Source organism: Pelodiscus sinensis, chromosome 30 (genome assembly GCF_049634645.1).
Source record: "Pelodiscus sinensis isolate JC-2024 chromosome 30, ASM4963464v1, whole genome shotgun sequence".
Classification (NCBI taxonomy): domain Eukaryota; kingdom Metazoa; phylum Chordata; order Testudines; family Trionychidae; genus Pelodiscus; species Pelodiscus sinensis.
Genome location: NC_134740.1, coordinates 3,278,980 through 3,383,484, shown reverse-complemented (window position 1 = coordinate 3,383,484; position 104,505 = coordinate 3,278,980). Strand labels below are relative to the sequence as shown.

General features: G+C 57.8%; 1 protein-coding gene across 2 annotated transcripts; it reads left to right on the top strand.

Annotated features, from left to right (window-relative positions):
• The first annotated feature begins 32,294 nt into the window (after positions 1-32,294).
• LOC102454458 (olfactory receptor 6C74-like) lies at positions 32,295-103,537 on the top strand. Of its 2 annotated transcripts, none has more exons than XM_075912061.1 (3): positions 32,295-32,476; positions 99,945-100,088; positions 102,487-103,537. In XM_075912061.1, the coding sequence occupies exons 2-3, from the start codon at positions 100,083-100,085 to the stop codon at positions 103,456-103,458; spliced, it is 978 nt and encodes a 325-aa protein (XP_075768176.1). In that variant the 5' UTR covers positions 32,295-32,476; positions 99,945-100,082; the 3' UTR covers positions 103,459-103,537. The 2 variants fall into 2 exon arrangements, with proteins under 2 accessions (XP_075768176.1, XP_075768177.1); XM_075912062.1 differs by lacking the exon at positions 32,295-32,476 and adding an exon at positions 95,858-96,624.
• Positions 103,538-104,505: the final 968 nt, after the last annotated feature.

Here is a 104,505-nt window from a genome sequence, read left to right as displayed (position 1 = left end):
AATCAGATCCCGGATTCATTAGACTGCATTTTAATGGGGAACTGATGGCTGGAAAGTTTACGTGTGACATGGGGGTACCAGTGCATCCGCAGATGGGGATGGATGGCTAAATCTATGGAGAAGGTTAGAGGAGTTCCTGTTTTGAAGGATGAAAGAATGAATGTGTGGGTGGCGATAGATGGAGAGAGATGGGCATCAACACGGACGGGAATGAATGGTGACAGAGAAATGAGAATGGATGGATGCATGTGCAGGGTGATGGATGGACGGATGGATAGTTGATGGGTAGAGCAATGGCTGGATGAGTAGGTACAGATGAGAATGAATACATGGGTGAAGAAAGCAATGGACAGACAGACGGACGGACGGACGGACAGACAGATGGATGGACGGACGGACGGACGGACAGATGGATGGTTGATGGGTAGGGCAATGGCTGGATGAGCAGATACAGATGAGGATGAATACATGGGTGAACAAAGCAATGGACGGATGGATGGATGGATGGATGGATGGATGGATGGATGGATGGTTGGATGGATGGATGGATGGATGGTTGGATGGATGGTTGGTTGGGTGGGAGAATGGATGCTGAGGTGGGAATGTGGTTTTCATAGGTCTACATGGATGCATGGTAGTTATGGTGGGTGGAGGTTCCAGATAAGGATGTCTGAAGCATAGGCTGCCTGGGTTGGTAGCTGGATTACTAGATGGTCCAGCCATTCCTGGCATCCCATTCAGCTGAGATCCTCTGTATCGGGATCAACATACACCCCACCCACCCTACCACCCCAGACAGGAACAGATACCACACAGGGATGTTCTAGATGGAGTCAGTGGCAGGGAGCTGATTGAAATACCCTGGCTCCTGTATACAACCCGCCTGCTGGCTAGGACGCTAAAGGCTCTCCCTCCACCCCCACCCCGCATCCTCAGTGGCAGCTGAGAAGAGGGATCTAGGACAATATACAGGAGAGATCTAGCTCCAGGGACTCTGTCCCCACAAAGTCACAGCACTCGTAGAGCTGTTAGCTGGAGCAGATACTAAGCAAGCTAAAATTTCACTAGCTCTGCTGACGCAGAGGGCCCAAGTCATGGGGCGGCATAAACGATGCAGATTGCCCTTCTGTCCCCATATGAGCCCCACCTCCTCCATGGCTCCTCACTCAGATTTGCACCCCTTAAGTGCAAATCAGCCCCAGCCATGGATGGCTGAGTGCAGACCTCAAATCAATCAGTGCCCAGCACAGAGGTCACGCCTGGTGTTAAGGCTGTTACCCTGGGGTGCAACACAAGGTCTAAATGTGGAGGTGCACACAGAGGAGGAGAGTGGGGGGTTGTCTGACAGAGAGATAGAGAGAGAGAGAGAGAGAGAGAGAGAGCTCAGTCCAGTGCACATGGACCTACATATAACATTCCATGGCACAGGGAACCTCTCACCTGAGCTGTTGTGCTTGTACACACAGAGAGACACCCAACACAGGGACGGTACCGTATTTTTGTGAATACAGGCAGTCCCCGGGTTACGTACAAGATAGGGACTGTAGGTTTGTTCTTAAGTTGAATTTGTATGCAAGTCGAAACTGGTACATATTGTAGGGGAAACTCTAGCCAAACATTTCTCCAGAGCTCAGTTTTATTCTCCCACACCTCATTTCCCTCAGTCCTTTATTCTCAAGCTGAGGTGTCTGCTGAGAAAAGCCGCTCCACGTCTCCCTGGTCTGCTGGGGGGAGCGCTAGCTTCGCGTCTCCCTAGTCTGCTGGGGGGAGCGCTAGCTTCGCGTCTCCCTGGTCTGCTGGGGGGGGTGCTAGCTTCGCGTCTCCCTGGTCTGCTGGGGGGGGTGCTAGCTTCGCGTCTCCCTGGTCTGCTGGGGGGGGTGCTAGCTTCGCGTCTCCCTGGTCTGCTGGGGGGGGTGCTAGCTTCGCGTCTCCCTGGTCTGCTGGGGGGGGTGCTAGCTTCGCGTCTCCCTAGTCTGCTGGGGGGAGCGCTAGCTTCGCGTCTCCCTAGTCTGCTGGGGGGAGCGCTAGCTTCGCGTCTCCCTGGTCTGCTGGGGGGGGTGCTAGCTTCGCGTCTCCCTGGTCTGCTGGGGGGGGTGCTAGCTTCGCGTCTCCCTGGTCTGCTGGGGGGGGGGGCACTAGCTTCGTGTCTCCCTGGTCTGCTGGGGGGAAACAGCTAGTGCGGGGTTGCCTCACCCCGTTTGTAAGTAGGGATCTGATGTAAGTCGGATCCATGTAACCCGGGGACTGCCCGTATACCCTGCACCCAAATATAACCCGCACCTGAATATAACCCGCGTTTTTTGCTATTTCAGTAAAAAAAAATTTGTATACCCTACGCACGAGTATAACCCGCGTGGTATATAAGACTGTGCTGAGGGTATATTTAGGGTGCGGGGGGTTAGGCTCCCAATCCAGGACTGAACAACATGGGGAAACTTACAAGGGGTTCCGCAGCTGGGAACCCTCTGGAGCCAGGGCAAAGGCATCCCCAGCAGAGGCGCAAGGTGGGAGACTCCCAGCCCGGGCTGACAAAGGGAAGGAAGTTGCGGGACATGGTTCGGGACAACAAGTCAGGCACCGGCCCGGGAGCAACAAGCGAGTGCACAGCGGGTCCGGCGTGCGGCAGTGGCTGCAGGCAGGGAAGGGCGCCCGGCTGGATCACGCAGGAGCAACGAGCAACAAGCACCATGCCCCGGCTTTGCTCCTGTAAGCCGTGGCCACTTGCAGACTCCTGCCACTGCTGCTGGCCACCGAGCAACTTGCTCCGGGCTCCTTCCCTTTGTCAGCCCGGTCTGGGAGCCTCCCGCCAGCCCAGCAAAAGTAGTGAAAGGGTGGAGGCAGGGGAGGGGAATAAGGGATCTTGCGGAAAAGGGTTTATTTTCCGCAAGATGCCTGTCTAGACTGGCGCTTTTTTCCGGCAAAGCTCGGAGCCGGAAAAAAGCGGCAGCCATGTTCATGCAAATGCCGCGGGGAAAATTTAAATCCCCGGGGCATTTGCAATTCCGACTGGTCTCATTAGCATCCCTTTTCCGGAAAAGGGTGCCAGTGTAGACACAGTCGGAGTGGTGTGGGGTGAAACAGCCCAGCTCTCTCTGTGACATTAGCTGACTCAGAAGTGACATCTCTTTCTCTCCCCCCCAAGAGATGATCATGTCTGGCGAGTTTTACACTGAGGACGATGAGGAGGAGTTCGACAGCCTTTGGAGCACCATCACGGTCTTCTTCACCCTCTTCCTCGTGAGCGTGTGCTACAGCGCCACGGTGACTCTGTTCAAGGTGAGAGAGGGCGAATGTGGGAGAAGCTAGGTTAGAATAATAGGACAGTAGAACTGGAAAGGACCTTGAGAGAGTCATTAAGTCCAGTCCCCTGCCTTCCCGGCAGACCAAGCACCATCTAGACCAGGGGTGGACAATAATTTTGGAACTTCACAACTTTCAGGGTACATCTAGACCAGTGGTCCACCATTTGGGGTTGCCGGGCGCCAGGGGGCATGGCCGTTCGCCCACCGGGCGCCCAGGGGAGGCAGGGCCCCCCCATAGCCGCATTCCGGGGGCCGGCGCTCTTCCCTCAAGCGCCGCGCACCCGGGGCCGGCGCTCTCTCCCCCCCTCCCCCAAGCACCGCGTGCCTGGGGCCGGCACAGCGCTTCCTCCCCCCGCACCCAAGCGCCGTGCACCCGGGGCCGGCGCTGGCGCTCTTCCCCCCCCCATGCGCTGCGGGGGGTGAATCAGCAGCGCCCCCGGGGCCGGCGCTCACCGTGCACCACGCCCCCGGGGCCGGCTCCGGCACCACACATGCGCCACGTGCCCGGGGCCAGGCCAGCCCTGAGCACTTGGCGGGCAGTAGTGTAGACACAGGTAGGCTACGTCTAGACTGGCATGATTTTCTGTTAAAAGCATTTTCGGAAAAGAGCGTCTACATTGACACGGACACTTTTCCGCAAAAGTACTTTTTGCGGAAAAGAGTCTTTGCCAATCTAGACGCGCTTTTCCACAAAAAAGCCCCGATCGCCATTTTCGCGATCGGGGCTTTTTGCGGAAAACAAATCTGAGCTGTCTACACTGGCCCTTTTGCCCGAACGGGAGCAGCATCGTATTTCTGCAAGAACACTGACAATCTTACATGAGATCGTCAGTGCTTTTGCGGAAATTCAAGCGGCCAGTGTAGACAGCTGGCAAGTTTTTCCGGAAAAGCGGCTGATTTTCCAGAAAAACTGGCTAGTCTAGACACAGCCGTATAGTTTTGTTGACAAAAGGCCACTTTTGTTGACAATACCCTGTAGTCTAGACACACCCTCAGAAGTGGATGCAGGCTGACCTGGAAGGGGAGGGGCCACAGGCAGAAGGGGTGCGGCCTTGTACAGAAGGAGCGGGGTTGAGAGCTACCCTACCAGGAACTTTGCCTGGCTTGAGGTCCCTGCCCCTGACTTGTGGCCAATGGCAGGGACCTGGAGCAGAGGGGAGGGTGCTGGGGCTAGCCTCCTCCCAGAGTTGTCTGCGGTGAGAGCTTAGATTTCATATCACAGGGCTTGCAGGTCCTGGCCCCGCTGCTAACCTGTTGCTGCAGGTAAAAACCCTTTGGATAGAAGTCGTTGAAAGGGCTCACGCCTCCGGGCAGTTCCCAGGCAACGGGCCAGTGGGGGCAGAGCAGTGAGCTCTTTTCAATTGCTTCTCTTTAAAGTAGGGATGTGAAGGATGAGTTGACTTAGTTGCTTCTTCCCTCCTTGCTGCCTCTATCAGGAGGAGGCAGCAAGTGGGGGAGGGGAGAGGAGGGGGTACTTCAAAACAGCAGCACCACATGGAGCTTGGGGCCAGCTGTTCCCCATGACTGCTAGGCAATGCTGCCTGACAAGCATAGGGAAGGCAGAAGCCTGTCTTACTTCAGAGACTGGGCCAGCCAGACTCTGCTCTCAGGTTCAGAGGGTAACCAGGAAGACACAAATCACTTAATGCGAAGACATGCAAGGTTTATTAGGTATTACAGGTGATATAAGAAGCAAAGGCAAGAGAAGGCTCATAACATCCCTTTGGCTTGCTGGGGACTCTGACTCAGCAAAGGATGGTTTCCTAGGCCAGGTCTGAAAGGCACCTCTGTACAGTTCCAGGTCCTTCGGGAAGTCCAACGAGCATTGGCAACATTAAACAATATACAGTAAAACCTGTGTTATCCGGCATGCTTGGGGATTAGGGCATTCTGGTTATCCAAACATTCTGGTTATCTGAGAGTCCCATCAACCTAGGACAAACCAATGGACACTCAGGGTACGTCTACACTACATGGCTCCGTCGACGGAGCCATGTAGATTTGTTTATTGGGCAAAGGGAAATGAAGCGGCGATTTAAATAATCGCAGCTTCATTTCAATTTACATGGCTGACGCGCTGAGCCGACAAACAGCTGATCAGCTGTTTGTCGGCTCAGCGTGGCAGCCATGTAAATTTAAATCGCCGCTTCATTTTCCTTTGCCTATAACCCTCATCTACATGGCTCCATCGATGGAGCCCTGGGCTACGTCTAGACTGGCCCCTTCTCCGGAAGAGGCATGCTAATTTCTAACTTTGGAATAGGGAAATCCGCGGGGGATTTAAATATCCCCCGCAGGATTTCAATAAACATGGCCGCCGCTTTTTTTCCTACTTTCAGGTAGGAATAAGAGATCCTCCGGAATAGGGCTTTATTCCGGAGGTTCGCGCCAGTCTGGACGCTCTTTTCCGGCTTTTCCCCAAGCCGGATAAAAAGCGCGGCCATGTTTATTTAAATCCCGCCGGAGAAGGGGCCAGTCTAGACGTAGCCCTGTAGTCTAGACACAGCCTCATAGTGAAACTCAGGTTTTTAATATCAGTAGTTTTGTAGTGTGAGAGGCAGTTGGTGTCACATTTCTATTTTAAGTGAAAGATAATTAGTACTTCTTCAATCAAAAATGGTTAAGCCAATCGTGGCAAATGTGTGTGCCCGAAGAGGTGACCGTATTGTGGCTGGGGTCAATGCCGGTTCACAACGCTTTCTGGTTAACAGAGTGCCGGATAGCAAAGCTTTCACGGTATAGCCCGTACACAAAATTCGAGAAGCAGCAACGAACTACGTGCAGAGGAACTCCCCCCCAAAAAACCAAACATCTGCCTGTGTGAGATGACTCCCACGGGCCAGCTCGTGTACCCCGAAGTTCATCTATACGATGTGGTGAGCTCACCCACACTGGGCCACGGCCTGTCTCTCTAACGAGCGAGCGAGCAGGGAATTTTCCGTGCTAACAGCAGGCCAAAGCCTGGTTTCTAGTTGGCAGAGGTGCGAACTGGGAAGAGACACTAACTCCTCAAAATACAGTGGTCTTCTGGTTTTCCCACCACAACAGAGCCCTTTAAAGGGAAGCACTGGAAAGGGCTTGCAGCTCCCGGTGCCCCTAGCATGTTGCTAGGGAGCCAAAGATGAGGAGCCATTTCAGATGTTTCTATTTATAGTTCTGGAGCCTTCCGGAAGACACGAGCCCTAAAGGGAGCGGGGTCTGGGACTACCTCAGGGGCCAGATCGAAGCCCTTGGAGGGCCGGATTTGGCTGGCTGAGAAGCTTTTCCCCACCCCAATTTAGGCCCTCCCTGACAGGTGTCTGTCTAACCTGCTCTTACCTATCTCCACTGATGGAGATTCCACAACCCAGTAGCACAGTAGCATGCAACACGGGAGGGGAAGAATGAATGGAGGAGGGAAAGAGGAAGACAGAGGCTGGATGCAGTGAGATGCAGACATAAAAGCCGGACGGCATGACACAGACGGACAGCCAGAGCTGCTCCCCCATGCTCTGACCCCCTCTCATGCCTGCCCTCTCTCTTGTCCCTCTTTGCAGGTGAGGTGGCTGCTTGCCATAGTGCTGCAGCTGAAGCGGGCGAGCGACCCCGAGTACAATAACGTGAAGCAGCGCGTGGTGTAGGGGGGCGGCCCCCTTTCTCTGGCATCGCCGTCCTGCCTCCCACAGAGCCCCCCTGCAGCTTGGTGCCCTGGTAGAACCCTGGTGGGGGGCAGAGGGGACTCACAGCCAAGAGCTGGGCTGTGACCGGACACATCGTGTCATGCAGGGAGCCAGTGCCCCAAGCAAGGAGACAACCCGCATCCCTCATCCCTCCTGTGCCCAGCCATTCCTTGCTGTGGCACTGGCTCCGCACCAGTGCGACCGGATCCAGTGAGGAAAAGCCCCAAGTTCCATTCACTGCCCCACTGAACCAGGCAGTCCCCCATCCTGGGCCTGTATAGGATCTGGCGCCTCCTAGTGGGTAAAGGCCCTTTGTCCTTTTCCCTGCCTCGGCCAACCCTCAAACTGGGGTGTCATCACAAATGGCTTTGCTGCTATTGCTGTGAATGTTACATATTTAGCTACTGGCTGTTGTGGTTTAAAAAAAAAAGTTTGTAGTTTGCACTGAGTAACCATAAACAAATAAATAAATGTTCCACATGGGTTCCTTGTCATTCACAACTTCCACCCCTGACTTTCAGGGACCTCTGAGTCCCTCCTCTGTGTCGATAGTGAACAGCACCTCCCATGAAATATAGACTGAGGGGTGAACTAACCCCAGTGGGAGAGGAGGGTCCTAGCTAGAAATCCACAGGGTTGTCCTTCAAGGTTTTCAGGCCAGGACAGAATCAGTGAGAAACAGCAAAGAGATCTTTGGTAAGAAAGAAAGAAAGAAAGAAAGAAAGAAAGAAAGAAAGAAAGAAAGAAAGAAAAGAGAAAATAAAAGGTGAAAGAAAGAAAGAAAGAAAGAAAGAAAGAAAGAAAGAAAGAAAGAAAGAAAGAAAAGAGAAAATAAAAGGTGAAAGAAAGAAAGAAAGAAAGAAAGAAAGAAAGAAAGAAAGAAAGAAAGAAAGAAAAGAGAAAACAAAAGGTGAAAGAAAGAAAGAAAGAAAGAAAGAAAGAAAGAAAGAAAGAAAGAAAGAAAAGAGAAAATAAAAGGTGAAAGAAAGAAAGAAAGAAAGAAAGAAAGAAAGAAAAGAGAAAACAAAAGGTGAAAGAAAGAAAGAAAGAAAGAAAGAAAGAAAGAAAGAAAGAAAGAAAAGAGAAAATAAAAGGTGAAAGAAAGAAAGAAAGAAAGAAAGAAAGAAAGAAAGAAAGAAAAGAGAAAATAAAAGGTGAAAGAAAGAAAGAAAGAAAGAAAGAAAGAAAGAAAAGAGAAAATAAAAGGTGAAAGAAAGAAAGAAAGAAAGAAAGAAAGAAAGAAAGAAAGAAAGAAAAGAGAAAACAAAAGGAGAAAGAAAGAAAGAAAGAAAAGAGAAAATAAAAGGAGAAAGAAAGAAAGAAAGAAAGAAAGAAAGAAAGAAAGAAAGAAAGAAAGAAAGAAAAGAGAAAACAAAAGGAGAAAGAAAGAAAGAAAGAAAGAAAGAAAGAAAGAAAGAAAGAAAGAAAGAAAGAAAAGAGAAAATAAAAGGTGAAAGAAAGAAAGAAAGAAAGAAAGAAAGAAAGAAAGAAAGAAAGAGAAAGAAAAGCGAAAATAAAAGGTGAAAGAAAGAAAGAAAGAAAGAAAGAAAGAAAGAAAGAAAGAAAGAAAGAAAGAAAAGGTATAAAGGTATGGAGGAAGAGAAATTGATTGCTCAATTACTAAATTACTCGAACAAATTATTAAATAATCCGCTTGTGAACACCTACAGGATAATAGGGTAATAAGGTATAGCCTGCAGGAATCTGTCAAAAATAAACCATGCCAAACTAACCTAATTTCCTTCACTGATCCGGGTCAGTGACCTAGTGGATGGGGGGAAGCAGTAGAGGTGATACAGCTGAATGTTCATGGTCCCACACGACACTGTCAGAGGCAAACTAGGGCAATGAAATTTAGATGAAATTACTATAACATGGGTGCATAACTGGTTAAAAGATCATTCTCAAAGAGTAGCTATCAACAGTTTGCTGTTAAGCTGTGAGTACATATTTAGTGTGTGGGAGGGGGCGGGTATCCCACAGGGGTCTGTTCTGGGTTAGATCATATTTTCTTTAGTTATTTGGACAACAGAGCAGAAAGCTTGCTCATAAATATTTGTAGACGATACCTAGCTAGCAAGGGTGGCAAGCATTTTGGAGAAAAGGCTATGAATTCAAAACAACTGCGCTTAGGAAGGAAAAAGTGAAATGTATAACTACGACATGGGGACAGAACAGCTTGATCAGAGGTGGGGAAGCTTTTTTGAGGTCGGGGGCTGATGACCCATGGAAAAATCAATTGGGGGCTGTGAGGAGGCAGAAGGGGCTGGAGGAGGGGGTCAGTATGGGCTCCCCATTGCTGGAGGAGGGGGTCAGTATGGGCTCCCCATTGCTGGAGGAGGGGGTCAGTATGGGCTCCCCATTGCTGGGGGAGGGGGTCAGTATGGGCTCCCCATTGCTGGGGGAGGTCCTCCCTCTCAGGAGCTAGATCCAGTCTAATATCATCGCAGGAGTGTTAATAAGAGGATTATATTCAAGATATGGGTGCATCTGCTGTCCTGTATCCAGGTCTGGGCATCAAATCTTAGGAAGATATGAACAGACCAGAGAGAGTCCAGAGGAAAGCAATGAAAATGATCAAAGGGAAGTTTAATAAGGAAGCGTGTTTGGTCTTGAGAAAAGAAGACAGAATCACAAAAGGAACCTCAGGGGGTCATCAAGTCTAGTTCTCTGCCCTCACGGCAGCACCAAGCACCCTCCAGATCACCTCTGGTAGATGTCTATCCAACCTGCTCTTACATATCTCCAGGGATGGAGATTCCACACACCCCCTAGGCAATTTATTCCAGTGTTTCACCACTCTGATGGGCAGGAAGTTTTTCCTAACATCCAACCTGAATCTCCCTTGCGGAGGGGGAGTTGCTAACACTCTTCAGATCAGTGAAGGGCAGTTTGAAAGGGGTCAGGGATCTGTTGTTCTCCCACGGCCACTGACGGACAAGAAGCAATGGGTTTTATCTGCCGCAAGGCACAGTTAGGTGGGTGATTTGGAAAATGTTTTGCAACTCTCACACTAGTTAAGAGTTTAAGTAATAGAGTCCACGTCCCAGAGGTTTTAAAGACTCACTAGGAGAAACCCTTGTCTAGGTGCACTTGGTCCTACCTCAGTGCATGGGGCTGAACACGGTGACCTGTTGAAGTCCCTCCAACCTGACCTTTCTGTAATTCTTTGATTGATTAGTTTAGCTTTAGCTAGCATCTCTAGCCATGCTTTTCTCTTTGGGGGAGGGACACAGGCAACCCAGCCAGCCGAAACTCACCAGAGCAGGTGTTTCCTGTTTTTCTCACACCCTGCTCTGCCTGGCGTCCCCTGAGGCTGAGATGCAAAGTTAGCCCTCTCTCTGATGAATTAGTGTGAAGAGCTGGAAAGTCCCGGAGGAAGAAGGGGGCGGGGAGGGGGAGGGGGAGGGAAAGGGGGGGCTTTGTATACCAGCACCCCAAATTCTTACTCTCCCTGTTAGAAACGTGCCCCAAATTTCTACTCTGAATTTTTGGCTTCCTCTGCTGGATGGAAGAGCTCTCAGAAATCTCCTCACTCACAATCTTCAAAGAACCTTTCAACTTGCCCTTGGATTCATAGACTAGATTTGATACAAATGCACCAGCCCAGTGCGCGACCTGGGGTGACTGCGGCTGGAATACTGGAGAAGCTCTGGGCCAGAAAAGAGGAGATGAAGGGGCGTCCATTGGCCGATACCTACATGGGGGGGACAGAAATTTGACAACAGTGGGCTCTATACAACCAAGGTCTAGCTGGGATCAGTGGCTGGGAGATGAAGCAAGGCAGAAATGTTGGGGTCGTGAGTTGGGTAGCTGAATTTCTGGTCCACCAATAGGGCTCCTCACTTCCGCCACATACATTCCCAGTAGGTCATCTTCCCAGTTGCCTCTTTCTCAGGGACTCCCCAGTCTGCCCCACATGCCAGCAATCATGTTCCCCTCCTTCCCGGTTCCCCCAGAGAAGGGAGGTCCATTCTCTCATCCCTTCCAGAGGTTCTGCATGCATCCCTGACCGACCACTCCCATTTCACCCATGCCCACGCCACCTTCTTCCCTTCTTGCCCCCTGCATTCCTGGCCAGCCAGTTATGGGACCACTATAATATCTCAGAAACACTGGGCAGCAGAGACCTATGGTAGGCCATCAAGTCCACCTTGATCTCTTGAGGTCTCTTCGGGTATGTCTACACTGCCACCCTAGTTCAAACTAGGGTGGCTAATGTAGTCATTCGAAGTTGCAAATGAAGCCTGGGATTTAAATATCCCGGGCTTCATTTGCATCTTGCCGGGCGCCGCCATTTTTAAATCCCCGTTAGTATGGACTCCGTGCCCGCGGCTACACGCGACACGGAGTAGGTAGTTTGAATTAGGCTCTCTAATTCGAACTACCGTTACTCCTCGTGGATTTAAAAATGGCGACGCCCGGCAAGATGCAAATGAAGCCCGGGATATTTAAATCCAAGTCTTCATTTGCAACTTCGAATGACTACATTAGCCACCCTAGTCCGAACTAGGGTGGCAGTGTAGACATACCCTTCCAGTTCTAGCATTCTATGATTCTAAGTCCAGGCAGGATTAGGAAGTGGGTAAGCAGGGGGCCAAGCCACGCCAATCACAGGATGTACCCCACCCCGAAAAGGGGCCAAGTTCTTCTGATGTAAAAGGCACGAGGACTGAGTACTAGGAGGTCCCGGCTGGGGGGTGGGCTGGTGGGAAGTGACTGTAAGATGCAAGAAGTTCCTGCCTGAGCTCAGGCGAACCCCTGAATAACTGGGGGAGAGCCAGGCTGCAGGGGGGTGGGGCAGAGAGGTTGGAAGGTTTTGTGTTGATAAAGACAGGGTGGAAAGTTAGTTTGGGAACCCTCAAGGGATGGGCTAAAGATGGACCCAGCAGCCACTTGGCTACAGCCACCCATGGGCAGGCTGCTACCTCGCTGGTCCACAGTGGACTTTGGGGGTGAGTGGGAGTCCATGAAAGTCTAAACATATGAAACATTAGAAAGGTTCATCCTGCCCAGTATCCTGTCTGCCCACAGTGGCCAATGCCAGATGCCCCAGAGGGAGTGAATAGAACAGGGAATCATCCAGTGCACCATCCCCTATTCTGTGCCCCACCTGGCTGCCCCACACTGACCACGGTGACACACGTAGGATTTGGTTTGTGCAAAGGAAGTGTCGTTCTGCGAGTCTAGATCTGTTGAACATTAATACCCTCATGGACCGAGGCCCCCATGGGGTGTCCCCCAGTATGCTGGGGTCATAATTCAAAATGATCTGGACCAGTGTTTCTCAAATTGTGGTCCACGGAGCCCCACGAGACATCTCCAGAGGTTCCACGAGGTTGACAAACTGGAACCATCGATAGGTACAACACATACCATCAGTGGACCGCTGGGGCTCCGCATACATTTTAACACAGGTAAAGGGCTCTAGAGCCCAAAAAGTTTCAGAACCGCTCATCTGGACAAACTGGCTTGACCAAGTCCCGGCTGGGATGGTTGAGTTGGGGTTGGTCTTGCTTTGGGGGGCTGGACTCGATGACGCCTGAGGTCTCTTCCAGCCCTGGGATTCTACGAGTCTATGAACTGGTGAAATTAGATGCAGTTTAATAAGGACCAATGGAAAGTGCTCCCTGTAGGAAGGTGCAATCCATTTCACACACACAGAATGGGAAGTGACTGTCTAGGATGGAGTCCGGCAGAAAGGGATCGAGGGGTCAGAGTGGACCACAAGCTACATAGGAGTCAGCAGCATTCTGCCGCTCTACTCTGCACTAGTTAGGCCTCAGCTGGAGTACTGTGTCCAGTTCTGGGCGCCACATTTCAAGAAAGATGTGGAGAAATTGGAAAGGGTGCAGAGAAGAGCGACAAGAATGATTAAAGGTTTAGAGAACATGACCTATGAAGCCAGGCTTCATGAACTGGGCTTGTTTAGTTTGGAAAAAAGAAGATTAAGGGGGGACATGAGAGCGGTTTTCAAATATCTAAAAGGGTGTCACAAGGAGGAAGGAGAAAATTTGTTCCTCTTGGTTTCTGAGGACAGGCCAAGGAGTAATGGGCTTAAAGTGCAGCAGGGGAGGTTTAGATTGGACATTAGGAAAAAATTCCTAACTGTCAGGGTGGTCAAATATTGGAATAAATTGCCAAGGGAGGTGGTGGAATCTCCCTCTCTGGAGATATTTAAGAACAGGTTAGATAGACATCTGTCAGGGATGGCGTAGACGGAGCTTGGTCCTGCCTTGAGGGCGGGGGGCTGGACTCGATGACCTCTCGAGGTCCCTTCCAGTCCTATTATTCTATGGTTCTATGATTCTATGAAAAAAAGCAAACATGATACTGGGATGCATGAAGAAGAGTGTGGTGAGCAAGACATGAGAAGTCGTTCTTCCATCTAATCTGTGCGGATTAGGCCCCAACTGGAGGATTGTGTCCAGTTCTGGGCACCACATTTCAAGAAAGATGTGGAGAAATTGGAGAGGGTCCAGAGAAGAGCAACAAGAATGATGAAAGGTCTAGAGAACATGAGCTATGACGAGAGACTGAAAGAATTGGGCTTGTTTAGTTTGGAAAGGAGAAGACTGAGAGGGGACAGGAGAGCAGTTTTCAAGTATCTAAAAGGGTGTCACAAGGAGGAGGGAGACAAATTGTTCTCCTTGGCCTCTGAGGACAGGACAAGAAGCAAGGGGCTTAAACTGCCAGAAGGGAATTTAGCTTGGACATTAGGAAAAACTTCCTACCTGTCAGGGTGGTGAAACACTGGAATAAATTGCCTGGGGAGGTTGTAGAATCTCCATCCTTGGAGATATTTAAGAAGGGGTTGGACAGACACCTGTCAGGGATCGTCTAGACCAGTGTTTCTCAACCAGTGGTACAAATACCCTTAGGGGTACTTGAGAGAAATCTGAGGGTTACATCAACACAACGGAAACTTGGAGAAAACTGAATTTTGGCTTTAAGTTTTATAGTGTTTTATTATTTTTGCACTTTGTACACCCAAAAATTTCACCGCCTGCCCGGCTATGATTAAGTTGTTTAAACAAATGAGTTGCAATGGTAGAAAACAAAATGAGTGTCTGAAAAGTGTAGGTCCTGGGGGTATTAATAATTTTTTTCTAAGGAAAAGGGGTAATTTATCAAAAAAGATTGAGAAACACCGACCTAGAGGGTGCTTGGTCCTGCCGTGAGGGCAGGGGCGTGGACTCGATTACTTATCGAGGTCCCTTCCAGTTCTGGTGTTCTAGGATTCCATGTTGATCATACTTCTGAGCCTGCCTACCTGCCCTCCAGAGTAAGCTACCAGCCTGTCCTGCCAGGTCAGAAACTCAAGTCTCCCCCAAGGCACAGAGTTGGAGTAACGGCCTTCCCCTAACAGAGCAACCAGCTCATCTCTGGGAGACCCAGTTGCAGGGACTTGACAGCACCGGGGAGCAGAACCCCAATGGTCAACCCCCCAGATAAATCCGTCTGACTTTGTGTAAAGTCTTACACAGAGCAAGCTCATCAGGTTTGCTCTCTTTCATAGAATCATAGAATAATAGGACTGGAAGGGACCTCGAGAGGTCATCGAGTCCAGCCCCCCGCCCTCAAGGCAGGACCAAGCACCGTCTACACCATTCCTGACAGATGTCGATCTAACCTGTTCTTAAATATCTCCAGAGAGGGAGATTCCACCACCTCCCTTGGCAATTTATTCCAATATTTGACCACCCTGACAGGTAGGAATTTTTTCCTAATGTCCAATCTAAACCTCCCCTGCTGCACTTTAAGCCCATTACTCCTTGTCCTGTCCTCAGAAACCAAGAGGAACAAATTTTCTCCTTCCTCCTTGTGACACCCTTTTAGATATTTGAAAACCGCTATCATGTCCCCCCTTAATCTTCTTTTTTCCAAACTAAACAAGCCCAGTTCATGAAGCCTGGCTTCATAGGTCATGTTCTCTAAACCTTTAATCATTCTTGTCGCTCTTCTCTGTACCCTTTCCAATTTCTCCACAACTTTCTCCATGACGGGCACAGCTGTGCCCCCCTTCCCACCTGCAACAATTATTTACACTGGGCTTGATAATAAATAAATGTGTTTTTAAGAAGTATCACAAGTAGGAGTTAAGTGATGGCAAGTCAAAACAGCCAGATCAAAGCATGTGATCAAGCCAAAATAAACCCAACGCGCCAGCCAAGAAACTTGCCACATGCAAATTCTTACCCTAACAGGTGTTCGAATCATGTTTTTCACAAACTCAGCAGCCTCCTAGAGAGGGTGTCATCCTTCCCCCTGTTCAGTCTTAGATGCTTGCAGCAGACATTTTGGGTAGTGGTAAGCGGAGGGTCTTTGCACTGCTTCCGTTGTTTGGTTTCCCACCTCTATATCCCCTTTGCCCAAGACAGGAATTCTTTGGGTTGCATTCAAACTTTTCTCACTTTGAGTACAAAAGTCCAAGATCCAATTATAGAACCATAGAGCTGGAAGAGACCTCAGGGGGTCATCAAGTCCAGCCCCCTGCTCTCGGCAGGACCAATCCCAAGTAAATCAACCCAGCTAGGGCTTTGTCAAGCCGAGACTGAAACACCTCTAGGGCCGTGTCCAGACTCAGGGGGTTTTTCGGGAAAAGTAGCCTTTTCCCGAAAAAACTTCCCCTGCGTCCAGACTCAAGCCGCGTTCTTTCGAAATTATTTCGAAAGAACGCGGCTTTTCTTTCGATGGCGGTAAACCTCGTTTCACGAGGAAGAACGCCTTCCTTCGAAAGTTCCTCTTTCGAAGGAAGGCGTTCTTCAATGTAAAGAGGCCGTCTTTGAAAGAGAGCATCCAGACTCGCTGGGTGCTCTCTTTCGAAAAAGCGGATTTTTCTTTCGAAAGATCCACCTGCAGTCTAGACGCGATCTTTCAAAAGAGCCTCTTTCGAAAGATGCTTTCGAAAGAGCATCTTTCGAAAGAAGCCTGCAGTCTAGACATAGCCTAGGGATGGAGATTCCACCACCTCCCTAAGGAACCCATCCCAGTGCTTCCCCACCCTCCTAGCGAAATAGTTTTTCCTAATATCTAACCTAAACCTCCCCCACTGTAACATCCACTCTAGCCAGTACATTGTGGATGAACTAGTCAAGTGGATGGCCAAGGAAACACAACGGCCATGGGAAAAGCATAATTCTTGCTTGAACAGTCGAGCCAGAATATGGGCAGCAGTTGCTGCTATGACTCATTGAAGCATCCAAGAGCATGTGACCAGCTCATGTGACACTGGATTCCATCTTTCCCACCTACTACGTTGGGGGTTTAGAGCTATGAAGTTCCCTCCCCATTAGGGATGTTAAATAGCAGCGAATTGAATAGCTGATGAACCTCATGAATTCTTATTGGTTAGTTGACTCTTTTATAGTTCCTGGGTAGCCCCTGTCCTGTGTTGTTGAAACACGAAGAAAAATCAGCTTGGGGATAGGGAGGCTCGTGCATTGTCCTGTCCATATTGAGGCCGGGGTGGACTGGGTAATATATGTGCACCTATCAGGCCTCTGAGCGGGGCAACATAGTACAGCTCTGGGATCCTAGGCTGGAAACTGGAGTTGGGGGGATTGGCTGGAGCATTTCTATTGTTAGCTGAGAAGTGGCTGGTGGAAGAAGTCGTGTCCCGACACCTGGTGTGTCCCCGATGGTATAAATGTTTGTGTTAGCAGAGGGCCGTGTCAATGGGGAAGGAATACTCAGTGGTTTGAGCATTGGCCTACTAAACCCAGGGTTGTGAGTTCAATCCTTGAGGAGGGTGGCCGTTTAGGGATCTGGGGAAAACCTATCAGGGATGGTACCTGGTCCTGCTGTGAGGGCAGGGGCCTGGATTGATGACCTTTCATGGTCCCTTCCAGCTGAATAAGATAGGTGTAGCTTGTTACAGATGCCCACATTGGTGAAGTAAAGAGCTCAATAGTACCACAATTTGAGGTTGTATCCCTTGACAAAACAGAGGCTAGGAACACCATCCCTGCTCACCCAAGCTCATGGAGAACAAAAGCAGTCCACAGAGGGCAGGTCTCTGTTACAGTCTTGGACATCACCACATCCTTTCCCAAGGAGTTCCACAGGTTGACTGTGTGCTGGCAAAGAAATGCTGCCTTGTGTTGGTTTCAAACCTGCTGCCTGTTAATTTTGCTGTGATGGTGCATTGGGGTTTTCCTGTCTCCTGCACCCCTGCACCCCCATAATGGCACAAACAGACTCCACCAGCCTGTAGAATAGAGGGAGTTTATTGCTTCTCCAGGATACAGCACAGCACAGCTGTCATCTGGTTACAGGGCATGCCTAAGAGGCCTCAGCCCCCCTTGAGATGGGGGAGACTAGGCCCCTAAATCCCAGCTACTTCCTCCATGATACCAGCCAGAAACCTAACTCACTCATTTCCAGCCCTGCCCCCAGCCAGAGCTCCACTCCCCTTCTTCCCATTGTTCCGCTCCCTGGGAGATAACTGGTCAAACAGGTTCGAAGCCCCCTTGCATAATGACTCATCCCCTGCCCTGCTGGGCCGTGCTGCAGCCAGCAGCCAGTGGAGGTCACTCACAACCCAAGCCTAGCAACCAGCAAGGTACCCCCACTACTTCACAGATGCACTTCCTTATTCACATCTGGTGTGGTTTTAAAGACCTCTGTCATGTCAACCCATAGTCTTCTGTTTTCCAGGCTGAAAAGTCTTATTAATCACGGAAACTGGTCCCTTCCGCCCATCATTTTCCTTGCCCTCTTCTGAAACTTTTCAAATGCCAACAGATCTTTTCCTGGGGGAAGGGATGACCACACAGGAATGCAGGATTCAAGGGGTGTGTCTAGACTACATGCCTCCGTCGACGGAGGCATGTAGATTAGCCAGATCGGCAGAGGGAAATGAAGCCGCGATTAAAATAATCGCGGCTTCATTTAAATTTAAATGGCTGCCCCGCTCTGCCGATCAGCTGTTTGTCGGCAGATCGGGGCAGTCTGGACGCGACGCCTTTCTTGATCGGCACAGGTATGCCTCGTGAAACCAGGTTTACCTGTGCCGATCAAGAAAGGCTTCTTTGTCGGCGCGTCGCGTCCAGACTGCCCCGATCTGCCGACAAACAGCTGATCGGCAGAGCGGGGCAGCCATTTAAATTTAAATGAAGCCGCGATTATTTTAATCGCGGCTTCATTTCCCTCTGCCGATCTGGCTAATCTACATGCCTCCGTCGACGGAGGCATGTAGTCTAGACGTACCCAAGGTGTGTGGGTGGATCATGGCTTTATATACGGGCAATATAATACTGTCCATCCGGAAGGCACTCATTGAGGGACTTTTACAGTAATACTAACAAATTAAATGATGAACTGACCTGATTTGCTGTGGGAATATATACATATCCATGGCACAAAGGGCTGCATTAGGAGGATCCTTGCCAACAGATTGAGAGAAGTGATTATTCCCCTCTCTTTGACACTGGGGAGGCCACATCTGGAGGATTGCATCCAGTTGTGGGGCCCCCACTACAGAAAGGATGTGGACAAGTTGGAGTATCCAGCAAAGGGCAACAAAAATGATCCAGGGGCTGAAGCCCATGAGCTACGAGGAGAGGCTGAGGGATTTGGGCTTGTTTAGTCTGTAGAAGAGAAGAGTGAGGGGGGATTTGAGAGCAGCCTGCAACTCCCTGAAGGGAGGTTCCCAAGAGGCTGGAGAGAGACTATTCTCAGTGGTGGCAGGTGGCAGAACAAGGAGCAATGGTTTCATGTTGCACTGGGGGAGGCCAAGGCTGGACAGTAGGAAAAACCATTTCCCTAGGAGCGTGGGGAAGCACTGGGACGGGTGCCCTAGAGAGGGGATGGAATCTCCATCCTTAGACATGTTTAAGTCCCGGCTGGACCAAGACCTGGCTGGGATAATTGATTTGACGTTGGTCCTGCTTTGGGGGTTGAACTCGATGACTCTAGGTCTTGTCTAACCATATGAGTTTATGATTCTATGATACACAATAAACATTCCCCCCATCAGACTGTGTTAAAATGAAACTACCCAAAACGAAACTCTGAACTCACGCAGCTCTGCCTCTTTCGGGTAATAGTGCTCACAAATTTGGCGCCTGAAACCCTGAGGTCTGAGCACAGCCGGGAAGAATTTAGGGTTCGCTGGTGGATACATTTAGAGCAGAGACAGGAAGAAAAATTGAAGGACTGGGCCAAAAGAAATGTGATGAGGTTCAGTAAGGACAAGTGCAGAGTCCTACCCTTGGGATGGAAGAATCCCAAGCATTGGTACAGGCTGGGAACCGACTGGCTAAGTAGCAGTTCTGCAGAAAAGGCCCTGGGGGTTACAGTGGATGAGAAGCTGGAGATGAGTCAACAGGGCGCCCTTGTAGCCAAGAAGGCTAATGGCATATTGGGGTGCATTAGGAGGAGCATTGCCAGCAGATCTAGAGACGTGATTATTCCTCTTTTTTCGACTCTGGTGAGGCCACATTTAGAATATTGTGTCCTGTTCTGTGACCCCCACTATAGAATGGACGTGAACACATTGGAGAGGATCCAGCGGAGGGCAACCAAAATGATTCGGGGGCCTGGAGCACATGACCTACGAGGAGAGGCTGAGGGATTTGGGCTTGTTTAGTTTGCAGAAGAGAAGTGAGGGGGGATTTGAGAGCAGCCTGCAACTCCCTGAAGGGGGTTCCAAGGAGGCTGGAGAGAGGCTGTTCTCAGTGGGGGAAGATGGCAGAATGAGGTGCTATGGTCTCACGTCGCAGTCTTGGGGGAGGGGGGTCAGTCTAGGTTGGACGTTAGGACAAACTATTTCCTTAGGCGGGTGGGGAAGCGCTGGGATGTGGAGGAGGTGGAGGGAGGGGGTGGAGTCTCCATCCCTAGAGGTGTTTAAGTCCCTGCTTGACTAAGCCCTGGCTGGGTTGATTGAGTTGGGTTTGGTCCTGCTTTGCTCAGGGGGTTGGACTCGATGACCCCAGAGGTCTCTGCCAGGCCTGGGATTCTGTGATTCTATAATTCTAAGAAGCAGAAGGAGGGCAGAGCCTTCGGGGAAAGAAGAAGAGGAGGGGGAAGAGGTGGGGGTAGGGCATGGCCATGAAGGAAGAGGCACAGGAGGGGGAAGAGGTGGGGGTAGGGCGTGGCCATGATGGAAGAGGCAGAGGAGGGGGAAGAGGTGTGACAAGGGCGTGGCCATGATGGAAGAGGCAGAGGAGGGGGAAGAGGTGGGGCTAGGGCGTGGCCATGAGGGAATAGGTAGAGGAGGGGGAAGAGGTGGGGCTAGGGCGTGGCCATGAAGGAAGAGGCAGAGGAGGGGGAAGAGGTGGGGCTAGGGCGTGGCCCTGAGGGAATAGGTAGAGGAGGGGGAAGAGGTGGGGCTAGGGCGTGGCCATGAGGGAAGAGGCAGAGGAGAGGGAAGAGGCGGGGGTAGGGCGTGGCCATGATAGAAGAGGCAGAGAAGGGGGAAGAGGTGGGGCTAGGGCGTGGCCATGAGGGAAGAGGCAGAGGAGGGGGAAGAGGCGGGGGTAGGGCGTGGCCATGATGGAAGAGGCAGAGGAGGGGGAAGAGGTGGGGCTAGGGCATGGCCATGAGGGAATAGGTAGAGGAGGGGGAAGAGGTGGGGCTAGGGCGTGGCCATGATGGAAGAGGCAGAGGAGGGGGAAGAGGTGGGGCTAGGGCGTGGCCATGAGGGAATAGGTAGAGGAGGGGGAAGAGGCGGGGCTAGGGCGTGGCCATGAGGGAAGAGGCAGAGGAGGGGGAAGAGGCTGGGGTAGGGCGTGGCCATGATGGAAGAGGCAGAGGAGGGGGAAGAGGTGGGGTTAGGGCGTGGCCATGAGGGAATAGGTAGAGGAGGGGGAAGAGGTGGGGCTAGGGTGTGGCCATGATGGAAGAGGCAGAGGAGGGGGAAGAGGTGGGGCTAGGGCGTGGCCATGAGGGAATAGGTAGAGGAGGGGGAAGAGGTGGGGCTAGGGCGTGGCCATGATGGAAGAGGCAGAGGAGGGGGAAGAGGTGGGGCTAGGGCGTGGCCATGAGGGAATAGGTAGAGGAGGGGGAAGAGGCGGGGCTAGGGCGTGGCCATGAGGGAAGAGGCAGAGGAGGGGGAAGAGGCGGGGGTAGGGCGTGGCCATGATGGAAGAGGTAGAGGAGGGGGAAGAGGCGGGGGTAGGGCGTGGCCATGATGGAAGAAGCAGAGGAGGGGGAAGAGGCGGGGGTAGGGCGTGGCCCTGAGGGAATAGGTAGAGGAGGGGGAAGAGGCGGGGTAGGGCGTGGCCATGATGGAAGAAGCAGAGGAGGGGGAAGAGGCGGGGGTAGGGCGTGGCCATGAGGGAAGAGGCAGAGGGGTGGGAAGAGGCGGGGGTAGGGCGTGGCCATGAGGGAAGAGGCAGAGGAGGGGGAAGAGGCGGGGCTAGGGCGTGGCCATGATGGAAGAAGCAGAGGAGGGGGAAGAGGCGGGACTAGGGCGTGGCCATGAGGGAAGAGGCAGAGGAGGGGGAAGAGGCGGGGGTAGGGCGTGGCCATGAGGGAAGAGGCAGAGGAGGGGGAAGAGGCGGGGCTAGGGCGTGGCCATGAGGGAAGAGGCAGAGGAGGGGGAAGAGGTGGGATTCTCTAGACCCGCCTTCCAGCCCAGTGTGCTGTCTGCCCACAGTGGCCAATGCCAGATGCCCCAGAGGGAATAAACAGAACAGGGAATCCTCCCGTAATCCGTCCCCTGTCACCCATCCCCAGGGTGCCATTCCGCGCCCCGTCTGGCCGGCCCACACTGACCACGCTGTCACATGTAGGATTTGGTTTGTGCAAAGGCAGTGTCCTTCTGGCAAGTCTAGATCTGTTGAACAGTAATATCCTCATGGAGCGAGGCCCCCAGGGGGTGTCCCCTAGTATTCAATCCAAAATGATCTGGACAAACTGGAGAAATAGTCGGAGGTCAGTAGGATGAAGCTGAAGGAGAAATGCAAAGGATGAAGGATGAAGGAGAAATGCAAAGGGCTCCGCTTAGGAAGGGACAATCCATGTCACACACACAGAATGGGAAGCGACTGTCTAGGAAGGAGCCCTACAGAAAGGGATCTAGGGGTCGCAGAGGACCACACGCTACATAGGAGTCAGCAGTGTGACGCTGTGGCAAAAATACGCAAACATGATACTGGGCTGCATGAACAGGAATGTAGAGAGCAAGACCCGAGACGTCGTTCTTTTGCTCGGCTCTGTGCTGGTTAGGCCTCAGCTGGAGGATTGTGTCCCGTTCTGGGCAGCGCATTTCAGGAAAGAGGTAGAGAAATTGGAGACTGTCCAGAAAAGAGCAACAGAAATGATGACCGGTCTGGAGAACGGGAGCGATGAGGGAAGGCTGAGGGAATGTTTAGTTTGGAAAAGAGACGATTGGGGGGACATGATAGAGGTTTTCAGGTATCTAAAAGGGTGTCATAAGGAGGAGGGAGAAAACTTGTTCTTCTTGGCCTCTGAGGATAGGACAAGAAGCAAGGGGCTTAAACTGCAGCAAGGGAGATTTAGGTTGGACATTAGGAAAAAGTTCCTACATGTCAGGGTGGTTCAACACTGGAATAAATTGCCCGGGGAGGTTGTAGAATCTCCATCCCTATAGATATTTAAGAGCAGGTTGGACAGACACCTGCCAGGGATCGTCTAGACCAGTGTTGGTCAACCAGTGGTACGAGTCCCCTTGGGGTACTCGAGAGAAATCTGGGGGTTACGTCAACACAACTGAAATTTGGACAAAACTGAATTTTGGTTTTAAGTTTCACAGTGTTTTATTATTTTTGTACTTTTTACACCCAAAAATGTCATTGCCCACCTGGCTACGATTAAGTTGCTTAAACAAATGAGTTGGAATGGTAGAAAAAATGTTGCGTGTCTGAAAACTGTAGGGGCTGGGGGTATTTAGGATTGTTTTTTAAAAGGGCTATTTTATCAAAAAACACTGGTCTAAAGGGGGCTTGGTCCTGCCGTGAGGGCAGGGGAGTGAACTCGATGACCTGTCGAGGTCCCTTCCAGTTCTAGTGTTCTAGGAGTCCATGTTGATCATACCTCTGAGCCTGCCTACCTGCCCTCCAGGGTAAGCTACCAGCCTGTCCTGCCGGGTCAGAAACTCAGGTCTCGCCCAAGGCACAGAGATGGTCAGTCTCCCCACATCAGAGCAACCAGCTCATCTCTGGGGCTGTGTCCAGACTCAGGGGTTTTTTCGGGAAAAGTAGCCTTTTCCCGAAAAAACTTCCCCTGCGTCCAGACTCAAGCCGCGTTCTTTCGAAATTATTTCGAAAGAACGCGGCTTTTCTTTCGATGGCGGTAAACCACGTTTCACAAGGAAGAACGCCTTCTTTCGAAAGTTCCTCTTTCAAAAGAAGGCATTCTTCAATGTAAATAGGGCTTCCTCGAAAGAGAGCATCCAGACTCGCTGGGTGCTCTCTTTCGAAAAAGCGGATTACTCTTTCGAAAGATCCGCCTGCTGTCTAGACGCGATCTTTCGAAAGAGGCTCTTTCGAAAGATGCTTTCGAAAGAGCCTCTTTCGAAAGAAGCCTGCAGTCTAGACATAGCCTGGGAGACCCAGTTGCACAGACTTGACAGCACCCCAATGGTCAACCCCCCCAGATAAATCCGTCTGACTTTGTGTCAAGTCTTACACAGAGCGAGCTCATAAAGTTTGCTCTCTTTCTCCATGACGGGCAGAGCTGTGCCCCCCTCCCCACCTGCAACAATTATTTACTCTGGAGTTGATAATAAATAAATGTGTTTTTAAGAAGTATCACAAGTAGGAGTTAAGTGATTGCAAGTCAAAACAGCCAGATCAAAGCATGTGATCAAGCCAAAATAAACCCAACGCGCCAGCTCATTCTACTACACCAAGAAACTTGCCACATGCAAATTCTTACCCTAGCAGGTGTTCGAATCATGTTTTTCACAAACTCAGCGGCCTCCTGGCTTGGGCCTCATCCTTCCCCCCCATTCAGTCTTAGATGTTTGCAGTAGACATCTTGGGTGGTGGTAAGAAGAGGGTCTTTGCACTGCCTCTGTTGTTTGGTTTCCCATTTTTATATCCCCTTTGCTCAAGGCAGGAATTCTTTGGGTAGCGTTCAAACGTTTCTCACCTTGGCTGTGTCCAGACTCAGGGGTTTTTTCGGGAAAAGTAGCCTTTTCCCGAAAAAACTTCCCCTGCGTCCAGACTCAAGCCGCGTTCTTTCAAAATAATTTCGAAAGAACGCGGCTTTTCTTTCGATGGCGGTAAACCTCGTTTCATGAGGAAGAACGCCTTCTTTCGAAAGTTCCTCTTTCGAAAGAAGGCGTTCTTCAATGTAAATAGGGCTTCCTCGAAAGAGAGCATCCAGACTCGCTGGGTGCTCTCTTTCGAAAAAGCGGATTGCTCTTTCGAAAGATCCGCCTGCAGTCTAGACGCGATCTTTCGAAAGAGGCTCTTTCGAAAGATGCTTTCGAAAGAGCCTCTTTCGAAAGAAGCCTGCAGTCTAGAAATAGCCCTTGAGTGTACAAGTGCAAGATCCAATCATCGACTCATAGCATCAAAGAGCTGGAAGAGACTGCAGGAAGTCATCACGTCCAGCCCCCTACCCAAGGCAGGACCAATCCCAACTAAATCAACCCTGCCAGGGCGTTGTCAAGCTGAGACCAGCCACCATCCAGCTTTCCTGGAAAAGCAAGAATATTCACAGGTCATTGGTTTGAGTACCAAATCATTGGCTGTGTCTAGACTGGCCAGTTTTTCCGGAAAATCAGCTGCTTTTCTGGAAAAACTTGTCAGCTGTCTACACTGGCCGCTTGATTTTCCGCAAAGCACTGACTTCCTACTGTAAGCAATCAGTGCTTTTTGCGGAAATACTATTCTGCTCCCGTTCGGGGAAAAGTCCCTTTTGCGCAAAAGGGCCAGTGTAGACAGCTGAGATTTGTTTTGCGCAAAAAAGTCCCGATCGCGAAAATGCCGATCGGGGCTTTTTTGCGCAAAAGCGCGTCTAGATTGGCCACGGATGCTTTACCGCAGAAAGTGCTTTTGCGGAAAAGCGTCCATGCCAATCTAGATGCGCTTTTCTGAAAATGCTTTTAACAGAAAACTTTTCCGTTAAAAGCATTTCTGGAAAATCACGCCAGTCTAGACGTAGCCATTATGTTTTTGGAGTATCACAAAGCCAATTTTCATAAAGCAGGGGGGGAGGGACATAACACAATGGTTGTATTGGAAGTTATCCATGTTGACAATGTACCCGTATTTCAAAGGGTTGCTCCTGAGGTAACAGCCGCTAAGTAGCTTACATCTACTCTAGCCAGTACACTGTGGATGAACCATTCAAGCGGATGGCTCAAGAAACACAACGGGCCAAAGAAGAAGCATATTTCCTGCTTGATGGGGTTTTCTGTGAACATTCAAGCCAGGACATGGGCAAGTCTCACTCATGTATACTCAACCTCATCCCCCCCTCCCTCTGGCAACTCAACACCTGGAAACACTAAGGGTACGTCTAGACTACATGCCTCCGTCGACGGAGGCATGTAGATTAGCCAGATCGGCAGAGGGAAATGAAGCCGCGATTAAAATAATCGCGGCTTCATTTAAATTTAAATGGCTGCCCCGCTCTGCCGATCAGCTGTTTGTCGGCAGATCGGGGCAGTCTGGACGCGACGCGCCGACAAAGAAGACTTTCTTGATCGGCACAGGTAAACCTGGTTTCACGAGGAAGAGACCTCAAGAGTCATCAAGTCCAGCTCCCTGGACACAGCTGTGTGAGTTCAGAGTTTCATTTTGCGTAGATTCATATTAACACAGTCTGATGGGGGAAATGATTATTGTATATCATAGAATCATAAACTCATAGGCTACGTCTACACTGGCATGATTTTCCGGAAATGCTTTTAACAGAAACGTTTTCTGTTAAAAGCATTTTCAGAAAAGCGTGTCTAGATTGGAAGGATGCTTTTCCGGAAAAGCACTTTTTGTGGAAAAGCGTCCGTGGCCAATCTAGATGCGCTTTTCCACAAAAAAGCCCCGATGGCCATTTTTGCGATCGGGGCTTTTTTACGGAAAACAGTCCTGTGCTGTCTACACTGGCCCTTTTGCGCAGAAGTCTTTCAGAAAAAGACTTTTGCCCGAACGGGAGCAGCATAGTATTTCTGGAAAATCACTGACGATCTTACTTGAGATCGTCAGTGCTTTTCCAGAAATTCAAGCAGCGAGTGTAGACAGCTGGCCGTTCTTATTTTTTTATGTTATGTTCTTATTTTGTCCCGTGGTGTGACTGAGTCTGATTTTCCTCATCCCACCATATTTCTGTGATGCCTGTGATAGCCATATCCTCATTCAATACGAGACACCCCGCTTCATCCATCTGATTAGCTGCACATCTAGCAGGGGTACAGAAGAACTTTAAAAAGTTGTCCCCTTTTTAGCCATCGGCCACTATGTTATGCTGGCGAATGGGACACTCCCTGATCAGATTCTGCCTGGATTTTCTCTTTTCCCATCCTTCCTAGGATGTAGCAATGGAGGATCAATGGTCTCACGTTGCTATGGAGGAGGTCTAGGTTGGATAGTACAAAAAACCATTTCCCTAGGATGGTGGGGAAGCACTGGGACGGGTGCCCTAGGGAGGGGGTGGAATCTCCATCCTTAGACATGTTTAAGTCCTGGCTGGACCAAAACCTGGTTGGGACGATTGATTTGACGTTGATCCTGCTTTGGGCAAAGGCCTGGACTCGATGCCTCCAGGTCTCTTGTAACCATATGATTTTATGATTCTGTGATATACAACAACCATTTCCGACATCACACTGTATGACTATGAATCTACCCAAAACGAAACTCTGAACTCACGCAGCTGGGCCTCTTTCGGGTAATAGTGCTCACAAATTTGGCTCCTGAAACCCTGAGGTCTGAGCACAGCTGGGCAGACGTTAGGGTTTGCTGGGGGATGCTTTTGGAGCAGAGACGGGAAGACAAATTGGAGGATTGGGCCAAAAGAAATCGGATGAGGTTCAACAAGGACAAGTGCAGAGTCCTGCCCTTGGGATCAAAGAATCCCATGCATTGGTACAGGCTGGGAACTGACTAGCTAAGCAGAAGTTCTGCAGAAAAGGCCCTGGGGACTACAGTGGGTGAGAAGCTGGATATGGGTCAACAGTGTGCCCTTGTAGCTTAGAAGGTATATTAGGGTGCATTAGCAGGAGCGTGGCCAGCAGATCTAAGAAAAAGTGATGATTCCCCTTTATTCGGCACTGGGGAGGCCACATCTGGAGTATTGTGTCCTGTTCTGGGCCCCCCACTACAGAAAGGAGGTGGACACATTGGAAACAGTTCAGCGAAGGGAATTGATAATGATTCGGGGGCTGGAGCACATGACCTACAAGGAGAAGTTGAGGGATTTGGGTTTGTTTAGTCTGCAGAAGAGAAGAGCGAGGGGGGATATGGCAGCAGCCTTTAACTCCCTGAAGGGGGTTTCAAAGAGGATGGGGAGAGGCTGTTCTCAGTGGGGGCAGATGGCAGAACGAGGAGCAATGGGCTCAAGTTGCAGTGAGGGAGGTCTAGGTTGGAGATTAGGAAAAACGATTTCCCTAGGCGGGTGGGGAAGCGCTGGGCTGGGTTCCCTAGGGAGGGGGTGGAATCTCCATCCCTAGAGGTGTTTCAGTCCTGGCTTGACCAAGCCCTGGCTGGGATGGTTGAGTTGGGTTGGTCCTGCTTTGGGCAGGGGGCTGGACTCGATGACCCCTGAGGTCTCTGCCAGGCCTGGGATTCTGGGATTCTATAATTCTAAGAACCAGAAGGAGGGCAGAGCCTTCGGGGAAAGAGACAGGAGGGGGAAGAGGTGGGGCTAGGGGGGTCCCCAAGGGAAGAGACAGAGGAGGGGGAAGAGGTGGGGCTAGGGCAGGGCCCAGAGGGGAGAGGCAAAGGAAGGGGAAGAGGTAGAGCTAAGGGGTCCTCAAGGGAATGGCAGAGAAGGGGGAAGAGGTGGGGCTAGGGGCCCCTTGAGAGAAGAGGTGGGAGGGGGAAGAGGTGGGGCTAGGGGGCCCTCGAGGGAAGAGGTGGGAGGGGGAAGAGGTGGGGCTAGGGGTCCCACGAGGGAAGAGGCAGAGGAGGGGGAAGAGGTGGGGCTAGGGGTCCCACGAGGGAAGAGGTGGGAGGGGGAAGAGGTGGGGCTAGGGGGCCCTCGAGGGAAGAGGCAGAGGAGGGGGAAGAAGTGGGGCTAGGGGTCCTACGAGGGAAGAGGTGGGAGGGGGAAGAGGTGGGGCTAGGGGGCCCTCGAGGGAAGAGGTGGGAGGGGGAAGAGGTGGGGCTAGGGGTCCCACGAGGGAAGAGGCAGAGGAGGGGGAAGAGGTGGGGCTAGGGGTCCCACGAGGGAAGAGGTGGGAGGGGGAAGAGGTGGGGCTAGGGGTCCCACGAGGGAAGAGGTGGGAGGGGGAAGAGGTGGGGCTAGGGGCCCCTCGAGGGAAGAGGTGGGAGGGGGAAGAGGTGGGGCTAGGGGTCCCACGAGGGAAGAGGTGGGAGGGGGAAGAGGTGGGGCTAGGGGCCCCTCGAGGGAAGAGGTGGGAGGGGGAAGAGGTGGGGCTAGGGGTCCCACGAGGGAAGAGGTGGGAGGGGGAAGAGGTGGGGCTAGGGGTCCCACGAGGGAAGAGGTGGGGCTAGGGGCCCCTCGAGGGAAGAGGTGAGAGGGGGAAGAGGTGGGGCTAGGGGTCCCACGAGGGAAGAGGTGGGAGGGGGAAGAGGTGGGGCTAGGGGTCCCACGAGGGAAGAGGTGGGGCTAGGGGCCCCACGAGGGAAGAGGAAAGGAGGGGGAAGAGGCGGGGGTCAGGGATCCTCGAAGGAAGAGGCAGAGGAGGGGGAAGAGGCGGGGGTCAGGGATCCTCGAAGGAAGAGGCAGAGGAGGGGGAAGAGGCGGGGGTCGGGGATCCTCGAAGGAAGAGGCAGAGGGTGGTGGGGGCTGAGGGGAAGAGGCAGACCAGGGGCAGAAAGACGTGCAGTGTGGATGGGCTACCCCTCCAAAGTCAGGTGGGCGGTCCTATTAGGGGAGGCTTTGCCCCCTCCCTCCAGCCCCCTGGAGCAACCACGGAGCCATCGCCCATGGCTCAGAGTACCACTGGCCCGCCAACTCCTCCCTCCTCCCACTTCCGTCGGGTTCTGGCCCCGGTGCCAGCGGGAGATCGGTGGGGCAGCTATTTCACTGTGGACGGCCCCAGAAATGCTCAGCTAACAAGGGGCGCATGTTCAGCGCAGAGGGGCCTTCCCCGGGGGTCGGGAATCACTGGAGTTGTCTTTAAAGCAGTGGTCCCCAAATGCATGAAGCTGTGCCCCTCCCCCATGCCTGTCTCCACCCCCTGGACCTCCCTGGGCTGGGAGTGGGCTCCTAAGAACATCAGAACAGCCAGCCTGGGTCAGACCAAAGGTCCATCCAGCCCAGTGTCCTGTCTGCCCACAGTGGCCAATGCCAAGTGCCCCAGAGGGCATGAACAGAACAGGGAATCATCCAGTGATCCCTCCTCCATCACCCATTCCCAGCCTCTGTGAAACAGAGGCAATGACACCATCCCTACCCATCCTGGCTAATAAGCATTGAGGGACCTAACCTCCATGAATGTACCTAGCTCTTTTTTGAATCCTGTTAAATTCCGAGCCTTCACAATAACCTGTGGCAAGGAGTTCCGCAGGTTGACTGCGCACTGAGGGAAGTCATTAAGTTTGCAGTACGCTTATTAAGTTTGCAGATGATACCAAACTGGGTGGGGTTGCGACTTCTTTGGAGGACAGGGACATAATTCAAAATGACCTTAGCAAGTTAGAGAAATGGTCAGAGGTAAACAGGATGAGGTTTAATAAAGAGAAATGCAAAGTGCTCCACTTAGGAAGGAACAATCAGTTCCATACATACAAGATGGGAAGCGACTGTCTAGGAAGGAGCAGGGCAGAAAGGGATCTAGGGGTCATAGTGGACCACAAGTTGAATATGAGTCAACAGTGTGATGCTGTTGCAAAAAAAGCAAATATGATTCTAGGTTGTATCAACAGGTGTGTTGTAAGCAAAACTCGTGAAGTCATTCTGCCGCTCTACTCTGCACTCGTTAGGCCTCAGCTGAAGTACTGTGTCCAGTTCTGGGCACCACATTTCAAGAAAGATGTGGAGAAATTGGAAAGGGTCCAGAGAAGAGCGACAAGAATGATTAAAGGTTTAGAGAACATGACCTATGAAGCCAGGCTTCATGAACTGGGCTTGTTTAGTTTGGAAAAAAGAAGATTAAGGGGGGACATGATAGCGGTTTTCAAATATCTAAAAGGGTGTCACAAGGAGGAAGGAGAAAATTTGTTCCTCTTGGTTTCTGAGGACAGGACAAGGAGTAATGGGCTTAAAGTGCAGCAGGGGAGGTTTAGATTGGACATTAGGAAAAAATTCCTAACTGTCAGGGTGGTCAATTATTGGAATAAATTGCCAAGGGAGGTGGTGGAATCTCCCTCTCTGGAGATATTTAAGAACAGGTTAGATAGACATCTGTCAGGGATGGTGTAGACGGAGCTTGGTCCTGCCTTGAGGGCGGGGGGCTGGACTCGATGACCTCTCGAGGTCCCTTCCAGTCCTATTATTCTATGATTCTATAAGAAAAAGCTTTCTTTTGTTTGTTGTGAACCTGCTACCTAGCAATATCAATTGCTGACCCCTAGTTCTTATGTGATGGGAACAAGTCAATCACTTTTCCTTGTTCGCTTTCCCCACACCTGTCATGTTGGCTAGTCCTCTGTAAAAGGGGTCACTGAGGGGGTGAGGAGGCCAGAGCTGGGTGTAGGTCTGGGAGCAGCGGCGAAAGCTGGGGCTGGGAGCAGGATCAAAGCTTCTGCCCAGCCCTCAGGGCTGGTAGCTAGGCCCTAGCCAAGTGCAGAACTGGGCAAGGCTGGGGACTGGGCCAGGCACAAGGCCAGGAGCCAGGATTGCAGAGAGAGTCAGGGCCGGAGCAGAGGTGGGGGCAGGGTGCGGCTGGAAGGCTCTTTCTCCCTGATCCCCCATGGGAGGGGTCCAGCACCCCCCCCCCCAGATGTTCCTCTGCACCCCCACTGGTGGGCGCACCCCTTAGTTTGGGGAACTTCTGTTTCAAAGCAAGGCAGGCTGATTTTCTGAAAGAGCTGCTCGAAATCGAGCAGGAACCGATTTGGGGAAGTCCCTCGGCCTGTGTGGAAGAGGAGGCCGAACCAGATGCTCCCAGGATCCCTGGTGGCCCTTCTAGACTAGGAACCGACCAGAGGTCCCGGCAGTGGCCACATGAAACCCTCATAGGAGTCATTGTCCTCTGAGCCATCCTAGCGCACGAGCCCCCGGCCCATTGGCAAATTCAGGGAGTTCCCCACCCTCCTCCTTTGCTCCTAGATGCATGACCTTGCTGTCCGTTGGGTTAAAACACATCTTGATCTAACAGGGGCAGCTTAACTGGCAATCCAATATAGCCGCCTGGTCCCCTGCATGCGTGGTCGGTTTTGCTGCCGCGGCGGCACATCGGGCGCATCTCAGAGGGGGGGAATTGTGTACGGTGGCCCAGAGGCCTATCCTGGAGAGGGCCGGATGAACACAGAGGTTTTAGAAGCACAGGGTCTGGGTGAAGGGGTGGTTACCCTCCCCTCAGGGGAGTGCCGAGCCACGCCAGCAGCCGGTCTCTTCCAGAAGCAGCGTGGTGCCACGGCAGAAGCCTACACCCCGACCCCCTGCCCTGCTCCTGCGTCCAAACTTCCTCCCACATCCTACCCCCCTCGGCCCCAGACTGGAGCCTCCCATCCCAACTCCTCCCAGAAAGAAACTCCTCCATCCCAACTCCTCCCAGAAAGAAACTCATACAAACAGTTTAGAAAAGAGGAGACTGAGAGGGGATAGGATAGAGGTCTATAAAAGCATGAGTGGTGTGGAGAGGGCCGATAAAGAAAAGTTATTTATTAGTTCCCTAAATAGAAGAACTAGATGACACCAAATGAAATTAACGGGGAGCAGGTTTAAAACGAATAAAAGAAAGTTCTTCTTCACACAGGTGTAGTCAACCTGTGGAACTCCTTGCCGGAGGAGGCTTTGAAGGCTAGGACTATAATAGAGTTTAAAGAGAAGCTGGATAAATTCATGGAGGTTAGGTCCTTAAAAGGCTATGAGCCAGGGGATAAAATGGTGTCCTTGGCCTCTGTTTGTCAGAGGCTGGAGAGAGATGGCAGGAGACAAATCGCTTGATCATTGTCTTCGGTCCACCCTCTCTGGGGCACCTGGTGCTGGCCACTGTCGGCAGACAGGATACTGGGCTAGATGGACCTTTGGTCTGACTCAGTACTGCCGTTCTTATGTTATTATGTTCTAACAGCAGCTGTAAGGCTTCAGAGGGGGAGCGAGTTAGTCCGTAACGGGAAAAACTTAAAAAAACACGACCAGTCTAGCGGCACCTTAAAGAAAAACAAACCATGTAGGTGGTATCAAGAGCTTTTGCACTTCTCCTCTGTGCCCACAAAAACTCATGACCCCATCTACATGTTTTGTTCGTCTTTAAAGTGCCGCTAAACTAATCATTGTTGTTCGTGTTTTTCCAGCTGTTCTAAGGTAAGAAGTGGGCTATTTTGAATGAATGTAACTATAGTCTACATGTTTTTAAGACAACTATCATCCCAGAATAGCCTTAGGTTAATTAAAAGGCAAGCTTAGGTTAGTGTGAAGCACCATCCTGCCATAATTGTGATCACGTTGTTTTAAATTAGGCAAAAGACTTGAATATAGGGACCCCCTAAAATCTAATAGCTCCAGGCCTACGGGAAAGGAAATCCGGTCCTGGAACCCTTGCCTCCTGTTTTCGGGTCTTGGGCAGGGGGCTTCTGCTTTGGGCAGGGGGCTGGATTTGATGACCTCCTGAGGTCTCTTCCAGCTCTAGGATTCTATGAAAGGGATGTTGGAAAAACGGGTGAGGGTGCAGAGAAGAGTCACCCAAAATGACTCCAGGCTTAGAGAAAAGGCCTGAGCATCAGAAACTTAGAAAGCGGAGTCTGTTAACATAAGAACATAACAACGGCCTCAGATCAAAGATCCATTTAGCCCAGTGTCCTGTCTGCTGACAGCAGCCTATACCAGATGCTCCAGAGGCAGGGAACACAACAGGTAATCCTCATGTGATCCCTCCCTTGTCACCCACCTCCAGAGAAACTGAGTCTAGGGACATCATTCCTACCCATCCTGGCTAATAACCATTGAGGGACTCAACCTCCAGGAATCTATCTAACTCTTTTTTGAACCCTGTTAAAATTCTAGCCTTCACCTTATCCTGTGGCAAGGAGTTCCACAGGTTGACTGCGCGCTGAGTGAAGAAAAATTTTGTTTATTTTAAACCTGTTGCCTGTTAATTTCATCTGGTGACCCCTAGTTCTTATATTGTGGGAACAAGTAAATAACTTTTCCTTATTCACTTTTTCCACACCTGTCATGATTTTCATAGAATCATAGAACTCTAGAACTGGAAGGGACCTCGAGAGGTCATCGAGTCCAGTCCCCTGCCCTCATGGCAGGACCTAGTACTGTGTAGACTATCCTTGATAAACATTTTACAGACCTCTATCCTATCCCCCCTTAATCTCCTCTTTTCTAAGATGAAAAGTCCAAGTCTTCTTAATCTCTCTTCCAAACCCTACTCAGTTTTGTTTCCCTTTTCTGAACCTTTTCCAATGCCAAGACATCTTTTTTGAGATGAGGCAACTACATCTGTACACAGTATTCAAGATGTGGGTGTACCATGGTTTTATAGAGAGGCAATACGATATTTTCTGTTCTGGTCCTGAAGCGTAAGACTGAGAGATGTGGGTGAAAGTCCAGAAGACCCTCCTTTGGGGGAAAAAATAGAACCAATTGCAGATGGTGGAAACCAAACTGGGCCAGATTTCCGTTAGGGTTTCTAACTGGGAAGGGGATTCCCTGTTGGAAGAAACCACCACGGGAAGAGGTGAATATTCCATTTTCTGCTTGTTTTTGGTGACGATGGTGTGGCCAAATGTAACCCACATCACCTGGCTAATGAAATTGAATGTTGACAAATGTAACGTAAGGGGCACATTGAAAAAAAAATCCCTACTCTACATACAATGTGATGGGGCCGGATTTCGCCACAACTGCTCAAGAGAGAGATCTTGGAGTCACTGTGGGTAGTTCTCCGAAAACATCAACTCAATATTCAGCGGCAGTGAAAACACCAAACCGAATGTTAGGAGTCATTAAAAAAGGGATAGAGAATAAGACAAAAAAGATGAACGGTCTAGAGAACATGAGCTATGAGGGAAGTCTGAAAGAATTGGGCTTGTTTAGTTTGGAAAAGAGAAGATTGAGGGGGGACATGATAGCCGTTTTCAGGTATCTAAAAGGGTGTTACAAGGAGGAGGGAGAAAAATTGTTCTCCTTGGCTTCTGAGGACAGGACAAGAAGCAATGGGCTTAAACTGCAGCAAGGGAGGTTTAGGTTGGACATTAGGAAAAAGTTCCTACCTGTCAGGGTGGTGAAACACTGGAATAAATTCCCGAGGGAGGTTGTGGAGTCTCCATACCTGGAGATATTTCAGAGCAGGTTGGATAGACGTCTAGCAGGATGGTCTAGATGGTGCTTGGTCCTGCCGTGAGGGCAGGGGACTGGACTTGATGACCTCTCGAGGCCCTTTCTACTTCTAGTATTCTATGATTCTTAATGGATCGTCGCCCCTATTAGTTATTCCATGGATTAGAATCCAGCTAACTAGCCGATCGTTACCCATATCAATTCCACACCTGCCCGCATGGATGGGTCAGTCAATGGATTGCACCAGTCTGTGATTGATTTCACTGTGCGTCTCCAAGCCCGCGTCGTGTCTCAGGCCAGATCTAGACTAGACCCAGAAGGTCGGCTTAAGGTACACAGCTCCAGTGACGTAAATAACGTAGCTAGAGTTGACATACTTTAATCCAAGCTTGGCACCACCGGAAGGCCAATGGAAGCCAACACTCCCGTGGGCTTCCCTTACTCCTCACCATTGACAGGGGTGCTGGCAACAATGGGGGGGAGGCACTCTCTGCGTTTGATTTAGTGGGTCCTCGCTAGACCCACTAAATCGCACGCCGGAAGATCGATCGATGGTGCAACAAGCGGGGACAGGGCCTCAAAAGCTTTCTAATGCAATGGATAAAAAGTCAGACACTCCTTTGTAATTGATAAGGCCCTTGGTACATTGCGGGGGGGTCAATTTCAGTGTGATCCCCACTTCGTCATGCAACACATGCCTGGCTGTGTGTTCCAGGAACTCTGGCCCTAGATTCTCTATTGTTTCACCCTTGCTTCTCCCTCCCTGCCCCCCAGTGCCTGCAGCTGGCTCCTGCTGCCATGCTATGCAAATCCCCCTCACGGTTTCACACCTCTGGGGTAATTTTAGCCTGGAACTGTTAGGGCAGCTGGAGCCAGGGCCCGAAAGCAGCTCTGCCCAGAGCCTGGGGAAAGTCCCCACACTTGGGTGTCAGCTGCTGCTGTTCGTTGTTGTGGCCGGTGAGTTTAGGGTCATCACAGCCCCAGGAACAGAAATGTGTAGGCTCAGCTACCTCCCTACCCACCTTGGGACCCCGTGCCCTTCCCAGAACTGGATAAAGGGTCTCATTATGTGGGGTTGTGGGATGAATTGGGAGCCAGGACCCCTGGGCTCTCTTCCTGCTCTGGAAGGGGAGTGAGGTCTAGTGGCTAGAGATGGGAGCCAGGACTCCTGAGTTCCATCCCCAACTTTGGGAGGAAAGTGGAGTCTAGTGGTTAGAACATGGGGGGGGCGTTCTGTAGCTGTGTCTTTGTGGGTCACACCTGAGAACCCCAAATCAGAGGAGTGGGGTAGAGCAGGGGGACTGTGAGCCAGGACTCCTGGGTTCTTTCTCTGTTCTGGCAGGGGAGTGAGGTCTAGTGGCTAGAGATGGGGGTCATAACTCCTAGATTCCATGCCTAAGTTTGGGAGGAAAGTGGAGTCTAGTGGTTAGAACATGGGAGGGGGACTGTGTAACAGTGTCTTCAGTCACGACCGAGTACCCCCAAATCAGGTCACACCGTTGAGAAAAGATCAAATATCTCCCCCCAAATCCTGATGGTTTTTTGCCTACCAAACTAGCAACAAAAGGAAACTTCTCTCTCACCACACTGGCTAACAAGAAGTCATGAAACAGTTGCCTAAGGCCCAGAGTGCTTTGTTTATTTTGGCTTTTTATACTGAATACAAACTTGTGTTAGTTATCAAGACCAGTGTAAATAATTGTTATGGGGAGGCAACCACTGTGCATATCTCTCTTTCATTGATAAAGAGAACAAGAATGAGCTTTCTCTGGTTCAGCGTCTGTGTTGCTCTTCTGGGGGGGGGGGGTTACCCCAACTCTGGGCCTTTGCTGGGGGAGACCGGAGCTTCTGGCCCAGCAGGACAGGCTGGTGGGGTGCCCCAGAAGGCAGGTAGGCGGGCTTAGTTGTATGATCAACACATTGGGTGACAGCCCCAAGGGAACCTCTGTGATACAAATTGTCTCAGTTACATTTTAATCAGATAGGGTACGTCTACACTGTATCCTTAGTTCAGACTAGGGATGCAAATGGAGACGACCGAGTAGTTAATGAAGCGGGGATTTAAATATCCCGCGCTTCATTAACATGATCTCGCCGGCGCGCTAGTTCGAATCACAGCTGATTCGAACCAGGAAGTGCGCGCCGGGACGCGTTAGTTTGGACTAATGTCCTTAGTCTGAACTAACGTTACTCCTCATTTTTTGAGGAGTAACGTTAATTCGGACTAAGGGCTTTAGTCCGAACTAACGCGTCCCGGCGTGCACTTCCTGGTTCGAATCAGCTGTGATTCGAACTAGCGCGCCGGCGAGATCATGTTAATGAAGCGCGGGATATTTAAATCCCCGCTTCATTAACTACTTCGGTCATCTCCATTTGCATCCCTAGTCCAAACTAGGGATGCAGTGTAGACGTACCCATAATGACACAGGCTGAGAGCCAGGACTCCTGGTTTTCTCCCTAGCTCTGGAAGGAGAGTCAGGGCTAATGGTTAGAGTGGGAGATTGGGAGCCGGGACTCATGGGTTCTCTCCCTAGCTCCAGAAGGGGAGTCAGGGCTAATGGTTATAGCGGGAGACTGGGAGCTGGGACTCCTAGGCTTTATACCCAGCTCTGGAAGGGGAAACTTGGGGGAAGGGACCTAGGATTTCAGGCTGAGCACAGCACCCCGTTTCTGGGGGGGGCAGACACTCATGAACCCCAGCACTTTCCCCTGTGGGCTGCTGAGATCCGGGGGAGTCTCCAGATACAGATTTCATGTCACTGTCTATCACCTCACCGCACTGGGGAAAATGGTGCATCACAGCCCCTGCCTCACCCCAAGGCCTTGGCCATGGGGCAGCAGCCCCCTTTCTCCACTAGGCAGGATGCCCTCCTCAGGGCCTGCCACATGGCATGGGGCTGGGAGTCAGAAAGACAGACTGAGAGAAACTCAGACAGAGACCAGCTCAGAGAGACAGATTTGGATGGACAGACACAGACTGGCCCAGACAGGCAGGCAAGCAGGTAGGCAGAGACCAGCCCAGAGAGACAGATAAACAGACAGGGACCAGCCCAGACAGACAAGTCCAGACAAACAGACAGAGAATAGCCCAGGCAGGAAGGCAGAGACGAGCACAGACAGACAGGTCCAGATGAACAGACACAGACTGGCCCAGGCAGGCAGAGACCGGCACAGACAGACAGAGACCAGCCCAGACAGACAGGTCCAGACAAACAGACACAGACTGGCCGAGGCAGGCAAAGACTGGCACAGACAGACAGACAGAAATCAGCCCAGATGGACAGAGACCAGTAAGAGAGACAGAGAGACCAGCCCACATGGACAGAGACCAGCCCAGATAGACAGACAGACAGAGACCGGCTGGATGGACAGAGACCGACCCAGAGCGATAGACAGAGACCAGCCAGATGGAGAGAGACCAACACAGGTGGACAGACAGACAGAAACAGGCCCACGGGGAGAGGCACAGGCTGACTTCTCCCAGGGAGCAGAGAAGCCACCCTGACCCAGGCCTAACGGTTAGAGTGGCCTGTGAGGAGAGCTTGAGGGACTCACAGACCCAGCTTCACCCCCTTACCCCGCCTTCCCAGGGGGGCTGGCCCCTTGTGTGCAGAGAGGGAGTCTGGAGGGGAGACCCCCTCCGGCCACCTGTACCAGATCATGGATGCCTTGGTCTCCCTCCTGTGTCTGCCTGTCCCCATCTGCCATCTTACCCTTAAATTGTGGGACGGGGACCCCCTGATGTGTACAGCACCAAGTGCAGGAGGCTGGCCCCGCACCCCACACTTATCAGATGTACATCTCAGAGGGCCTGACAAAGCAGGCAACCCATGTTACCACTCCCACCCAGATGGGGAAACTGAGGCACGAGGCAGGGGATTCCACCCCATCCCAACATGCCAGTGGCAGAGCCCAGTGTCAAATCACCTGAGAGATTCATTCAGGGACACTCCTGCCCCTGGTTTGCCTCAGCTGGTGGACTGAGGCATCTTCAGAAAGTGACTGAATGGGGCCCGATCTTAGTTGGGGTCTGGGCAGCACCTGGTGGGATGGGTTAGATCACAAAAATCTCCTTGGGGTTGCCACCTGGTGTCCTCACCATGCCACTGACACCCTCCTTCCTGCCCTCTGGGGTTCCCTTCCTGTCTTGCTGGGCCAGATCCTCCAGTCTCCCCCAGACAAAGCACAGAGTTGGTGTGACAGCCCCCGCCCTCTGCACGGCAACACAGATCCTGGACCAGCTCAGTTTCGGGCAGGATCAGCACCCAGGAAACCAACCCCTCCAAGGGACCAACCCCCCAATAAATCTGTCTTATCCCATGTAAAAAACTTTACACAGCAAAAGCTCATAAGATCCACTCACTTTATCCGTGCAAGAGAGAGATGCACAGTGGTTGACCCCTCGGCAGGTAAAAATTATTTACACTGAACTAGATGATAAAAGGGTTTTATTAAATATAAAAAGTAGAACCAAAGGGGTTGCAAGTGCAAACAGTCAGCGCGAAGTACGTTACTAAATTAAAATCAACCCAAAACGCTTAGCTTGTTCTAATCCACTAAGAAACTTGCTACATGCAAATTCTTCCCCTAAACAGCTGTTCTTCTCTTCATGACAAAGTAGCTTTTTCCTTTATGGCTACATTTGCAGGACAAGTTTTCTCTGCAAAAAATATGCAAATGAGGGACTCATTTGCATGAGTGACAATCTTCTTTGCATATTTTCTGCCGATCCATTTTTATGCTAGGGTTTTTGCACAAAAACAAGTCGTATGGATGTTTTCTTTTTGCACAAAAAACCTTTTTTCCAAAAGATCCTGATGCCTCAAAACAAGAGGGATACCGATCTTGCGGAAAGAGGGGGTTCTGTGCAAAAAGAAAATGAGCCTCGTTTGCATTTTTTTGGCCGAGAAAACTCGTAGTATAAATGTTACCTACAGCTTCTCTGAAGTCCTTTGCATCCTCTTAGGCTTTGTCTACATTGAAGGGTTTTTGCGCAAGAAGCTTTTGGCAGAAGAGATTGTCCTCAAAATCTTCTCGCACCCAAACACGTCAACACCTCAAAAGCACATCGCGCGTCCACACTGCAAGGACGCTCTTGCCCAAGAAATTTCCGATGGCCGTTCTGTGAATGTCTATCAGAGCACCTGTGATTTTTCGGATTGGCTCTTTTTGCACAAGAAACCCCTACGGAGCATCCACTCCTGCCTTTTCGCGCAAGAGCTGAAGGAGAGAGGAATTCTTCCTGGCGAGAGGAAGAACTCTACAGGCAAAAGCCCTCTCTCCTGACAATTGACTGCAATTTTTTTGGGCACAAAAACGCTCTTGAGGTATGGACACACCACTGGGTTTTGTGCAAACATGGCGGGTTTTGCGCACAACATCTTGTAGTGTAGACACAGCCTTTGAATGGGCCAAGCTGTTTCAAAAGCCAGTGGAAAACAAAGGGCTGATGGCATGCCATGGCATAAATAGCTTTTCCTCTAGGCTATGTCTACACTATACGGTTTTTGTGCAAAAACCGGAGACACGTCCACACCTCAAGCGCATTTTTGTGCAAAAATAAAAAATGAGTCAATCAACAGGACAGAGGGCTTTTGCTGGTAGTGTTATTCCTCTCCCCAGGAGGAGTAACTCCTTTTTGCACTACATCTCTTGCACCAAAGGCAGGTGTAGACACCCTGGAGGGGTTTCTTTGGGCAAAAAGAGCCAATCCAAAAAAGCACGGGGGCTCTGATGGCCATTCTGTGAGGGTACGTCTGGACTACATGGCTCCGTCGACGGAGCCATGGAGATTTGTTTGTTCGGCAAAGGGAAATGAAGCCGCGATTTAAATAATCGCGGCTTCATTTAAATCTAAATGGCTGCCTCGCTCTGCCAATCAGCTGTTTGTCGGCAGATCGGGGCAGTCTGGACGCTCCCCTGCCGACATGAAAGCCCTTTATCGACCTCCCCGGTAAACCTCATCCTACGAGGCATAACGAGGAGGTCGATAAAGGCCTTTCAGGTCGGCGCGGGAGTGTGCAGACTAGCGCGCTGAGCCGACAAACAGCTGATCAGCTGTTTGTCGGCTCAGCGCGACAGCCATTTAAATTTAAATGAAGCCACGATTATTTAAATCGCGGCTTCATTTCCCTTTGCCGATCAGCCTCATCTACATGGCTCCATCGATGGAGCCATGTAGTTTAGACACACCCTGAATGACCATCCAAGCTTTCTTGAGCAAGAGTGTCCATGTAGTGTGGACGCTCTCTTGTGCAAAAACACAGCGCTTTGGTGTTGTGCTTTTGAGGTGTGGACATGCTTTGGCACGAGAATCATAGTATCATAGAGCTGGAAGAGACCTCAGGAGGTTATCAAGTCCGGCCCCCTTCACAAGGCAGGACCAATCCCAATTAAATCAAGAAGTTTTTGCGGAAGATCTCTTCTTGCGCAAAAGCCCTTTTGTTCAGCAGTGCCATCCTTATGGAAAACTACCAAGTCCAAGATGGATCCCAGAACCAGGTGGCATGGTCACATGTCCTTCTCAGCACTGACCAGAGTTTGGGCTTCTAGGACAAATATGATCATTCACAGATCATTGGTTCGAGTACTGAGTCATTAAGTACCCAAAGCAGGGTTTGTCAACCCATGGTACATGTACTCTTAGGGGTACATGAGAGAAGTCTGGGGGTACGTCAACACACGTGCCTGTCAAATTGAATGTTCAAGCCCAGATGTTAACAGCTGCTTCGGTGCACTTCAGTGCCCGGATGGGACAGGACCGGGGGTGGGAGCCAGCGGAGCTGAGGCCGGATCCTGCCCCTCACCTGGGTCCCAAGAGGTGGAGGGCAGGGTGGGGTTAGCAGGCTCCCTGTGGCCCTCTGCCAGGCGTGTGCTTTGGGACGGACCCCAGCCCTTGCCCACTACGCTCATTGGGGTGGGGCTGAGCATCCCAGCTCCGGGCAGCACGGGGGGAACAGCCCGCGAAGCACTGCCCACCCCCTGGGACTAGTGCCTCGGGGACCCGGAGCCCCCTCGGTGCACCCAACTGCCCCGCTCCTTCCCCAGAGGGGGCTCCGGAGCGCTGTGTCGGGATTCTAGTCGGTGGGCCTAAACTTGGGCTAGTTGGAAGGGCGCCGTGTGGGGTAACCACGTTTGGAGCCCATGCAGTAGATCTGATCTGATAGCATGGGGCCCATATCAGTCACTGCTGCTAGATAATTGATATGTTTAGTGTAAATCCATAGCACTCTGCAGGCAGGAAAGGGCATTGGGTTAGTCGGGGGGGGGGGGGCTGGGGTTGCCTGGTTCTGGGGAAGGGGGGAAGGGGTTAAAATGGGGGGCTGGGGGTCCCTGGTTCTGGGGGTGGGTGGGAAGGGGCATTGGGTTAGAGGAGGGGGGCTGGAGGTGCCTGGTTCTGGGGAAGGGGGGAATGGGTTAAAGTGGGGGGCTGGGGGTCCCTGGTTCTAGGGGTGGGTGGGAAGGGGAATTGGGTTAAAGTTGGAGGGGCTGGGGGGGCTGGATCTGAGGGAGAGAAGGGGGATTGGGTTAGAGGAGGGGGGCTGGAGGTGCCTGGCTCTGGGGGAGGGGGGAATGGGTTAAAATGGGGGGCTGGGGTGTCCCTGGTTCTGGGGGGGGAGGGAAGGGGCATTGGGTTAGAGTGGGGGGAGCTGGGGTGCCTGGCTCTGGGGGAGGGAGGGACATTGGGTTAGAGGAGGGGGCTGGAGGTGCCTGGCTCTGGGGTGGGGGGAATGGGTTAAAGTGGGGAGCTGGGGGTCCCTGGTTCTGGGGGAGGAGGGAAGAGGCATTGGGTTAGAGTTGGAGGGGCTGGGGGGGGGCTGGCTCTGAGGGAGGGGAGGGGGGCTGAGGTGCCTGGCTCTGGGGGTGGGGGGAATGGGTTAAAGTGGGGGGCTGGGGGTCCCTGGTTCTGGGGGGGAGGGAAGAGGCATTGGGTTAGAGTTGGAGGGACTGGGGGGGCTGGCTGTGGGGGAGAGAAGGGGGACTGGGTTAGAGGAGGAGGGCTGGGGGGTCCTGGCTCTGGAGGAGGGGGGGGATGGGTTAGAGTGGAGGGCTGGGGGTGCCTGGCTTTGGAGGGGGGGAATGGGTTAGAATGGGGGGGCTGGGGGTCCCTGGTTTGGGGGGGAGGGAAGGGGGATTGGATTAGAGTGGGGGAGATGAAAATTGTAGCTACTGGGATATATATATATATATATTTACAAAGGGGTCCTTTATAAAAAAACGTTGAGAAACACGTCCCGGAAGTCTCCCTCCCGGCCCTCGTTAGCATATTCAGATCTACACACAGACCCCCCAATAAGCGATATGTTGTCTAAAGCAACTTGGTTGATTTGCATGTTCATAAGCCAATTTGCATAAAGCACGGAGGGGGCGGGCACGATGGGGCTGTGACTTCAGGGAAGGTCTTTGCGCCACCTGGCAGAACGAGGGCTCTAAAATGGGCTTTTGTTTACACCACGTGCAGCGCAGAATCACAGATTCTGGGGGGTAGAAGAGACCTCAGGGGCCATGGAGTCCAGCCCCCTGCCCAAGGCAGGACCAACCCAACTCAATCAACCCAGCCAGGGCTTTATCAAGCCGAGACTTAAACATCTCCAGGGATGGAGATTCCACCCCCTCTCTAGGGAACCCATCCCAGCGCTTCCCCATGCTCCTAGGGAAATCGTTTTTCCTCATCTCCAACGTAGACCCCCCCCACTGCCAGACACGAATGTCCCATTTCTCAGAGAGCCCTCCCGACGTGCAAAATAACTCTAGACACCCATGTGACGCAGACCCCCAGTCCCGTGTGGTTTCCAACAGCCCCTCCCACTGCAACGCGCACCGCCAAAGTGGGACGAACACGCCCCGCCTCCTCCCCCCGTGCCGAACGGGGATTGGCTGGTGACTACAAATTTGCATAACGCGGAGAGGCTTTAGACAAAAGTCCTCCTGCCGCCTACCCGTGCTCATGTCACAGTCACAGTCTGCTGGACGCGTGTCTCCTGTGTTTGTGCATGAATCATTCTTGCGTGTGAAGTGACACATACAACCTGCGGGTCTTTGGGGACAGGATAGCTCAAATCAGTGACCCGGGAAAGGTTTGGTTTTTCCCGTGAGCCCAAACAGTGGCTGGTCCTGGAAAGCCACGAGATCAGGCCATGGGAGGCTGGAATCCATTTTGGATTGGGTACTTTTCCACTCCCTGCTAGAACCCAGTCCCCTTTCTCCCCCAACCTTATGTCCCAGTCCCAGCTGCTATCAAATGCAGGCTGGAGCCACGAACGCACATGGGCTTGAAACACAACCCCCACCTTTTCCATTCTTTTCAATGGGAAAATTGACCCTGCATAACACGTTTTCACTGAGCACGATCATTTTCTGAAATGTATCTACTGTGTTCAATGAGGAATTACGATACTTTTGAAAAATTCCTTTTTAACTGAGGAACTTACTTTGATCTGACTGTTTATGCTTGCACCCACTTCTGTCCTGCTTTTTAACCTTAATAGAAATCTTTTTGTTTATCATCACACCCAGTATAAATAACTACCACCTGCAGGGGGCAACCACGGCGCATATCTCTCTTTCATTGATCAAGGGAGCTAACCCATCAGCGTTCTCTGTGTCAAATGTTTACACAGGGTAAGACGGTTTTAATTTGGGGGCTGGCTCCCATTTGGGGTTCTTTTCCTGGGTCCTATTTGGGGTTCTGTTGGAAGAAGCTTTTCTGGAAGAGATCTTCTGGAAAAAACTTCTTCCGAAAGAGAGTATCGACTTTGCAAAAGCGCATCGAAAAAGTGTTCTGCTTTTTTGACAGATAGCGCCCACACTGAATGGATGCTCTCTCGCATGTAAGCTGTGATTACCATGGATGGAGCGAACACCAGGGCACCTGTGCTTTTTCCTCTTTTCTCTTCTTCTGAAAGAGCCCTGTCTTCCCCAGAACATCTTACTGCCCCTGTATAAAACTATGGTACGCCCACATCTTGAATACTGTGTACAGATGTGGTCTCCTCACCTCAAAAAAGATATTTTGGCCTTGGAAAGGGTTCAGAAAAGGGCAACTAAAATGATTAGGGGTTTGGAACGGGTCCCATATGAGGAGAGGCTAAAGCGACTGGGACTTTTCAGTTTAGAAAAGAGGAGACTGAGGGGGGATATGATAGAGGTCTATAAAATCATGAGTGGTGTGGAGAGGGCTGATAAAGAAAAGTTATTTATTAGTTCCCATAATAGAAGAACTAGAGGACACCAAATGAAATTAATGGGTAGCAGGTTTAAAACTAACAAAAGGAAGTTCTTCTTCACACAGTGTGTTGTCAACCTGTGGAACTCCTTGCCAGAGGAGGCTGTGAAGGCTAGGACTATAATAGAGTTTAAAGAGAAGCTAGATAATTTCATGGAGGTTAGGTCCATAAAAGGCTATTAGCCAGGGGATAAAATGGTGTCCTTGGCCTCTGTTTGTCAGAGGCTGGAGAGGGATGGCAGGAGACAAATCGCTTGATCATTGTCTTCGGTCCACCCTCTCTGGGGCACCTGGTGCTGGCCACTGTCGGCAGACAGGATACTGGGCTAGATGGACCTTTGGTCTGACCCAGTACGGCCGTTCTTATGTTCTTATGTTATGTTCTTATGTTCCCCATCCACATACGCCTTTTTCTGAAAGAGCTGTTCAAAAAAAGGTTTCTTCTTCGCTGAATAAGGATTATCAGTTTCGGAAAAAAAATCTGTTCTTTTTGATTTTCTTTCCAAAAAAAGTAGTTGCAGTGCGGATGTAACTGAAGAGTTTGTTTGTTTGTTTTTTTAAAATGGCTGTTTTTCCGAAAAAACCCCTCTGTAGTGTAGATATACCCTGAGTCCTGACAGATAATCCTTTCCTGAGCTGATGTGGTTCCCTGTCTGTGTCGCTCTGCAGGGTGGGGGAGTCACCCCAACTCTGTGTTGGGCCTGAGGAAGACCATAGGCCTAGCAGGACAGAACGGTGAAAAGCCCCAGAGGCCTGGAATCGTAGAATTGTAGAACTGGAAGGGACCTGGAGAAGTCGGCTCTGGTGAGGCTACATCTGGAGTATTGTGTCCAGTTCTGGGCCCCCCACTATAGAAAGGATGTCGACGCATTGGAGAGGGTCCAGCGGAGGGCGACCAACATTATTAGGGGGCTGGACACATGACCTATGAGGAGAGGCTGAAGGATTTGGGTTTGTTTGGTCTGAAGAGTGAGGGGGGATTTGAGAGCAGCCTTCAACTTCCTGAAGGGAGGTTCCAAAGAGGATGGAGAGAGGCTGTTTTTTTTTTTTTGCTCAACATCTTCGGTCTCCCGCTTTTTTTCTCAACAGAATTTTTTCCCGTTTTTTTGGGTGGGGCGTCGGTATTTTTTGTTAAACCATCTGGCAACCCTATAAGGCATGTTGAAGCAAAATGCAGGACAATGTAGCACTTTAAAGACTAACAAGATGGTTTATTAGATGATGAGCTTTCGTGGGCCAGACCCACTTCCTCAGATCAAATAGTGGAAGAAAATAGTCACAACCATATATACCAAAGGATACAATTAAAAAAAATGAACAAATATGAAAAGGACAAATCACATTGCAGAACAGAAGGGGGATGCGGGGGGGTGGGAAGGGGGAGGAAGGAAGGTAAGTGTCTGTGAATTGCTGATATTAAAGGTAGGGAGAGTGGGATGTTTGTGAGTTAATGGTATTACAGGTGATAATTGGGGAAACTGTCTTGGTAATGGGTGAGAAAGTTCAAAGTCTTGTTAAGTCCTTGTTGGCAAGTGTCGAATTTTAACATGAATGACAGTTCAGAGGATTCCCTTTCAAGTGCAGATGTAAAAGGTCTTTGTAGCAGAATGCAGGTGGCTAAGTCATTGAGAGAGTGTCCTTTCTGGTTAAAATGGCAAGAAACTGTTTTCTCTTTGTGATCCTGTCTGATATCTGTTTTGTGGGCATTGATCCTTTGGCGAAGTGTCTGAGATGTTTGTCCAATGTACATAGCAGACACTTTCGGCACATGACAGCATAGATTATATTTCTGGATGCGCAGGAATATGTGTTCTTGATCTTATAACTCACTTGGTTGGGTCCAATAATGGTATCAGCAGAATGAATATGTGGACAAAGCTGGCAACGGGGTTTGTTGCAAGGGAAGGTACCAGGGTTGGTATTAGTGTGGTATGTCCTGTGGTGGTTGGTAAGAATCATCTTGAGGTTAGGTGGTTGTCTATAGGAGACTATGGGTCTGTCTCCCAGAGCCTCTTGGAGTATGGTATCCTGTTCCAATATAGGCTGTAGTTTATTGATAATGTGTTGGACAGGTTTAAGTTGGGGGCTGTAGGTGATGACAAGTGGTGTTCTATTGTTGGTTTTCTTGGGTCTGTCTATAAGGCATGTGCGTTTTGGCAATATCAGCAGCCCTGGCCTTGCCAAGTTTCCGTGAGCCGACCTGCCTGTCCCTCAGGGCTGAGCTCTGCTTTACGGGAGCAAAGCATTGACGGGTGTAGTGTCGTTAAGGCCTCAGGCGTCAAACTAGGCCTCTTGATTGCTACAGCCTGGCCTGTTCTCTGCCAGGGTGGCCGGACACAAGGGAGGCAGGGCAGTACCGGAGAAGCCCCTGAGAGGGCAGCGATGGAAAACTATCCCCTGTAGAGGAACATTCCCACGGGGCACATTCAGAACAGGGAGTGGGAGCCAGTGGTTAGAGCAAAGGGCTTTGGGAGCCAGGTTTCAGGGAGAGGGGGCCAGGGCAGAGGCCTGGGGCCGGACTCCTGGGTTCTGGGTTGGCAAAGGGGAGGCCGAGTCCTTTCAGCGACCCACGAGCAGCTGCATTTCTGGGCCCCTGCTGTCCCCATGAGGCTGTTTTCCCCCATCGCACCCGCCCCGCCCACAGGCCTCTCCTCACAGCCCAGCCTCCCCCAGGGCTCTGCCATTCGCGGCTTTCGCTTCCCCTTTTGCCGCCCGGCCCGTTGGCGCGAGTCCCACGAAGACCTGGGGCCTGGGAGCTTGGACTTCTGGGTTCTCTCCACGGCTCTGGGAGGGCAGTAGGGGGCAGTGGTTAGAGCGGGGGGGGGGGGGCTGGGAGCCAGGTCTCCTGGGTTCTCCCCACAGCTCTAGGAGGGGAGTAGGGACTAGTGGTTAAAGCAACTGGGCTGGGAGCCAGGACTCCTGGGTTCTCTCCACGGCTCTGGGAGGGCAGTAGGGGGCAGTGGTTAGAGCCTGGGGGGGGGGGGGGAGGGGGACTGGGAGCCAGAACTCCTGGGTTCTCTCTACAGCTCTGGGAGGGCAGTAGGGGGCAGTGGTTAGAGTAACTGGGCTGGGAGCCAGGACTCCTGGGTTCTCTCCACAGCTCTGAGAGGGCAGTACGGGGTAGTGGTTAGAGTGGGGGGGCTGGGAGCCAGGACTCCTGGGTTCTCTCCACAGCTCTGGGAGGGCAGTAGGGGGTAGTGGTTAGAGTGGGGGGGGAGCTGGGAGCCAGGTCTCCTGGGTTCTCCCCACAGCTCTGGGAGGGGAGTGGGGACTAGTGGTTAAAGCAACTGGGCTGGGAGCCAGGACTCCTGGGTTCTCCCCACAGCTCTGGGAGGGCAGTAGTGGGTAGTGGTTAGAGCGGGGGGGCTGGGAGCCAGGACTCCTGGGTTCTCTCCACAGCTCTGGGAGGGGAGTAGGGGGTAGTGGTTAGAGCAGGAGGGGGGGCTGGGAGCTGGGACTCCTGGGTTCTCCCCACAGCTCTGGGAGGGGAGTAGGGTGTAGTGGTTAGAGTTGGGGGGCTGGGAGCTGGGACTCCTGGGTTCTCTCCACAGCTCTGGGAGGGGAGTAGGGTGTAGTGGTTAGAGTGGGGGGGCTGGGAGCTGGGACTCCTGGGTTCTCTCCACAGCTCTGGGAGGGGAGTAGGGGGTAGTGGTTAGAGCGGGGGGTGGGGGGCTGGGAGCTGGGACTCCTGGGTTCTCCCCACAGCTCTGGGAGGGGAGTAGGGGGTAGTGGTTAGAGCGGGGGGGCTGGGAGCCGGGACTCCTGGGTTCTCCCCACAGCTCTGGGAGGGGAGTAGGGGGTAGTGTGGGGGGGGGTGGCTGGGAGCCAGGACTCCTGGGTTCTCCCCACAGCTCTGGGAGGGGAGTAGGGGGTAGTGGGGGGGGGGTGGCTGGGAGCCAGGACTCCTGGGTTCTCCCCACAGCTCTGGGAGGGGAGTAGGGGGCAGTGGTTAGAGCGGGGGGGCGGGGCTGGGAGCCGGGACTCCTGGGTTTTTTCCACAGCTCTGGGAGGGGAGTGGGGACTAGTGGTTATAGCAGGAGCGGGGAGCCAGGCCTCCTGTGTTCACCTCTGCCCCAGTATAAGGGATCTCTTGGCCCCTTATTAAAACTTACGGGGTGGGGGGGGGGAGTTGGCTGGGCAGCCCCAGTGTCAATGGGGACGGGGAGGAGAAATCCGGACTCGGAGACTGGCAGTGCCCAGGAGCTGCCTCACTAGGTCGGCCTGATTGACAAGGCGGACAGGCCAATGAGGGAGCCCGGAGGCTGGAGGGGCGGGATCCCGTGCACCCCATGAGCAGGATTAGCGTGGGGCAGAGTTAAGGGGAGCCTAGAGATCCCAGCTGAGCTGGGGAAGCCAGCGAGCCCCCGACAGGGCCCAGGGAGCGGAGACGCGGGGCGGGGGGGGGGGGGGGAGAGATTTCCCAGGGACTCCTGCCTCTGTTTCCCTCTTCACTTTTCTTTCACTGGTTGCTGTGGGCACGCAAAGAGCCCCCTGGAGTGCCCCCCCGCCCTAGGGGACCCCAACCAGGTTGGGGGTCAAGCCCCCAGGAATCCAGAGCCCCGCCTTGGCGGGGGGGGGGGGGCGAGGACTCAGCCACGCAGAGGAGCAGAAGGGGCGTCCCGGGGGGGGGGGGCAGGGAGGTCTGTGGGCAAAGGAAGTGGCATGGGGGGGGGCGTGGGAAGCCAGGGAAGTTCCCCTCAAGAGCGGGACCATTCCCTGCTCACACTCAGCTCCGGGAGAGCAGTTGGGGCTAGTGGTTAGAGCAGGGGATGGCCCTGGCACCCAGGTTTCCTGAGTTGTGTCCTCAGCTCCAGGAGAGCAGCGGGGGCTAGTGGTTAGAGGCGGGAGGTGGATGCCAGGACTCCTGGGTTCTCACCCTGTCTGGGAGAGGGGAGTGAGGGCTAGTGGTTAGAACAGGGGAGGGCGGGCGCCTGGACTCCTGGCTGTTGGTTTTGCAAAGGGGAGGCCGAGTCCTTCCAGCCACTCGGGCGCTGCCTCATCCCTGGGCCCCTGCTGCCCCCGCGTGGCCCTTTGCCCCCATCGCACCCGCCCCGACCACAGGCCTCTCCCCACAGACCAGCCTCCCCCGGGCTCTGCCATTCGCGGCTTTCGCTTCCCCTTTCGCAACCAGGCCCGTTGGCACGAATCCAGAAAACACTTTGGGGGCTAGGGCAGAGCTTGGGAGCCAGGACTCCTGCGTTCTCACCAGCAATCTGGGAAGGGAGCAGGGACTAGTGGTTAGAGCAGGGGGGCTGGGAGGCAGGACTTCCTCTCTTCCTAGCTCTGGGAGGGAAGTGAGGGGTAGTAGTTAGAGCAGGGCGGCTGGGAGCCAGGACTTCCTCTCTTCCTAGCTCTGGGAGGGAAGTGAGGGGTAGTGGTTAGAGCAGAGGGGCTGGGAGGCAGGACTTCCTCTCTTCCTAGCTCTGGGAGGGGAGTGAGGGGTAGTAGTTAGAGCAGGGGGGCTGGGAGGCAGGACTTCCTCTCTTCCTAGCTTGGGAGGGGAGTGAGGGGTAGTAGTTAGAGCAGGGTGGCTGGGAGGCAGGACTTCCTCTCTTCCTAGCTTGGGAGGGGAGTGAGGGGTAGTAGTTAGAGCAGGGGGGCTGGGAGGCAGGACTTCCTCTCTTCCTAGCTTGGGAGGGGAGTGAGGGGTAGTAGTTAGAGCAGGGTGGCTGGGAGGCAGGACTTCCTCTCTTCCTAGCTCTGGGAGGGGAGTGAGGGGTAGTGGTTAGAGCAGGGGGGCTGGGAGGCAGGACTTCCTCTCTTCCTAGCTCTGGGAGGGGAGTGAGGGGTAGTAGTTAGAGCAGGAGGGCTGGGAGGCAGGACTTCCTCTCTTCCTAGCTCTGGGAGGGGAGTGAGGGGTAGTGGTTAGAGCAGGGGGGCTGGGAGGCAGGACTTCCTCTCTTCCTAGCTCTGGGAGGGGAGTGAGGGGTAGTAGTTAGAGCAGGAGGGCTGGGAGGCAGGACTTCCTCTCTTCCTAGCTCTGGGAGGGGAGTGAGGGGTAGTAGTTAGAGCAGGGCGGCTGGGAGCCAGGACTTCCTCTCTTCCTAGCTCTGGGAGGGGAGTGAGGGGTAGTAGTTAGAGCAGGGCGGCTGGGAGGCAGGACTTCCTCTCTTCCTAGCTCTGGGAGGGGAGTGAGGGGTAGTAGTTAGAGCAGGGCGGCTGGGAGCCAGGACTTCCTCTCTTCCTAGCTCTGGGAGGGGAGTGAGGGGTAGTAGTTAGAGCAGTGGAGGGTGAGAGTCTGGACTCCTGCGCTCTCCCCATGGCTCTGGGAGGGGAGCAGAGTCTAGTGGTTAGAGGCCTGGGTTCCCTCTCTATCCCTTAACCCCGGGCCCGGACCAATGGTTTTGGGGCCCTGGGGGGATCAGCTTGTGTGGGGCCACGCATGTGGGGCCAAAACCGAGGGGTTCAGAGAGGTGCAGGAGGCAGGGATGGATGTAGAAGGGGGGTCTCCGAAGGGGGGGCGGGTCCTGGCGTGGGGTGAGGGAGGAGGGCAGGGGCGGGCGGCAGAGTGTGGGAGGGACTCGGGGTTGGGGAAGGGGGTTATCTGAGTCAGCTCCCGGGTGGGGGTGCAGGCCCAAGAGGGGGTGCGGAGGGGGAGGGGGCTGTGTGGCGAGGCAGCTGTGGAGGGCGGGGCTGCCCCCCCAATCCTGCCCCCCACCTTCACCCCAAGTCCCACCCAGGCCCTGCGCCCCATCTCCTGCCCCACATCAACCCCTTTGCCTCAGCCTGGGGTCCCTGAAACTCCTCACGCCCACCCCCAGCTGGAGCCCCCCCCACCCACGCTGCCCTCAACTCACAGCCCCCCCCCCCATAATCCTCATTCTTGAGCCCCACAGAAATCTAATGGCCCCGGGACCCCAGAAGAGTTAATCCAGCTCTGAGTCTGGACGCCTGGGTTCTCTGCTTGGCTCCAGGAGGGGAGTGGGGGCCAGTGGTTAGAGCAGGGCGGCTGGGTTTTTCCCTGGCTGTAGAAGGGGAGTGGGGGCCAGTGGTTAGAGCGGGGCGGCTGGGAGCCAGGGTTCCTAGTTTCTTTCCCGGGGCTTCTGCAGGGGAGTCAGGACTAGTGGTTAGAGCAGGGCGGCTGGGTTTTTCCCTGGCTGTAGAAGGGGAGTGGGGGCCAGTGGTTAGAGCAGGAGAGGCTCTAGGAGCCCAGACTCCTGGGTTCTCTGCCTTGTTCCAGGAGGGGAGTGGGGTCTACTGGTTAGAGCAGGATGGTGGGAGCCAGGACTCGCGGGTTCTGTCCCTGACTCTGGGGGCGGGAAGGGGGATGTGGGGCACACACCAGGGGCAGGGCCCGGTCTCCTCGGTTCTGGGGTAGCAAAGGGGAGGCCGATTCCTCCCAGGGACCCAGAAGCTGCCTCATCCCTGGGCCCCTGCTGCCCCCCTGTGGCCCTATCCCCCCATCACACCCGCCCCGACCACAGGCCTCTCCCCACAGCCCTCCCCTCTCATGGCCTGTGGCTTTCGCTTCCCCTTTCCCTGCCCACAAACCTCTGGGGCCTGGGACTCCGGACTCCTGGGTTCCCTGCACAGCGCCAGGAGGGGCATGGGGCCTAGCGGTTAGAGCCCTGGGTCCCTCGGTGTCCATGGGGACAGGTGCTGACGGCGGGGAGCGGGGCCTAGCGGTTAGAGCCCTGGGTCCCCTCGGTGTCCATGGGGACAGGTCCTGACGGCGGGGAGCGGGGCCTAGCGGTTAGAGCCCTGGGTCCCTCGGTGTCCGTGGGGAGAGGTGCTGATGGCGGGGAGCGGGGCCTAGCGGTTAGAGCCCTGGGTCCCTCGGTGTCCATGGGGACAGGTCCTGACGGCGGGGAGCGGGGCCTAGCGGTTAGAGCCCTGGGTCCCTCGGTGTCCGTGGGGGACAGGTCCTGACGGCGGGGAGCGGGGCCTAGCGGTTAGAGCCCTGGGTCCCTCGGTGTCCGTGGGGGACAGGTGCTGACGGCGGGGAGCGGGGCCTAGTGGTTAGAGCCCTGGGTCCCCTCGGTGTCCATGGGGACAGGTCCTGACGGCGGGGAGCGGGGCCTAGCGGTTAGAGCCCTGGGTCCCTCGGTGTCCATGGGGACAGGTCCTGACGGCGGGGAGCGGGGCCTAGCGGTTAGAGCCCTGGGTCCCTCGGTGTCCATGGGGACAGGTCCTGACGGCGGGGAGCGGGGCCTAGCGGTTAGAGCCCTGGGTCCCTCGGTGTCCGTGGGGGACAGGTGCTGACGGCGGGGAGCAGGGCCTAGTGGTTAGAGCCCTGGGTCCCTCGGTGTCCGTAGGGGAAGGGTGCTGACGGCGGGGAGCAGGGCCTAGTGGTTAGAGCCCTGGGTCCCTCGGTGTCCGTGGGGGACAGGTGCTGACGGTGGGGAGCGGGGCCTAGCGGTTAGAGCCCTGGGTCCCTCGGTGTCCGTGGGGAGAGGTGCTGACGGCAGGGAGCAGGGCCTAGCGGTTAGAGCCCTGGGTCCCTCGGTGTCTATGGGGACAGGTGCTGACGGCAGGGAGCAGGGCCTAGCGGTTAGAGCCCTGGGTCTCTCCGTGTCCGTGGGGGACAGGTGCTGACGGCGGGGAGCGGGGCCTAGTGGTTAGAGCCCTGGGTCCCCTCGGTGTCCGTGGGGACAGGTGCTGACAGCGGGGAGCGGGGCCTAGCGGTTAGAGCCCTGGGTCCCTCGGTGTCCGTGGGGACAGGTACTGATGGCGGGGAGCGGGGCCTAGCGGTTAGAGCCCTGGGTCCCTCGGTGTCCATGGGGACAGGTCCTGACGGCGGGGAGCGGGGCCTAGCGGTTAGAGCCCTGGGTCCCTCGGTGTCCATGGGGACAGGTCCTGACGGCGGGGAGCGGGGCCTAGCGGTTAGAGCCCTGGGTCCCTCGGTGTCCGTGGGGGACAGGTGCTGACGGCGGGGAGCGGGGCCTAGTGGTTAGAGCCCTGGGTCCCCTCGGTGTCCATGGGGACAGGTCCTGACGGCGGGGAGCGGGGCCTAGCGGTTAGAGCCCTGGGTCCCTCGGTGTCCATGGGGACAGGTCCTGACGGCGGGGAGCGGGGCCTAGCGGTTAGAGCCCTGGGTCCCTCGGTGTCCATGGGGACAGGTCCTGACGGCGGGGAGCGGGGCCTAGCGGTTAGAGCCCTGGGTCCCTCGGTGTCCGTGGGGGACAGGTGCTGACGGCGGGGAGCAGGGCCTAGTGGTTAGAGCCCTGGGTCCCTCGGTGTCCGTAGGGGAAGGGTGCTGACGGCGGGGAGCAGGGCCTAGTGGTTAGAGCCCTGGGTCCCTCGGTGTCCGTGGGGGACAGGTGCTGACGGTGGGGAGCGGGGCCTAGCGGTTAGAGCCCTGGGTCCCTCGGTGTCCGTGGGGAGAGGTGCTGACGGCAGGGAGCAGGGCCTAGCGGTTAGAGCCCTGGGTCCCTCGGTGTCTATGGGGACAGGTGCTGACGGCAGGGAGCAGGGCCTAGCGGTTAGAGCCCTGGGTCTCTCCGTGTCCGTGGGGGACAGGTGCTGACGGCGGGGAGCGGGGCCTAGTGGTTAGAGCCCTGGGTCCCCTCGGTGTCCGTGGGGACAGGTGCTGACAGCGGGGAGCGGGGCCTAGCGGTTAGAGCCCTGGGTCCCTCGGTGTCCGTGGGGACAGGTACTGATGGCGGGGAGCGGGGCCTAGCGGTTAGAGCCCTGGGTCCCCTCGGTGTCTGTGGGGGACAGGTGCTGACGGTGGGGAGCAGGGCCTAGCGGTTAGAGACCTGGGTCCCCTCGGAGTCCGTGGGGACAGGTACTGACGGCGGGGAGAAGGGCCTAGCGGTTAGAGCCCTGGGTCCCCTCGGTGTCCGTGGGGGACAGGTGCTGACGGCGGGGAGCGGGGCCTAGTGGTTAGAGCCCTGGGTCCCTCGGTGTCCGTGGGGGACAGGTGCTGACGGCAGGGAGCGGGGCCTAGTGGTTAGAGCCCTGGGTCCCTCGGTGTCCGTGGGGGACAGGTGCTGACGGTGGGGAGCGGGGCCTAGCGGTTAGAGCCCTGGGTCCCCTCTGTGTCCATGGGGACAGGTGCTCATGGTGGGGAGCGGGGCCTAGCGGTTAGAGCCCTGGGTCCCCTCGGTGTCCGTGGGGGACAGGTGCTGATGGTGGGGAGTAGGGCCTAGTGGTTAGAGCCCTGGGTCCCCTCGGTGTCCGTGGGGGACAGGTGCTGACGGTGGGGAGCGGGGCCTAGTGGTTAGAGCCCTGGGCCCCTCGGTGTCCATGGGGACAGGTGCTGACGGTGGGGAGTGGGGCCTAGCGGTTAGAGCCCTGGGTCCCTTGGTGTCCGTGGGGGACAGGTGCTGACGGCGGGGAGCGGGGCCTAGCGGTTAGAGCCCTGGGTCCCTCGGTGTCCGTGGGGGACAGGTGCTGACGGTGGGGAGCGGGGCCTAGCGGTTAGAGCCCTGGGTCTCTCGGTGTCCGTGGGGGACAGGTGCTGACGGCGGGGAGCGGGGCCTAGCGGTTAGAGCCCTGAGTCTCTCGGTGTCCGTGGGGGACAGGTGCTGACAGTGGGGAGCGGGGCCTAGCGGTTAGAGCCCTGGGTCTCTCGGTGTCCGTGGGGGACAGGTGCTGACGGCGGGGAACGGGGCCTAGCGGTTAGAGCCCTGGGTCCCCTCGGTGTCCGTGGGGGACAGGTGCTGACGGCGGGGAGCGGGGCCTAGCGGTTAGAGCCCTGGGTCCCCTCGGTGTCCATGGGGACAGGTGCTGACGGCGGGGAGCGGGGCCTAGCGGTTAGAGCCCTGGGTCTCTCGGTGTCCGTGGGGGACAGGTGCTGACGGCGGGGAGCGGGGCCTAGCGGTTAGAGCCCTGGGTCTCTCGGTGTCCGTGGGGGACAGGTACTGATGGTGGGGAGCGGGGCCTAGCGGTTAGAGCCCTGGGTCTCTCGCTGTCCGTGGGGGACAGGTGCTGACGGCGGGGACTGGCTGGTTTTGGAAGCAAACCGTGGCTGAGTTAAAAAGCACATTTAGGGGCTGCAGGCTCCCAGAAGGGAGTGAGAACTAGTGGTTAGAGCAGGGGGGCTGGAAGCCAGGACTGCTGGGTTCTCTCTCTAGCTGTAGGAGAGGAGTGGGGACTAGTGGTCAGAGCACGAGAGGGACTGGAAGTCGGGATGCCTGGGTTCTCTCTCTGGCTCCAAGAAGGCAGTGGGGACCAGTGGTTAGAGCGGGAGAGGGGCTGGGAGCTCGGGGCCCCCACCCTCTGCCACAGCCCTTCCTCCCCCCAAACCACCTAAGCTCATTGCCCCCCCCCCACTCAAATCCTCATTATTGGCCCCCCCGGAAGCCGGGGGGGCTCACAACAATCTAACCCACAAGAGTTAATCGAACCTGGGTTCTGTGCCTGGGGGCAAGAGGGGAGTGGGGGCTAGTGGTTAGAGCAAGGAGGCTGGGAACTTGGACTCCTGGGTTGTCTCCATGGCTCATGGAGGGGAGTGGGGGCTAGTGGTTAGAACAGGGGTATTAGGAGCCAGGTCTCCTGGGTTATCTCCCAGGCTGTGGGAAGGGAGTGGGGGCTAGTGGTTAGAGCTGGTGGGTTGGGAGCCAGGACTCCTGGGTTTTCTCCCTCGCTCTGGGACAGTAGTGAGGGCTAGTGGTTAGAGAGAGGTGGCTGGACGCCTGGACTCCCGCTTTCTTTCCCAGGCTTGTGGAGGGAAGTGAGGGCTAGCGGTCGGAGCAGAGGGGCTGGAAGCCCCAGCTCCTGGGTTCTCTGCCTGGCCCCGAGAGGGGAGTGGGGTCTACTGGTTAGAGCAGGATGGTGGGAGCCAGGACTCGGGGGTTCTGTCCCTGGCTCTGGGGGCGGGAAGGGGAACGGGGGGGGGGGCACACACCAGGGGCAGGGCCTGGTCTCCTCAGTTCTGGGTTTGCAAAGGGGAGGCCGAGTCCTTCCAGCGACCCAGGCGCTGCCTCAACCCTGGGCCCCTGCTGCCCCCGCGTGGCCCTTTGCCCCAATCGCACCCGCCCCGACCACAGGCCTCTCCCCACAGCCCTCCCCTCTCATGGCCTGTGGCTTTCGCTTCCCCTTTCGCTGCCCACAAACCTCTGGGGCCTGGGAGTCGGGACTCCTGGGTTCTCTGCAGAGCTCCAGGAGGCCTAGCGGTTAGAGCCCTGGGTCCCTCGGTGTCCGTGGGGAGAGGTGCTGACGGCGGGGAGCGGGGCCTAGCGGTTAGAGCCCTGGGTCCCCTCGGTGTCCGTGGGGGACAGGTGCTGACGGTGGGGAGCGGGGCCTAGCGGTTAGAGCCCTGGGTCCCTCGGTGTCCGTGGGGAGAGGTGCTGACGGTGGGGAGCGGGGCCTAGCGGTTAGAGCCCTGGGTCCCCTCGGTGTCCGTGGGGAGAGGTGCTGACGGCGGGGAGCGGGGCCTAGCGGTTAGAGCCCTGGGTCCCCTCGGTGTCCGTGGGGGACAGGTGCTGACGGTGGGGAGCGGGGCCTAGCGGTTAGAGCCCTGGGTCCCTCGGTGTCCGTGGGGAGAGGTGCTGACGGTGGGGAGCGGGGCCTAGCGGTTAGAGCCCTGGGTCCCTCGGTGTCCGTGGGGACAGGTGCTGACGGTGGGGAGCGGGGCCTAGCGGTTAGAGCCCTGGGTCCCCTCGGTGTCCGTGGGGGACAGGTGCTGACGGTGGGGAGCGGGGCCTAGCGGTTAGAGCCCTGGGTCCCCTCGGTGTCCGTGGGGAGAGGTGCTGACGGCGGGGAGCGGGGCCTAGCGGTTAGAGCCCTGGGTCCCCTCGGTGTCCGTGGGGGACAGGTGCTGACGGTGGGGAGCGGGGCCTAGCGGTTAGAGCCCTGGGTCCCTCGGTGTCCGTGGGGGACAGGTGCTGACGGTGGGGAGCAGGGCCTAGCGGTTAGAGCCCTGGGTCCCTCGGTGTCCGTGGGGGACAGGTGCTGATGGTGGGGAGCAGGGCCTAGCGGTTAGAGCCCTGGGTCCCTCGGTGTCCGTGGGGGACAGGTGCTGACGGTGGGGAGCGGGGCCTAGCGGTTAGAGCCCTGGGTCCCTCGGTGTCCGTGGGGGACAGGTGCTGATGGTGGGGAGCAGGGCCTAGCGGTTAGAGCCCTGGGTCCCTCGGTGTCCGTGGGGGACAGGTGCTGACGGTGGGGAGCGGGGCCTAGCGGTTAGAGCCCTGGGTCCCTCGGTGTCCGTGGGGACAGGTGCTGACGGCGGGGAGCGGGGCCTAGCGGTTAGAGCCCTGGGTCCCCTCGGTGTCCATGGGGGAAAGGTGCTGACGGTGGGGAGCGGGGCCTAGCGGTTAGAGCCCTGGGTCCCCTCGGTGTCCATGGGGAGAGGTGCTGACGGTGGGGAGCGGGGCCTAGCGGTTAGAGCCCTGGGTCCCCTCGGTGTCCGTGGGGAGAGGTGCTGACGGTGGGGAGCGGGGCCTAGCAGTTAGAGCCCTGGGTCCCCTCGGTGTCCATGGGGGACAGGTGCTGACGGCGGGGAGCGGGGCCTAGCGGTTAGAGCCCTGGGTCCCTCGGTGTCCGTGGGGGACAGGTGCTGACGGCGGGGAGCGGGGCCTAGCGGTTAGAGCCCTGGGTCCCCTCGGTGTCCGTGGGGAGAGGTGCTGATGGTGGGGAGCAGGGCCTAGCGGTTAGAGCCCTGGGTCCCCTCGGTGTCCGTGGGGGACAGGTGCTGACGGCGGGGAGCGGGGCCTAGCGGTTAGAGCCCTGGGTCCCCTCGGTGTCCGTGGGGAGAGGTGCTGATGGTGGGGAGCGGGGCCTAGCGGTTAGAGCCCTGGGTCCCCTCGGTGTCCGTGGGGGACAGGTGCTGACGGTGGGGAGCGGGGCCTAGCGGTTAGAGCCCTGGGTCCCCTCGGTGTCCGTGGGGGACAGGTGCTGACGGTGGGGAGCGGGGCCTAGCGGTTAGAGCCCTGGGTCCCCTCGGTGTCCGTGGGGGACAGGTGCTGACGGCGGGGAGCGGGGCCTAGCGGTTAGAGCCCTGGGTCCCCTCGGTGTCCGTGGGGGACAGGTGCAGACGGCGGGGAGCGGGGCCTAGCAGTTAGAGCCCTGGGTCCCCTCGGTGTCCGTGGGGAGAGGTGCTGATGGTGGGGAGCAGGGCCTAGCGGTTAGAGCCCTGGGTCCCCTCGGTGTCCGTGGGGGACAGGTGCTGACGGCGGGGAGCGGGGCCTAGCGGTTAGAGCCCTGGGTCCCCTCGGTGTCCGTGGGGAGAGGTGCTGATGGTGGGGAGCGGGGCCTAGCGGTTAGAGCCCTGGGTCCCTCGGTGTCCGTGGGGGACAGGTGCTGACGGCGGGGAGCGGGGCCTAGCGGTTAGAGCCCTGGGTCCCCTCGGTGTCCGTGGGGAGAGGTGCTGATGGTGGGGAGCAGGGCCTAGCGGTTAGAGCCCTGGGTCCCCTCGGTGTCCATGGGGAGAGGTGCTGACGGCGGGGAGTGGCAGGTTTGGAGGCAGGCCAGGGCGGGGATCATTGCAGATTCAGGGGCTGCTGGCCACAGCCTGAAACATCCCTTAAAGCATCAGCAGGCTGAGATCCTGCCGATCTTTCGGGCAGCCCCTGTGGCCAGGGCCGGACCAAGGGGTCTGGGCTCCAGGGGGGATCAGCTTGTGGGGGCCCATCGTTCTCCCTCCCCCCTTCTAGGTGGACTGCCAGGCCGGCTGGCAGCCTCCCAGGTCAGCCCCGGGGGGCAGAAAGAGACCTGGAGATACGTTCTCTCGTTTGCTCTGCGTCGGGAGCGGGGCCTAGCGGTTAGAGCAGGAGGGTTCGGCGCCAGGGGTCCTGGGTTATCTCCTTGTCTGTGGGAAGGAAGTGGGGGCCAGTGGTTAGAGACGGGAGGCCGGGCACCCGGACTCCTGGGTTATCTCCCTGGCTCACGGAGGGGAGTGGGGGCTAGTGGTTAGAGCAGGGGGGCTAGGAGCCAGGGCTGCTCGGTTATCTCCCTGATTGTGGGAAGGGAGTGACGACTAGTGGTTACAGCAGGGTGGCTGGGGGTCAGGACTCCTGGGTTCGCTCCCTGGCTGTGTGAGGGGAGTGGAGGCTAGTGGTTAGAGCAGGAGAGGAGCTGAGACTCCCCAGGTCCCGCACCCTCTGCCGCAACCCTCCCTCCTCCCGCCCCCCCACCCTCAAATCCTCAATATTGGTCCCACCTGGGACCCTGGGGGCGCCCCACAACAATCCCATTGCCCCCGACCTCAAAGAGTTGATCTGCCCCCGAGCCCGGAGTCCTGGGTTCTCTGCCTGGCTCCCCACAAGGGAGTGGGGACTAGTGGTTAGAGCAGGGTAGGGTTGGGAGCCAGCGCTCCTGGGTTGTCTCTCCAGCTGTGGGACAGGAGTGGGGACTAGTGGTTAGAGCCGGAGATGGCCTGGAAGTCAGGACGCCTGGGTTCTCTCTCTGACTTCAAGAGGGGAGTGTCTCCCCGGGGCGGGAAAGCAGGAGGGTCTAGTGGTTAGAGCTGAGAGGGGCAGGGAGTGGGGGCTGCTGGGTTCGCTCCCTGACTCCGGGGGGAGGAGAGGCGAATGGGGGGGGACAGACCAGAGACAGGGACCCCGGTTCTGGGTTTGCAAAGGGGAGGCCGATTCCTTCCAGCGACCCAGGCGCTGCCTCATCCCTGGGCCCCTGCTGCCCCCACGTGGCCCTTTGCCCCCATCGCACCCTCCCCGACCACAGGCCTCTCCCCACAGCCCCCGGCCACAGACCAGCCTCCCTGGGGCTCTGCCATTCGCGGTTTTCACTTCCCCTTTCCCTGCCCACAAACACCTGGGGCCTGGGAGCCCGGACTCCTGGGTTCCCTGCACAGCTCCGGGAGGGGAGCGGGGCCTAGCGGTTAGAGCCCTGGGTCCCCTCGGTGTCTGTGGGTGACTGGTGCTGACAGTGGGGAGCGGGGCCTAGCGGTTAGAGCCCTGTGTCCGCTCAGTGTCCATGGGGGACAGGTGCTGACGGCGGGGAGTGGGGCCTAGTGGTTAGAGCCCTGGGTCCCCTCGGTGTCTGTGGGTGACTGGTGCTGACAGTGGGGAGCGGGGCCTAGCGGTTAGAGCCCTGTGTCCGCTCAGTGTCCATGGGGGACAGGTGCTGACGGCGGGGAGTGGGGCCTAGCGGTTACAGCCCTGGGTCCCCTCGGTGTCTATGGGGACCGGTGCTGACGGCGGGAAGCGGGGCCTAGCGGTTAGAGCCCTGGGTCCCTCGGTGTCCGTGGGGAGAGGTGCTGACGGCGGGGAGCGGGGCCTAGCGGTTAGAGCCCTGGGTCCCCTCGGTGTCTATGGGGGACAGGTGCTGACGGCGGGGAGCGGGGCCTAGCGGTTAGAGCCCTGGGTCCCTCGGTGTCCGTGGGGGAGAGGTGCTGACGGCGGGGAGCGGGGCCTAGCGGTTAGAGCCCTGGGTCCCCCAATGTCCATAGGGGGCAGGTGCTGGTGGGGAGGGGGCAGTTTTGGAGGCCAGCCAGGGCGGGGTGAAAAGGGGATTTAGGGGCTGCAGGCCAGAGGCTGGGGGACCCCAGACACCGTCCCTGTTCTGAGAAACTGCCGCTGTTTTGGGGGGTGCCTGAGACCGGGTCTGCCGGACCAGGGGGTCTGGCCTCGGAGGGGGATCGGCTTGTGGGGGGCCACCCAGGTGGGGCCAAGACGCAGGGGTTCAGGGATCTGGAGGGGGCTCGAGGGTGAGGCAGGGATGGGTGGAGGGTGAGGACCCCAGGGGTAGGGTCTGGGTGCGGGGGGGGGGGCCCAACAATCGAACCCAGAAGAATTAATCGGGGCCCGAGCCGGGACTGCTGGGTTCTCCGCCTGGTTCCAAGAGGGGAGTGGGGGCCAGTGGTTAGAGCAGGGGGCTTAGGAGCCAGGTCTCCTGGGTTCTCACCATGGTGATGGAAAGGGAGTGGGGGCCAGTGGTTAGAGCAGGGGGCTTAGGAGCCAGGTCTCCTGGGTTCTCACCATGGTGATGGAAAGGGAGTGGGGGCTAGTGGTTAGAGCAGGGGGCTTAGGAGCCAGGTCTCCTGGGTTCTCACCCTGGTGATGGAAAGGGAGTGGGGGCCAGTGGTTAGAGCAGGGGGCTTAGGAGCCAGGTCTCCTGGGTTCTCACCCTGGTGATGGAAAGGGAGTGGGGGCTAGTGGTTAGAGCAGGGGGCTTAGGAGCCAGGTCTCCTGGGTTCTCACCCTGGTGATGGAAAGGGAGTGGGGGCTAGTGGTGAGAGCAGGGGGCTTAGGAGCCAGGTCTCCTGGGTTCTCACCCTGGTGATGGAAAGGGAGTGGGGGCCAGTGGTTAGAGCAGGGGGCTTAGGAGCCAGGTCTCCTGGGTTCTCACCCTGGTGATGGAAAGGGAGTGGGGGCTAGTGGTTAGAGCAGGGGGCTTAGGAGCCAGGTCTCCTGGGTTCTCACCCTGGTGATGGAAAGGGAGTGGGGGCTAGTGGTGAGAGCAGGGGGCTTAGGAGCCAGGTCTCCTGGGTTCTCACCCTGGTGATGGAAAGGGAGTGGGGGCCAGTGGTTAGAGCAGGGGGCTTAGGAGCCAGGTCTCCTGGGTTCTCACCCTGGTGATGGAAAGGGAGTGGGGGCTAGTGGTTAGAGCAGGGGGCTTAGGAGCCAGGTCTCCTGGGTTATCTCCCTGGTGATGGAAAGGGAGTGGGGGCTAGTGGTTAGAGCAGCGGGCTTAGAAGCCAGGTCTCCTGGGTTCTCACCCTGGTGATGGAAAGGGAGTGGGGGCTAGTGGTTAGAGCAGGGGGCTTAGGAGCCAGGTCTCCTGGGTTCTCACCCTGGTGATGGAAAGGGAGTGGGGGCTAGTGGTTAGAGCAGGGGGCTTAGGAGCCAGGTCTCCTGGGTTCTCACCCTGGTGATGGAAAGGGAGTGGGGGCTAGTGGTTAGAGCAGGGGGCTTAGGAGCCAGGGCTCCTGGGTTCTCACCCTGGTGATGGAAAGGGAGTGGGGGCTAGTGGTTAGAGCAGGGGGCTTAGGAGCCAGGTCTCCTGGGTTATCTCCCTGGTGATGGAAAGGGAGTGGGGGCTAGTGGTTAGAGCAGGGGGCTTAGGAGCCAGGGCTCCTGGGTTCTCACCCTGGTGATGGAAAGGGAGTGGGGGCTAGTGGTGAGAGCAGGGGGCTTAGGAGCCAGGGCTCCTGGGTTCTCACCCTGGTGATGGAAAGGGAGTGGGGGCTAGTGGTTAGAGCAGGGGGCTTAGGAGCCAGGTCTCCTGGGTTCTCAGCCTGGTGATGGAAAGGGAGTGGGGGCTAGTGGTTAGAGCTGGGGGGGCTGGGAGCCAGGACTCCTGGGTTCTCTCCACAGCTCTGGGAGGGGAGTAGGGGGTAGTGGTTAGAGCAGGAGGGGGGGCTGGGAGCTGGGACTCCTGGGTTCTCCCCACAGCTCTGGGAGGGGAGTAGGGTGTAGTGGTTAGAGTGGGGGGGCTGGGAGCTGGGACTCCTGGGTTCTCTCCACAGCTCTGGGAGGGGAGTAGGGGGTAGTGGTTAGAGCGGGGGGGTGGGGGGCTGGGAGCTGGGACTCCTGGGTTCTCCCCACAGCTCTGGGAGGGGAGTAGGGGGTAGTGGTTAGAGCGGGGGGGCTGGGAGCCGGGACTCCTGGGTTCTCCCCACAGCTCTGGGAGGGGAGTAGGGGGTAGTGTGGGGGGGGTGGCTGGGAGCCAGGACTCCTGGGTTCTCCCCACAGCTCTGGGAGGGGAGTAGGGGGCAGTGGTTAGAGCGGGGGGGCGGGGCTGGGAGCCGGGACTCCTGGGTTTTTTTCACAGCTCTGGGAGGGGAGTGGGGACTAGTGGTTATAGCAGGAGCGGGGAGCCAGGCCTCCTGTGTTCACCTCTGCCCCAGTATAAGGGATCTCTTGGCCCCTTATTAAAACTTACGGGGTGGGGGGGGAGTTGGCTGGGCAGCCCCAGTGTCAATGGGGACGGGGAGGAGAAATCCGGACTCGGAGACTGGCAGTGCCCAGGAGCTGCCTCACTAGGTCGGCCTGATTGACAAGGCGGACAGGCCAATGAGGGAGCCCGGAGGCTGGAGGGGCGGGATCCCGTGCACCCCATGAGCAGGATTAGCGTGGGGCAGAGTTAAGGGGAGCCTAGAGATCCCAGCTGAGCTGGGGAAGCCAGCGAGCCCCCGACAGGGCCTGGGGAGCGGAGATGCGGGGCGGGGGGAGGGGGTGAGAAATTTCCCAGGGACTCCTGCCTCTGTTTCCCTCTTCACTTTTCTTTCACTGGTTGCTGTGGGCACGCAAAGAGCCCCCTGGAGTGCCCCCCCGCCCTAGGGGACCCCAACCAGGTTGGGGGTCAAGCCCCCAGGAATCCAGAGCCCCGCCTTGGCGGGGGGGGGGGGGCGAGGACTCAGCCACGCAGAGGAGCAGAAGGGGCGTCCCGGGGGGGGGGGGCAGGGAGGTCTGTGGGCAAAGGAAGTGGCATGGGGGGGGGCGTGGGAAGCCAGGGAAGTTCCCCTCAAGAGCGGGACCATTCCCTGCTCACACTCAGCTCCGGGAGAGCAGTTGGGGCTAGTGGTTAGAGCAGGGGATGGCCCTGGCACCCAGGTTTCCTGAGTTGTGTCCTCAGCTCCAGGAGAGCAGCGGGGGCTAGTGGTTAGAGGCGGGAGGTGGATGCCAGGACTCCTGGGTTCTCACCCTGTCTGGGAGAGGGGAGTGAGGGCTAGTGGTTAGAACAGGGGAGGGCGGGCGCCTGGACTCCTGGCTGTTGGTTTTGCAAAGGGGAGGCCGAGTCCTTCCAGCCACTCGGGCGCTGCCTCATCCCTGGGCCCCTGCTGCCCCCGCGTGGCCCTTTGCCCCCATCGCACCCGCCCCGACCACAGGCCTCTCCCCACAGACCAGCCTCCCCCGGGCTCTGCCATTCGCGGCTTTCGCTTCCCCTTTCGCAACCAGGCCCGTTGGCACGAATCCAGAAAACACTTTGGGGGCTAGGGCAGAGCTTGGGAGCCAGGACTCCTGCGTTCTCACCAGCAATCTGGGAAGGGAGCAGGGACTAGTGGTTAGAGCAGGGGGGCTGGGAGGCAGGACTTCCTCTCTTCCTAGCTCTGGGAGGGAAGTGAGGGGTAGTAGTTAGAGCAGGGCGGCTGGGAGCCAGGACTTCCTCTCTTCCTAGCTCTGGGAGGGAAGTGAGGGGTAGTGGTTAGAGCAGAGGGGCTGGGAGGCAGGACTTCCTCTCTTCCTAGCTCTGGGAGGGGAGTGAGGGGTAGTAGTTAGAGCAGGGGGGCTGGGAGGCAGGACTTCCTCTCTTCCTAGCTTGGGAGGGGAGTGAGGGGTAGTAGTTAGAGCAGGGTGGCTGGGAGGCAGGACTTCCTCTCTTCCTAGCTTGGGAGGGGAGTGAGGGGTAGTAGTTAGAGCAGGGGGGCTGGGAGGCAGGACTTCCTCTCTTCCTAGCTTGGGAGGGGAGTGAGGGGTAGTAGTTAGAGCAGGGTGGCTGGGAGGCAGGACTTCCTCTCTTCCTAGCTCTGGGAGGGGAGTGAGGGGTAGTGGTTAGAGCAGGGGGGCTGGGAGGCAGGACTTCCTCTCTTCCTAGCTCTGGGAGGGGAGTGAGGGGTAGTAGTTAGAGCAGGAGGGCTGGGAGGCAGGACTTCCTCTCTTCCTAGCTCTGGGAGGGGAGTGAGGGGTAGTGGTTAGAGCAGGGGGGCTGGGAGGCAGGACTTCCTCTCTTCCTAGCTCTGGGAGGGGAGTGAGGGGTAGTAGTTAGAGCAGGAGGGCTGGGAGGCAGGACTTCCTCTCTTCCTAGCTCTGGGAGGGGAGTGAGGGGTAGTAGTTAGAGCAGGGCGGCTGGGAGCCAGGACTTCCTCTCTTCCTAGCTCTGGGAGGGGAGTGAGGGGTAGTAGTTAGAGCAGGGCGGCTGGGAGGCAGGACTTCCTCTCTTCCTAGCTCTGGGAGGGGAGTGAGGGGTAGTAGTTAGAGCAGGGCGGCTGGGAGCCAGGACTTCCTCTCTTCCTAGCTCTGGGAGGGGAGTGAGGGGTAGTAGTTAGAGCAGTGGAGGGTGAGAGTCTGGACTCCTGCGCTCTCCCCATGGCTCTGGGAGGGGAGCAGAGTCTAGTGGTTAGAGGCCTGGGTTCCCTCTCTATCCCTTAACCCCGGGCCCGGACCAATGGTTTTGGGGCCCTGGGGGGATCAGCTTGTGTGGGGCCACGCATGTGGGGCCAAAACCGAGGGGTTCAGAGAGGTGCAGGAGGCAGGGATGGATGTAGAAGGGGGGTCTCCGAAGGGGGGGCGGGTCCTGGCGTGGGGTGAGGGAGGAGGGCAGGGGCGGGCGGCAGAGTGTGGGAGGGACTCGGGGTTGGGGAAGGGGGTTATCTGAGTCAGCTCCCGGGTGGGGGTGCAGGCCCAAGAGGGGGTGCGGAGGGGGAGGGGGCTGTGTGGCGAGGCAGCTGTGGAGGGCGGGGCTGCCCCCCCAATCCTGCCCCCCACCTTCACCCCAAGTCCCACCCAGGCCCTGCGCCCCATCTCCTGCCCCACATCAACCCCTTTGCCTCAGCCTGGGGTCCCTGAAACTCCTCACGCCCACCCCCAGCTGGAGCCCCCCCCACCCACGCTGCCCTCAACTCACAGCCCCCCCCCCCATAATCCTCATTCTTGAGCCCCACAGAAATCTAATGGCCCCGGGGCCCCAGAAGAGTTAATCCAGCTCTGAGTAGGACGCCTGGGTTCTCTGCTTGGCTCCAGGAGGGGAGTGGGGGCCAGTGGTTAGAGCAGGGCGGCTGGGTTTTTCCCTGGCTGTAGAAGGGGAGTGGGGGCCAGTGGTTAGAGCGGGGCGGCTGGGAGCCAGGGTTCCTAGTTTCTTTCCCGGGGCTTCTGCAGGGGAGTCAGGACTAGTGGTTAGAGCAGGGCGGCTGGGTTTTTCCCTGGCTGTAGAAGGTGAGTGGGGGCCAGTGGTTAGAGGAGGAGAGGCTCTAGGAGCCCAGACTCCTGGGTTCTCTGCCTTGTTCCAGGAGGGGAGTGGGGTCTACTGGTTAGAGCAGGATGGTGGGAGCCAGGACTCGCGGGTTCTGTCCCTGACTCTGGGGGCGGGAAGGGGGATGTGGGGCACACACCAGGGGCAGGGCCCGGTCTCCTCGGTTCTGGGGTAGCAAAGGGGAGGCCGATTCCTCCCAGGGACCCAGAAGCTGCCTCATCCCTGGGCCCCTGCTGCCCCCCTGTGGCCCTATCCCCCCATCACACCCGCCCCGACCACAGGCCTCTCCCCACAGCCCTCCCCTCTCATGGCCTGTGGCTTTCGCTTCCCCTTTCCCTGCCCACAAACCTCTGGGGCCTGGGACTCCGGACTCCTGGGTTCCCTGCACAGCGCCAGGAGGGGCATGGGGCCTAGCGGTTAGAGCCCTGGGGCCCTCGGTGTCCATGGGGACAGGTGCTGACGGCGGGGAGCGGGGCCTAGCGGTTAGAGCCCTGGGTCCCCTCGGTGTCCATGGGGACAGGTCCTGACGGCGGGGAGCGGGGCCTAGTGGTTAGAGCCCTGGGTCCCCTCGGTGTCCATGGGGACAGGTCCTGACGGCGGGGAGCGGGGCCTAGCGGTTAGAGCCCTGGGTCCCTCGGTGTCCGTGGGGAGAGGTGCTGATGGCGGGGAGCGGGGCCTAGCGGTTAGAGCCCTGGGTCCCTCGGTGTCCATGGGGACAGGTCCTGACGGCGGGGAGCGGGGCCTAGCGGTTAGAGCCCTGGGTCCCTCGGTGTCCGTGGGGGACAGGTCCTGACGGCGGGGAGCGGGGCCTAGCGGTTAGAGCCCTGGGTCCCTCGGTGTCCGTGGGGGACAGGTGCTGACGGCGGGGAGCGGGGCCTAGTGGTTAGAGCCCTGGGTCCCCTCGGTGTCCATGGGGACAGGTCCTGACGGCGGGGAGCGGGGCCTAGCGGTTAGAGCCCTGGGTCCCTCGGTGTCCATGGGGACAGGTCCTGACGGCGGGGAGCGGGGCCTAGCGGTTAGAGCCCTGGGTCCCTCGGTGTCCATGGGGACAGGTCCTGACGGCGGGGAGCGGGGCCTAGCGGTTAGAGCCCTGGGTCCCTCGGTGTCCGTGGGGGACAGGTGCTGACGGCGGGGAGCAGGGCCTAGTGGTTAGAGCCCTGGGTCCCTCGGTGTCCGTAGGGGAAGGGTGCTGACGGCGGGGAGCAGGGCCTAGTGGTTAGAGCCCTGGGTCCCTCGGTGTCCGTGGGGGACAGGTGCTGACGGTGGGGAGCGGGGCCTAGCGGTTAGAGCCCTGGGTCCCTCGGTGTCCGTGGGGAGAGGTGCTGACGGCAGGGAGCAGGGCCTAGCGGTTAGAGCCCTGGGTCCCTCGGTGTCTATGGGGACAGGTGCTGACGGCAGGGAGCAGGGCCTAGCGGTTAGAGCCCTGGGTCTCTCCGTGTCCGTGGGGGACAGGTGCTGACGGCGGGGAGCGGGGCCTAGTGGTTAGAGCCCTGGGTCCCCTCGGTGTCCGTGGGGACAGGTGCTGACAGCGGGGAGCGGGGCCTAGCGGTTAGAGCCCTGGGTCCCTCGGTGTCCGTGGGGACAGGTACTGATGGCGGGGAGCGGGGCCTAGCGGTTAGAGCCCTGGGTCCCTCGGTGTCCATGGGGACAGGTCCTGACGGCGGGGAGCGGGGCCTAGCGGTTAGAGCCCTGGGTCCCTCGGTGTCCATGGGGACAGGTCCTGACGGCGGGGAGCGGGGCCTAGCGGTTAGAGCCCTGGGTCCCTCGGTGTCCGTGGGGGACAGGTGCTGACGGCGGGGAGCGGGGCCTAGTGGTTAGAGCCCTGGGTCCCCTCGGTGTCCATGGGGACAGGTCCTGACGGCGGGGAGCGGGGCCTAGCGGTTAGAGCCCTGGGTCCCTCGGTGTCCATGGGGACAGGTCCTGACGGCGGGGAGCGGGGCCTAGCGGTTAGAGCCCTGGGTCCCTCGGTGTCCATGGGGACAGGTCCTGACGGCGGGGAGCGGGGCCTAGCGGTTAGAGCCCTGGGTCCCTCGGTGTCCGTGGGGGACAGGTGCTGACGGCGGGGAGCAGGGCCTAGTGGTTAGAGCCCTGGGTCCCTCGGTGTCCGTAGGGGAAGGGTGCTGACGGCGGGGAGCAGGGCCTAGTGGTTAGAGCCCTGGGTCCCTCGGTGTCCGTGGGGGACAGGTGCTGACGGTGGGGAGCGGGGCCTAGCGGTTAGAGCCCTGGGTCCCTCGGTGTCCGTGGGGAGAGGTGCTGACGGCAGGGAGCAGGGCCTAGCGGTTAGAGCCCTGGGTCCCTCGGTGTCTATGGGGACAGGTGCTGACGGCAGGGAGCAGGGCCTAGCGGTTAGAGCCCTGGGTCTCTCCGTGTCCGTGGGGGACAGGTGCTGACGGCGGGGAGCGGGGCCTAGTGGTTAGAGCCCTGGGTCCCCTCGGTGTCCGTGGGGACAGGTGCTGACAGCGGGGAGCGGGGCCTAGCGGTTAGAGCCCTGGGTCCCTCGGTGTCCGTGGGGACAGGTACTGATGGCGGGGAGCGGGGCCTAGCGGTTAGAGCCCTGGGTCCCCTCGGTGTCTGTGGGGGACAGGTGCTGACGGTGGGGAGCAGGGCCTAGCGGTTAGAGACCTGGGTCCCCTCGGAGTCCGTGGGGACAGGTACTGACGGCGGGGAGAAGGGCCTAGCGGTTAGAGCCCTGGGTCCCCTCGGTGTCCGTGGGGGACAGGTGCTGACGGCGGGGAGCGGGGCCTAGTGGTTAGAGCCCTGGGTCCCTCGGTGTCCGTGGGGGACAGGTGCTGACGGCAGGGAGCGGGGCCTAGTGGTTAGAGCCCTGGGTCCCTCGGTGTCCGTGGGGGACAGGTGCTGACGGTGGGGAGCGGGGCCTAGCGGTTAGAGCCCTGGGTCCCCTCTGTGTCCATGGGGACAGGTGCTCATGGTGGGGAGCGGGGCCTAGCGGTTAGAGCCCTGGGTCCCCTCGGTGTCCGTGGGGGACAGGTGCTGATGGTGGGGAGTAGGGCCTAGTGGTTAGAGCCCTGGGTCCCCTCGGTGTCCGTGGGGGACAGGTGCTGACGGTGGGGAGCGGGGCCTAGTGGTTAGAGCCCTGGGCCCCTCGGTGTCCATGGGGACAGGTGCTGACGGTGGGGAGTGGGGCCTAGCGGTTAGAGCCCTGGGTCCCTTGGTGTCCGTGGGGGACAGGTGCTGACGGCGGGGAGCGGGGCCTAGCGGTTAGAGCCCTGGGTCCCTCGGTGTCCGTGGGGGACAGGTGCTGACGGTGGGGAGCGGGGCCTAGCGGTTAGAGCCCTGGGTCTCTCGGTGTCCGTGGGGGACAGGTGCTGACGGCGGGGAGCGGGGCCTAGCGGTTAGAGCCCTGAGTCTCTCGGTGTCCGTGGGGGACAGGTGCTGACAGTGGGGAGCGGGGCCTAGCGGTTAGAGCCCTGGGTCTCTCGGTGTCCGTGGGGGACAGGTGCTGACGGCGGGGAACGGGGCCTAGCGGTTAGAGCCCTGGGTCCCCTCGGTGTCCGTGGGGGACAGGTGCTGACGGCGGGGAGCGGGGCCTAGCGGTTAGAGCCCTGGGTCCCCTCGGTGTCCATGGGGACAGGTGCTGACGGCGGGGAGCGGGGCCTAGCGGTTAGAGCCCTGGGTCTCTCGGTGTCCGTGGGGGACAGGTGCTGACGGCGGGGAGCGGGGCCTAGCGGTTAGAGCCCTGGGTCTCTCGGTGTCCGTGGGGGACAGGTACTGATGGTGGGGAGCGGGGCCTAGCGGTTAGAGCCCTGGGTCTCTCGCTGTCCGTGGGGGACAGGTGCTGACGGCGGGGACTGGCTGGTTTTGGAAGCAAACCGTGGCTGAGTTAAAAAGCACATTTAGGGGCTGCAGGCTCCCAGAAGGGAGTGAGAACTAGTGGTTAGAGCAGGGGGGCTGGAAGCCAGGACTGCTGGGTTCTCTCTCTAGCTGTAGGAGAGGAGTGGGGACTAGTGGTCAGAGCACGAGAGGGACTGGAAGTCGGGATGCCTGGGTTCTCTCTCTGGCTCCAAGAAGGCAGTGGGGACCAGTGGTTAGAGCGGGAGAGGGGCTGGGAGCTCGGGGCCCCCACCCTCTGCCACAGCCCTTCCTCCCCCCAAACCACCTAAGCTCATTGCCCCCCCCCCACTCAAATCCTCATTATTGGCCCCCCCGGAAGCCGGGGGGGCTCACAACAATCTAACCCACAAGAGTTAATCGAACCTGGGTTCTGTGCCTGGGGGCAAGAGGGGAGTGGGGGCTAGTGGTTAGAGCAAGGAGGCTGGGAACTTGGACTCCTGGGTTGTCTCCATGGCTCATGGAGGGGAGTGGGGGCTAGTGGTTAGAACAGGGGTATTAGGAGCCAGGTCTCCTGGGTTATCTCCCAGGCTGTGGGAAGGGAGTGGGGGCTAGTGGTTAGAGCTGGTGGGTTGGGAGCCAGGACTCCTGGGTTTTCTCCCTCGCTCTGGGACAGTAGTGAGGGCTAGTGGTTAGAGAGAGGTGGCTGGACGCCTGGACTCCCGCTTTCTTTCCCAGGCTTGTGGAGGGAAGTGAGGGCTAGCGGTCGGAGCAGAGGGGCTGGAAGCCCCAGCTCCTGGGTTCTCTGCCTGGCCCCGAGAGGGGAGTGGGGTCTACTGGTTAGAGCAGGATGGTGGGAGCCAGGACTCGGGGGTTCTGTCCCTGGCTCTGGGGGCGGGAAGGGGAACGGGGGGGGGGGCACACACCAGGGGCAGGGCCTGGTCTCCTCAGTTCTGGGTTTGCAAAGGGGAGGCCGAGTCCTTCCAGCGACCCAGGCGCTGCCTCAACCCTGGGCCCCTGCTGCCCCCGCGTGGCCCTTTGCCCCAATCGCACCCGCCCCGACCACAGGCCTCTCCCCACAGCCCTCCCCTCTCATGGCCTGTGGCTTTCGCTTCCCCTTTCGCTGCCCACAAACCTCTGGGGCCTGGGAGTCGGGACTCCTGGGTTCTCTGCAGAGCTCCAGGAGGCCTAGCGGTTAGAGCCCTGGGTCCCTCGGTGTCCGTGGGGAGAGGTGCTGACGGCGGGGAGCGGGGCCTAGCGGTTAGAGCCCTGGGTCCCCTCGGTGTCCGTGGGGAGAGGTGCTGACGGCGGGGAGCGGGGCCTAGCGGTTAGAGCCCTGGGTCCCCTCGGTGTCCGTGGGGGACAGGTGCTGACGGTGGGGAGCGGGGCCTAGCGGTTAGAGCCCTGGGTCCCTCGGTGTCCGTGGGGAGAGGTGCTGACGGTGGGGAGCGGGGCCTAGCGGTTAGAGCCCTGGGTCCCTCGGTGTCCGTGGGGACAGGTGCTGACGGTGGGGAGCGGGGCCTAGCGGTTAGAGCCCTGGGTCCCCTCGGTGTCCGTGGGGGACAGGTGCTGACGGTGGGGAGCGGGGCCTAGCGGTTAGAGCCCTGGGTCCCCTCGGTGTCCGTGGGGAGAGGTGCTGACGGCGGGGAGCGGGGCCTAGCGGTTAGAGCCCTGGGTCCCCTCGGTGTCCGTGGGGGACAGGTGCTGACGGTGGGGAGCGGGGCCTAGCGGTTAGAGCCCTGGGTCCCTCGGTGTCCGTGGGGGACAGGTGCTGACGGTGGGGAGCAGGGCCTAGCGGTTAGAGCCCTGGGTCCCTCGGTGTCCGTGGGGGACAGGTGCTGATGGTGGGGAGCAGGGCCTAGCGGTTAGAGCCCTGGGTCCCTCGGTGTCCGTGGGGGACAGGTGCTGACGGTGGGGAGCGGGGCCTAGCGGTTAGAGCCCTGGGTCCCTCGGTGTCCGTGGGGGACAGGTGCTGATGGTGGGGAGCAGGGCCTAGCGGTTAGAGCCCTGGGTCCCTCGGTGTCCGTGGGGGACAGGTGCTGACGGTGGGGAGCGGGGCCTAGCGGTTAGAGCCCTGGGTCCCTCGGTGTCCGTGGGGACAGGTGCTGACGGCGGGGAGCGGGGCCTAGCGGTTAGAGCCCTGGGTCCCCTCGGTGTCCATGGGGGAAAGGTGCTGACGGTGGGGAGCGGGGCCTAGCGGTTAGAGCCCTGGGTCCCCTCGGTGTCCATGGGGAGAGGTGCTGACGGTGGGGAGCGGGGCCTAGCGGTTAGAGCCCTGGGTCCCCTCGGTGTCCGTGGGGAGAGGTGCTGACGGTGGGGAGCGGGGCCTAGCAGTTAGAGCCCTGGGTCCCCTCGGTGTCCATGGGGGACAGGTGCTGACGGCGGGGAGCGGGGCCTAGCGGTTAGAGCCCTGGGTCCCTCGGTGTCCGTGGGGGACAGGTGCTGACGGCGGGGAGCGGGGCCTAGCGGTTAGAGCCCTGGGTCCCCTCGGTGTCCGTGGGGAGAGGTGCTGATGGTGGGGAGCAGGGCCTAGCGGTTAGAGCCCTGGGTCCCCTCGGTGTCCGTGGGGGACAGGTGCTGACGGCGGGGAGCGGGGCCTAGCGGTTAGAGCCCTGGGTCCCCTCGGTGTCCGTGGGGAGAGGTGCTGATGGTGGGGAGCGGGGCCTAGCGGTTAGAGCCCTGGGTCCCCTCGGTGTCCGTGGGGGACAGGTGCTGACGGTGGGGAGCGGGGCCTAGCGGTTAGAGCCCTGGGTCCCCTCGGTGTCCGTGGGGGACAGGTGCTGACGGTGGGGAGCGGGGCCTAGCGGTTAGAGCCCTGGGTCCCCTCGGTGTCCGTGGGGGACAGGTGCTGACGGCGGGGAGCGGGGCCTAGCGGTTAGAGCCCTGGGTCCCCTCGGTGTCCGTGGGGGACAGGTGCAGACGGCGGGGAGCGGGGCCTAGCAGTTAGAGCCCTGGGTCCCCTCGGTGTCCGTGGGGAGAGGTGCTGATGGTGGGGAGCAGGGCCTAGCGGTTAGAGCCCTGGGTCCCCTCGGTGTCCGTGGGGGACAGGTGCTGACGGCGGGGAGCGGGGCCTAGCGGTTAGAGCCCTGGGTCCCCTCGGTGTCCGTGGGGAGAGGTGCTGATGGTGGGGAGCGGGGCCTAGCGGTTAGAGCCCTGGGTCCCTCGGTGTCCGTGGGGGACAGGTGCTGACGGCGGGGAGCGGGGCCTAGCGGTTAGAGCCCTGGGTCCCCTCGGTGTCCGTGGGGAGAGGTGCTGATGGTGGGGAGCAGGGCCTAGCGGTTAGAGCCCTGGGTCCCCTCGGTGTCCATGGGGAGAGGTGCTGACGGCGGGGAGTGGCAGGTTTGGAGGCAGGCCAGGGCGGGGATCATTGCAGATTCAGGGGCTGCTGGCCACAGCCTGAAACATCCCTTAAAGCATCAGCAGGCTGAGATCCTGCCGATCTTTCGGGCAGCCCCTGTGGCCAGGGCCGGACCAAGGGGTCTGGGCTCCAGGGGGGATCAGCTTGTGGGGGCCCATCGTTCTCCCTCCCCCCTTCTAGGTGGACTGCCAGGCCGGCTGGCAGCCTCCCAGGTCAGCCCCGGGGGGCAGAAAGAGACCTGGAGATACGTTCTCTCGTTTGCTCTGCGTCGGGAGCGGGGCCTAGCGGTTAGAGCAGGAGGGTTCGGCGCCAGGGGTCCTGGGTTATCTCCTTGTCTGTGGGAAGGAAGTGGGGGCCAGTGGTTAGAGACGGGAGGCCGGGCACCCGGACTCCTGGGTTATCTCCCTGGCTCACGGAGGGGAGTGGGGGCTAGTGGTTAGAGCAGGGGGGCTAGGAGCCAGGGCTGCTCGGTTATCTCCCTGATTGTGGGAAGGGAGTGACGACTAGTGGTTACAGCAGGGTGGCTGGGGGTCAGGACTCCTGGGTTCGCTCCCTGGCTGTGTGAGGGGAGTGGAGGCTAGTGGTTAGAGCAGGAGAGGAGCTGAGACTCCCCAGGTCCCGCACCCTCTGCCGCAACCCTCCCTCCTCCCGCCCCCCCACCCTCAAATCCTCAATATTGGTCCCACCTGGGACCCTGGGGGCGCCCCACAACAATCCCATTGCCCCCGACCTCAAAGAGTTGATCTGCCCCCGAGCCCGGAGTCCTGGGTTCTCTGCCTGGCTCCCCACAAGGGAGTGGGGACTAGTGGTTAGAGCAGGGTAGGGTTGGGAGCCAGCGCTCCTGGGTTGTCTCTCCAGCTGTGGGACAGGAGTGGGGACTAGTGGTTAGAGCCGGAGATGGCCTGGAAGTCAGGACGCCTGGGTTCTCTCTCTGACTTCAAGAGGGGAGTGTCTCCCCGGGGCGGGAAAGCAGGAGGGTCTAGTGGTTAGAGCTGAGAGGGGCAGGGAGTGGGGGCTGCTGGGTTCGCTCCCTGACTCCGGGGGGAGGAGAGGCGAATGGGGGGGGACAGACCAGAGACAGGGACCCCGGTTCTGGGTTTGCAAAGGGGAGGCCGATTCCTTCCAGCGACCCAGGCGCTGCCTCATCCCTGGGCCCCTGCTGCCCCCACGTGGCCCTTTGCCCCCATCGCACCCTCCCCGACCACAGGCCTCTCCCCACAGCCCCCGGCCACAGACCAGCCTCCCTGGGGCTCTGCCATTCGCGGTTTTCACTTCCCCTTTCCCTGCCCACAAACACCTGGGGCCTGGGAGCCCGGACTCCTGGGTTCCCTGCACAGCTCCGGGAGGGGAGCGGGGCCTAGCGGTTAGAGCCCTGGGTCCCCTCGGTGTCTGTGGGTGACTGGTGCTGACAGTGGGGAGCGGGGCCTAGCGGTTAGAGCCCTGTGTCCGCTCAGTGTCCATGGGGGACAGGTGCTGACGGCGGGGAGTGGGGCCTAGTGGTTAGAGCCCTGGGTCCCCTCGGTGTCTGTGGGTGACTGGTGCTGACAGTGGGGAGCGGGGCCTAGCGGTTAGAGCCCTGTGTCCGCTCAGTGTCCATGGGGGACAGGTGCTGACGGCGGGGAGTGGGGCCTAGCGGTTACAGCCCTGGGTCCCCTCGGTGTCTATGGGGACCGGTGCTGACGGCGGGAAGCGGGGCCTAGCGGTTAGAGCCCTGGGTCCCTCGGTGTCCGTGGGGAGAGGTGCTGACGGCGGGGAGCGGGGCCTAGCGGTTAGAGCCCTGGGTCCCCTCGGTGTCTATGGGGGACAGGTGCTGACGGCGGGGAGCGGGGCCTAGCGGTTAGAGCCCTGGGTCCCTCGGTGTCCGTGGGGGAGAGGTGCTGACGGCGGGGAGCGGGGCCTAGCGGTTAGAGCCCTGGGTCCCCCAATGTCCATAGGGGGCAGGTGCTGGTGGGGAGGGGGCAGTTTTGGAGGCCAGCCAGGGCGGGGTGAAAAGGGGATTTAGGGGCTGCAGGCCAGAGGCTGGGGGACCCCAGACACCGTCCCTGTTCTGAGAAACTGCCGCTGTTTTGGGGGGTGCCTGAGACCGGGTCTGCCGGACCAGGGGGTCTGGCCTCGGAGGGGGATCGGCTTGTGGGGGGCCACCCAGGTGGGGCCAAGACGCAGGGGTTCAGGGATCTGGAGGGGGCTCGAGGGTGAGGCAGGGATGGGTGGAGGGTGAGGACCCCAGGGGTAGGGTCTGGGTGCGGGGGGGGGGGCCCAACAATCGAACCCAGAAGAATTAATCGGGGCCCGAGCCGGGACTGCTGGGTTCTCCGCCTGGTTCCAAGAGGGGAGTGGGGGCCAGTGGTTAGAGCAGGGGGCTTAGGAGCCAGGTCTCCTGGGTTCTCACCATGGTGATGGAAAGGGAGTGGGGGCCAGTGGTTAGAGCAGGGGGCTTAGGAGCCAGGTCTCCTGGGTTCTCACCATGGTGATGGAAAGGGAGTGGGGGCTAGTGGTTAGAGCAGGGGGCTTAGGAGCCAGGTCTCCTGGGTTCTCACCCTGGTGATGGAAAGGGAGTGGGGGCCAGTGGTTAGAGCAGGGGGCTTAGGAGCCAGGTCTCCTGGGTTCTCACCCTGGTGATGGAAAGGGAGTGGGGGCTAGTGGTTAGAGCAGGGGGCTTAGGAGCCAGGTCTCCTGGGTTCTCACCCTGGTGATGGAAAGGGAGTGGGGGCTAGTGGTGAGAGCAGGGGGCTTAGGAGCCAGGTCTCCTGGGTTCTCACCCTGGTGATGGAAAGGGAGTGGGGGCCAGTGGTTAGAGCAGGGGGCTTAGGAGCCAGGTCTCCTGGGTTCTCACCCTGGTGATGGAAAGGGAGTGGGGGCTAGTGGTTAGAGCAGGGGGCTTAGGAGCCAGGTCTCCTGGGTTCTCACCCTGGTGATGGAAAGGGAGTGGGGGCTAGTGGTGAGAGCAGGGGGCTTAGGAGCCAGGTCTCCTGGGTTCTCACCCTGGTGATGGAAAGGGAGTGGGGGCCAGTGGTTAGAGCAGGGGGCTTAGGAGCCAGGTCTCCTGGGTTCTCACCCTGGTGATGGAAAGGGAGTGGGGGCTAGTGGTTAGAGCAGGGGGCTTAGGAGCCAGGTCTCCTGGGTTATCTCCCTGGTGATGGAAAGGGAGTGGGGGCTAGTGGTTAGAGCAGCGGGCTTAGAAGCCAGGTCTCCTGGGTTCTCACCCTGGTGATGGAAAGGGAGTGGGGGCTAGTGGTTAGAGCAGGGGGCTTAGGAGCCAGGTCTCCTGGGTTCTCACCCTGGTGATGGAAAGGGAGTGGGGGCTAGTGGTTAGAGCAGGGGGCTTAGGAGCCAGGTCTCCTGGGTTCTCACCCTGGTGATGGAAAGGGAGTGGGGGCTAGTGGTTAGAGCAGGGGGCTTAGGAGCCAGGGCTCCTGGGTTCTCACCCTGGTGATGGAAAGGGAGTGGGGGCTAGTGGTTAGAGCAGGGGGCTTAGGAGCCAGGTCTCCTGGGTTATCTCCCTGGTGATGGAAAGGGAGTGGGGGCTAGTGGTTAGAGCAGGGGGCTTAGGAGCCAGGGCTCCTGGGTTCTCACCCTGGTGATGGAAAGGGAGTGGGGGCTAGTGGTGAGAGCAGGGGGCTTAGGAGCCAGGGCTCCTGGGTTCTCACCCTGGTGATGGAAAGGGAGTGGGGGCTAGTGGTTAGAGCAGGGGGCTTAGGAGCCAGGTCTCCTGGGTTCTCAGCCTGGTGATGGAAAGGGAGTGGGGGCTAGTGGTTAGAGCTGGGGGGGCTGGGAGCCAGGACTCCTGGGTTCTCTCCACAGCTCTGGGAGGGGAGTAGGGGGTAGTGGTTAGAGCAGGAGGGGGGGCTGGGAGCTGGGACTCCTGGGTTCTCCCCACAGCTCTGGGAGGGGAGTAGGGTGTAGTGGTTAGAGTGGGGGGGCTGGGAGCTGGGACTCCTGGGTTCTCTCCACAGCTCTGGGAGGGGAGTAGGGGGTAGTGGTTAGAGCGGGGGGGTGGGGGGCTGGGAGCTGGGACTCCTGGGTTCTCCCCACAGCTCTGGGAGGGGAGTAGGGGGTAGTGGTTAGAGCGGGGGGGCTGGGAGCCGGGACTCCTGGGTTCTCCCCACAGCTCTGGGAGGGGAGTAGGGGGTAGTGTGGGGGGGGTGGCTGGGAGCCAGGACTCCTGGGTTCTCCCCACAGCTCTGGGAGGGGAGTAGGGGGCAGTGGTTAGAGCGGGGGGGCGGGGCTGGGAGCCGGGACTCCTGGGTTTTTTTCACAGCTCTGGGAGGGGAGTGGGGACTAGTGGTTATAGCAGGAGCGGGGAGCCAGGCCTCCTGTGTTCACCTCTGCCCCAGTATAAGGGATCTCTTGGCCCCTTATTAAAACTTACGGGGTGGGGGGGGAGTTGGCTGGGCAGCCCCAGTGTCAATGGGGACGGGGAGGAGAAATCCGGACTCGGAGACTGGCAGTGCCCAGGAGCTGCCTCACTAGGTCGGCCTGATTGACAAGGCGGACAGGCCAATGAGGGAGCCCGGAGGCTGGAGGGGCGGGATCCCGTGCACCCCATGAGCAGGATTAGCGTGGGGCAGAGTTAAGGGGAGCCTAGAGATCCCAGCTGAGCTGGGGAAGCCAGCGAGCCCCCGACAGGGCCTGGGGAGCGGAGATGCGGGGCGGGGGGAGGGGGTGAGAAATTTCCCAGGGACTCCTGCCTCTGTTTCCCTCTTCACTTTTCTTTCACTGGTTGCTGTGGGCACGCAAAGAGCCCCCTGGAGTGCCCCCCCGCCCTAGGGGACCCCAACCAGGTTGGGGGTCAAGCCCCCAGGAATCCAGAGCCCCGCCTTGGCGGGGGGGGGGGGGCGAGGACTCAGCCACGCAGAGGAGCAGAAGGGGCGTCCCGGGGGGGGGGGCAGGGAGGTCTGTGGGCAAAGGAAGTGGCATGGGGGGGGGCGTGGGAAGCCAGGGAAGTTCCCCTCAAGAGCGGGACCATTCCCTGCTCACACTCAGCTCCGGGAGAGCAGTTGGGGCTAGTGGTTAGAGCAGGGGATGGCCCTGGCACCCAGGTTTCCTGAGTTGTGTCCTCAGCTCCAGGAGAGCAGCGGGGGCTAGTGGTTAGAGGCGGGAGGTGGATGCCAGGACTCCTGGGTTCTCACCCTGTCTGGGAGAGGGGAGTGAGGGCTAGTGGTTAGAACAGGGGAGGGCGGGCGCCTGGACTCCTGGCTGTTGGTTTTGCAAAGGGGAGGCCGAGTCCTTCCAGCCACTCGGGCGCTGCCTCATCCCTGGGCCCCTGCTGCCCCCGCGTGGCCCTTTGCCCCCATCGCACCCGCCCCGACCACAGGCCTCTCCCCACAGACCAGCCTCCCCCGGGCTCTGCCCTTCGCGGCTTTCGCTTCCCCTTTCGCAACCAGGCCCGTTGGCACGAATCCAGAAAACACTTTGGGGGCTAGGGCAGAGCTTGGGAGCCAGGACTCCTGCGTTCTCACCAGCAATCTGGGAAGGGAGCAGGGACTAGTGGTTAGAGCAGGGGGGCTGGGAGGCAGGACTTCCTCTCTTCCTAGCTCTGGGAGGGAAGTGAGGGGTAGTAGTTAGAGCAGGGCGGCTGGGAGCCAGGACTTCCTCTCTTCCTAGCTCTGGGAGGGAAGTGAGGGGTAGTGGTTAGAGCAGAGGGGCTGGGAGGCAGGACTTCCTCTCTTCCTAGCTCTGGGAGGGGAGTGAGGGGTAGTAGTTAGAGCAGGGGGGCTGGGAGGCAGGACTTCCTCTCTTCCTAGCTTGGGAGGGGAGTGAGGGGTAGTAGTTAGAGCAGGGTGGCTGGGAGGCAGGACTTCCTCTCTTCCTAGCTTGGGAGGGGAGTGAGGGGTAGTAGTTAGAGCAGGGGGGCTGGGAGGCAGGACTTCCTCTCTTCCTAGCTTGGGAGGGGAGTGAGGGGTAGTAGTTAGAGCAGGGTGGCTGGGAGGCAGGACTTCCTCTCTTCCTAGCTCTGGGAGGGGAGTGAGGGGTAGTGGTTAGAGCAGGGGGGCTGGGAGGCAGGACTTCCTCTCTTCCTAGCTCTGGGAGGGGAGTGAGGGGTAGTAGTTAGAGCAGGAGGGCTGGGAGGCAGGACTTCCTCTCTTCCTAGCTCTGGGAGGGGAGTGAGGGGTAGTGGTTAGAGCAGGGGGGCTGGGAGGCAGGACTTCCTCTCTTCCTAGCTCTGGGAGGGGAGTGAGGGGTAGTAGTTAGAGCAGGAGGGCTGGGAGGCAGGACTTCCTCTCTTCCTAGCTCTGGGAGGGGAGTGAGGGGTAGTAGTTAGAGCAGGGCGGCTGGGAGCCAGGACTTCCTCTCTTCCTAGCTCTGGGAGGGGAGTGAGGGGTAGTAGTTAGAGCAGGGCGGCTGGGAGGCAGGACTTCCTCTCTTCCTAGCTCTGGGAGGGGAGTGAGGGGTAGTAGTTAGAGCAGGGCGGCTGGGAGCCAGGACTTCCTCTCTTCCTAGCTCTGGGAGGGGAGTGAGGGGTAGTAGTTAGAGCAGTGGAGGGTGAGAGTCTGGACTCCTGCGCTCTCCCCATGGCTCTGGGAGGGGAGCAGAGTCTAGTGGTTAGAGGCCTGGGTTCCCTCTCTATCCCTTAACCCCGGGCCCGGACCAATGGTTTTGGGGCCCTGGGGGGATCAGCTTGTGTGGGGCCACGCATGTGGGGCCAAAACCGAGGGGTTCAGAGAGGTGCAGGAGGCAGGGATGGATGTAGAAGGGGGGTCTCCGAAGGGGGGGCGGGTCCTGGCGTGGGGTGAGGGAGGAGGGCAGGGGCGGGCGGCAGAGTGTGGGAGGGACTCGGGGTTGGGGAAGGGGGTTATCTGAGTCAGCTCCCGGGTGGGGGTGCAGGCCCAAGAGGGGGTGCGGAGGGGGAGGGGGCTGTGTGGCGAGGCAGCTGTGGAGGGCGGGGCTGCCCCCCCAATCCTGCCCCCCACCTTCACCCCAAGTCCCACCCAGGCCCTGCGCCCCATCTCCTGCCCCACATCAACCCCTTTGCCTCAGCCTGGGGTCCCTGAAACTCCTCACGCCCACCCCCAGCTGGAGCACCCCCCACCCACGCTGCCCTCAACTCACAGCCCCCCCCCATCCTCATTCTTGCGCCCCACAGAAATCTAATGGCCCCGGGGCCCCAGAAGAGTTAATCCAGCTCTGAGTAGGACGCCTGGGTTCTCTGCCTGGCTCCAGGAGGGGAGTGGGGGCCAGTGGTTAGAGCGGGGTGGCTGGGAGCCAGGGTTCCTGGCTTCTTTCCCCGGGCTCCTGGAGGGGTGTCAGGACTAGTGGTTAGAGCAGGGCGGCTGGGTTTTTCCCTGGCTGTAGAAGGGGAGTGGGGGCCAGTGGTTAGAGCGGGGCGGCTGGGAGCCAGGGTTCCTAGTTTCTTTCCCGGGGCTTCTGCAGGGGAGTCAGGACTAGTGGTTAGAGCAGGGCGGCTGGGTTTTTCCCTGGCTGTAGAAGGGGAGTGGGGGCCAGTGGTTAGAGCAGGAGAGGCTCTAGGAGCCCAGACTCCTGGGTTCTCTGCCTTGTTCCAGGAGGGGAGTGGGGTCTACTGGTTAGAGCAGGATGGTGGGAGCCAGGACTCGCGGGTTCTGTCCCTGGCTCTGGGGGCGGGAAGGGGGATGTGGGGGACACACCAGGGGCAGGGCCCGGTCTCTTCGGTTCTGGGTTTGCAAAGGGGAGGCCGATTCCTTCCAGCGACCCAGGCGCTGCCTCATCCCTGGGCCCCTGCTGCCCCCACGTGGCCCTTTGCCCCATTGCACCCGCCCCGAGCACAGGCCTCTCCCCACAGCCCTCCCCTGTCATGGCCTGTGGCTTTCGCTTCCCCTTTCCCTGCCCACAAACCTCTGGGGCCTGGGACTCCGGACTCCTGGGTTCCCTGCACAGCGCCAGGAGGGGCGTTGGGCCTAGTGGTTAGAGCCCTGGGTCCCCTCGGTGTCCATGGGGACAGGTGCTGACGGCGGGGAGCGGGCCCTAGTGGTTAGAGCCCTGGGTCCCCTCGGTGTCCATGGGGACAGGTGCTGACGGCGGGGAGTGGGGCCTAGTGGTTAGAGCCCTGGGTCCCCTCGGTGTCCATGGGGACAGGTGCTGACGGCGGGGAGCGGGGCCTAGCGGTTAGAGCCCTGGGTCCCCTCGGTGTCCGTGGGGGACAGGTGCTGACGGTGGGGAGCGGGGCCTAGCGGTTAGAGCCCTGGATCCCCTCGGTGTCCGTGGGGGACAGGTGCTGACGGCGGGGAGCGGGGCCTAGCGGTTAGAGCCCTGGGTCCCCTCGGTGTCCGTGGGAGACAGGTGCTGACGGCGGGGAGCGGGGCCTAGCGGTTAGAGCCCTGGGTCCCCTCGGTGTCCGTGGGGAGAGGTGCTGACGGCGGGGAGCGGGGCCTAGCGGTTAGAGCCCTGGGTCCCCTCGGTGTCCGTGGGGGACTGGTGCTGACGGACCAAGGAATCTGAGCTCCTGGGGCCATTAGCTTGAGTGGGGCCAAAACGGGGGGGCTCTGAGATCTGGAGGGGGCTGGGGCCCACCTGGGGGATCCCATGATGTAACCCAGAAGAGTTAATCTGGCCTTGGGCCCAGACTCCGCACGAGGAGAGTGAGGACTAGTGGTTAGAGCCGGGGGGAGGGGGCGGGCTGGGAGCCACGTTTCCTGAGAGCAGCGGGGGATAGTGGTTAGAGACAGGTGGCTGGATACCGAATCCTGGGTTCTCTCCCTGCCTAGGGGAGGGGTGTGGGCACTAGTGGTTAGAGCAGGGGGGCTGGGAGCCAGGACTGCTGGGTTCTCTCCCTAGCTGTGGGAGGGGAGTGGAGGCTAGTGGTTAGAGCAGGGTGGCTGGGAGCCAGGACTGCTGGGTTCTCTCCCTAGCTGTGGGAGGGGAGTGGAGGCTAGTGGTTAGAGCAGGAGAGGAGCTGGGAGCACCGAGTGCCCAGACCCCGGAGACCTCCCGCCTGCCACCCCACCCCGCCCTCAACTCACCCCCCCCATTCAAATCCTCATTATTGGTCCCACCTGGGGGCACCCCACAACAGTCCAGTTGCCTCCGGCCTCCAAATGAGTTGATCTGCCCCGGAGCCTGGGGGTTCTCTGCCTGGCTCCCCAGAAGGGAGTGGGGACTAGCGGTTAGAGCGGGGCAGGGCTGGGAGCCAGCGCTCGTGGGTTCTCCCCTGGTTTGTGGAGCAGAGTGGGGACTAGTGGTTAGAGCTGGAGATGGCCTGGAAGTGAGGACACCTGGGTTCTCTCTCTGGCTCCAAGAGGGGAGTGGGGACCAGTGGTTAGAGCTGCGTGGCTGGACGCCTCTGCTCCTGGGCTGTCTCCCTGGGGCCGGGAAAGGAGTAGGGCCTAGTGGTTAGAGCAGGAGAGGGGCTGGGACGGGGGGCTCCTGGGTTCTCTCCCTGACTCTGGGGGGAGAAGAGGCGAATGTGTGTGTGGGGGGGTACACGCCAAGTGTAGGGACCCCGGTTCTGGGGTTGTAAAGGGGAGGCCGAGTCCTTCCAGTGACCCAGGAGCTGCCTTGTTCCTGGGCCCCTGCTGCCCCCAGGTGGCTCTTTCCCCCATCGCACCCGCCCCGACCACAGACCCCCCCCCTCCCCGGCTCCGCCTGCTCTTCCGTTTGTGGTTTTCACTTCACCTTTCGCTGCCCACAAACTCCTGCGGCCTGGACTCCTGGGTTCCCTGCACAACTCGGGGCGGGGAGCGGGGCCTAGCGGGTAGAGCCCTGGGTCCCCTCGGTGTCCGTGGGGGGCAGGTGCTGACGGCGGGCAGCGGGGCCTAGCGGTTAGAGCCCTGGGTCCCTCGGTGTCCGTGGGGAGAGGTGCTGACGGCGGGGAGCGGGGCCTAGTGGTTAGAGCCCTGGGTCCCCTCGGTGTCCGTGGGGGGCAGGTGCTGACGGCGGGCAGCGGGGCCTAGCGGTTAGAGCCCTGGGTCCCTCGGTGTCCGTGGGGGGCAGGTGCTGACGGTGGGGAGCGGGGCCTAGCGGTTAGAGCCCTGGGTCCCTCGGTGTCCGTGGGGGGCAGGTGCTGACGGCGGGGCGCGGGGCCTAGCGGTTAGAGCCCTGGGTCCCCTCGGTGTCCGTGGGGGGCAGGTGCTGACGGCGGGGAGCAGGGCCTAGCGGTTAGAGCCCTGGGTCCCCTCGGTGTCCGTGGGGGGCAGGTGCTGACGGCGGGGAACGGGGCCTAGCGGTTAGAGCCCTGGGTCCCTCGGTGTCCGTGGGAGACAGGTGCTGACGGCGGGGAGCGGGGCCTAGCGGTTAGAGCCCTGGGTCCCCTCGGTGTCCTTAGGGGGCAGGTGCTGACGGCGGGGAGCGGGGCCTAGCGGTTAGAGCCCTGGGTCCCTCGGTGTCCTTAGGGGGCAGGTGCTGACGGCGGGGAGCGGGGCCTAGCGTTTAGAGCCCTGGGTCCCTCGGTGTCCTTAGGGGGCAGGTGCTGACGGCGGGAAGCGGGGCCTAGCGGTTAGAGCCCTGGGTCCCCTCGGTGTCCGTAGGGGGCAGGGCCAGATCAAGGGGTCTGGGCTCCGGGGGACGATCAGCTTGTGTGGGGCCAGCTATGGGGGGCCCAAACTGAGGGGTTCAGAGAGTGGGAGGGGGTGGGAGTGAGGGGGGAAGAGTGCAGGAGGGGGGTGGGCCCTCGGGTGGGTTGAGGGGGGGTGGGCAGGAGCAGGCGGCAGGGTCTGGGTGGGGGTCGGGGGGCAGGAGGGGCTCAGGGCTGGGGAAGGGGGCAGGGCGGTTATGGCGTGGGAGCTGTGGAGGGTGGGGCCGGGGGGGAGGGGAGCGACCCAGCACCCCAACCCCAGTCCGGATTCCCACGTCACCCCCACTCCCACCCAGCCCCTGCGCCCCATCTGCTGCCCTGACCCCCCACAGGCCCAGTCCCAGGGCCCCAGCCTGAAGCCCCGGAAACTCCCCCCCCAACCCCAGGGCAGCAGCCCCCCAACCGGAGCCCTCCCCCTCCCACACGCACCCCGCCCTCAACTCACTGCCCCCAAATCCTCATGATAGCTCTCAACTCGGAGCCTGTGGTCCCCAGAGCAATTGAACCCCAAAGACTTTCTTAGGACCCGCACACGGACTCCTGGGTTCTCTGCCTGCCTGCAAGAGGGGAGTGAGGGCTAGCGGTTAGAGCAGGGGGCTAGGAGCCAGGGCTCCTGTGTTAGCTCCCTGGCTCATGGAGGGGAGTGAGGGCTAGTGGTTAGAGCAGGGGGGCTAGGAGCCAGGGCTCCTGTATTAGCTCCCTGGCTCATGGTGGGGAGTGAGGGCTAGTGGTTAGAGCAGGGGGCTAGGAGCCAGGGCTCCTGTGTTAGCTCCCTGGCTCATGGCGGGGAGTGAGGGCTAGCGGTTAGAGCAGGGGGCTAGGAGCCAGGGCTCCTGTGTTAGATCCCTGGCTCATGGCGGGGAGTGAGGGCTAGCGGTTAGAGCAGGGGGCTAGGAGCCAGGGCTCCTGGGTTAGCTCCTTGACCGTGGGGAGGGAGTGTCGACTAGTGGTTACAGCAGGGTGGCAGGGAGTCAGGAGTCCTGGATTCTCTTCCTTTGTGTGCGAGGGGAGTGGGGGCTAGTGGTTAGAGCCGGAGAGAAGCTGAGAGCCGAGATTCCCCAGGGCCCACACCCCCTGCCGCAGCCCTCCCCCTACCCACCGCCCCACCTGCAGCTCACCCCCCCCACACTCAAATCCTCAATATTGGTCCCACCTGGGACCCTGGGGGCGCCCCACAACAATCCCATTGCCCCCGACCCCAAAGAGTTGCTCTGCCCCCGAGCCCGGAGTCCTGGGTTCTCTGCCTGGCTCCCCACGAGGGAGTGGGGACTAGTGGTTAGAGCAGCGTAGGGCTGGGAGCCAGCGCTCCTGGGTTGTCTCTCCAGCTGTGGGACAGGAGTGGGGACTAGTGGTTGGAGCCGGAGATGGCCTGGAAGTCAGGACGCCTGGGTTCTCTCTCTGGCTCCAAGAGGGGAGTGGGGACTAGTGGTTAGAGCAGCGTGGCAGGAAGCCGTGGATCCTGGGCTGTCTCGCCGGGGCGGGAACGCAGGAGGGTCTAGTGGTTAGAGCTGAGAGGGGCAGGGAGTGGGGGCTGCTGGGTTCGCTCCCTGGCTCCGGGGGGAGGAGAGGTGAATGGGGGGGGGGACACAACAGGTGTAGGGACCCTGGTTCTGGGTTTGCAAAGGGGAGGCCGATTCCTTCCAGTGACCCAGGCGCTGCCTCATCCCTGGGCTCCTGCTGCCCCCGCGTGGCCCTTCGCCCCATCGCACCCGCCCCGACCACAGGCCTCTCCCCACAGCCCCCGACCACAGACCAGCCTCCCCCGGGCTCTGCCCTTCGCGGTTTTCACTTCCCCTTTCCCTGCCCACAAACACCTGGGGCCTGGGAGCCCGGACTCCTGGGTTCCCTGCACAGCTCTGGGAGGGGAGTAGGGCCTAGCGGTTAGAGCCCTGGGTCCCCTCGGTGTCCGTGGGGGACAGGTGCTGACGGCGGGGAGCGGGGCCTAGCGGTTAGAGCCCTGGGTCCCCTCGGTGTCCGTGGGGGACAGGTGCTGACGGCGGGGAGCAGGGCCTAGCGGTTAGAGCCCTGGGTCCCTCGGTGTCCGTGGGGGACAGGTGCTGACGGTGGGGAGCGGGGCCTAGCGGTTAGAGCCCTGGGTCCCCTCGGTGTCCATGGGGACAGGTGCTGACGGTGGGGAGCGGGGCCTAGCGGTTAGAGCCCTGGGTCCCCTCGGTGTCCATGGGGACAGGTGCTGACGGTGGGGAGCGGGGCCTAGCGGTTAGAGCCCTGGGTCCCCTCGGTGTCTATGGGGGACAGTTGCTGACGGCGGGGAGCGGGGCCTAGCGGTTAGAGCCCTGGGTCCCTCGGTGTCCGTGGGGGACAGGTGCTGACGGTGGGGAGCGGGGCCTAGCGGTTAGAGCCCTGGGTCCCTCGGTGTCCGTGGGGGACAGGTGCTGACGGCGGGGAGCGGGGCCTAGCGGTTACAGCCCTGGGTCCCTCGGTGTCCGTGGGGGACAGGTGCTGACGGCGGGGAGCAGGGCCTAGCGGTTAGAGCCCTGGGTCCCTCGGTGTCCGTGGGGGACAGGTGCTGACGGTGGGGAGCGGGGCCTAGCGGTTAGAGCCCTGGGTCCCCTCGGTGTCCGTGGGGGACAGGTGCTGACGGCGGGGAGCAGGGCCTAGCGGTTAGAGCCCTGGGTCCCTCGGTGTCCGTGGGGGACAGGTGCTGACGGTGGGGAGCGGGGCCTAGCGGTTAGAGCCCTGGGTCCCCTCGGTGTCTATGGGGGACAGGTGCAGACGGCGGGGAGCGGGGCCTAGCGGTTAGAGCCCTGGGTCCCCTTGGTGTCCATGGGGACAGGTGCTGACGGCAGGGAGCGGGGCCTAGCGGTTAGGGCCCTGGGTCCCCTCGGTGTCCGTGGGGAGAGGTGCTGACGGCAGGGAGCGGGGCCTAGAGGTTAGAGCCCTGGGTCCCTCGGTGTCCGTGGGGGACAGGTGCTGACGGCGGGGAGCGGGGCCTAGAGGTTAGAGCCCTGGGTCCCCTCGGTGTCCGTGGGGAGAGGTGCTGACGGCGGGGAGCGGGGCCTAGTGGTTAGGGCCCTGGGTCCCCTCGGTGTCTGTGGGGGACAGGTGCTGACGGCGGGGAGCGGGGCCTAGCGGTTAGAGCCCTGGGTCCCTCGGTGTCCGTGGGGAGAGGTGCTGACGGCGGGGAGCGGGGCCTAGCGGTTAGAGCCCTGTGTCCCCTCGGTGTCCGTGGGGACAGGTGCTGACGGCGGGGAGCGGGGCCTAGCGGTTAGAGCCCTGGGTCCCTTCGGTGTCCGTAGGGGACAGGTGCTGACGGCGGGGAGCGGGGCCTAGCGGTTAGAGCCCTGGGTCCCTCGGTGTCCGTGGGGGACAGGTGCTGACGGCGGGGAGCGGGGCCTAGCGGTTAGAGCCCTGGGTCCCCTCGGTGTCTGTGGGGGGCAGGTGCTGACGGCGGGGAGCGGGGCCTAGCGGTTAGAGCCCTGGGTCCCTCGGTGTCCGTGGGGGACAGGTGCTGACGGCGGGGAGCGGGGCCTAGCGGTTAGGGCCCTGGGTCTCCTCGGTGTCCGTGGGGAGAGGTGCTGACGGCGGGGAGCGGGGCCTAGCGGTTAGGGCCCTGGGTCTCCTCGGTGTCCGTGGGGAGAGGTGCTGACGGCGGGGAGCGGGGCCTAGCGGTTAGAGCCCTGGGTCCCCTCGGTGTCCGTGGGGAGAGGTGCTGACGGCGGGGAGCGGGGCCTACCGGTTAGAGCCCTGGGTCCCCTCGGTGTCTATGGGGGACAGGTGCTGACGGCGGGGAGCGGGGCCTAGCGGTTAGGGCCCTGGGTCCCCTCGGTGTCCATGGGGACAGGTGCTGACGGCGGGGAGCTGGGCCTAGCGGTTAGAGCCCTGGGTCCCCTCGGTGTCCGTGGGGAGAGGTGCTGACGGCGGGGAGCGGGGCCTAGCGGTTAGAGCCCTGGGTCCCCTCGGTGTCCGTGGGGGACAGGTGCTGACGGCAGGGAGCGGGGCCTAGCGGTTACAGCCCTGGGTCCCCTCGGTGTCCGTGGGGGGCAGGTGCTGACGGTGGGGAGCGGGGCCTAGCGGTTAGAGCCCTGGGTCCCCTCGGTGTCCGTGGGGAGAGGTGCTGACGGCGGGGAGCGGGGCCTAGCGGTTAGAGCCCTGGGTCCCCTCGGTGTCCGTGGGGAGAGGTGCTGACTGCGGGGAGCGGGGCCTAGCGGTTAGAGCCCTGGGTCCCCTCGGTGTCCGTGGGGAGAGGTGCTGACGGCGGGGAGCGGGGCCTAGCGGTTAGAGCCCTGGGTCCCCTCGGTGTCCGTGGGGAGAGGTGCTGACGGCGGGGAGCGGGGCCTAGCGGTTAGGGCCCTGGGTCCCCTCGGTGTCCATGGGGACAGGTGCTGACGGCGGGGAGCTGGGCCTAGCGGTTAGAGCCCTGGGTCCCCTCGGTGTCTGTGGGGAGAGGTGCTGACGGCGGGGAGTGGGGCCTAGCGGTTAGAGCCCTGGGTCCCCTCGGTGTCCGTGGGGGACAGGTGCTGACGGCGGGGAGTGGGGCCTAGCGGTTACAGCCCTGGGTCCCCTCGGTGTCCATGGGGAGAGGTGCTGACGGCGGGGAGCGGGGCCTAGCGGTTAGAGCCCTGGGTCCCCTCGGTGTCCATGGGGAGAGGTGCTGACGGCGGGGAGCGGGGCCTAGCGGTTAGAGCCCTGGGTCCCCTCGGTGTCCGTGGGGGGCAGGTGCTGACGGTGGGGAGCGGGGCCTAGCGGTTAGAGCCCTGGGTCCCCTCGGTGTCCGTGGGGGGCAGGTGCTGACGGTGGGGAGCGGGGCCTAGCGGTTAGAGCCCTGGGTCCCCTCGGTGTCCGTGGGGAGAGGTGCTGACGGCGGGGAGCGGGGCCTAGCGGTTAGAGCCCTGGGTCCCCTCGGTGTCCGTGGGGGGCAGGTGCTGACGGTGGGGAGCGGGGCCTAGCGGTTAGAGCCCTGGGTCCCCTCGGTGTCCATGGGGAGAGGTGCTGACGGCGGGGAGCGGGGCCTAGCGGTTAGAGCCCTGGGTCCCCTCGGTGTCCGTGGGGGGCAGGTGCTGACGGTGGGGAGCGGGGCCTAGCGGTTAGAGCCCTGGGTCCCCTCGGTGTCCGTGGGTACAGGTGCTGACAATGGGGAGCAGGGCCTAGCGGTTAGAGCCCTGGGTCCCCTCGGTGTCCGTGGGGGGCAGGTGCTGACGGTGGGGAGCGGGGCCTAGCGGTTAGAGCCCTGGGTCCCCTCGGTGTCCATGGGGAGAGGTGCTGACGGCGGGGAGCGGGGCCTAGCGGTTAGAGCCCTGGGTCCCCTCGGTGTCCATGGGGAGAGGTGCTGACGGCGGGGAGCGGGGCCTAGCGGTTAGAGCCCTGGGTCCCCTCGGTGTCCATGGGGAGAGGTGCTGACGGCGGGGAGTGGCAGGTTTGGAGGCAGGCCAGGGCGGGGATCATTGCAGATTCAGGGGCTGCTGGCCACAGCCTGAAACATCCCTTAAAGCATCAGCAGGCTGAGATCCTGCCGATCTTTCGGGCAGCCCCTGTGGCCAGGGCCGGACCAAGGGGTCTGGGCTCCAGGGGGGATCAGCTTGTGGGGGCCCATCGTTCTCCCTCCCCCCTTCTAGGTGGACTGTCAGGCCGGCTGGCAGCCTCCCAGGTCAGCCCCGGGGGGCAGAAAGAGACCTGGAGATACGTTCTCTCGTTTGCTCTGCGTCGGGAGCGGGGGCTAGTGGTTAGAGCAGGAGGGTTCGGCGCCAGGGGTCCTGGGTTATCTCCTTGTCTGTGGGAAGGAAGTGGGGGCCAGTGGTTAGAGACGGGAGGCCGGGCACCCGGACTCCTGGGTTATCTCCCTGGCTCACGGAGGGGAGTGGGGGCTAGTGGTTAGAGCAGGGGGGCTAGGAGCCAGGGCTGCTCGGTTATCTCCCTGATTGTGGGAAGGGAGTGACGACTAGTGGTTACAGCAGGGTGGCTGGGGGTCAGGACTCCTGGGTTCGCTCCCTGGCTGTGTGAGGGGAGTGGAGGCTAGTGGTTAGAGCAGGAGAGGAGCTGAGACTCCCCAGGTCCCGCACCCTCTGCCGCAACCCTCCCTCCTCCCGCCCCCCCACCCTCAAATCCTCAATATTGGTCCCACCTGGGACCCTGGGGGCGCCCCACAACAATCCCATTGCCCCCGACCCCAAAGAGTTGCTCTGCCCCCGAGCCCGGAGTCCTGGGTTCTCTGCCTGGCTCCCCACAAGGGAGTGGGGACTAGTGGTTAGAGCAGGGTAGGGTTGGGAGCCAGCGCTCCTGGGTTGTCTCTCCAGCTGTGGGACAGGAGTGGGGACTAGTGGTTAGAGCCGGAGATGGCCTGGAAGTCAGGACGCCTGGGTTCTCTCTCTGACTTCAAGAGGGGAGTGTCTCCCCGGGGCGGGAAAGCAGTAGGGTCTAGTGGTTAGAGCTGAGAGGGGCAGGGAGTGGGGGCTGCTGGGTTCGCTCCCTGACTCCGGGGGGAGGAGAGGCGAATGGGGGGGGACAGACCAGAGACAGGGACCCCGGTTCTGGGTTTGCAAAGGGGAGGCCGATTCCTTCCAGCGACCCAGGCGCTGCCTCATCCCTGGGCTCCTGCTGCCCCCGCGTGGCCCTTCGCCCCATCGCACCCGCCCCGGCCACAGGCCTCTCCCCACAGCCCCCGGCCACAGACCAGCCTCCCTGGGGCTCTGCCATTCGCGGTTTTCACTTCCCCTTTCCCTGCCCACAAACACCTGGGCCCTGGGAGCCCGGACTCCTGGGTTCCCTGCACAGCTCTGGGAGGGGAGTAGGGCCTAGCGGTTAGAGCCCTGGGTCCCCTCGGTGTCTGTGGGTGACTGGTGCTGACAGTGGGGAGCGGGGCCTAGCGGTTAGAGCCCTGTGTCCCCTCAGTGTCCGTGGGGACAGGTGCTGACGGCGGGGAGCGGGGCCTAGCGGTTACAGCCCTGGGTCCCCTCGGTGTCTATGGGGACCGGTGCTGACGGCGGGAAGCGGGGCCTAGCGGTTAGAGCCCTGGGTCCCCTCGGTGTCCGTGGGGGACAGGTGCTGATGGCGGGGAGCGGGGCCTAGTGGTTAGAGCCCTGGGTCCCCTCGGTGTCCATGGGGACAGGTGCTGACGGCGGGGAGCGGGGCCTAGCGGTTAGAGCCCTGGGTCCCCTCGGTGTCCATGGGGGACAGGTGCTGACGGCGGGGAGCGGGGCCTAGCGGTTAGAGCCCTGGGTCCCCCAATGTCCATAGGGGGCAGGTGCTGGTGGGGAGGGGGCAGTTTTGGAGGCCAGCCAGGGCGGGGTGAAAAGGGGATTTAGGGGCTGCAGGCCAGAGGCTGGGGGACCCCAGACACCGTCCCTGTTCTGAGAAACTGCCGCTGTTTTGGGGGGCGCCTGAGACCGGGTCTGCCGGACCAGGGGGTCTGGCCTCGGAGGGGGATCGGCTTGTGGGGGGCCACCCAGGTGGGGCCAAGACGCAGGGGTTCAGGGATCTGGAGGGGGCTCGAGGGTGAGGCAGGGATGGGTGTAGGGTGAGGACCCCAGGGGTAGGGTCTGGGTGCGGGAGGGGGGGGGGCCCAACAATCCAACCCAGAAGAATTAATCGGGACCCGAGCCGGGACTGCTGGGTTCTCCGCCTGGTTCCAAGAGGGGAGTGGGGGCTAGTGGTTAGAGCAGGGGGCTTAGGAGCCAGGGCTCCTGGGTTCTCACCCTGGTGATGGAAAGGGAGTGGGGGCTAGTGGTTAGAGCAGAGGGCTTAGGAGCCAGGTCTCCTGGGTTCTCACCCTGGTGATGGAAAGGGAGTGGGGGCTAGTGGTTAGAGCAGAGGGCTTAGGAGCCAGGGCTCCTGGGTTCTCACCCTGGTGATGGAAAGGGAGTGGGGGCTAGTGGTTAGAGCAGGGGGCTTAGGAGCCAGGGCTCCTGGGTTCTCACCCTGGTGATGGAAAGGGAGTGGGGGCTAGTGGTTAGAGCAGGGGGCTTAGGAGCCAAGTCTCCTGGGATCTCACCCTGGTGATGGAAAGGGAGTGGGGGCTAGTGGTTAGAGCAGGGGGCTTAGGAGCCAAGTCTCCTGGGATCTCACCCTGGTGATGGAAAGGGAGTGGGGGCTAGTGGTGAGAGCAGGGGGCTTAGAAGCCAAGTCTCCTGGGATCTCACCCTGGTGATGGAAAGGGAGTGGGGGCTAGTGGTTAGAGCAGGGGGCTTAGGAGCCAAGTCTCCTGGGATCTCACCCTGGTGATGGAAAGGGAGTGGGGGCTAGTGGTTAGAGCAGGGGGCTTAGGAGCCAAGTCTCCTGGGATCTCACCCTGGTGATGGAAAGGGAGTGGGGGCTAGTGGTTAGAGCAGGGGGCTTAGGAGCCAGGTCTCCTGGGTTCTCACCCTGGTGATGGAAAGGGAGTGGGGGCTAGTGGTTAGAGCAGGGGGCTTAGGAGCCAGGTCTCCTGGGTTCTCACCATGGTGATGGAAAGGGAGTGGGGGCTAGTGGTTAGAGCAGGGGGCTTAGGAGCCAGGTCTCCTGGGTTATCTCCCTGGTGATGGAAAGGGAGTGGGGGCTAGTGGTTAGAGCAGGGGGCTTAGGAGCCAGGGCTCCTGGGTTCTCACCCTGGTGATGGAAAGGGAGTGGGGGCTAGTGGTTAGAGCTGTATAAGAGCTGGGAGCCCGGACTCCTGGGCGCTCTCTCCCTGGCTGCAAGAGGGGAGTGCCCACTAGTGGTTAGAGCGAGGGGGTGAGAGCCGGGGCTCCTGCGTTCTCTGCCCTGCTCAGGGATGGGAGTGGGGCCTAGTGGTTAGAGCAGCAGAGTGTTTTGTAGCGAGGACTCCTGGGTTCACCTCTTGGCTCCAGGGGTCCACCAGGCCTAAGGACCCTGCCGGTGGTTTAGCATAGGGGAGGCCGAGTCCTTCCAGCCACTCAGGCGCTGCCTCGTTCCTGGGGCCCGGCTGTCCCCCCGTGGCCCTTTCCCCCCATCGCACCCGCCCCAAGTCCCGGCCTCTCCCCACAGCCCTGACGGCCCCCTCCCCACAGCCCCGGGCTCTGCCATTCATGGCTTTTGCTTCCCCTTTCGCTGCCCACAAACCCCTGGGGCCTGGGAGTCTGGACTCCCGGGTTCCCTGCACAGCTCGGGGCGGGGAGCGGGGCCTAGCGGTTAGAGCCCTGGTTCCCTCGGTGTCCATGGGGGACAGGTGCTGGCGGCGGGGAGCGGGGCCTAGCGGTTAGAGCCCTGGGTCCCCTCGGTGTCCATGGGGGACAGGTGCTGATGGTGGGGAGCGGGGCCTAGCGGTTAGAGCCCTGGGTCCCCTCGGTGTCCGTGGGGGACAGGTGCTGACGGAGGGGAGCGGTGCCTAGCGGTTAGAGCCCTGGGTCCCCTCGGCGTCCATGGGGGACAGGTGCTGACGGTGGGGAGCGGGGCCTAGCGGTTAGAGCCCTGGGTCCCCTCGGCGTCCATGGGGGACAGGTGCTGACGGCGGGGAGCGGTGCCTAGCGGTTAGAGTCCTGGGTCCCCTTGGTGTCCGTGGGGGACAGGTGCTGACGGCGGGAAGCGGGGCCTAGTGGTTAGAGCCCTGGTTCCCCTCGGTGTCCGAACTCCTTCGGTTTGTGTGTGGCTCCCAGAAGGTAGTTGGGGCTAGTGGTTAGAGCAGGTGGGCGGGGAGCCAAGACTCCTGGGTTCTCTCCATGGCTCCCAGAGGGGATCGGGGGCTAGTGGTTAGAGCAGGTTGGCGGGGAGCCTCATCTCCTGGGCTGTTTCCCTGTCTCTGGGAAAGGAAGCCAGCTCTCCTGAGTCCTCTCTCTAGCATGTGGAGGGGAGTGGGGATTAGTGGTTGGAGCCAGAGATGGCCTGGGAGCCAGGAGGCCTGGGTTCTCTCCCTGGCCCCAAGAGGGGAGTGGGGACTAGTGGTTAGAGGAGGGCGGCTGAAAGCCTCCGCTCCTGGGCTGTCTCCCTGGCTCTGGAAAGGAGTAGGGTCTCGTGGTTAGAGGAGGAGTGAGGGCTTCTGGGATCTCTCCCTTACTGGGGGTGGGAGAGTCGGGGGGGGGCACACACCAGGGGTAGGGACCCTGGTGCTGGTTTTGCAAAGGGGAGGCCGAGTCATTTTACTGACTCAGGAGACTGGACTCCTGGTTTCTCTCCCTAGCTGGGAGGGCAGTGGGGCCTAGTGGTTAGAGCCACAGTGGCAGGGGCTGGAAGACAGGACCGCTGGGTTCTCTCCCTAGCTCTGGGAGGGCAGTGGGGCCTAGTGGTTAGAGGCGCAGTGGCAGGGGCTGGAAGACAGGACCGCTGGGTTCTCTCCCTAGCTCGGGGAGGGCAGTGGGGCCTAGTGGTTAGAGGCGCAGTGGCAGGGGCTGGAAGACAGGACGGCTGGGTTCTCTCCCTAGCTCGGGGAGGGCAGTGGGGCCTAGTGGTTACAGCAGGGGCAGGGTGCCTTGGAAAACAGCCCGAAGAGTTAGTGATCCTCTCCCTGCTCTGCCCCTCCCCACCAGCATCCCCACGAGCAGGTGTCACCCCCCGCACAGAGCCCAGGGGACAAGTGTGCGACGTGCAACACGGGCGCCCATGCGCCCAGTGCAGATCCAGCCTCATGTCTAGCTCAGCACCGCAGGAATATCAAGATGGCTTCTCCCTTAGGCCATTGGTCCCTTCCCCTCCCGCCTCGGAGCCCCGCCCCCCAGTGACTGACCATAGTGCACGTGCGATCGCACGTCTGCTGCCACCTCACACTGAAAAATATCAAGATGGCTTCTCCCTTAGGCCATTGGTCCCTTCCCCTCCCGCCTTGGAGCCCCGCCCCCCAGTGACTGACCATAGTGCTCGTGCGATCGCACGTCTGCTGCCACCTCACACTGAAAAATATCAAGATGGCTTCTCCCTTAGGCCATTGGTCCCTTCCCCTCCCGCCTCGGAGCCCCGCCCCCCAGTGACTGACCATAGTGCTCGTGCGATCGCACGTCTGCTGCCACCTCACACTGAAAAATATCAAGATGGCTTCTCCCTTAGGCCATTGGTCCCTTCCCCTCCCGCCTCGGAGCCCCGCCCCCCAGTGACTGACCATAGTGCTCGTGCGATCGCACGTCTGCTGCCACCTCACACTGAAAAATATCGCACGCTGGCATCCGCCAGCCCCTCATGGCTGCCCACCTGCTGCTTGCAACCCACCTGCCTGTGCCCCACAGAGCACAGAGCCTGTGCTCTGTGGTTTATGTATTTGTGTCAATTCAACTGCCCCTGTTCATGTTGTAAGGCCTCGTCCTCACACTGCCCGGCTACGGCTACACTGGCATGATTTTCCGGAAATGCTTATAACGGAAAACTTTTTAAGCACGTCTACATTGGCAGGATGCTTTTCCGGAAAAGCACTTTTTCCGGAAAAGCGTCCGTGGCCAATCTAGACGTGCTTTTCCGCAAAAAAGCCCCGATCATCATTTTCGCGATCGGGGCTTTTTTGCGGAAAAGAAATCTCTGCTGTCTACACTGGCCTTTTTCCAGAACAGTTTTCCGGAAAAGGACTTTTGCCCGAACGGGCGCAGCATCGTTTTTCCGGAAAAGCACGGATGATTTTACATGAGATCGTCAGTGCTTTTCCGGAAATTCAAGCGGCCAGTGTAGACAGCTGGCAAGTTATTCCGGAAAAGCGGCTGATTTTCCGGAATAAGTGACCAGTGCATGGTTAATCTGTGGAACTCCTTGCCAGAGGATGTTGTGAAGACCAGGACTTTAACAGGGTTTCAAGAAAGAGCTAGATAGATTCATGGAGGTTTGGTCCATCAGTGGCTATTAGGGTGGGTAGGAATGGTGTCCCTAGCTTGTTTGTCTGGAAACATCTGACAGGAGAGGGATCACGTGAGGATTCCCCGTTCTGTTCACTCCCTCAGGGGCATCTGGCATAGGCCCCTGTCGGCAGACAGGACACTGGGTTGGATGGGCCTTTGGTAAGAACATAAGAACAACCCTCCTACATTCTTCAAAGTGAGACCATAATGATAAGCTAATGGCCTAATGACGATGCATTTTGGTCGAGATGCATCCGTGACAGTGTCAACGGAAGTGTCATGGCTGCTGGAGAAGATGGCCCTATTTCTGTATGCACGTATCGTTGTTGTAGCCCAACTCATGGAAGTTGACTATGTCTCTGCATTTCAGATGGGAATTGAAGGTGTTTTCAGTCTAACGAGCTGGTTTGGGAAGGACCTATTAAGGTTAACGAGCCATCGGGGAAAACAATAGGCCTCAGTAGAGACACATTGTCCTCTTGGCAAACCCTCTTACGAAAGCTCCAGAGAGCCTGTTGTAATGGTCGCTATGGCACTACAGTGTCAGGTCACATGACGCCGGACTCCATCTTGGGAGGGCTGTATTTTTCCACACACCGCCCTGGGAGCCAAGGCGGGAAACAAAGGGTTTACACCCTTTGCTACAGCTATATAAGGCCGGGCGTGAGCTCACGGCTTGTTTCTCACCCTGCACCCAAGAGGACTCCTCGGAAGACGGAAGGAAGAAAAACTGATTTTGGGGAACTGCTGGATACAGGCTACAGCGATTTCGAGCCTGCATCTGGAAACCTGAGACATTGAAGCTGCCAGACTGTGTCTTGAGAAGCTACCAAATTGTTGGGGTCATCCGTCAGGGTGAGGAACTGCTCATGCACACGCAATCTAAGCAGTGCGTTATTTCTAATTTGCATTTTTCATTGTTTACGGGCATAGGTTACAATGCAAGGTTATTTTAGCGTAGCGATAGCTACGGAGGTCTTGGCACCGACTTGTTCTGGAGTGACCCAGAGAGGACACAATAAGCGGGGGCTTTCGTGTCCTTTGGTACTTGAAATGTATTCATTGAGGCCAACGCTATAAGGTGGGTAGCTTGGTACTAGAAAAAACAAAACAAGGTACAAACTGAGTTCTTTCAAAAGTTGTACACAGTTACTTTTGCTTGCAAATAGGACAGATCTAGAAGATGGTCTTCGGAGTACAGGCAGTCCCCGACTTACGAACGGGTTACGTTCCGAACATCTGGTCGTAACTCGATTTGGTCATAAGTTGGAAATACCCTTAAACACGCTGTCCATGCTGTTCAAAAAACTTGACGTACATGGTTCTCAACTTGAAAATATTATAATGGGGTTAATGGGAGGTTGGTCGTAAGTACGGATGGTCATTAGTCGGTGTGTTCGTAAGTCGGGGAGTGGCTGTATAAATTTGGGAGCTTGCCTTCTTCCTGGAGAATGGTATCATATAGAAACTTTCTCTCTGTACTACATTATTACTGGTATATAGCAACCCATTTTACTGATGTTCATTATTTGGTCTTTGCGCTGTAATTGATGAGTATTTGGTAAATAGCATGTTTTCATCTGTTTGCCAGCCTTCAGAAACATTCACAATTTATCTTTCATAGTTAATAAAACACAAAAGGAAGTTTTTCTTCTCACAGAGCACAGTCAACCTGTGGAACTCCTTGCCGAAGGATATTATGAAGACCAGGACTTTAACAGGACTCAAGAAAGAACTAGATACATTCATGGAGGTTAGGTCCATCAGTACTTATTAGACAAATTGGTAAGAAATGGTGTCCCTAGCCTCTGTTTGTCAGAGGGTAGAGATGGATGGCAGGAGAGAGATCGCTTGATCATTACCTGTTCGGTTCACGCCCTCTGGGGCACCTGGCATTGGCCACTGTCGGCAGACAGGACACTAGGCTAGATGGACCTTTGGTCTCAACCAGTATGGCTGTTTTTATATTCTTATAAACTTGATTGGAGTTTAAGCACTGAAGTAAACAGCTGTACAGGAAATAGCTTTAATCATTTTGATTCAGTGTAAGATATGTTCAAAAAAGCCGATAATGTGCACTAAGTTTATTGGTATAAATAAGTTGGTATAAATAAATACATTGCGAATGATTCTAAGGGCTGGAAAACAGATCAAAGCAGACGAGTTACCAAATAATCGTTGTCGAATATAGCGAAGAGACAATTGTATTAGTTGTGACACAATTTATAAATGTATAAAGAGTTTCCAACTTTCTGAAAGGGTGTTACAAGGAGGCGGGAGAAAAATTGTTCTCCTTCACCTCTGCAGATAGGACAAGAAGCACTGGGATGGGTTCTCTAGGAACCGGGGTGGAATCTCCACCCCTAGAGATATTTAACTCCTGGCTTGACTGGGAAGATTGAGTTGGGGTTGGTCCCGCTTTGGGCAAGGGGCTGGATTCGATGACTCCTGAGGTCTTTGCCAGCCCTGGGGGTCTACGATTCTGTGATTCTAACATACAACAGGAGGCAGGTTGTGATGGGAAGTTAACTCGTCGGGAAGTATTGATCTGATGACGTTCACAATCCCGTCCCTCAGGTACCATTCTCTCCTTAATTATCATACAGTCATAGAACGCTACAACTGGAAGGGACCTTGAGAGGTCATCAAGTCCCTCATGGCAGGACCAAGCACCATCTAGACCATCCCTGATAGACATCTATCTAACCTACTCTTAAATATCTCCAGGGATGGAGATTCCTTAGGCAACTTATTTGTATTTCACCACACTGACCAAGAGGAAGTTTTTCCTAATGTCCAACCTAAACCTCCCTTGCTGCAAGGCCTCCTGCCTTCAGAGGCCAAGGAGAATAATTTTTCTCCCTCCTCTTTGTAATACCTTTTTAGATACCTGAAAACGGTTCTCATGTCCCCCCTCAGTCTTCTCTTTTCTAAACTAAACGAACCCAATTCTTTCAGCCTTCCCTCATAGGTCATGTTCTCCAGACCTTTCATCATTCTTGTTGCTCTTCTCTGGACCGTCTCCAATTTTTCCACATCTTTCCTGAAATGTGGTACCCAGAACTGGACACAATCCTCCAACTGAGGCATAATCAGCGTAGAGTACAGCAGAACGACGACTTCTCGTGTCTTGCTCACAACACTCTTGTTCATGCAGCCCAGAATCATGTTGGCTTTCTTTGCAGCTCATATTAGCTCGTGGTCAACTCTGACCCCTAGATCCCTTTCTGCAGGCCTCCTTCCTAGACAGTCGCTTCCCGTTCTAGTAATAGAGATGTAGCCGTGTTAGTCTGGGGTAGCTGAAACAAAGACAGATCTATGCAGCACTTTAAAGACTAACAAGATGGTTTATTAGGTGATGAGTTTTTGTGGGCCGGACCCACTTCCTCAGATCAAATTGTGGAAAAAAATTGGCACGACCATATATACCAAAGGGATACAATCAAAAAAAGTGAACGCATATAGAAGTGGTCGTCTCATCTCGAAAAAGATATCTTGGCATTGGAAAAGGTCCAGAAAAGGGCAACAAAAATGATGAGGCGTTTGGAATGGATTCCACATGAAGAGAGATTAAAAAAACTGGGACTTTTCAGCTTAGAAACGAGGAGATAAAGGGGGGATAGTGTAGAGGTCTATAAAATCTTGACAGGTCTGGAGAAAGTGAATAATGAAGTTATTTACTGGCTCCCATCACGTAAGAATTGGGGTAGCCAAATGAAATGAATAAGTCTCAGTTTTGAAACAAGCAAAAGGAAGATTTTCTTCACACAGTGCACAGTGAACCTGTGGAACTCCTTGCCGGAGGAGGGTGCGAAGACTAGCACTTTAACAGGCTTCATAAAAGAACAAAATAAATTCATGGAGGTTAGGTCCATCAACGGTTATTAGCCCGAATGGGTAGGAATGGTGTCTCTAGCCTCTGTTTCTCTGGAAATGGGTGACAGGGGAGGGATCATGTGAAGATTCCCTGTTGTGTTCCATCCCTCTGGGGCATCTGGCATTTGCCACTGTTGTTGGTTTGACCAAGTATGGCCTTTCTGATGGTCTTGTGTTCTTATGTTTTGGTGTTTGGTCAACAGTTCTCCGTTGCTTTCTATGCTTTGGCTTTTGAGGTGGAGGCTGTCCCGACACCATTATTTTTCCTGTCTAAAAAATAAAGTTGAACTTTCTTCTAGGCAATCCTTTCAGATTCCCGCTTGCTGAAAAGTTCTGGGAAATTTGCATCCTCTCAGAAGACATTGAAGGGAAGAACATTCATTTCCGTGAAATGGAATAAGTACCAAACAAACCAGGAGGCGCCGTTGGATGAAGACATGCAGGTAGGAACGCAAGGTCCGGCCAGTCGGGCTATTCCAAAGTTGTCCATCGCAGAAGGGAACGGCCATCGTGCAAAACGATAAATGGATCTCAGGAAGTCTGAAGGAAGGTCAGGGTCCGGGTGCAACTGGGATGGGATCACCAGTGTGAACGGTGAGGCAGAGGCATTCAAATGAAGTGATCGGGGGTAGAAAAGACCAGTTTCTGCTCCGGTATGTCAGGAAGAATGAGAGGGCTTTCTCAACAGTTCGGCAAAAAAGGCCTTGGGGGTTACGGTGGATGAGAAGCTGGAGATGAGTCAACAGGGCGCCCTTGTAGCCAAGAAGGCCAATGGCGTATTAGGGTGCATTAGGAGGAGCATTGCCAGCAGATCTAGAGATGTGATTATTCCTCTTTATTCGGCTCTGAGAGGCCACATCTGGAGTATTGTGTCCAGTTCTGGGCCCCCCACTACAAAAAGGATGTGGACACATGGAGAGGGTCCAGCGGAGGGCAGCCAAAATGATTCGGGGGCTGGAACACATGACCTAGGAGGAGAGGCTGAGGGATTTGGGCTTGTGTAGTCTGCAGAAGAGAAGAGTGAGGGGGGATTTGAGAGCAGCCTTTAACTTCCTTAGGGGGGTTCCCAAGAGGCTGGAGAGAGGCTGTTCTCAGTGGGGGCAGGTGCAGAATGAGGAGCAATGGGCTCACATTGCCGTGGGGGAGGTCTAGGTTGGATCGTAGGAAAAACGATTTCCCCAGGAGGGTGGGGAAGCACTGGGATGGGTTCCCTAGGGAGAGGGGGTGGAATCTCCATCCCTAGAGGTGTTAACGTCCCAGCTTGGCTGGGATGATTGAGTTTGGGTTGGTCCTGCTTTAGGCGGGGGGCTGGACTTGACAACTCTTGAGGTCTCCGCCAGTCCTGGGATTCGAAGAATCGAAGACTTTCTATGATGATTGAGGAGTGATAGAAATGGAGCCGTGTTAGCCTGGTGTAGCTGAAACGAAAACCTGGCCTATGAAGCACTTTAAAGACTAACAAGATGGTTTATTAGATGATGAGTTTTCGTGGGCCAGACCCACTTCCTCAGATCAAATAGTGGAAGAAAATTGTCACAACCATATATACCAAAGGATACAATTAAAAAAATGAACACTTATGGAAAGGACCAATCAAATTTCAGAACAGAAGGGGGATGGGGGGGGGGAGGTAAATGTCAGTGAGCTAAAGATATTAGAGGTGGGGAAGGGTAGATGTCAGTGAGCTAATGATATTAGAGGTGGGGAAGGGTAGATGTCAGTGAGCTAATGATATTAGAGGTGGGGAAGGGTAGATGTCTGTGAGCTAATGATATTAGAGGTGGGGAAGGGTAGATGTCTGTGAGCTAATGATATTAGAGGTGGGGAAGGGTAGATGTCTGTGAGCTAATGATATTAGAGGTGGGGAAGGGTAGATGTCAGTGAGCTAATGATATTAGAGGTGGGGAAGGGTAGATGTCTGTGACCTAATGATATTAGAGGTGGGGAAGGGTAGATGTCTGTGAGCTAATGATATTAGAGGTGGGGAAGGGTAGATGTCTGTGAGCTAATGATATTAGAGGTGGGGAAGGGTAGATGTCAGTGAGCTAATGATATTAGAGGTGGGGAAGGGTAGATATCTGTGAGCTAATGATATTAGAGGTGGGGAAGGGTAGATGTCTGTGAGCTAATGATATTAGAGGTGGGGAAGGGTAGATGTCTGTGAGCTAATCATATTAGAGGTGGGGAAGAGTAGATGTCTGTGAGCTAATGATATTAGAGGTGGGGAAGGGTAGATGTCTGTGAGCTAATGATATTAGAGGTGGGGAAGGGTAGATATCTGTGAGCTAATGATATTAGAGGTGGGGAAGGGCAGATGTCTGTGAGCTAATGATATTAGAGGTGGGGAAGGGCAGATATCTGTGAGCTAATGATATTAGAGGTGGGGAAGGGTAGATGTCTGTGACCTAATGATATTAGAGGTGGGGAAGGGTAGATGTCTGTGAGCTAATGATATTAGAGGTGGGGAAGGGTAAATGTCAGTGAGCTAATGATATTAGAGGTGGGGAAGGGTAAATGTCAGTGAGCTAATGATATTAGAGGTGGGGAAGGGTAGATGTCAGTGAGCTAATGATATTAGAGGTGGGGAAGGGTAGATATCTGTGAGCTAATGATATTAGAGGTGGGGAAGGGTAGATGTCTGTGAGCTAATGATATTAGAGGTGATAATTGGGGAAGCTATCTTTGTAATGGGTAAGATAATTAGCATCTTTATTCAAATTTGAGTGTAAAGTGTCGAATTGAAAACGTCCTAATTCCAGAGGAGAGACGGACAGGGCTTTAGACAGACCTCCTCCATGTTTCTGCCCCTGCCTTCAACACTCCCTGGATTTCTGTTTCTAGATACGGAGCATGGAGCAAGCGGAAGGAAGAAATCACTCCCTCATCTCCGAATTCATCCTCCTGGGGTTCGGGAACGACCCGAAACTACAGCCCCTCCTTTTTCTGCTGTTTCTACTCATCTATAATGTGACCGTGGCCGGGAACACCCTCATCATCGCGCTTGTGGTGGTCGATCACAACCTACGCACCCCCATGTACTACTTACTCGGGAACTTGTCCTTCCTGGAGATCTGTTACACCTCTGCCTTCCTGCCCCGGCTGCTGGCCAGCCTCTGGACCGGGGACAGGAGCATCTCCGTGAAGGGTTGCTTCGTACAATTATATTTCTTTGCCGTCATGTCCGCAACCGAGGCTCTGCTGCTGGCGGCCATGTCCTACGACCGGTATGTCGCCATCTGCCAGCCCCTCCGCTACGCGGCTCTGATGAACGGCCGGGTGTGTGGCTGGCTCGTGGCCGGGTCTTGGCTCTGCAGCTTTCTAAACTGCACCCTAACCGACGTTTTCTTGTGGCAACTGACGTTCTGTGATGCCAAAGAAATGGACCATTTCTTCTGCGATTTCACTCCGTTGATAAAGCTCTCCTGCAGCGACACCCGGACTCTGGAACTGGTGACGTTGACGATCGCTGCCCTAGGGGCTCTTGCGCCCTGTGTCCTGACGCTAACATCCTACGTGTGTATCATCTCCACCGTCCTGCGCATCCCCTCCTCCACCGGGCGGAAAAAGGCCTTTTCCACCTGTTCCTCCCACCTCATCGTGCTGAGCGTTTTCTACGGGGCCGTGATCACTGTCTACGTGGTTCCAACGGGCAACGCGCCCACGGTCCTACACAAAATATTGTCCGTCTTCTACATAGTCCTGACTCCCCTGATCAACCCCATCATCTACTGCCTGAGGAACAAGGAGGTCCAAGAGTCCCTGCAAAAAGCTCTTTTTAAACTGGCTGCCTTTAGAAACAGGCACAAACTCTGAAAGGACAAACATTAGCATATCGTGAAACAGCGATGAATTGATACAGTCTCCTAGGCTCCGACCATTTGAGTCCCTGAAACTAACTAACTAACTAACTAACTAACTTTCTTTCTAATATTCATCTTTTATACATTTAACATCTTTTTCTTTCTTTCTTTCTAATATTCATCTTTTATACATTTAACATCTTTTTCTTTCTTTCTTTCTAATATTCATCTTTTATACATTTAACATCTTTTTCTTTCTTTCTTTCTAATATTCATCTTTTATACATTTAACATCTTTTTCTTTCTTTCTTTCTTTCTTTCTTTCTTTCTTTCTTTCTTTCTTTCTTTCTTTCAAATATTCATCTTTTATACATTTAACATCTTTTTCTTTCTTTCTTTCTTTCTTTCTTTCTTTCTTTCTTTCTTTCTTTCTAATATTCATCTTTTATACATTTAACATCTTTTTCTTTCTTTCTTTCTTTCTTTCTTTCTTTCTTTCTTTCTTTCTTTCTTTCTTTCTTTCTAATATTCATCTTTTATACATTTAACATCTTTTTCTTTCTTTCTTTCTTTCTTTCTTTCTTTCTTTCTTTCTTTCTTTCTTTCTAATATTCATCTTTTATACATTTAACACACATTTCTTTATACGAAGCTTGATGCTTTAAGAGACTCACTTTTCGCGTTTCAGTGAAGCCCTCGGCTTCATTCCGCCAGACCCGAACACGGGTGCCCAACTTCCGCAAGCAGCTTCACCTCTTCTGCGCGGTTTATGGGGTGGGGAGGTCTCTTCCACTCCCAATAAGGCCAATGAGCTTCATTCTCCACTCATTCGAACCCTCCGCTTTCCAATATGCCTCTGTCAAGCTGACGAAAACTGTCATCCCCTCGGCAAGCAGCGGATTTGAAGGACACAGATTGGTAGCTGGGAAAACAAAACATCAAAGTCTGGGGCGGGCCGCGAGCCTCTGCGTCCTGTCATGAAACGTTTCGCCTTTGCCGTCTCCAGCAAGATTAAGGCAGCCCTAGCTCTGTCGATACTGATACCGATACGGCGATAAAT